Genomic DNA, 144,179 nt, shown 5'->3' on the forward strand with positions numbered 1-144,179 from the left:
ATCTAGTTATGTAAATGGCAATTTATGTTTATGATTCATGAGGAATAAAATACCAAACAAATTTGATTTGTTTCCTTGTAAAGTCATTGAAAGATATTGCACAATATTTTGAGAGCAAACAGGAGAAAGAAATATATTATGTTTGTATCCACAACGTCACTAGTGAAGAGACAACAAAAAACAGAAGGCTTGCAACTGATCGAATCTCGAAACCAAAACTTCTTGAATTTCACAGATCGAATCTCGAAACAGAAACTTCTTGCAAACCCCCTAATCGAATCTCAAAATCAAGATTGAATCTCAGCCAATAGAAACTTTTCCTAAGTTTTGATAGTTTTGATATTTCAGGTTCGGTTTTGACACATCACTAATTAATAAGTATGTGGCTGTGACTTATGTATAAATATCTACATTGTACGGTATTGTAGATGTTATTAATTAGTTAACATGTTTTTCACTTAAATTTATTAGAAAAATAATTCCTTATTGCTGGGACTGAGCTTGTTGACATTAACTTTCTATTCTAGTTCTAATTCAAAAGGAAAAAAATACATGTTAATATGGATGGGCTGAATTTTCTAGAAACTAATTTGAATTGAGTTCGCAGTTTGATAACACAGTATAAAGGACATATGTTTGATGTAAAAGCCGATTGTTGATACGTTTAACCATCGAAAAATTGGAATCAAATTCTTAAGTGCCTAAGTATGAAAAAATTTAATTACTTTATACATTCCTGTATAAAACTGAACTACAAACTTCTTCCAACAGCTAGAAGGCTAGCAGCTAGAATATTTTAAATCTTTTTATTAGCATGATACATACAAATTCTATGTTGCTTTATATTTGGCAACTGTATCAAGGGTTGTTCACTACTTCACAAAACACGGAACTCCTTTTCAGTAGCGGAAAAAATTTCATTAATCGATAAGATTTTTGGCTTGGATTAAATTTAAAGGCACAGGACTAACATTACGCTAACGGTTTTACTAAGGCAGGCATGGTTAGATACTAGACGGAAACGTGTAAGTTGATGCGGTAATTACTTTTTTAACATGGTAGGCAGTTTATAAAGAGACTTATGTATCACAAATTCACAATGGTAATGGAAGTAGACTAGGCTCTAAATATATTGGTTTGCATGGCGTAAAAACACAGACGTAAAGAATTCACAGCGCTTAAAGTAAAAAACAAATTTCTTTTCATTAGTTACGCTAGGAATAGAACCAACAACCTTCTGAATTATACAACCTAAAAAATAAATATCAGTAGAACAGTAAAAAAACACACAGTAAAAAAGTTATCACGAGTACAAAATGTGAAAACCTTAATTTATTATAACACTGAAAGACATATTACCAGAAACTATTTGGAATTAGTGTAACAACTTTGGAAATGGCAGTTTTAAAAAATTGTTATGTTATTTTTATAAAAATGTAGCAAACAAAGTTTTACACACGGCAGTGCAAGGACATTCAAACACAAATGTCGGAATGTAATTTAGTTGGAAGATCAGCTACAATTAAACTGTAAGCTTTGAAATTAGCCTCGTAAAAGAGGAATAAACCCTCAAACACATTTTCCTGCAGATTAGCTAAATGTAAAAGTTAAAATAGGAAATATTTTAAGAAAAATTATCGATTATGTTCTTGGAGACAACCAAACCGATTAAATGTTATTTCATTATTTACACTACGCCTGTTTTTGACTATAAATGTAAAATATTTTGAAAAAAATAATGATAAATATGAGCCTTATATAAGAAGATTTTACTTAAAACATTAATTGATATAAAAAAACTTGTGCGATCATTTTTTCATTGTAGTTTGACCCTTCCTAAATATGGAGTGTTAAAAGGTATTTTAAGAAGTAATGGTAAAAAAAACTAAACTTACTTATCACTTGCCATCAACGAACTGAAAATCTTTAGTCTTATATCACAAATAGGAATTGTGCGCTAATTTATCCTTACAAACGATATATTAAATAACAAACAAAAACTTATAAAGGATACTTGATGGTAAATATAGGTAACAATAAATTAAGAAATACAACTAAATCACTACAGTATAGAATAAATATGCAAAATAAAATAGGTATAATGGTGAAAAAAATAAATAATTGTGCTATAAAAATACAAATCTCATAAATAATAAAATTACAAAACATTTCTTTGACTTAGTGTTAATTACTAGTAATACTCAGTGTCAAGACAAAAAATCCAGGAAATCTTGAAATTCGATCTAAACGCAAAACTTATCACTGATGCAAGAGTAGTAGAAATCTTTTTTTAATATATTGCATAGTTTGTGAATGTTATCTTTCAATTAAAAAGGTTAACGGTGTCGTCTATTGAGGTGGATGACTAGGGTGTATAAGAGTATAAACTTCTGGTAACAATATAATACTGATCTGACTAGTAGTTTAAGATCAGAAATAACGCTTGGGAACAAAAATTAAAAAATTAACAAAATCAAAAATATTTCTCAAATTTTGGCTTTTGCAACTTAATCAAGGTTTAAAATACTTAGAAGAATAGAATATCATCATCCTGAACATATCTAGAATGTGTTTACAATGTTCTTTTTAATGAACCGGTTATTTGTAATAGTCACTATTCACTATCTGTAGTTAACCCTAAAAAACAATTTGAACACTTTCTTGTCACCGAAACACTAATCAAATTGATGTAAAATGTGATGTTTGTTTCTTGTACTATTCGTAATCTTTAGGCTCTGTTTATTTGCAATGTCAATTTTACAGTAGAGGAAAAAGCATAGGGTTTTAAAATGATTGATTTTTTTGGGGGAAATGTCTACATATTATGTTTATGGGATCAAAAGCTTGAAATTTTATATTGTATTAATTTCATTCCCTACATCAAATATTAAAAACTTTACGATTATGTATATTTAGGTTGATAGAGGAGAATTTGTTTGATCAAATTCAGATTGATTTGAGTATCGTTTTCTAAAATCTGCCCATTAACGACAGTGTTCACTTTAAAATTTGTTTCTTCGTTACAAAACGATTGTGGAAAAACACATTAAAAAAGGTAATAGACAGTATTTTTTTTTATATATGGCTCTAAAAAATTAGGATCGTTAACTAAATTAAGTATTCCAAGTTTTTACCTTTTAAAAGGAGGGGCACAAAAACCTTTTTAGCTGCCTCAATTTAAAATTGTTGTACAGTTTCAATTATATAAAACACTTTAATTGCAACATTACATGGTGACTCTTAAATACAAATCAAATCCTACAATAAATAAAGCAAAATAGATAAAATAACATTCTTTACAAAAACGTAACAACACAACCAACATAAGTACACTTCTCGGTCTTAAAACGTAAATAATAGTCTAAAATTGAAAATGTTTAAATAAATAAATAGTAAAAAAGTAAGGCATCAAATAACTTGCAACAATTCCAAGCCACATAAAGAGATTACTTAGGCTTTAAAATCAAGCTGTAAAAATAATAAAAATTCATAACACAACATTAAAAAAATAAGTAATTATATAGTGACAATTCTAACCATCAATCTACAGTTTTGGATTGTCAAAAACTATTTGATATAGTAATCTCATTATCTTTGGCTCGCTTTAGGAACTACCAAGCTAAAATGCAAGCTGAAGAAGATAGCGGTGGCTATAGAGCTCTGGAAACTTTGGGATGTGATCGCACGTTCTCTTTGTTTCCACTCAGCAACTGAGGGAAACTCTTCTTGTTACAATCACAGTCGAGGAAAGTGGCCTAAAACAAACATCACAATCAGCTGTGCGTTGAGGTACAAAAATATGCAATCCCTACAGTTCTGAACGTACGAGGACCAGACTCTGTTTAGATAAGCGGGTGTTCGGAATGAACAGATTTCTGAAACAATTGATCATTGCGATTGCATATGCTGTTTATGATTTTGCCGTAATCGCGGAAGACAATAATGATGTCTTTGCAATTGCGAAAGCTGTTTACAATATCCCTCGGCCTGCGACTGTAAAAGAATGTTTTTGATTTTACAGTGGCAGCAAAAGACTGTTCACAATCTATTTTCTCAATTTCTCAGCAACCTCGGATGATTCTTACAATTTCACATTGACCGAGCCAAGTTGTTTCTGTCATTGTCTGCGAAGTCGAGCCATTGCAGGTGATCGTAGGTTTTTTCGTAATTGCGGGAAACGATGACGATTTTCTGCAACCACAGAAGTTGTACTCCTTACCACCATGACTGCAGAACATGTTCTCGATTTCAATTTATTTGTTAATAAACCAATCTTTCTACCTGTATAAAAAATTCAACTTGGCACATTGACATTACCTTCTCGTGAGGGTTGAGTGGTTTGCTGATGCTGTGCAGAAGACTCTGAGTTTGCAGTTTGGTTACTGACGGACTGCCACATTGGCCTAGCAGTACCTGGGCACACTTGTGTAGTTGTGTGTTCAACACTAGGATCTGCTCTAGGTCACTCTCTCTGTAACAACACACCAGAAGACAATTACTTAAAGATACAAAACTACATAAAATAAAAACTAAACCATCACTAATTGTATTAGAGAACAGATAACTCGGAAACTAGTAGCAATATGCATTAACAGTTGGAATAAGAGTCAAATAGTATGTATGGGTAAAAATTATCTTTAGTTCCCTTAATCTGTCATCCAACCAATTAAGGGTCAATAGATTGACCATCTTAAACACTCAGAGGACCAAACACGCACAAAATCTTGTTGGTTTTATTTTCTTATTTCTTAAGAAGCTGGCATCCTCTTTTACCTTGCATTTGCCCGTCCACATGGGCCATGAAGGTCTGTGTGTGGAACAAAGCAAGTACTACACTGTGAAGGTTAACTGTACACTGTACTGCTTATTAAAAAGTAGTGGCAGGAACCAGGATCCGAAGCCACATCACTGTCCGCGGCGATACCGACTCACCAATTCAAATATATGTACAAATGTACTCACTTGGCCACTTGCAGGAAGAGGGTGAAGAGTCTGTTTGGTACAAAGTTGTTGGTGTCTGTAGGCAAAGACATGGACTCTGTCTCTCTGTTGTATATGTACAGAAAGTCACTGAGGTTCTTGGCTACAATAGCAACACGGTCCTTGCCTACCAGGCTCCTGTTGGGGGGCTGAAACATTGGAGGCTGATGTTAGTAACAGAATAGTCTCATAAGGTAAATAATGTATCAGCAATAGAGTTGACAGTTTAGTTCTGCCTTGTCAATTGTTTTTACATTAGAGTATTATTTGTTATCTAACCTAAACTTAAAGAAAAAGTCTATCTATAAGTTTGTACAATACCTAAGGCTGAAAAAGACAAAATCTTACAACAGCTCCAGTGATAATGAACTAAATCAATGCAAAAACTATAAACTCAGTTGGAAAACAAACAATTTCACACAACATTGTTCATTATTATAAAACCAGGTTGATCGAATTGTGATTGAGTAATACATATAATATATTCAAGTCACAGTTTCTGACTTTGTTTGCTTACAATTTGGTACGAACGCAACTAGACTTAATAGTTGTGTGCCTGTGGTCTGTAAACTATTGTATTATTTACTCTAAGACAACTCACACAAAAATTAAAAATCATACAAATATTTGTTTATTTCAACATGACCAAACCACCAACCTTGACATGATAAGCTGTGCGCAGGTTGTGACTCGCTCTCTGCAAGAAGCGAAGGATGAGTTCACTGTCTCCGTCGTCAAACCTCAACTTGGCCTTGGTCCTTTGTCCACTCATGCGGCCCAGAACACACTGCAGGTACTGTCCGAACGCCTGCCGAGCCTGGATCTTACTGCACATTGTATGACACACGAGTTAGTTGGTCTTCAATACCATTCTTTAATAGTATAGAAAGTTTTGAGAAATAGAGAAATGGAATCAGCTAATCCCGTTTTTAAGGTTGATTCACAAAATTCACGCAAAATTCAACTCATTCAAAGTTTTAAGGTTTACATGTTAAAGTAGATACCCTAAAAATACTGTGTGTAAACCGATTCAAAAGTTTTAAGATCCAAAGCCTCTCTTTATACAGTCTTGACCAGATTTAACAGTAGTAATTACTTTTACATTATTACCTCAGCTTGAACCCATCGTTCAGGCACTTGACGAGTTCCTGTTTGAGCACTCTAGTATCCAACTGAGTGTCCTGTTGAGTGTCGTTGGTCACTGTTCCATGCTGCGCTTCATCTAAGCTGCTGCGGTGTCCCCGACTGAGCGCTCGCTCGTAGCGACACAGACGCTCGGCACTGATCACCGATGGCAACAGCGACGTGATGGAATCGGGGAACAGCTGTTGGTGAAGTGTCAAGTTGATGTTGTGGTTGGGAGGAACACACCACTGCGTGCCTGGAGGTACTGATGGGATGCCTGTCACTGGGTCTGCAAAAGAAGGTAGGTGAAGAACGGCCTTATTAGATCGGTAGCTCGGTTTAAGTGCTCACCAAGTATTCTGAGAAAAGTTTGTAGCTTTTAATAGTTCAAACCTGCACCAAGCAGGTCATAGTCACTTTTAAAGCTACACAAATCATCTCACTCAATTCTGCACTAATCCTTCACTTATATTTTTATTTGGGTTAAAACACAGTGGGTTTTAAGTAACGAGTGTATTTACGTATAAATCCATAGTTCACTTGTACTCCACGAGGCTCCTCTCCACTTAATGGAATCATTTGTGAGCAAAATGAAACCATTTGCAGCTCTGTAGCTAACATGTTTGCTTCGCTGTGTGTTTTTAAAATTGTTTAAACTATTGAATCTCTTGTCGCGTACGAGATAAGGTCAGTGACACGTTTTTACCACAAGAAATACATACGATGCTGACATTCATCGCCAGATGACTATAAAGTTTATGAGCCTGATGCAAATAGGGGGTTGAGGGTAGAAATAGGCTAGGGAGTTCAAAAATGGCCGTGAATATGTTTATTTCACAAGGAATTGTGTTTTTGTTAAATCCTTAGACTTTTGACAGAAGACCACAAGGGAAAAAGGATTTCACAGCCAGTTTACACTCCATAACCCATTTACACACTTGACCCTCACTCATTGCATTAGGGCCATAGCCTTCAGTCATCCTGGCGATGGATTTTGGCATTGGACATGTTTCTTGTAAACAAAATACAAATCAATATCCTTATCTCGCTCGCGGCAAAACATTTGATGGTTTAAACATTTTTTTATGGTTTAAACACACAGCGAAGAGTACATGTCACCTATAGAGCTGTAAATATGATGTCAATCTGTTCACGAACGATCAGTCAGTGTTGAGAAGCCTAGTTGCCATGTACAAGCGAGCCATGGACGCAAAACAACCCTTACTTAAAAAACCGCCTTCGTACATTTGTTATCAGATTAGGAAAGAATTTGAATATACTTTAGAAGAATGAAAATAGGTATACCAAACTAAAATTACACTGACTGCTAGTTAAGTCGATTGTACATAATTATGTTTATGAATCCAACCACATTAAAACAGAATAACAGTGTGATACCAAGGTTATATTTTACCAAGCCAATTGATAGTAAGGAATTTGACTTAAAATAAAAGACAGCTAGCTTACTTGATAAAATTTAGAGTCCAGGGACTAATTAGGCACAAAAACTCAGACATTTCAAACAACCTACTTTCTGAACAAGTCCAGGTCCTAAATCTGAACGAAATATCTGTGTCATATTTACTGTTCTTTTATTTGTATCTATTAGCCCCAGGACATTCAATTTTCTCAGCTAAGCTAGCTGAACTCAATTCATTTTCAAACAATTCAGTATATTACCGAGATATGCTGAGTAGCGTTTCCAACTCTCGGCGGAGGGAAAGATGCGTATGAAGCCTCCGCGTCGCTCGTACTGCGCCTTGGCGTACCTCACTACGCGGGCCTCTTCAGCTGTGAGACTGTGGGAATGTGACGGAGCGCTGTGTACACGATGCTTCACGTTGGGCAGGGAGTCCGCAGACTGTACACGGCGAGACTACAACATACAGGAAGTATTTGATGATTTTAAGTTCAACTTTGAGTGGATATAGTGCCACTTGGTAATCATATGGTTGCTAGTTCGATCCTGAGAAAAGTCTGAATCTTTTTAACAGTTCGAAACTGGACCCAATTGTCCTTGATCATTGGGGCTTTTAAAAGATAAATATGGCTAAAGCACCAGCGGATGCTTAGTCAGTAACAAAGCTGTCATATAATTTATTCAGCTCTCTTCTAAACCACCTGAATTCAAAAAAGGGCTGTGCAAAATAATTGTTAAACCCTTGATAAAATAACTGCAGACCATTTGTTATTGATCATGATATTTTAACTTTGTATTATTTCTGTATATAATTTTTAATGCCTTGTCTACATAAATACAATTAACACAAACTTAGTTTTAGGAATTCTATACATGTCTATGAAATTAGAAGAAGAAAGTAGAGAGCCCCAGTAGATTGTATAAAAGTGACAGTAGTAAAATTGTAGCTTGCCGATTTTAAAACAAACCTGTAAATATCCGAGAACTGCTCACTAGAATTATTTAAGAAACAAATTTTGTTTATTTAACCAGCAGAGCCTTATTTCGATTCAGAGTATTTGAAAGGAACATGGATAGCTAAATAATTTAAGTAAACTCCACCTCATCTTAACGTAAGTACTACCTTATTTGATGTGCCCGTGTATTTGTACAAAATAGCTTCGGTTAAATAATATCTTATGTTATTGTTAAATAAACAATTATAGCGCTATAAAACCTATTATCCCTAATATTTCTTCAAGAATAGGATACTATTACTAAACCAACCGTGGTGAGGTGAGGCGCAGTGGTCGGACGGTGAGCTCGTGTGGGCGGTCGCACGACCGGATCCACCGCTGGCAATCCCACCAGCGTAAGCAGGTCTACCAACAACGCAGACTTGACCCTGGTGTCTAGTGGAGTGTCGCAGCCCAGCGACGGAGACAGGTTCACCTCAAGAAGCCACGGCTTCAGCTCCGAGTCTATCAGAATGTCAAACCCGTAAAGTTCTGTAAACATGATAAACTGTCAACACGGAGACAAACAAAGCAGACTTTAGTGAGGCTTCTCATCCAGGATTGATGAGACTTGCTTGAGGCCCTATCCCTCTGCTCGTTAGGTGTACCACAGGACTCCATTCTGGGGCCAGTTATTTTTTCTCATTTATATCAAAAACCTCATCCACTGCACTACGTCCTTCAAATTCAGTATTCACTGACAATACCTCCCTTTCCATACTTTTTTACTACAACATTGAACAAATATCTTTTTCTAGCAAATAGTTTAATTTCAGTGGCTTGACGACTTAATGAAAACCAACAAAAAAGTTCTAAGCTTCTGTAAACATGATAAACTGTCAACACGTAGATAAACAACGGAGACTTTGATTGACGAGACTGGTTGCTTGAGGCCCTATCCCTCTGCTCGTTAGGTGTACCACAGGGCTCTATTCTGGGGCAAGTTATTTATCTCCTTTTAATCACCAACCTCCCCTCCTGCACTACATCCTTGGATTCAGTATTAACTGACGATACCTCCCTTTCCATATCTCTGATTTTCACTTGAATAAACATCTTTTTCTAGCATATAATTTAAATCAATGGTAAATCTTACCGAAAATTAACAAAGACCACCAACATATACATAATCCTTTAGAAACCACAGGTAAAACTCTGATGACTAGAATAGAAACTACTATAGGATTAGACTTACCGAAACAGTTAACATATGAAGGGACAAACAGTTTGCAAGCGACGATGATGGACGGTGCAGTGGCCAAGAGAGACTTTATGATGACCTCTTCTATCCGCTGCATCAGCAAGGCCGTGTCGTAGTTGAGAGACCTGAGGTGTCGCAACAAGGCACTCAGAGTCCATTTGTGTCCGACATCTTCAGCCTCCGGGTCCTCAGACTGCCCAACACAACAGCGACAGTTAGAAATGCAAAGGCGGAGTTAGGACTAGCGAATCTACTCTATCACTCAAAACAAATCTGATGTAACCTGATGAGTATTGTAAAATCTTGCTAATTCGGTATTCAAGCTGGTACTAGAAATAACTGACATTGATGGTAACGTCGTTATCAACCATCGATGTACAGATAACCTTTTTACGAAAACATCAATGTTTTTAGACCAAAAACATTGATAATCGATATTTATTCGTTTAGAATTGTTTTTCTGCCTTCAGGCACGCCTATTCTAATCAACCTAGCTACCAGCTAGACATTCTAGGTGTTCAGTTTCTCTTTCACAACTAAATGAATCTAAATGCTGGAACAGGAGTTCTGCCGCTGAAATTTATTACAGATGAATTGATTTTTGTCAGTAGGCTACTTAGAACTAGCACCTCTACTATGTAGTTAGTTATCTCACTCTACTCTAGTCTAAGTCAAGTCTAGTCTAGTCCAGTTCAAGACATTTTTTTATTAGATTTTTTATCATCCTCTCAATGGAATAAATACCAAGATTCAATTGCTTGTCCCGAATAAAATTCATTGTGAGCCAAAAATATCGATGTTGGATAAGAACATCGATGTCGCAAACACATCAATCGGTAACCCACCATGTAAAAAACATTGAACACCGATAGAAAAACATTGATGTTTCAAAACAATCACTTATGAACGCTCATCTCTAACTGTCACATTAATAATCCAGTATAGTGTGAATTATTTAATATTCAATCATCAGATAATGTCCTAAATAGTTCCTCAAACAACACACTTACCTTTATGTAGTCAGAGTGGTGTTTGTTGATGCTGTAGTTACACAGATGCATACAGGGGTTCCACAGATGTTTACGGTTGTTGTCGTACTTCACAGTGGCCAGTCGCACCAGCCCCTCCTCGTACAGGTACACCATGAGAGGGTCGTAAGAGGTCACAGCCACGTACAGCCGCAAGTCACACTTGTGACCGGACACCAGTAGCGGGTTCTCTATGTACTTGGCCACCACCAGCGACTCTTCCAAAGGCACTTCGTCAGGCTGTAAACGTAGATATTGTTTACAATATATATAAACCCTATGAATACTATAGATTACCGCAAACAGAAGTAAGGTAGGCTACAGTGACAACTTGCTTATGAGCACAACCATGCGCTTTCAGCTTAAATATGTTCCGAAATTATACTTGTGACAAGCAAGGAAGAGCACCGGTTCTTCCTCCACCGTGAGCGTTGTAGTACATGAGGGTGAGGGTGATGTTTGACTTTGCCCTAGGCACCAGCGACTAGTGTTATGCACCTAGTGTGCCTCTGAATGTTTCTTCTGTTCCTTACTTCTCTGAGATTAAAGCGATTCGAACTAAACCTTTTTTATCAAGGTGTTCCCTCATTTCATGAACACATAAGTCAGATTTTAAAAGTTTTTGTGGAAAGATTACCTGTTTGATTTAAGGTGCAAACCAGGTAATATACAGTCAACTTCTCTCCAGGTAATACACTGTTTATTTTAGACTTCTCACCCAATAAACTGTCACAAGTAAACTCATCATGAGTTTCACTGTAGACATGTCCAAGACAGGATTCTAACCATCTTCACAACTGACTCCTAGTCGGAAACAAATCAAAGCCTTGGACATAGACCCCTCGAACTTTGATCAAATTTTCCTCAATAATATAACACACTGGTCAAAAAAAGTTTAAACTAGTTCTAAACTCAATTCCCAGGCTGCAGCACATGTCAAATTAGCCGTTTTCTTTCCTACTATTATTTTGTCTTCTCTTTGTCCCTATTAATAGTATTTCATCCCAAAGTAAAAATTTAAAATCTCATATATGGGTTGTGCAGTTTACGATTTCGAAAATCAATCAAAAACTACCTAATAAACTTGAGAGCGGAGTTAGGCACGGTAAAGGGTGAAGGGTGGATATGAGTGGTTGTAGTTAGTGGGGTGGTTTGCGTGAGCCGCCCTACTTACCATGCATTAGACATGTCAATAACAACCAGCAAAGATTCCACATCACTTCATCATGTGACTGAAGGTGATGCTCACTTGGACTCATTAGTTACCCTTGGTTATCGAGTTTATAACCTTTTAATTTGTTCTGCTATGTCAATTGTCACCGTCACTGACTTTGTGTGAGTTAATTAGGTCATATAACTTAGTCACTAACAAGACTACAAGATCGGGCCACTCATCCTACACTCATCTCCATTCATACTTGGCGTAAAATACCTACTTTGTATGGTCACCATTTCAAAGAAAAATATTAAAGTAAAATATATTTGAGAAACCTGTCACAACTTTCTTGGTTTCATGAAAACTGAAACCAAGTAATTTTACTAGCGTAGGTTTAGTCAGGTTAATTTATTATGTTCCCTAAAAAACACAAAAAATAGGCTTGCCTTCGTCAATCAGTTCAGAAGATTTAACTGTTGTTACCGCCGTTTAAACGACAGCTAATGCTTTTGAGCTGATTGACGAAGGTAAAGCCTACCTAATAACGTTACAGCTCAGGGGCTAGAAACACGGATTTTACATTGTAATAAGAAAACTCACCAGTTGTTAAAAGAATTCACTTTTAGGCTATTGTTCATTCAGAACATGTAGAACTGTGCCCACTTTGCGTTTTGTCCCAACAGGTTTAGTACAGCAAAGTTAAATTTCCTAATTAATTTGCTTGGCTTGACCCGAATGAAATATATCAATATTCAGCATCAAGTATTATTATTTGCAAATGTTCAATTCATTATTTAAATTCATAACTTGGCACTATTTTTTAAGGCGAGGATGAGCACCCTGTGAGGGTTTCACTAATAAATTCACGTTGCTATTGTTTTTATTAATCAGCCAATAAAATTGAGTCTGTACTAGATCGGTGTAGGTTAGTTTTGATGCTTTGGTAACACAAGAATAATCTTCTGTGACAAAATACCAATGTCATTCAACTTGTTTTCCTTCTTCCCATGATTATGTCACTAGCTGTCACCAAAAACTTTACACCGAACTGGTCACCTAAAGAGTATTTAATCTAAGTGATGCTGCAACCTCTAGGTCAAGCCTGAAGTAATGTGAAAAACAATTCCGTGGCAGAGGCTAGTGCCCTAAGACAAAAAAAACTTATAGAAATGTAAAAATTCCTTTGTTAACCCAATATATTGTGTACAGTTGAACTTCATTTGTACGAACCTCGAAAAAACAAATTCCTCGATAAGACGATTTTTTTTTAATCCCCTTGACACTGTCATAAAGGTGAATGCTAAAAACACCTCTATACAACGTAGTAATTAAGTTAAAAACCTCCATAAGACGAATTTGTTTGTGACATGGGCTAGGACTGATTAACCTCTATAAGACAAATTTATCATAATCTAACCTCCATAGTACGTAGTTTTCAAAACAAACAGAAGCTTGTCTCAACATGAAACCCCCACCCATCCCTCCTCCTTCCTCAGTCATTGTTTGGAGAAACCTTGGAGCGAGGAGAAACCTCTATAAGAAGAATAACAGCAGCATTAAACCTCGATAAAACAACCCTCTTTATTAAGAATACCTCTATAGTATGAATTTTTCCCGTACCCCTTGAAATTCGTCTTATAGAGGTTCAACTGTAGTACGATGCTAACAAATGATTATTACTTGGACAAAAACAACGGATAAACAAACAACGTTACTCACAGAATTAACAATATAAATCCCTCGGCCCCGTGAGGACGCCACAGGTTTGACTATCCAAGGTCCCCTGGTTCGGTAGTGACAAGTCGTAAGTTCCCGGAAGTCCCCGGGCATTACGAACGTCTGAGGTATGAAATCAAAGTGTTTCACTCCCTTGGCGTGCTGCATCTTTTCTATGTTCTTGTAAAGCCGATCTTTTCTTGTCAGTTCATAGGATCTGTGAATGGAACATAAAGAAATTAAACAGCAGTATAAACAGTTTGGTAAAAAATACTTGAGGAAAGTATGCTTATTATTATATTTTGTCTACTGTCAACTCTTTTTTATTTTTTAGTTACAAAAACAGATTTCTGTAGCTGGGGGACATATTAAATGCTGGGAACCTAAATAATTTAACTATCACTTTTTTGTATCCTTATATATAATACGTGAAGGCGATTTCTACGAAACACTACTCCTCCGTTAATAATGGACGGATTTTTACAAACGATGCGTCAAAATTTAGTATTTATTGTGTAGACGCTCCCTTTCACCAATTCCTGTATTAAAAGTCCTCGGGCTTTGCCCCACAGGCCATCAAAATCCCAATGTATTTCTTATGAAGAAAAGATTTTGTTCATTTAAACAGTCAAATTATTTGTGTTAATTACAGCTGTTCATAGTAAACACATGATACACACAAGTAGAGCGTTCGTATTCAAAGTGAGCACGTTTTCAGTTTCGAAACTGGAGTGGGGTGATTGATTACATAATCTTTGAGTTGACTCTTTTAAGTCATCGGAAATTGCGACTGTTATTAGCTTTGAACGTCTATAATATTTTGCAGTTGCTCGAATTCGAGCAACATGTGCACTAGTATTTTTTAATGACTGTTCCCAATAGGAATAGATTGAATAGGATGCGTTTTAAATTTGACGTTCTAAAACACATGTTTATTCAAAGTTATTATTTCACAAAAGGCATTTATGCGTAACGTTTACTTATCGAGACAGTATTATTTTTTTTTTTAGATATTTTACTATGACCGTAGACTATATTAGCAAGACAAGGGTCAACAGCTTAGCCAATGCCAAAAGTGTGAACAGAAACACTGGGCTGAGTTTAAAAACAGTACATTGACATTGTTCCTTGAATGTGGTTGACATAAACTTTCAACTTATCGACAGTAGAATATCAATAACAAGACTCTCAATGAGATTATTAATGACTTGTTATCAAGGGTGACTTATTTCAAGGGTTGCAACAACTTGAGGAAATAAATTCAACAGGTGTTGAAAATTACACTAGTTATGAAGGGTGACTTGTCATTGAGGTTCTACTGTATTGGTAATTTCAATCAAAACATAGTATACAAATTCCGCTGAGTATTTTAGTTTACCTGTCATATCAATTCCACTGTCTTAACTACTAACCCGACAAAGAAATCGTCAAAAAATAGTGTATGGTCTAAACCTTAAACGTAAATTTAAGATGGATTCCAATTAATTTACTCATCTGAGTGTGTCTGTATCTAAAGCTGTAACCCCTTTCAAAACCAATAAAAAATTATAATGTCAGTATTAAGCCGGGTTTTCCTAGGCGCGGAGTCGGCCAGCGGAGAGCGGACTCCACTTGTCTTAGGCAATTTAATGTTACTGTTTTCCTAGAAGCGGAGCGGAATGCCATGTTAATTTCAATTCCGCTCTCCGCGTTCCTCTCTCCGCTGGCCGACTCCGCGCCTAGGAAAACCCGGCTTTAGGCCTACTTTAAAAGGAAAATTGTAACTTTTTGATACATTAAAGACAACTGGGCAGTAGAGTACCTGGGGAAATGGTTGACCCGTTGATGACTGCTGAGAGACCGGAGTACTTGAGGTTTGGGATGAACTCCGGTCCACAACAGATTGAAGTCTGTAAAGTCTTGCGGAACCTGTAACAAGAATAAATAACTATAGTAGTTAAGTGAACATCAACACATACACAATAGCAGTCTACGTAATCAAAAATCTTATTGAATTTAAGTCAAAGAGCTTGCACTAATGGTTCTGCAATGTTAAGATGGAGAACTGCAATGTCTCTGAAACGTTTGATGTCAACATAATGTGATAAAGCCTAATCAATAAAGATTTTGTATCGGAAGTAATTCTGGGAAAGCTGGATTTTTAATGTTGTTAGACCACGTTTAGATGTGTATTTTCCGAAAAGTCCCCAATCTTCCCTCATAATTTTGCACTCACCCTCCTATTTAAAGCCGAATTTACAGAATTTTGAAAATATGATACAAATCAAAAATGTGTGAGGATAGTACAACAATCTTTTATAATCCTTTTTGCGATAATATTTTCCACTAATAACCTAATATTTTTATATAAAATTAAAAATGTTCATAGTATTTTCAGAAAAGTTTCATGAACAAATTTTATGGAATTTTTCCTCATAGATTTTTTATATTAGGACATCGAGAAAATTTTTGGGTTATAACTTGTACGTAAGCTTTATAATTATATATAGTAATATTTAGTTTGCGCTTAGTGGTTGACCTCTGGATACATTAAATATATTTTACACAACTCTCTGCAATATAAACAATATAAACTCAAAATAGGAAGTTACGTCTAAAACTTTTCCATATGTTTAACACCATTGAAAGATCTGTGAACCAGCGAGTGTATCGTAAGAGACGGTGTAAAGTCGAACGACATGACAGATTATTACAGCGTCCATCAACAATGCCATTACAATATCGCTCCAGATGTCTCCAGTTTGACAGTTAAGGTGGGAAGACACGCAGGCAGGCATGTGCCGTTGCCATACACATAAACTCCGTTCCACTCTTGCCCTTTTAGTGTTTTGGAAATTTATCTGCTTCCGTTTAAGTGAGTTCTTGAGGTAAAAAAGCTTCACCAAAACTTGCAGAGTTTTCTTTTTCAGTTTGGAGAGGTTATTGCGGACCTATTCTGATTTTTTGTATCGACTATACAGTTTCCTGTATGGTTTTAATTGTGATTTTCCAGTATTAGCTGGATTTTTGAATTAATTTTACTAATATTATAAATGTGAAAGTTTGTGTGTTTGGGAAGACGGGATTAAATTCCAGATTCCATAACTTTGAGAAAACTTTGTATTTTCACCAATTGTAATGGATAATGTATGTAATTATCTCTTATACACCACTGATTCCAAACCACCAATAATAGCCTACTTCAAACAAAGAAAATGTTGGGGTAAAAATTGTAGAGTGATTAAAGACACATTTTTTGCTGAATAAAGCTATGTTTCCTTCCATCTAAGCACAAACCACTGCAATGGACTTTTGAGTATGAATCCGGCCGCCATGGAGTGTAAATATTGTAAATATTACTTTATTTCATTTTAAAAGTAAATTTTATGTGACAAGATCGATCCAGACATCTGGTCAATGATCGCCAGTTGGTAATGGTAATGGTAATGGTATGGTATGAACACTCATATGAATACTTAACTTTTGGATGCATGGCTATTTAAAAGAAACAGTTGGAAATATTTTTTTTACTACATTTTTTAACTCCTTCAATCAAAGTTGTTAAGGAAGTAAATTTTTAATATGTTTTACCATTGAATTTTAGGTCTTAAAACCGACATCACATCTATATTGGCCATTTTAGTCAATTAATTATTAAAAATGTATAAATTTGAATGAACCCAGCCACTTGCAGAATGTGCTACAGTCTACAAAATTTTATTTTTAGTTTGTGTTGCTGCGATATTTTTGTTATGTTTCTAAAGTGTCGAATAGTTTGTCCATTCTGTTTGAATTGGATAAAATGTTGCTGAATTGAATCCGACAAAAATCTGTAACTTACATCATCACCTGGAATATATCTAAATTACCAGAAGTCAGAGTTTCTACCAAAGTAATCTTACTGGTACAACAATTCATTGAATAACTTCTTGATCAAAATAAACAATTAATTTTGTCTTCTCTCAATCTGAGTACAGACATATACAAAACACATAAACATGAGAACATCTGTGAGCAGATGGCATTGTGGCCTTGAGCACTTTACCATTCACACCATAAAAGGAGTTGGACTTTCAATGGTCTGATTGTATAGCTACAGTAATGGAAGTTGGATTGGTAATGGAAACAGCTGTGTGTTAGAAACGGTGACCATATTGATGTACAACTTAAAGATTGTCTTTCTGGTTATTGTAGAATGAAGCACAGATTTATATCAAACTATGTCAAAACGTTCATAAATCATTTGATTTAAAGTTATTGGAAAGCATTGCACTTTCTTCATTTCCATCACTTACAAATACTGTAGATTGATTTACCGCATTAAGACTGAATTTTCACTACTTTTTCCCAAAATTGGTGTTCTTGCACCAGGGATTAAGTATATATTTTGAATTATTTTTCTTCAACGTTTTATTGCATAGTAATTTTAAGATTAACATAGTCAGTAATTATTAAAACAAAAATAAAAATTAATAAATAATTTGGCTGAGTAGCCAAGTGGCTATACAGAAAACTAGTGCTAGCCTTCACATCTGAAAATCACTGGTTCGATTCAAAGCAAAGTAAGATTCACCCCATTTATCATTTGCCATTTGGCTATCTGCTAGTTGTATTAGATCAGATGTTGTAGGTATAGATCAGCGTGTTGGCAATTTGGGGTATATAATTGCCCAAGTAAGTAAGCCTAAAGAAGTTATTTTTGTATTTTGGTTAAAAGAAAATGCCCAATTCTCACAAGAGAGTCATATAAAGGACAGTTTCAGAGTGCATTCTCAAAAACTGTCTAATGTTTGTAGAAAATAAAGACGATCAAAAAACGAACGAACAACTACTTCTTGCAATGTTTTAAGATAACTTTAATGTAGAACATTTTCTTTAAAACAATGTTTTTCATAGGTTAAATGTACAAAATTTAAGAAAACGGACCTTATAAGGTAGGGACTAGGGAGTGAAAACTATTCGTAAAATCCTTTCAAAGCCGGCCGGTCTTTAAAAAATTACATCTGCTTATCATATTGATAGAGGACATGGATTGGTCGCGTTCAAACAGAACAGTTGGTTCTCTAGATGACATTACCAAGCAAACATATAAAAAATACCGTTACAAAGGATATGTTTGTAGGCTAATGTCCATATCTTCACTTATGAAACTTGTTACAGCTGTTGATAGTTCTGAGACAAACTGATAAGAAATTGATGAAATGTTTTTATTATTTTACTTTTTTTCTCTATTGAAACCATATGAAACGTGATCGGTCTGCTCAACTGGCTTTTACTGCTATGGATGCAATCCTATATAAATTACAGTATAAAGTATATAAGCAATCCTAGCATAGTATGAGTTGAACCTCAAATTGATACAAAATTTTAACATATCGATCACTTTAATCAAATACTTGTAAGTTCCTGTTGTAGAGTGGATTCAATTCGAATCCGCCAACAAATACAGCTGTTTCTAACAATGGTAAGCAGTTCCACAAAGTGGCGACATTTCCAGACCAGGTCGATACGGCAACACCTATATCACCGCTGAACTATATACAAAGGTCTCTGAAGGTCACAAAGTTGAAAGGTCGCTTATCTCTCGATCAATACACATTTTGCGTGCTCGTGTTGTAGCTATTTACATATTTACCGCTACATATCGATTTTGTGCCACTAATCGGTCATTACAGCTGTGACCTACATCGCGTCAATAGAACTTGTAGAAATGACTTGGGAGACTAGGTCACTAGTGACCACACGTTTAGTATTACAAAGTATCGGAAGTGGAAATAAAATAACGTAGTAGTATATTAAATTACGTCACAAGGCTGAAAAGTAGGTGTTTACGGTACTATAGTCTGTATGATGTAACATGTCTCCTGAATCTCCAGCAAGTTAGGGGCTGGTCATGCTTTAAGCCCGGGTCAAATGTAGACTGAGGGTCAGGAGACAGGTTCCATTATACAGACTATAGCAATAGCATGATTTCCGATGCTAGGCTTGTCGAACGCGTGATTTCACGCTACCGTTAACACCTTCCCGAGAGAACCGACTCTCTACCAGTAACAAATAGACAGCGTTATTAAAACACAATCGCAATCGCAAAACTGTTTAATATGCACTATTCCAACACAACACGTTAACAGAATGTTCTACTTCTATAAAAGGGTAACGTTTTTAAACCTCTATGATATTGTGTATCGTCGAGAGCCTACTGATGAAACTCATGTTACGCCCTTTTGAAAAAAAGATCTCCGTAAGAATGATCGGTAAATTTAACATTAACGGGACTAAAGCTGATTTTACCGATCCTTTCATGTAAAGAACGACTTTCTGGTCTGCAAATAGACCATAAAACCACTGTGTGTAGTGTAGCAAACCAAATTAAAAACCCCAACAACTATAGTATGTATGATGGAACCTGTCTTCTGACCCTTCGTCTACCTGGGATACAGACTATAAATTGTTATCCATTGAATAACATTTCAACAATGTATTCACACGAAAATCAACACCGCTGTAGGAAATTATCCAAGCTTATCCTTGTAATCCGTTTTGTCAGTGAGAAAGATAACATAAAACAAGCCACGGCACGACAAATTGGATTCTATGAATATTCAGGAACCAAAACGGTGTGGTTAACATAATTGGATCCTAGAAAAGGTTTCACGGTTTATAAACAAAAACAAACTGCGCGGCTGCATGACACGTTAGCGCCCGTGTAAACTACAAGCTACATGGCATACATTTACGTAGTGCGGGCGGCGTTCAGCGCCTGCCATAGATAATACCGTGCCTACATAAAGTTTAGATAAATAGTAATGTTCAACTTCTTATGCATATGAAAAGTCTATCATAATGATCTTACATAACCGGATTTTAGCTATTATAACACGATCTTACCTAATTTATATTTACAAAATCATTGCACATATGAATCAGATTTTCCGCCTAAAAAGCTACAAAACGTTCATAAATTGAGGATAAAATGCGTCCAAGCCAACTCCAAAACCCCTTATATAGTTGGCGTTGAAAAATTTGCAAAACCATTTTATCAGAAAGAGCAGAAAAGCCAATTTTAAAAAGTTTTGCAATATTAACAACCAAGCCATACTTTATCGCTAAAATGTTATGTTTTTCGGCTAGGAATGAGGCTTTACCCAATTAAACTACTGGTGAATAATACTTTTTAATGGGTTTGGACCGCTTTGCATTTGAATCTATTGATGAATTTACTTCATTAGGCCTGCAATTTCAAAATGTCACAGGCATAAATGCGAGCAAAAAAACCCTTACGAATACTTGATCGAAAATTTAAATTTTGTTTATTAAATCAATACAAAACTACCAAATAAAAATTAAACATGTCCCCGTGCTTTTTCGAGATCTTGCAATTTCAACACGTTTTCAAAAATTCATCATAGAGCTGTTCCTAATATCATCAAATGCATTAAAGTTCTTCACAATTGAAGTTCAGCGTAAGAAGGTAATTTGAAAAGGGCGTCATTCTACTGTAATAATTATAAAATGCTTTCTTCGTTGTTGGTTGTCAAAACTGCGTTCTTAACTTCGATTTGTTGTGTTAAAAATTATCTGATAACAACCTAGCTAAGTGTTCAATGGAGTAACTCTAGTTGGTGTAAACATAAAGATAAAATAAAGCATTATTTTTTTGCCTTATAAATTCGACATTATGAAGAAAGAAAAAACATATTGCGAGCAATTGTATCAGATTTTAATAGATTCCTTCAAATCCTCTACTATTGGGTTGCATTGAATTGGTAAAGAGTGTAGACCTCAGCCTTAAAAAAGTTTACGTTTTATTTTATTTAAATTTACACGAAAATTCCAAAAGTTTATTTTAACTGCCCCACTGATTTCTTACATATAACAGTTCACAAAAAGAGGTGTTTGCAACTTTATGTTGTGTTGTTAATTCCGAATCACGTTGACAAATATTGTAAACAATGTTAAAATACCTGTTTCTGTCCAGTGGCTTTGCTGCTACTATGAGCTCCTTCCTATATTGTCCCTTTTGAATGTTTTGGGTGCTTTTCGTAAACGTTGACGCGACCAACTCGATGGTTTAAATTGCTTCAAGTTGTGACCTGATGATGATGTAAACGCGTAGTCCAATACATGAGCAGAAAGCCCCTGTCCCTTTACTAGAATTCTGACGATAAAAGTACAAATGATTGATTTTAGCCAGTAAATTAATTAAATGCATTGTTTAACTCCTAACGTAACTAAAAAACTGTTTTGACCAAGGTAAATCTAGTTTCTTAGTTAATCATACCTCTCATAAACCATTTATTTCCTCAACCAAACTAAAAGTCCCGTGATGATATTTGGTAGTAAAAATTATACCCTGTACGATGGAACCTGTCTCCTGCTCCTCCGTGGTGGGGACTGACCAATGGTTAAAGGCACGAGGTACACGCAGGATTGGGAGACAGGTTCCACCACACAGGGTATAATTCTTGCCATAATCCGACCCAGTGTCCCCATACCGCGTGACCCGACCCCTTTGCCAACGCGGAACTCCCGCGGCGGCCCCCACGTTACGAAACCCGCGAACTCCAGGCCTACAACAGGTTACATTCAACCGGTTCTGCTTATTTGACAATCAGCGCATGTCTCGTGCGGTCTCGTCATTTACAAATTATCTGCCAATTGTGAAACAGGTGAAGAAACGGCAAGACTCAGACAGATATGAAAGTTCGCAGGTGCATTTGGAATCTTTTTTAGAAGAGTTCTCTTTTACGGTTGCGGCGGTGGTTAGGTTAGTTTAGTTTATGATAAATACATAAAAAATGACGTAATTTGTTAAGGAGAAATAACAAAGACATCAATCCAGATTCGTGTCCTCTTTTCTCGAACGCCATGGCCTCCAAGGCAACGGTGAGAGAAATTTGGCAACGCCGCAGCCCCGGCCTATCGAAACAGCTGTCGCACTAAAAACGGATCGTCTGTGCAATGTTTATGCTTTTAGACCTACACGTTTGTTATTATTACTGTTACAGTATTACCATGGCGATTGGTCACTGAGCTAGAGATACAACTGAAGCCGCACTTTTGTACTAAGGGGTAAAGTACATTGAACTTAGAACAATGGTACTAGTGGAAACAGAGGAATACGGGATTGTAATAGTCATGAGCCAATGAGCTGGTTGATTCCCCTAGTTTGTACCAAAATAACAACATTTTACAGCGTCTCGATATTCTAGCAGAGTTGCCGTGCTAATGCTACCACCCACTTCTAGCTCAGTGCTATAGGCCGGCCGTGCGATGTTGCCAAACACCACCACGGCCTTGTTAGATGAGGCTATGATAAAGCAACTTGCGATCAATAGGTTCCGTTTAGCAAACTTTATAAATTTTCAGGTCTTTCATTAACCTAACCTAACCTTAACATCTCAGCAGCATATTGAGTGACAGCCCCCTTCTTGAAAGTCCTTTTAGTTTTGTCAAACGAACATGAATGACAAAACTGTCTACGTGTGCAATCCCGACTGCCAAGGGTGTTTCTGCCGAGTGGAGGGTGGAAGATTGCGTGTACAATACACAGCAATTATAACTCTGAACGACGCAACACTCGCGATGGAAATTGAAACCGACGTTCCAATTCCAACAAGTACAAAACACAACTTTAGACTAAACGTCGCATGATTAAAGTGGTCGGGTCTTTCTAAGAAGAGGGCCACTTTAAAACTTGATCCATACAAATTAACAGACGTTTCTCTTGTTGGTGATGAGATTAGGTTAGGTTAGGTCAGGTTAGTTTCGCTTATGTTAGGTTTGGTTAGAATATGTCAGGATGGTTAGGATATGAGAAAGAAGGCTTAAGGATAGGTTTTGATTAGGTTGGATTTTCAAAACCTACCCTTCTTTCTCATATCCTAACATATTCTAACCAAACCTAACATAAGCGAAACTAACCTTACCTAACCTAACCTAATCACAACACCACATACAAGAGAAACGTCTGTTAATTTGCATAAGTTTGTTTGTGAAGTTAGTATAAGTCAGGTTAGGTTAAGTTAGGTTAGGAGCCTATATTATTGAGCCTATATTAGGAGCCTATTATAATAAAGATTAAGATTCTCTTCCACCGACTACCACCACATATTAATCATCAAACCTCATATTGAAATGACCCAAATCACTACCTATTAATGAAATAAATCATCGAAATACACCATTGCAAATCCCAATACTCAAGATTAGAACTAAAATCTCTTCAAATTAAGATGTTAACAAACTACAAGATAATTGAAAATCCATACAAAAACAACATGTTCTTGGCCTTCGAGCGATAAGTATGGCACGTTGTACTAATAAAGCACAATGTGCTGTGTTTACACTATTTTATCATTCGGTTGGTTAATGAAAAAGTTAAATCATTATCTTTAAGGAAATCTCGTTAGTGAAAAACAAAATCTCTTTGAAGGGCTAAGTGTAAACATTTTAATTGTTTACATTGTTTAAACAAGGAAACTCTATATTACGCAGTACGTTGGTATAAAAAAACACACATGGATAATTTGTAGTTCTAATATCTATAATATTAAAACGAAACAGTGTTTTTTTATTTCACGATTCTGATTCAACCACTCGACGGATTTTCATGATTTTTGTGTTGAAAGAAAGATAATTTTGAGAACTAGGGAATGTCGAAGCCATAATTTTAGTTTAGGGTCCCAGTTTTTTAGAAATTAAGTTTTAATTTTTAAAAAGTCTAGCAGCCGACGCTAAGGTTCTAAACTAGCTTTTGGCATAAAATAATTTGCTTAACATAACAGCTGTAAACATTCAGCTTTTGTGTCACAAATTCAGCATTTGGATAAAAATGTAAAGAGATACTTAGGGTTGACTTTTTTATACTATGTGTAATGCAATTCATTGATACGTTCAATTCTTCTGTAAGAGGATGACAGATTAATGTAATTATACATAGTAAAATACTAGGATGTTCAAATTTTTTTTTAAAGCAATCTTTGTAATCTTCGATTTGCTTTAGAGCAATATAATTTGTTTTAACTAACAGCTGGTTAAATATAAACTATGGAACTATGAGGTTATTTTATTTACTCTTATTTTGTCATTGATTATAGGAAATAAGTAAGATTAGTAGAGATAATTAGACCACAGTTTAAAATAGTTTAGACCAAAATTAATTAAACCACAGTACAAATCGAGGCTCTGTACACGAGTCTTAATAAAAAAGGATAAATGCAAATTATTTTACTATTCCACTTTTCGAGGAAAGAATAGAAAAATTACAATGTTTACATGTTTTAATTCTTCATGGTAGCTTTTTGTTTACAATTAATGTTTGTCCGCTTTAACTTTGTTTGGATTAGGCCCGGAAATATTGATGTCATAAAAAGAAGATCAAGAATAATCAGGAATCACGATTTTAAATTACCACCACAACCTCAGCCGAGTTTTATACAAAGATTGAACACAACGTCAACATTGACCTAGGATACTGCAATTAGACAAACCATCCTTTTATGAAATCGTGTTCAGTGTGGTTACGTTTGGGGGTGCCTATCAGCGCCCCCAAACGTGAAAATATCACTTTTATTTTAACTATGAATATATTGTAGTTTAAATTAACTAATATGGGAAATTACGATGTACACTTATTCAATGAGGGTGGGTAATTATTAAGGATAGAACTGATAACGGTATGGATAATAAACATTGACAATTACGTCATTAGCTTTACTAGCGTGTTTACTTTTTATATTCCTGCTACATGTGACCAGTTCTTTTATTAATCGTGAGTTCTTTTTTTCAAATGAATCTTATTTGAACCAAACAGCTGTTTCAAAACAAACTGTTATCGTTTTTACTTTTCTTTTTTTACACTTATTTATTTAGCAATTAATGCAGTGAAATTGATATAAAGGATAGGTGTGACGATTTATGTGTACTGTGAATCTTATTGGATATTATCGTTTTATTTTAGGTCGTTTCTATTCAGACCTACTGGAAATCGTGTATAGTAGTTTTATTGTGGTGATAATAATCATGGAAGAGGCAGGTATGCTATGGAAGGTGGTATCGTTGACTAGGTCTATACACTTCTCAATTGACTATTACTCTCTCTACTGTAGGCTACTTATAATCAGTGTGCGTCTGTGCAAATCGGCTGCAAATCTCACTTCAACGCTTTTCACATCGTAAAAATTACAGAATTGTTGTTTTATTGTAAAATTATCGGATTTAAAATGCATATCGTATAGGCCTATGATGGAATAAAAACATATTTGGTCACACAATATTTGTTTACAAGATGATTTTTCACATTAAAACTGCAAGATACTTTGTCTTTATATGTGTAAACTAGCTGATCTGAATTGTACACGGTTTTAACTGACTACTGAATTCCCGTACGTAGGACGGGCTTGCACCTCGTATATTTTAGAGAGTATTAAAAAAAAAAATAATTCTTAATAGAATAGAGAAATACGCTGCAAACATAGTGGGAGAACACCAGGCAGGATTTATGGCAGGCAGATCAACAACTGACCAGATTTTCATATTGAAAGAAATAGCATCTAAATACTGGGAATACAACAAAGACTTGTATATTCTTTTTGTTGACTTTGCAAAAGCTTATGATAGCATATCAAGACAAAAAATGTGGAAGTTGATGGAAAAACACAGGATTCCAAAGAAACTTGTCAATCTTACGAAAATGTGCACATTTAAGACCATATCAAAAGTCAAAGTAGAAAATGAATACTCAGACACCTTTAGAATTAACACAGGACTAAGACAAGGCGATGCACTATCCCCATTATTATTTAATCTAGTCATTGAAGAAGCGCTGAGAGAGGTGAGTAGTCTTCAGGGAGGTGCAAAGATTAGCGGGAAGACAAACGTTCTAGCATTTGCAGACGATGTGGCACTAATAGCAGAAAATAAAATAGATATTAAGGAGCTAGCAGAAAAGCTAATCACTGAAACACAAAAAGTGGGATTAAAAATAAATGAAGAGAAAACTAAGATAATGAAGATAAGTAGACTACCTGATAACCAACCATACTTGGAAGTCTTAAATTTTAAATTCACAAAAACTGACAATTTTAAATATCTGGGAGTGACAATAACAAGTGAAAGCAGACAAGACGACGAAATCCAATGTAGATTAGCAGCAGCTCAACGGTGCTATTGGAGTCTAACAAAACTATTTAGAAGTAGACTCCTGACCAGAAGAACTAAAATAAAGATGTATAAAGTAATAATACAACCAGTTCTACTATATGGAGCAGAAGTCTGGACACTTACAAAGCAAAATGAAAAGAAATTGATAGTTTTTGAAAATAAAATCTTACGTAGAGTGTTTGGTCCTATTAATGACAATGGTGAATGGCGGATAAGGAAGAACCAAGAATTAAGAGAACTTTATAATGACCCAGATATCATAGCAATGGTAAAGAGCAGAAGATTACGATGGCTGGGACATGTATATAGAAGAGATGATAACAGTATGATTAAGAAGGTATGGATGGGGCAACCAGAAGGACGACGGCCGCTGGGACGGCCCAGATTAAGATGGAATGACCAAGTGAGGCAGGACCTCAGGAGGTTAGGAGCAAGTTTGGAGGCAGCAGAAGATAGGCAGCAGTGGAGGAGCATTGTTGGCGAGGCCAAAAATCACTTGGGATTTGTGTGGCCACAGGAGTAAGAGTAAGAGTAAGAGTAAGAGTAAGTAAGTAATATATATTTTATTGTTTTGACGAGTGATGTTTGTGTTAAGGTCAAGGTCAATTATCAATTATTTAAGATGGGGACGCCACTATGTGCGTATTTAACCCAAATATGAGTGAAGGATGAGTGGTGCGATCTTGTAGTCTTGTTAGTGACTAAGGCAAACAGCTAATGACAACTAAGGGACCTACAGTTTATAGTGGAATTCGAACCACATTTTTGCCTTGGTATTAACGAATTAATTATCAGGATAGTCGTAGTACTCTGTAGTGCGAACGTTAATCCACACCAGGGAGTATCGCATCCACAGTGCATTCCTGTAAATATCCACAATTCGTGACCTCCTAGTAGCTGGATTACAGGACGACGCCACCGTCCCAGTCACTGGGTATTTGACATTGCAATGTTTATACAACAGTTGATTCAACTTATGAGAGCGTCGTTCATTACTATCATCATTCATTAAGTGTAAATTATCATTTATGAATTAGTTTAAATTAGGAAATCATCAACGTATATCCCACAACATAAGGCATAAACTTCGCTGAAGTATAAGGTGCACGTATTGAGGTATACTATTGGTGAATACTATCATTGACTATAGATTGCTGGGCGCGTGTCGCGTGGCGTGCCGCTCATGGGAAACCATTCACACAAGTTTGATCAATCACAACATGCACGCACGACCACGCAATACTGGGACCAATGACAATCGATCACAAAATGTCAACTGAAGTCCAAAGTATTCACGTTTCGGAGCAACAGCCGTACACACCCAACGTATATGAATTGAGTAAGATGCTGACGTAGACAACCAACTTATTTGGACCAGCCGCTCAGCTAGAGATACAACTAGAGGTAGTACTGAATGAGAGAATTAGCAAGACGTTACCCACCATTTGTACTAGGGATAAAGTGTACTGTACATTTGAACAAGGGAATTGTGGGATTGTACAAACTTAAGCCAATGAGCTGATTTCCCTAGTTGGTACAACATGGTACAACCTTCTAGCAGAGTTGCTGTATCAGTTCTACCTACACAGCTCAGTGGAACTAGCTTTCGCTAATTTCTTTAATCGAATATAACATATTTATTAGTTAAGTAATAAATTGACTGCAGTCGGTCCAAATAGTCACGATGTCTACTTTAGAACCCAAAATCTAATGGTATAACCATAGATTGACCATATATTTTTTTACGGTACGACGAAAAGAAAACTACAGCAGTGCAACAATGTAAACAGCTGGTCCACAATAAACACTGTCGACAGATGAATCTTAACTGACATCAGTAGGGTGAGAGCACCAGTGGACCAGATTCCTATAAAAACATCGTGTTACGCTTTCTATTTTGCCAAGTCCATCACAAACTTATAAGTAACTTTGGAGCCTGAATGGAATCTCGTCACTGGTCCAAAAAAGGAAGTGTCAATCATCCTTTTGTATTGCAAACAATATGTTGCAGTGCTAAGTCACTAGCTGTCCACAGCCATTAATTTATTTGTTTGTATACTTGTAACCCCCAAGATTCTGCATTAACTGTTTGTCGGTCCAGATACAAGTTAAAGCATTTTATCAATTACTGGTGCAACAACAGCAATAGATAATCCGATCATATTTAAATTCAAATACCAACACATCACAATTTTAGACCTAAAACATGTTAATAGAGCGAATCGAATCGTCTATAAATCACAGTAAATAGCAACAAATACGAAAAAATCCATTAATACCTAACACATGATGAACTGTAACACGAATTATAACTGACAAATATAACCGAGTTTAGAAGCAACAAACGCAAGACAACGAAATGATAAACGCAGTGTTTGACACAATATGGAGGGTTTTATATTTCGTGGCAAACACGATTTGGTGAACTGTCAGAATAAAACTGTGCGTATCAAGCAAAAGAGAGTTAGAGTGGTCGTCACAGGGACAATCAGAGGGTTCGTGTCTGTCACCCCATCCCTCCGACATCTTACCCCTCCGTCATACCATCCCTCCGACACGCCAAACCCTCCCGGTAATCCGGGATAAGTTCGTCCCCAACAAATACGATGTTTATTCCATGGTAGGTTATGCATTGCCGGTCATACCTCATAGGCTATCCAATAGATGTTAGGTATTTTCCCGATCATCCGGCATATGTTCTCCAACAAATACAGTGTTTATTCCATGATAGGTTATGCATTCCCGATCGCACCGCATAGGCTATCCAATACATACGTTAGGTATTCTCCCGATTCTTTGCATACGCTCTCCAACAAAAACGACACTCCTTTAATAATACGTTATATATTTTTTTTTATCATCCGACATACTCTCTAACAAATACACTACTCCTTCCATGATACACGTCCATCCATGTATTTCCCGATCTGACATTTCTACAACAAATGTGCCACTCCTTCCATGATACGTACCTATAAGATTATCCACATACAAAAACAACTTTCATACAACATGATACTTTCATAAGTATAAAGTACGTAGGCTATATTTTACCGATCAACCACATTCTTTCTCCCCAAATAATACGACACCCCTTTCATTATACGTTATATTTTCCAATCATCCAACGACCTACGCTTTCAACCACTCTCTATCAAACGCACCCCCCCCCCCCTAAAGAATACGGGTTTTTCAAAACACTCACAGATTGGTTTCGTAGCATGTTACTTTGATGAATCTTGTTTTAGTTTGTAGTTTCAGACAGCGCCCTTACGACTGTTAATTACTGTGCTTTCTACAGACTCTGTACATCTTAACATCTGTTGCAATTCTGGGGTTTATGTGCCAATTAACAATTGCACTACACTGTTGCTTGCACAACAACTAAGACGAAACTGATAACAATTACTAGCGACCTCACACTTTCTACTGGAATTGTATTCTGTAAAAGGTTTTGGGTTCCCCAGACTTTTACAACATAATATGAAGCTTACTGTTGACATGGTAAACGAAAAATACACCAGTATTCATTCTTAATTTTGTAATTATGTGATCGCCACAAGTTAAATATACATTCAACAGAAAATCGTCATTAAATAATTTTTACTTTTGATTGATGAGCATTATATTCGCTAATTAAACACACTCCTCTCTAAACTTGATCTCATGCTTGCTGTAATATGTTTATTTATTTTTCGTCAATTATTACAGGTTCGATTGTCATTAATTGGAAGCATAGTATAAGGAAAAGCACATTCTTCCTTCCTAAATCATGGACACTATAAAACGCACCCTCCAGTAAATAAATCTCAAACCCCTCCCAAAACACTCCATTTCTCGACATGAACAATAAATAATGTTCACCCCAATGATTTAATCTATCACAACACTGGTGAAAAGTTGTGATTGCACGGACGAATATCGGTATTCTCAGTCGAGTAATCGATAATCGATCCACATCGGTCGAATCGTAATCGGTCGTCGAGCTACGGAGACAACAATTAATTCGCAAACAAAGCGATCAATTATGGGGTATAGCGATATTGTTCGATATTTTCAGATGAGTAATCGATAATCGATTCACTTCGGTCGAATCGTAATCTACGGTCGTCGAGCTACGGAGAGAACAATTAATTCGCAAGCAGAACGAGCAATTATGGAGTTAAGCGATATGTTTGATGATATTGTTGTTTTTGTTTTTTATTTTGGGTTTTTAAGAGGTTGGCGGCCTCTTTTAACCTTGCATTTGCCCGTCCACATAGACTAACTGCCCGTGTGTGGATCATATACAGCAAAGCAATGGGTGAGCCGGTACAGTACGAAGATGAACTGTACTGATAAAATGTTTACGGCAGTGACCAGGATCCGAACCCACCACATCACTGCCTTGAACACGAAGTCCGTGACGCTACCGACTGAAAAACCGACTCAACTAACAGTCATATTGTTGATATTGTTATGAATATTGTTTTATTGTTGTTGATATTGTTGTTGTATTTTGTTGACCACTACAACAAATGCAAGTTTATACGTGTGTTGCACGACGCAAAACGTCTACATCATGGAAGAAACCAAGGAACACGTTCGCATATTCTAAAACCTGTTTCGCTTTATCATTCATTTGTCAAAGCCTACCTGGAAACTTTTCAGAGTCCCACTTTTCAAATTAACTGGTAGAGAAGTTTATATGATTGTATTCTGATCAAAAGGTCGCCGGTTCGATACTGAACAGACAGAATAAAGTTGTCGAAACAGGAGACTGTTTACCCATTTATTTTTATAAGCAAACTTTTAGCTGTCTTAATAACGTCCACCCTGTGCAGTGTGCAATGGTGTCAAGTAACACAATCATACAGAGATCAACTGTAGCATAGTGCATGTTTACTGCTCCACGTCACGCGATTTAATAGAATAATCTGACTCATTGCAGACGCCGATCAATACATTCACTTAACTTTTCACATGTATCGTTATAAACTATGGCTCTAATAGCAGTGAATTGAAGTGAACTAGAAGCATTAGCACTGAAAGTAGGATTACGGTTTAATGAAGATAATACTATAAAATATTGGGTACAATACTTACGTATTTTACCGATCAAACCGATAAATCAACTTCCAAATAAGATTTGAATTAGTTTAAATAACAAAATCAATCTAACCTTACCTAACCTAACCTTACATAACCTTAACTTACCTAACTTAATCTAACATTACCTAACCTAACTTTTCCTAACCTTACCCAACCTTACCTAACCTTGCCTAACCTTACCTAACCTAGCCTAACCTTACCTTACCTAACTTAACCTAACATTACCTTACCTAACCTTACCTAACCTTGCCTAACCTTACCTAACCTTGCCTAACCTAACCAAACCAATCCTAACCTTACCTTACCCAACCTAATCTAACATTACCAAACCTAACCTTACCTTACCTTACCTAACCTAACCTTACCTTACCTAACCTAACCCTACCTCACCTAACCCTACCTAACCTAACCACCCTTTAAGTTAATTTAGGTTTGTCGTCGTCGGGATGTTCTAGTCCAGTGGGCTGAAACCCTACTGGACTGAGGCTGTTTTAGGACTTTGTCCTCTTCAGCCAGGTAATAGTATTAGGTGTGGTCTGTATAATATGTAAGTACTGAATAGTGGAAGAGTGGCATAACCTAAAAAATCTACGTTGCACATTATGGGATACATTTACAAAATATTTTAGTATTTTAACATAGAAATAAAATAAAGAGGGGTACAAATGAAGTTAAATGATTCTAATATTGATACTTTTTTGTCCTAGGACGCTAGGCACGCTTTTCACATTATTTCAGGCTAGACCTACGGGTTGCGGCATTATCACTTGGATAAAATCCATTAGTGCTTTGGCGGGATTTGAACCCGGGACATCTCAAATCCCACCAAATCACCAATGATGCTGGAGTCTATCAAAAATACTAAAGAGTAAGCTCCTGTCAAGAAATACGAAAAATAAAATGCATAGAGTATGTTCTTTTGTATAGTTCAGAGATACAGTATGGACACTGACAAAACATATCCTGAAAAAGTTGATAACGTTTGAAAATAAAACATTGAGAAGAATATATGTACCAATATCCGAAGACGGGGTTTGAAGAATACTGAAAAATGATACTTCAAATGAATGTCAGGGGGAGACAAAATTAAATACGACGGACCCGAGTTAATTAGCGCAGAAAAACCTGTACCTTTTTCATTCAACCCGCTGAAAGGCTGAGTTGAAACTGCTTAAAAAATTTGAAACCAACGCACATAAACGGAGAAATAAATTCGTAAAATTATGATGTAACTTGTATTTTTCTACGTCTACTTGTTACGTTGCAATAAAAGCTCAAACTCGAGTATCTATACTTTGTGACCCGACAGTAAGTCTGACTGTTAGTCATATCAATAATTCAAATTTCCATGGACGATTTAAAATTCTAAATAAATTTAAAAGAACCCACTCTCTAATAGTCTATCCTAAAACATTGTGGTACAGTGTACAGTTGTATCCACATTTCTAACGTTACTCATGTTATTAGATCACCATTAAGGACCTGTTTACTGAAAGATGACGAAATTTGAAACACGAATATTCAGAAACTGTGTACAGTTGTATCCACATTTCTAACGTTACTCATGTTATTAAATCATCAATAAGGACCTGTTACTGAAATATGACCAAATTCGACATACGAATATTCAGAAACTGGATTGACGAGTTGTGTATTGGATAGGTCAACTGGTGAGTGCTTCTAGTGACAGGAAGTTAGTTACTAGACTAGTGAGAGAAGTGAATTCAACTCAATCATCTCCGGTAATAACCATCTGTCCACTTCATCTGAACTCGGCTGTCAAACGATTCATCTGTATAAATGACTGAGATGTGAAAATTTCATCTAAATACCCCCGCCGCAGCAAACCTGCCGACTAAGCGAATTTCCATTTGTCTGAATTGATTTTCAGTTAAATATAATATTTTAATAACATTAGGTTTAACGAGTACCTAGGTTTGCTGCTACAAGGACTAACTAAACTAATAAAGTGTGTTTTTGAGTAAAATATTGATAGCTTAGTTCAAAATAAATAAATTTGCCAAGTTTGATTAAGATATATCCATCAACAAGCAAACTACAACATTTGACAATATTCTCCATAAGAATAACATGGGAATTTTAAATTTAAAATTTTTTAATTTTCTCCGTTACTAACAATCGAACAAAAATACTTTTATATACTAAATGATTTGTTTTTTTAAGCTCTTTAAAAAAGTCTAAAGAGAAATCGGGAAATTTTGTGTTTTGAGGGTCAAAAGTGAGAAAAACCTATTTTTACCCTATAAAACCCCCCATAAAGCTCCGTTCCCATGGTCCGATCGTGCTGGTTCGCGAACTCATTCAAGTTTATCCCGCTTTACACCTTTAAACCAAATTTCATCAAAATCGGACAAAAATTACTCAAGTTATCGCGTTCACGGACGTATATATATATATATATGCATATATAAAAATTTGAACGAATGGTGTTTTTGGCCTCTGGGGACATCAAAATGAAAAAGTAAATCGGTCCCGGGTCTAGGTCTTACCGTGCCACCTACGGTAATAGTTACTTCCCTATAGGGAAATTCGCTAAAAGAAACTTGTTTGTCATAGGACACTAGGCTTTGGTCCGAAAGTGTTTTTCGCACTACTTCAGGCTGGTTAGGGTCGCGGCATTATCACTTAGATAAAATCCATTGGTGATTAGAAGGATTTGAACCCGGGACATGAGGGACGCTCTACTAGACCAGCTCGTTTCCCCTAACAATTACCATTAAATACGCTAAGGAAGTTAATACCCCCGCCGCAGCAAACCTGCCGCCTAAGCAAGTTTCCATTTGTCTGAATTGATTTACAATAAAATCTAATTAAATAACATAAGTTTAACGAGTACCTAGGTTTGCTGCTACAAGGAAACTAATAAAGTGTGTTTTTAGTAAAATATTAATAGCTTAGTATAAAATAAATAAATTTGCCAAGTTTGATCAAAATAAGTTATATCCATAAACAAACAAACTACTGTACAGTATTTTACAATTTTACAATATTCTCCATAAGAATAACATGGGAATTTTGAATTAACAATTTTTTTTTTAATTTTCTCCTTTACCATTAACCGTACAAAACACTTTGATATACTAAATTATTTGTTTTTTTAAGCTCTCCAAAAAGGTCTAGAGAGAAACTGGGAAATGTTGTGTTATTAGAGTAAAAAATGATAAAAACTATTTTTTACCCCATAAAACCCCCCTAAAACCCCGTTCCTATGGTCCAATCATGCTGGTTCGCTCGCGAACTCATTCAAGTTTATCCTGCCTTACACCTTCAAATCAAATTTCATCAAAATCGGTCAAAAATTATCCAAGTTATCGCGTCCATGGACGTATATTTATATACATTTACAAAAATTTGAACTAATAGTGTTTTTGGCCTCTGGGGACATCAAAATGAAAAAGTAAATCGGACCCGCGCTCAAGTCATGTTGAGCACAAGACAAATGTTGTCTCTATTTAAATAATTGTATGTTTAACTAAGTATATAGGCTTGCTGCTACATGGTCCCCTAGTCCGATCATGCTGGTTCGCAAACTTAATAAATTATCATAAGTGAACGAATCGAAATCAGATCATTTTTACTCGAGGTGTCGAGTTTGGGGAAATGTTAACAAATAGGTGATTTAGCCCTCGGGAACGCTAAAACGAAAAAGTAAATCTGTCTCGAATCTGGATCTTACCATGCTACCGCTAAACAGCTCCTTCTACGCAGAGGAAATCCGCTACACGGTTAATTAAATTGCGTGCTGTTATAATCTTTATTAAAATATTTTATATAAACTAACCAACCACCAACTAAATGAGTTCAAAGACCATTTGACCCTATAAATTCTACAAATTGCATGTTTAATTTATGTTGCATTGAGTTGTTCTTTACCACGGGTCTGGTATGTAAACTATGACCTTAATCGTACATGATCGTGAGGCTAGAACCTCCACTGCAGAGTTATGGCAGGCACTCGTTTCCCCACCCCCTAAATTGATGGAAATAAGTAAACAAGAGCTGTAAGTGGGTAACTAAGGGCGACTGAGTCAGGCGATCTACTCGTTGACAAAACCTTCCCCTAGAGAACGGTGTGTTGTGGGGTGTGTTCGGAAACTAAGGTTTTAGTTTGAAACTCAATACCTAAAACACGAATTGATTGAAGCCGAAATTAAATATCATAAGGCAATGTCACTGTAAGTAGAACAAGGACAATCTTTGTCTAGAACGCTAGGTCATTTTCACATTACTTCAAGCTAGACCTAATGGTTGCAACATTATCACTTGGATACAATTAAAAGATATTTGGCAGGATTTGAACCCAGGACCTGAGAGACCGAAGTCCCGCGCTCTACCACTACACAAGCTCTCTCCCCACAGGAAGGGCAATATGTGAGATTGTTCAATTAAAGAGACTTTCATCGAAAAACCCTCACAAATCACAAATTGAGCATAATATACTACCAATATTATGGGGCGCAATAAGTTTTATTTTAACCCAAATGTAAATTAACGATGAATTTGGATTGTTTAAGAGGATTTTTGTAGCTTCGTTGCAATCTAAGTCAGTTGTTTCTTTAGACAGGAACATTTCGAAGACTACTTTGTTGGTTTGAAACTAATAACAAAAGATTGAACACAAATTGATGCACATTAATATGTATAAGTCCTCACCGCGGATACAGTTTATAAGGCAACACTGTTCATCTAGGAAGACTAACAAGAAATAATTGAGAATGTACCGTCATTAACTATTTGCCGTTATGAGATCAACTACTGAGGTTTTTTCAACCCTATTATGAATTAAATGAGTGAAAAATCGAAAGAGGTGGCATGTGAAGTTTTGTTACTGACTAAGACCAGCTGTTTCTTGGAAAGGGCTATTTATTAGAAACTCATTGCTTAAGAACAGCTAGGTCAAGTTTCTAACCATCAAAGGTTTGCTGAATTTTCTCAGGGTCGTACCAATGGTCTTCTGATTATTAGGGGGGGGGCTTTATCATCACTACACCAGCCAGGTATACAACCTATAAAATTAAAAAATATCACTAGTACAGCAAAAGAAGTAAATATAAACAAAGGACACAATTATTCACTTAACATGATACTAGTTTTTTAGAATTGCCGTTTGAAAAAAAAGCCAGTGAGTAGGTCCTGTATCACAAAATTATTCTCTTATTTGACCTGATAATAAATGCCGTGTTTAATTAAAATCACCCTCCTGTTACGATTGTGTAAGTCCCTTTCATTTCAGACGCGCGTTCAATATAAGGGTAAAACGAGTTATGGACGTTTTGAAATGAAATTCTAAATATAAAAAGAGGCCTAGATAACCTGTGAACTGTTAATGTAAAAGAAATCGTTTAAACTAGTTACAAACAAAATTACGCCAATTTACGTACTTTCCTTATTCTTAGTTCAAAACTTAATGCAAAACGCAATCTCCCAAACACTAACCGCTTAAATTCTTTCACGAAACAGGTCAATGATCTTTTCTCGATATCGTATTGAAAAAGCTGTAAGTAGTTTGGAAACAAGGGGTGTTAACATTGAACAAGAAGTGAAAACAAAAGCGGGCCAAGTAGACTGCCGTGCGACACGCCAAGATGGAAGTTTACGGCAAGTTTGTCCTGGCGACGTGTGGTGGCTCGGGTGTCATGATATAGTTCACACTTCGCACAGAACATAGCCAGGAGGAATTTAAAAGATAATATGGCTGGAACGCCTGGCCTCAAAGATGCTACAGTAATTGATTCAATTACGTTCTTTCTCACTCCAAAACTGGCGACAACATTAACGGGAAACGGAGAACCGGCCCCCTCTGGCCCTAATCCGCATATAGAAGTTTGGTTAGGTTAGGTTAGTTTACATAGATATGGCCACTGAATTTACGACCGGTAGCCGGGACCCCTACACTCGACATTGACATAGTGATAGAATGCCAATTTTTATCCATAGTCAAAGCTTCTATGCTGTGTCGTCAACAAAAACATATCATGGCAAGTAGGCCGATATCTAGTCCAGTCAGTAAAGTAAGTCACTGTTTCCTACTGTTGTTAAATCATTTTCTTAGATGCAACAACTTTTCAGCATACAATTTTCGTATAATGTTTTATCACCATTTGTAAGTAATCCTTTAAAAGTGGTTGCATGTAAAAGTGATTGTGAAAAACAAAGTGATCGTTATTAACTGTAGATTCAAAAATGGATTTTACATGGAGTACCTTTTTGCCATAAATAACTGAAATTAAAACGTAGGAGACACATTTAAAATGTATTTGTGGTTTGGATGGATTTTAGTTAGGGCAAATTTTAGCTATTGGCAGCTTGAAACGTGTGTAATTCGTTCGGATCCATTCAATGGCAAATCTAAAATAAAACGCACCCTCTGACAAAACAAATAACTTTTTTAGTTTTAGGGATTGGGCGTCCTCTATACATCAAAATCCTACTCACACCCGTCACTTTGAATAGCGGTTTTACTACCGCTATATTTTCAGTGTCGTGATCTCTAGCTCTGAGGAAAAAGTCGAATCAATAAATATTGAATGTTTGAACTGCGGTCGACAAACTCATGATGTACAGCTCTTTCAGAGGAAACTGGAACTGCGCTACTCAACATACAGATTCACCGGCTAAAAGGTCCGAGTTCGGTTCCTGAGGTACAATGTTCAAATCTTGCCAATGACCAATGGATTTATCTAAGCAATAATGCCACAACCCCTAGTAGAGCTAAGCCTGAAGTAATGTGAAAAACAATCTCGGGCTAGAGACTAGAGTCCTAGGACAAAAAAAATCTTTGAAGGGTCCAGCCAAATATACAACAACGCTATTCAGTTTAGCTTACAATGTAAATCAACTCAACACAAAGCTCGCATTAAACGTTTTTTTTTTTCAATAAAAGCAGAAAACTATAAAAACTTAACTCTATGTATGGATCATAAATCACTCCTTAATTTACATCTTTGAGGGCTATGAGTTAGGATAGTTACCCTACAACTTTAAATTATTTTAACAATCTATAAGAAATAATAAGACAACGTTTACTATCAAGTGTAATAGTACAACTGGGTCCTTATATTTTTTCAACGTCGGTAGCTCAAATGGAATCTTATCCATATATAAATCCCAAAGTACCCATGAACTTTTGAGAAAACTACAAGTGACACCCCCATAAACCATATACTTAAAATGTTCGTCATGACGAGAAACCTTGCGCAAAACTATCCATTATTTCATAAATTGCCCTCTAAGGTCGTAATTCCTTTCTAAAGGGAACTTTCCATAAACCTAATGTTAAAAAACCTCAGCTATACTTATTTGTTTGTTATTCTTTCAATTTATTACCTTATTAAAATCAGGTTTGATTATTTGTTTGTATTACCATTACTGTAATGTATTCTGTTTTGTTTATTTCAGCATAACTTAACCAATCAATAGTTGTATTAATACTCATGAAATCAAACGGGTTCAAGCCCACGGGTAGCAGCTAGTTTTCATAATCCTCGTTGTCAATTTTTTAATCACTGTCAGAATTTTCCCCAAAGAACGAATGTCTCAAATATTAAAACCGTCCAAAACTAATCGATTCACTGCAGAGGTAGGAAGCAGTTGCTGGAGGCCGTGTAGGGCCTCATGATATTATTCAGAGCAGCATTCAGCCATTGTGTGTGTCAACCTTCAACATTCAACATTCTGAACGCCTCCAGTCCCTCCGGAGACTGAGGAAGTCCACTATAACACGTACATATGCAGTAGAACCTTGATAACAAGACTCTCATAGGGATTGTAAAATAAGACTTGTTATTAAGGTTGACTTCTTATCGAGGTTTGTAATAGCATGTGATTAGGGGTAAAATAATGTTAAGGGTATTTGAAAATGACACTCGTTATCAAGGGCGACTTGTTATCGAGGGTCTTCTTATCAAGGTTCCACTGTACGTCATTCATGTTGTTTCGTCCCGTAATGGGTGGAACACCAGGCTCTACTATTAGTCCGGTATTGTTTTTCACATACGGCTAGACCTACGGTTTGCGGCATCATTACGTAGATAAATTCCATTTGTAATTTGGCGGGATTTGAACCCGGGACCTCAGGGACCGTAGTCCCACACTCTCCCGCTAGACCATCTCGCTACTCGCACGTCAATCATGTTTAACAAACAACGTTGTATACTTACTGTATATCCTTTTAGTCATTATTGAAGAATACCTGTGAAAGAAAACAAGAGATTAATATGGTTTCTGGAATGTAGCTCGCTACGTTCAGTTTGGTATAATCTGGTAGTTAATTCAAATTTGATTGTTTACAAATGTTACAAGAGATGAAAATGAGAACGATGTATAGGAAGAGAGCTAGCTGACGCAAAATTATTTGATAAAATATTTAAACTATTATATTCCATGAAATCTAAAAATACACTACTTACACACTCAAAAGACCTGACATGAAAACAATGGAGTAACAATCGGTAAGGATAGTGTTAAATACAAAAGCTTTGGTTGATTGGGCTTGTTCGCGAACTCAATTGAATATTAGTTGGTTGCCATGCTGGTTTCATAAAGATCTGAGAATATTTTCAAGAGTTGCCTTGTACCAACGTGGGGTTAAATGTACAGCAATAATGGTTAAAAGTTCAAACCTTGAATCTGAACCTGAAGATTTTACCACGAAGGCTTTAATATCACAAAGAGACGGATACAAACAACGATATACAGGGTACCACAAAAATAACTAACTTGCTATCCAGAATATTATCCTACATTACCAAAATATGTACAAATTATACAGTAGTATTTTTATTTTGCATTGGTTTAGTCACAATCAACAATTTCGTTTTTCATAATTAATTATAGCTAATTTAATACTTTTCATTGAAGTGGCGACCATACAAAGTAGGTATTTTAAGCCAAGTATGAATGGAGATGAGTGTAGGATGAGTGGTGCGATCTTGTAGTCTTGTTAGTGACTAAGGCCGACATATTCCTTAGACACACCTGTTTATTAATAGCCCATACAGCTAATTGCAACTGAGGGACCTACAGTTTATTATTAAATCCGAACGACATTTTTGCCTTGGTATTAACGAATTGGTCTAATTATCAGGATAGTACTGCGGATAGTCATAGTACTTACTAGTGCAGAACACATACTGATAGTAGACGTTAATCCACACCAGGGAGTATCGCATCCACAGTGCATGCCTATAAATATCCACAATTCAGTTGTATCTGGTTTTACTGTGAATGATTACTAGTACTGTTATTTAACAATATTCACTATAGGATGCCCAAAGTTACAACGTTCATGACGTGTCAAGTGTCGGAAAGATTGAACGTTCAAGGCCGATCCCAACTGTAGAAGGCACGCAAATGTCAAACGCAATTCCGTAGCGAGTTCCATATTCTGTAGGTCAGAATGTTGACTGTCGCTATTTATACTTTGGCGAGGACAGGAATCCAATAAAATCCCTAGCGTAGTAAATGTGGAGGAAATCTCGGTTAAAAATCTAGACAGGTGGTTAAAAAGTTCAATCTCTTACTCCTTAAATATGTCAGCTATTTATTCCTTATTTTTACATGACGGGTTAAACGAGTACTAACCTTTGCTGCTACAAGGAGTAAAAATGTGTGTTAGCGAATTTCCCTATAGGGAAGTAGCTATTACCGTAGGTGGGACGGTAAGACCCAGGCCCGGGACCAATTTATTTTTTCATTTTGATGCCCCCAGAGGAAGTCCGATTTTGATGAAATTTGGTTCAAAGGTGTAAGGCGGGATGAACAAGAATGAGTTCGCGAACCAGCATGATCAGACCATGGGAACGGGGTTTTACGGGGGGTTTTATGGGGTAAAAAATGGGTTTTCTAATTTTTGACCCCCAAAACACAACATTTCCCAATTTCTCTGTAGACCTTTTTAAAGAGACAAATAATTCAAAACAAATAATTTAGTATATGAAAGTGTTTTTGTACGGTTATTGGTAACGGAGAAAATTCCTTAAAATTCCCATTCTATTCTTATGGAGAATATTGTAAAATGCTGTTTGCTTGTTTATGGGTATATTTTAATCAAACTTGGAATTTTTTTTACTAAGCTATTAATATTTTAATAAAAAATACACTTTATTAGTTTCCTTGTAGCAGCAAACCTAGGCACTCATTAAACCTAATGTCATTTAAATAGGTTTAGTTTAAAATCAATTCAGACAAATGGAAATTTGCTTAGTCGGCAGGTTTGCTGCGGTGGGTGTATTTATATAACATTGGGTTAAACGAGTACTTAACAACTTTTGCTGCTTTAAGAAGGAGTAAAATGGTGTTTTTAGGGAGTTAATCTAACAGTTTTACGGGAATAATTTGTGAAAATTCAACCAAGTAAATTGTCTGATGGTTTGCTGTAGGAAGGGTACTGTTACTTTGTAAAACGGTCTACCGTAGTTAATCAAGTTGCCAAGCCAAAACATAACCATAACAAAATAAACTTATAATGTTCTTTCCATTGTTGGCACTAACAGCTGTTTTAATCAAGACAAACAGAAAATCAACCTGTTTATTTGTTCACCGATATGTTGAAACACTCGATATATGATTAAGGATATAGAGAAGATAGCAGTGGATATATGATTAAGGATATAGAGCAGATAGCAGTGGATATATGATTAAGGATATAGAGCAGATAGCAGTGGATATATGATTAAGGATATAGAGAAGATAGCAGTGGATATATGATTAAGGATATAGAGAAGATAGCAGTGGATATATGATTAAGGATATAGAGAAGATAGCAGTGGATATATGATTAAGGATATAGAGGAGATAGCAGTGGATATATGATTAAGGATATAGAGAAGATAGCAGTGGATATATGATTAAGGATATAGAGAAGATAGCAGTGGATATATGATTAAGGATATAGAGAAGATAGCAGTGGATATATGATTAAGGATATAGAGAAGATAGCAGTGGATATATGATTAAGGATATAGAGGAGATAGCAGTGGATATATGATTAAGGATATAGAGAAGATAGCAGTGGATATATGATTAAGGATATAGAGAAGATAGCAGTGGATATATGATTAAGGATATAGAGCAGATAGCAGTGGATATATGATTAAGGATATAGAGAAGATAGCAGTGGATATATGATTAAGGATATAGAGAAGATAGCAGTGGATATATGATTAAGGATATAGAGAAGATAGCAGTGGATATATGATTAAGGATATAGAGCAGATAGCAGTGGATATATGATTAAGGATATAGAGCAGATAGCAGTGGATATATGATTAAGGATATAGAGAAGATAGCAGTGGATATATGATTAAGGATATAGAGAAGATAGCAGTGGATATATGATTAAGGATATAGAGAAGATAGCAGTGGATATATGATTAAGGATATAGAGAAGATAGCAGTGGATATATGATTAAGGATATAGAGAAGATAGCAGTGGATATATGATTAAGGATATAGAGAAGATAGCAGTGGATATATGATTAAGGATATAGAGAAGATAGCAGTGGATATATGATTAAGGATATAGAGAAGATAGCAGTGGATATATGATTAAGGATATAGAGAAGATAGCAGTGGATATATGATTAAGGATATAGAGCAGATAGCAGTGGATATATGATTAAGGATATAGAGCAGATAGCAGTGGATATATGATTAAGGATATAGAGAAGATAGCAGTGGATATATGATTAAGGATATAGAGAAGATAGCAGTGGATATATGATTAAGGATATAGAGAAGATAGCAGTGGATATATGATTAAGGATATAGAGCAGATAGCAGTGGATATATGATTAAGGATATAGAGAAGATAGCAGTGGATATATGATTAAGGATATAGAGGAGATAGCAGTGGATATATGATTAAGGATATAGAGAAGATAGCAGTGGATATATGATTAAGGATATAGAGAAGATAGCAGTGGATATATGATTAAGGATATAGAGAAGATAGCAGTGGATATATGATTAAGGATATAGAGAAGATAGCAGTGGATATATGATTAAGGATATAGAGAAGATAGCAGTGGATATATGATTAAGGATATAGAGGAGATAGCAGTGGATATATGATTAAGGATATAGAGGAGATAGCAGTGGATATATGATTAAGGATATAGAGAAGATAGCAGTGGATATATGATTAAGGATATAGAGAAGATAGCAGTGGATATATGATTAAGGATATAGAGAAGATAGCAGTGGATATATGATTAAGGATATAGAGAAGATAGCAGTGGATATATGATTAAGGATATAGAGGAGATAGCAGTGGATATATGATTAAGGATATAGAGAAGATAGCAGTGGATATATGATTAAGGATATAGAGAAGATAGCAGTGGATATATGATTAAGGATATAGAGAAGATAGCAGTGGATATATGATTAAGGATATAGAGAAGATAGCAGTGGATATATGATTAAGGATATAGAGGAGATAGCAGTGGATATATGATTAAGGATATAGAGAAGATAGCAGTGGATATATGATTAAGGATATAGAGAAGATAGCAGTGGATATATGATTAAGGATATAGAGGAGATAGCAGTGGATATATGATTAAGGATATAGAGCAGATAGCAGTGGATATATGATTAAGGATATAGAGAAGATAGCAGTGGATATATGATTAAGGATATAGAGGAGATAGCAGTGGATATATGATTAAGGATATAGAGAAGATAGCAGTGGATATATGATTAAGGATATAGAGAAGATAGCAGTGGATATATGATTAAGGATATAGAGGAGATAGCAGTGGATATATGATTAAGGATATAGAGAAGATAGCAGTGGATATATGATTAAGGATATAGAGAAGATAGCAGTGGATATATGATTAAGGATATAGAGAAGATAGCAGTGGATATATGATTAAGGATATAGAGAAGATAGCAGTGGATATATGATTAAGGATATAGAGAAGATAGCAGTGGATATATGATTAAGGATATAGAGAAGATAGCAGTGGATATATGATTAAGGATATAGAGAAGATAGCAGTGGATATATGATTAAGGATATAGAGAAGATAGCAGTGGATATATGATTAAGGATATAGAGAAGATAGCAGTGGATATATGATTAAGGATATAGAGAAGATAGCAGTGGATATATGATTAAGGATATAGAGAAGATAGCAGTGGATATATGATTAAGGATATAGAGAAGATAGCAGTGGATATATGATTAAGGATATAGAGAAGATAGCAGTGGATATATGATTAAGGATATAGAGAAGATAGCAGTGGATATATGATTAAGGATATAGAGAAGATAGCAGTGGATATATGATTAAGGATATAGAGAAGATAGCAGTGGATATATGATTAAGGATATAGAGAAGATAGCAGTGGATATATGATTAAGGATATAGAGAAGATAGCAGTGGATATATGATTAAGGATATAGAGAAGATAGCAGTTTCGCGACAGTATCTCAGGTCTGCATCGATCACGTATCGATGATTAACCTAATTGGAGATTTAGGTGATCATTAGAGTGTTTGGGTTCAGAGATGTTTGTATCGATTGGCGTTCACAAATTTGATTTCCTGTTAGCTCGAATCAAATGTATAAAATCGTTATGGGGACCAATTAATCCAAAAATGTATGGGGTTTAGATGAAGATGACAAAAGTGAGCTGCATTTATTAACTTTCCAATTTTTGTCTGAAGGTTCAAGGAACAACACATCTCGGTAAATATTACGAGATAACACAGTATAACACAAATAACTTTAAAATAAGTGGCTTGCAAAATAATATGGGGTTCAATGTGCATCAATCTTGAACATCGGTTGCGTTTTAGAAAAAAAGCTTTGATTTTTATTCAAAATAAATTCCTACCAGACCAAACCGTTTAGGCAAAAATGCATATCAGCTGGTAATCGGAAGCATGGCAGCCAACCAACCAATTCCAATGGAATTGAATCAACCCACTGTACATATACATCGAATCTTGTAAACATTTTAGGGAATTTCCATATAGGGAAGTAGCTATTGCCATAAATTGCACGGTAAGACATAGGTCCGATTTACTTCATTTTGATGTCCCCAGATGCCAAAAACGCAAACCGTTCAAAATTTGTGTCCGTAAACGTGATAACGTAATTTCTTTCTGAGTTTGATCAAATTTGGTTTGAAGGTGTAAGGCGGGGTAAATTTGAACTCGTTCGCGAACCAGCATGATCGGACCATAGGAACGGGGTTTTATGGGAGGGGGGGTTTGTGGGTAAAAATTAGAATTTCTCATTTTTGACCCTAAAAAAAAAATAAATACAACAACTGTTCATTTAACATTTATATGTAATTCTTATGGAGAATATTGTAAAATGTTGTAGTTTGCTTGTTTATGAATATATTTTGATCAAACTTGTCAAATTTATTTATTTTATTCTAAGCTATTAATATTTTTCACTAAAACACACTTTATTAGCCTCCCTGCAGCAGACCTAGGTACTCGTTAAACATAATGTTTTTTACATAGATTTAATTTAAAGTTGATTCAGGCAAATGGAAATAAGCTCAGTCTGTAGGTTTGCTGCGGTGGTTGTATATTGAGTGCGTATATAAGCTAGAAGTTAATTCCAAGTTATAGAGATTTGTGTTTGTCAATGCTACATGTTACACTGATGTGGTATAAGTAACAAGTATAAACAGTTAATTTAAATAAGGACCGCAATGATAATGGCTCTTGGAGGTTATGTTCTTCAACTCTAATAGATAAGTGATAAATGGTCGTTAGTCTTTGGTTTTGACGAACATTGTCAAGGCAAGATGGTGACTTTCAACTATGACTCTGCTTCGCCTTCATGGTGTGGCATCTGATATAATATGAGTTAAATTGATACAATCTGAATTGTGAAAATACAAATACAAACATACTTGTATAATTGGATCTTTGGAGTTCTATGAAAGAAATGCGGAATCGTGTTCTGTTCGAGTCATAACATATTTTCAGTAGGTAGTTATTTCGGAGCATTGCCTGAATCTACCTTAAGCCAGGTGAGACCCAGAGACTGTTTCGAAAGGCCTAACTTGGAATGAAACTGCACCAAAACAAATTTTCGGAGCAGCGCACTGTCATGCGTATTATTTTGGAGCAGTTCCTGAGAAGCGTTATTTTCGGAGTAGTGCTTTTCGGATTTATTCCTGTCAGAGTTATTAATTTTTCGAGTTATGTCTTGTGGAGTTATGCTTTTCGGAAAAGATTTGACCGGTAAAATTCTTTCGCAACAGTACTTTGGATCCGCACTTTTCTGAGCAGGTAGTATGCATTTTGGATTTACGCACCAGATTTGCACAGTTAAATATATATGAAATGGTTTATGCTGTTGGATAGAAAAATTTGTTATAGTACGAGGAATTTATTTAAGTATGACAAGAGTTTTTTGACTCATTAGAGTAGTTTAGTAACTACAGGTTGTTTTGTGTGTTGTAAGTGTAACAGTTTTAAGAGCGGTCAAAAGGACTGTTATTCCTACAATTTAAAATCAGTAACCCATTGACAATAATGTGATTCTACTACACGCAACACCTTAAAATTGTTGTATCTTACACGAGATAGGCTGTTATTATCTTCAAACCACTCTCCTAAGAAACTATTGTTACAATACAATCCTTCAGCTATATGCATAATTTTACTATACTTGACTAGTAAAAAGCCAGGTTATGCTTGTAATTCAATAAGACATAGAGAATTCGAGCTGGGCACAGCCTAATAACTTCCGTAGGGAAATGAGAAGCAAATTAAAATTACGTAATGACAGGACGAATTCTGGAGACCGAGAGCCAAAATAGGTTTTCGAAGAAGAGTGATTTTGTGCCTAACGAGAAGTTGAACCCACCCGAAGCAATAACTTGACGTTTCAGTTTATAAGCACCTCGTTTGTCCTACAAATTAATATTGGTGACAAAACATCACATTTTGTGTTCAGGGTCAAATGAGCCAGGAAGATGAATAGCAACTAAGCTTGTGTAAAGTTACTATTTACCTTCCACATTATTACTGTTAGCAAGTTTGGGCTTCCTGGTACAAAATCGTTTCAGACATGATTTTCCTGTTTAGCGATGTAATAAGTATACAGTATGTAAATATTATTTCTTCTGAGTCGTGAATATAGGATGTTTACGTTGCAAAAAATACTGAAATATAAAACAGAAGAATTTGCATCGAAGTTTCTGGGAGTTTTGCAAGTTTTTCAAGATTAAGGATTTACAGTTTTGCCGGTCGAAGGAAGGCACTTATCGACTTGACATGAAGCATCAACTGCCTCGAGTCACGACCGGGACACACCCAAGTGACGTGAGAGTGAGATTCTATATCTGGGGGTGAAATTTGACATTAAGAATTATAGTATATGTGCTGGAACTTGTCCGTCCACACGGGCTAATACAGGCAGGTGGTCAGTCATAGGAGACAGATTGCATCATACAGAGTATATGAATGTTTAGAATATAAAATGACAAACTTAATCCTCATATCCGTTTAGTGTATCAGCGATAGCAAACCACTTTAATACTGTGTTTACTTATTTTTCCGCTACCTTAAAATCCTAGGACGTTTATTTCTTGCTTTGTAGCAGTTTTCGCATACGTCCAGGCTAGGTACATAGAATCGCGGCAATAATAGCTAAAAGTGGTTGCTGATTTGCGGGATTAGAACCCGGGGACCTCGGGGACCAAAGACATGTGTTCTGCTACTTGACTAGCCCGCTCTTCATTGTGTTTATTACTTGAGTAGACCACACGAAAAAGGTTCAATAAAAGGGATAAGAATATATGTTTAAACATCTGTTACAGTTTTTATCGAACCATTCAATGTGTGAAGTGTGGTATACGATGGTAAAAATATCCTTCATAGACTCCTCTGGATAGTGGACAAATTTAGAAAATTGTATTATTTATTTGTAAGCTATCAACATAAACAATAATTGAGTACTGTACTTATATTTTTTACCGCGAAGGTAATAATAAAGTTTGCATAACTGATTGGTAATAAATCAAAGGAAGCAGGGATGCCAACCTATGAGCTTATTTAATCCTTCAGTGACTCAAGATACTTATGATTTGGGTTGCGTTTAATTTAAAACACACCCTGATATCCAACGCATTTTAATCGTTAAAGCAAAATCCCTACTACTGTATTGCTAAATTTTATTTTATCAACCTACTAAAATATATTTTGTTTTAATTTACCTAATTGCATTGGTAGGTACACCAGTAACGAATATCTACGTACTCCTGGTGGACGTTCGATAATTTTTCCAAAAAATCATAAGCATACAATCAGTTAATGAGTAAAACTCTATACATTAACATAGTGGAACACTATTTCAAAACTAAATTCCGCAAAACCAAACTCTTCAATAAACATAAAGGTATATTCCTCCGCCTACAGAGAGTGCAATTTACTGTACGGCGTTGTTGAACGATCTGGTTGTTGTTAACGTGTGCGGAATGTTCACTACCGCAGGTCACCAAAGGATTTAAACTCATAAACATAACTTACCGGAATCTTCGAAACTACGAAAGATGAAAACAGCCCAAACCCTACAGGTTGTACAAGTGCGTCAGAGAGACTAATGTGAATGTGAATAGCAAACCTTGATGAGGATCCGGAGTTTTACAACGCTAAGGGTGACAACGTACATAAACAGTGTCACAATTGCTTAGGAGTGGAATATTTCTAAATGACTTTTGGATGCTGAATTAGAGATATCTATTACCAGAGGGCACGGAATAAACCAAATGTACCCATATGTTTAGTTAAAAAGAACATATTAAAATGGTCCACCCACAGAGTGCACTATTTCTTTATCTTTTTTGGTCCTTCGAGCCGGATTATTACTGGTCATGATCCGGCTCGAAGGACCAAAAATGGAAAAGTAAGGATATAAAATAAATTAAATATAAATGCAACCTTTATTTATAATAACCAGTGAACTTATAATTTTTACAAATTAGTTTGAACACAAGGCATTTAAATTGACTACTCACAAAATATGTCATTTTTTATTTTTTTTTCGTTAAATCTGGTTTGGAAATGTGTGATGTCTACTTCAGTAAAGTTCAATGGTAGAATATTGGATAGTAAGGGGGGGGGGTATGAAAGAGATAGAGTTGCCGAGTGAGAGAGGGGGAGAAGAGAGTAGACGGAAGTTTGTTGAAGGTAACGTAACCTCCTGCAGTTCTATTCTGTTCAGTCAGTTGTTAGTTAGTGGTACGTGATGGTTCGAAGCTGGTGTCACTGGGAATACTTATAGAGGTAACACGATACCATTGACTATATAACACTACTGTAGTGTTATATAGTCAATGACGATACACACAACACTTAGTGTAGATAGTTTATCAACGTACTACTTCTCTGAATTCAAACAAAATATCTGAGCCAGAGTTCTATTTGAGGTGTCCAACGCAAGGTTTTTAGGTTATGTTTACATCTGCAGTTCAAGATCGGATATAAATACACCGCAAGGAGGGGTTCCACTTCCATCCAATAGACAATTTTAGTAGTTCTAATGGGAGATACAGTATTTGGAAAAAGCTAGCGAAAGATGTATTATTTCTCAAATCAAATTAAGACTTCGGAAGGGTGCAGATTATATTGACAATTTTAAAATTAGTTTAACATCGATATGTTTAGTTTCCGAAATTAATTTTACCTAGCAGATTCCGGAGGGGTGCATTCTATTTACAAAATAATTTATCATACGCCTACTGCTATTTTTCTGAATGGCTGTACATTTTGCCACCAACGTAGTTACATGTTTTATGTGCCCTGACCTTATTAGGCTATATATAATCAATTCTCAGGTTCAATCCTGTTTTTAAAACCTGACCTAAATTTAAATTTACTTTTAGTCAAAACCCTAAGTTATCACGTCGGTATATGTTTGTGTTTATATTAAATCAAGTTGTAGTCTATTTGAAAACCCTTACATCGAATCATGTTCTGATAAATTCTGTATATTTAAAAGGTTTGTACTCGTACACGTAACAAAACAGAGACAACAGACTGGCTTAAAACCTATTTTTTCAACGTCAACTTCTCAATCATTTTAGAATATTGTATAAGTACTAAGTATAACCAATTTCAACCAAGCGTCTGGAAATGACTCAAGAAACCCTGAAGAAGCTTTAACAGTTTTCCCTATTCCTTATTGTTAAACCCCATGGTTTCTCAAGTACGACTTTTATTATTCCAGTGCATCTTATCATAAAGGTGTTGTAAGGTCGAGTAGATAATCTCGCTACAAGTTCAGAAACGAGATCGAGACGCCCTTGAATTTTAATGTTTAAATTGTGATAGACAAGATAAATACGATAAATAGCATCAGCTGAGGCAAGCGCCGCCGTCATCATCTGTATTAACACTAGAAAAACTAAACTATGATAGATAAACATTGGTGAAGACTACAAAAACTTAATAGTCATGCGTATTCTATCTACATTTACTTGTCACACACGTTCATAATGTATACAAACACAGCGTTGTGCCCGTTGACAAGAAAATTCTAGCCTGAGTTTGCGCTACGAAAACCAAAAACATGGATTACCCAAAAATTAGGTAATCAATAAGCAACACTACCAGGCACCTTTCAGGGAAAAGAGCACTAACGACTTTTTCTGCATTGTCAAAATGACGCACACATTTGCAAGAATACCGCAGCAAATCTGCTGAAGGGAATTTCCATTTGTCTAATTTAAATTTTTTATCCAACAACAACTTTTCATAAAAAAGTAAAATTTTTCTCTGTTTTAATAACGTTAGATTTCGCGATTACTTTAAACCTGTGTTAACTATGATCGACGTTTGGGTGTATAGATGGCACTCATAACATTGTTTCTGGATTATATTACGATTTAGGTCATAGTTTTCTGTGTACTACTTATGTTCCTTAACACACACCGTAACCGTAAAAATCTTTATGAAATACCGTAGGACTGTGTGAGAAACGAGTGCTACCCTCCTATAAAATAACGGCGCAGAGAGAGAGAAGTGGCAACACCGCAGACCCGGCTGAAACAGCTGTTGCTCACGCATACTAGAGCGTCTGTGCAATGTCTATGTTTACACATTACCATTGCAACAGGCCGGTGCGACGTTGCCACACACTAACCCCACGGCCTTTTATTAGAGGGCTGTGTTGCTACTCCTAGAAAGTCAAATACCGTACGTGGATCTCTAGCAGATATGTCTAGTGTATATCTAGTGACATTGTATGTGGTACTATATCATTTCAGTATATTTCACCGAATTTCCTTAAAGACGTCGATATGCTTGACATGCGACATGCACGGTTCCAAACTTCAGAGGAAATTGTTTGATGTGGACGAAAAATATATTTATTCCAGATATTCAGGTAAATAATGTATAGCGTTAGCAAACATGGCTGTCCCACAACATGTTCAAAAACCATCCTGCGCATTTATTTATAAAACCTCTTTGACCTCCGAGAGTATAATAGTTCGTGTAATGTGTTCGTAAACAGATTAGGTTTATTCGATTCAAAATATTGATTGTTTACGTTGAGAATGTTCACTCGTTCACTACAACAACAAATTACTCAAAATAAACTCACAACAGCCTCTTGCATATTTCATCACTTTACAGACAGAATCTTGACATTATTGCAAGCTTTCAACAACGATTTCACAAGTTTAACTATGTTGGAAGTTTTTAAAACAATTGAAACACAAGCATTTTGAAAATTTATTTAAATATCCGCTAAAGTACTGGGGAGACCACTAGAGTCAAGTTTAAGATTTAGTTTCTTCGATTTACACGTTAAAAAATATATATTCGAAACAGTGTTGCCATGTTTACAGTGTTGCCACTATCAAGCCATGTTGACGATGTGGATATACTGAAGGATAATTGTGGTATCGTACGAAAGGTTAATCTGTACATTACAGTAATGGACGCCACAGACTGCCATGTACACAACCGGGAAACACAGGATAGACGAATCGATATTATTATCGATATCGGTTACTACACGATAGTAAATCTTCTTTAAACCTGTCCATCCTAAGGCCGTCATACTCATATGAATGTATAACAAAATAACCCAAACTATGACAACTACCGTCACAGACAATTGGGTATTATTAATCTATTGTATGTGATATTACATCGGGCCTTATCAGTCCGGTGATGCTGGTATCGTCCTTGAACTTGGCCGTACTGATTGTGACCGACCTTCAAACAATTGAAAGAACCATGATTTTGACAATGTAATTAGTTAATCACAGAAATGTACATTAAAAGCAACAGTGTAAAATACCTTTGTACTTAAAATTTCAACATATTGTAGCTATAAAATAAATAAAATTGCTATTCAACATCTCTATAAAATGGTTTTAGCAAACTACGATTATTCAACTTACAGAACAAGGAATCTTTTAACGACTTCTTAGAAAATTTAACATAGTAAACAATGTACCAAAGAAACCTTCAACGGAGAACTAAAAGTATCCGAAGAAAGTGGCGTCATGCAACGAGTTGGGTCAATGTGGAAACTTTGTTGCTGTTTACTTTCCAAAATAGAAACTTCAGAGACACAATACTGTACTCCCTCCTCTTCCGAGAAGGGTAAACATTTGTAAACTTGAGTGCGATTTGAAACTACTTCAAATCAAATTCATGAATAAACAGTTTTCAGCGAACGCAGAAGACGAAGATGATGTATCCGTGATCGTGTGAAGTGTTCTCTATTTCGTTGCGACCACGGAAGATATAATTTTTATAAGATACAATAGAATATCTTATTCCGTGATCACAGGAGAAATTTACGATTTCGTTGCAAGCGCAGGATGAGACGTTTACGATTTCGTCTTAACCACGAAAGATGACCACGCCACAACCTCGGGAGACATAAACATCCATACAATTATTGAGTGAAATTTGAAGCCAATTCAAAACAAAATAACACATGAATTTAAATTTTAGGACTTAACTAAGGAGGAGCGGATCTTTTAACGAGTTACAATTATTGAAACCAAAACTTATTAGGAGCAGTTCAAATAAAACGTTTAACTAAAAATACACGTTCACGATTGTCAACAATTCACAACGATCCCTATACTAGAATATCCGGGAACAAAAACCACGCGACGAGGTGATAATTAAATCTAGCTTATAATTGTTATATCCTGGTTGTGAACGCACATCAACTACGACCATGGGAACAGCATTAACTCACTTCCTCCAAGCCTCGTCGCTTATGTCCGTTCACTTCACTCGTAGTGACCGAGTCGGTGCAGTCGCTATAAGTATAGTACAATGCCTAGGAGTGTGTTTACAAAGCGATTCGTTGCATATTGATAACACGGCAGGAACTTATGAGCAATTTGTGTGATAACGCCGCTGCACACGCCCCTCGCTGGGACTGCGTACGAAAATATGCAATTAATCGGCGATTAGACTGTCAACTCACGATAAGAGTGGCACTGCGATCTGACAAGCCAATCAGCTGGAACTAACACATATGTTAGATGCGTTCGAAAAGTTAACCTCGCCAAAGCATTTGCTAAAATACACACTGCTTCCATGAGTTCGAATTGTAGCTCATGTGTTGTATGAAGTAGTCAAAGGTTGTTGAATGAATTACCGTCAACTGGCAAAGTGACACGGAAATGTATTCCTCAGGAAATCCTCCTCTGCTCCTACACCTGGAGGATTATGGCTCTAATTCACCAAAAGGATTTTTGTAGCCCTACGATGCTAGGCACGAACCCTGGATGGTTTTTCACAACTACCTACTTCAAGCTATGTCTAGGGGTATGGGCATTATCATGTAGATAACATTCATTTGTGTTTGGCAAGATTTGAACACGAGACCTCAGAAACCAAAGATAACTCTGCCACTAGACCTTACTCAGCAGTTTTATTAATTCATATTATGGACAACCAAAGGATTTCACGATCCCATTACTGCCGCTTCAATGTGTTGCTCAAAATCAATGCAGTCACACAGTTTATGCACTATGCAGTAATAAAACGACTACGGTGCGGTCTACCTTTCAATACAGTATATAGTGTACACAGTATTCTCACGGCCAACCGAAGGCCGTTTCCGTGACGCCTTCATATCAATGTTGAGCTTGTACAACGCTCAGCGTTGTACTCTGTCAATATCCAGAGGATAATCTTGGTCTCACGCAAAAGATTTGTATCATAGAGATTGACTGTACCCTAGATTTGCAAGACCTATAGTCTGTTTCATGGAACCTGTCTCCTAAGGACTGGCCAAAGCTTTACAGGCCGTGTAGACCTGGAGGGCCAGGATACAGGTTAAATCGTACAGACTATACTTCAACTAGGGCTAGACGGTAAGCGATTTGCGCATGCTTAGCTGTCGTCAACGTAGCGATGGACGTTGAAATACAGTGTTTTGCTTATCGCTTAACGTTTTTATAGGATAAATAAATCAGTTAACGATCACTTGTTCTCACTCACTGCATATTTAGGGGATGACCTAATGCTACTGAAAATATTTTAATCACATTTAGCAAATATATTCTTACAATGTTAAAGGAATATTTTAGTAACATATTAGGTTTCCCGCAGCGAAGATATTTTATTATTTGGATTATTTGTGGAACAGCAGCGGTCACAAAGGGGAATCAGACGCAGACGCCCTTGTTCGTCGAAGGACCTTGCAAAGTATGTGAGAAACTGGGTTTGTTGGTCACTGCGGTGCATCGAACCGTGATCACGTGCGCCAAGTGCAACGTGAAATGTGCAAGACGTCCTTCGTCCTATCTGTGAACTCAATCGAGTGTCTAAGTTTTCGTAAACAAGCTATAATCACCGATTGTAGAGTAACGTTGTCGACATAGTGTTTACTGTGAAACAGCTGATCCCATTGTTGTACTTTTCATTCCGTCTTATCATTGACTTTTCGTTGATAAAGTAGACATCTCATATCATATTGACCAGATGTTTTTGACTATAAATAGAACTAGATATTCCATTTCCATGCTAAAGTTGGAAGCAGATTACAATGAAAATGAACTTAGTTTGGTCGAACCAATGAGAGATTTCGTTGTGAATTATTTATTTCTGTCGAATTCTCTATTTAAGCAAGCCTTGAATAAATACTTCCAGTTACCTTTAGCCTTTTATGTCTCATAAATTATCAAAGCATCGATAAATAGAGAAAATATAAGTTCTACAACGCATTGTGACTGGCAGACTCAACAATGATTTAGAAAAATTGTTTAACAGCTGATCCATAAAATGAAATTTCCACTTCAGTATCCAAAGTCAACGCATAATCCTTCCCAGCTCTTTTGATTGGCGAGTTTGCCTAATGAGAAGCAAGATACCTCATTTGAAAATACCAATTCACCACATACAACGACACAATTTACATTTTACACGTTAATTTTCAAACGACTCTTAAGAAAATCTTAATGAATATTGTATTTCCTACAAAGTGGCGTTTGCCAACATTGAAACCTTAGCATAAATATTAATTACTCATACATTTCTGCTGTGACATTGAATGCATAAATTCGCCTCAGACAAAGCGATAAAGCGTACGTGCTAAATGTGCAAATCGTGTGTTTACAAGAAGATACAAATTTTAATAGTTCTTAGAATACGGTCAGAAACAACAACACGTTAGAAACACACCGTTATTCGGAGAGGTTTAATATTTGGATATATTAACAACAGTGAGTCTTTTGAAGTATTTCATAACAGATTAAACAATGTAGCTTCAATAATTAAATTTACACTTGCTAAATTGCATTCAAGCGAATTTCCCATCGAGGGAATAAGCTATTACCGCAGCTCTCGTGGTAAGACCTAGACCCGGAACCATTTTACTTTGTCGTTTTGATGTTCCCAGATTCCAAAAAAAAAAAAAAACACGGAATGATGGGATCAGATGTTGAGAAAGGAGTTAAGTTTCATGGGGGATTTTATAGGATAAACATTAATTTTTCCCAATTTGACCCTAAAATATACGATTTGTTGCAGTTTCTTTCCAAACCATTTACTAGAGCTAAAAAACCTTGGTGTATTGAAGAGGTTAAGGAGAATCTCAAGTTAATCTTATGGAGAATTGTAAACTGTTGTAGTTTACTTGTTTGTGGATATATTTTTTTGAGTTGGCAAATTTATCAATTTTTTACTAAGCTATTGACATTTAAAAAAAACACACCTTATAACCTTCCTTCTAGTCACTAACCTAATCACTTACTAAACCTAAAATTTATTAGAATGGAGAATAAATCCAACACTTATAAAGAAACATTCAACTAAAAATCCAACTACTGTAATGGAAATCCGCTTAGCAGGTTGGCTGCAGCGGGGGTATTTGCTATTAAAGAATCAATTTGTTTACGATCTGTTTGCTGACGCAAACATCACTGTTTATCAAACAGCTACGCAAACGCGTAAACATTTAATGATAGTTTTGGTTGCACAACGCAGCAACAAACAGTAAAATTACCACGAGGTGTACAATATTGGCAACAGAGAGGATTACATCAATACTGCTATGCCAAGTAAGTTGCATACTTCACGTCTTCGTTAAAACCTTGAGATTCTACTTTGGCGAATTTCCCTATAGGGATAAGCTATTACTGTATGCGGCACGAAAAGACCCATGACAGTTTACTTTTTTTATTTTGATGTCCCCATTCGTTCAAATTTGTATACATGTATAAATTGTTTTCGTGTAAGTCCGTGAACACGATAACTCAAGTAATTTTGATCAGATTTTGATGAAATTTGGCTCGAGCTGGATAAACTTGAATAAGATCGGGACATGAGCTGAGGTTTCATGGGATTCATTCTAATAATATTTTGTAGTTTATCAAAAATGTTTTATTTTTATTTACCCTTAAAACTTTGAAATGCTCGATTTTCATTACAGCCAATGTTGTATCTTTAAGCATAAACGGTAAATTTAAAAGTTACAGAGAGAATTCCAAAAAAAACTGTACGTATAAAAATCCCATGTTACTCTTGTAGAGAACTATTGTAGCTTGCTTATTTCGATCACATTTTAATTTATTATATTTCATCCTATACTGTTAACGTTTTATCAATAACACTTTTCCTTCCCCGTTGCAGCAAACCTAATTTCTCGTTAAATCTAATGACATTTTAATGGGGAATATGACTTATTTGATTTAAATCCAATCAGACAAATTTAAATTCGCTAAATCTGCAGGTTAGCTGTGGCAGGAGTATTGTCACAAGCACCACATCACCCGCATCAGCTGATGAGCGTCCACAGCTGACCACATATTACGTCATCGCCCGACCTTGGCCAGCGAAAGTGAATGTGAAAGTGGACACTTTCTTCCGAGAACGTGTCAAGTGCGATTTTCATGGTCATTCGTAACTGCAATACAACTCCTGCAGTAGATTCTACGAAAACATCTACTCACTGTTGAAAATAACGCTATGTGTCAAAATCCAGCATAAGCTTTTGACTATTCCTACTAGACCTACCATTCATATGTTAAAATAGTCAGTTTGTTAATCAAAATTGGCATTGAATCAAGCCACCGAAGTTTGCTGAAGTAAGTTACAGATTTATGTCGAAAACACCATTGTTAAATATCATAAGTTAAATATAAGTCAAACTGATACGACAACTTTTGAAAGCTTCTGCTTCTTTTCTTTCACATCAACTAACAAAGTTAAGGGAGGCAAAAATAATTTAGGTTAGGTTAGGTTAGTTATGGTTTGGTTAGGTTAGGTTAGGTTAGGTTAGGTTAGGTAGATTTTGTTATATAAACTAATTATAATAAACGCATAAATATTTCTTCGTCAGTAAGGTCAGCGATAGGCTAAGAACCACAAAGGCGAACCAGCATTTCATTTTCCTACGTGCAAACCATCTTCAAACCTTCCAAGTCCACAAACACCTATAACATTATGAAAGCTACCACTTCCCAACAATATGATACACCGTAACCTAACGACTGGTCCTCGTTCGCCCTTTACCAGCAATCTGCAGGTTTCCCCACCAGTTGCGACAGTAGCCGCCTGTTCGGTATTTCACTACGATACATTATCGTCTTGCCCCATCAGAGTCCCATTTTGGTGTATGGAACTATCTCCGAAACGAGCGTGCAAAGCCGATTGGGGAGTGGAGAGAATGGGTGTTTTATCGCGGGTTCAACGTTCGATGCTGACGTTCTTCTAAAAATAGATTAGATTAGGTATAGGGGACCTACACCGCAGGGTGTGTATTAGGCGAAGATAAGTGAACGAGTGTTGTATGGTTGTGATAGTTTCGAAAATCGACTGGTTCTTAGCCAGGAGCATTTATTAAAAGCCAATGATCAAATTTCGACTTTACTCAGGATCGAACCGGCAACCTGCTGCCTCTCAGGCGAGCACTATGTCCACTCGTCAGATATAACAGTCTCGACACCTATCGTGTTCCATTAAGTCCCAGTGTGTTTGTATGACTCAGCAGAGCCTCGAGAGATTTTAGATAAAGGCAAAAACATGTTTACATCCTTAATTACACATAATCCGTGATTAAGAAATTAATAGCTTTATAAATAAACCTGTCTGTCGAAGCCGGAAACACTGACGAAACACCGGAAATATATTTTGGCAACCCGTTGTTTGTACAAATCAAATCTTTTAAATCTACGTTTGTTATCGTCGGTAGTCTTGAATGGAACCGCGGCGAGAAAATTGGCAACGCTGCATACCCGGCCTACCGAAACAGCAGCACTGATTTATAGAGCGTCTGTACAATGTTTGCATAGCCGGCCGGTGCGACGTTGCCACATCTACGTCAGTATTCGAGGAGGCTAGGCTTTAGTGAGTAATTTAAGGTGAATATGAAAGGGTGAGTGCATAATAGAGTGATATGATCCGTGTAATTTCATTACTGACTAACTAGTTGTTTCTAAGACCATTGAAGGCTACTGAACAAGAACAGCAGAGTAAAGTTTCACAACATCAAAAAGCTACTATCCCGCATGATCGAACCGACAACATGCTGGTAACCATGCAATCACTATAAACAATTAAAACAAAAAAAATCGATATATCGTTTGGTTAGTTAGGTTAACCTAACCTAACCAACCAAACGATATATCGAATGAAATAATCGATATATCGAATAATCCTTACATTGATCGATATTTTCATTCGGTTGTTTTTGACAACAGATACGGATCTCTACCCAAAATTTTAATTTTATTTCTACGAACACGATTACTATTGTTGTGTACATTACGGTGGCAAACTTCTTCTCCACAATCCTTAACTCAAAAGCACCACCACTGCGTCGAAACTATACAATCATATCATCATCGCTTCAATTCCAATTAACAATAACAAAAAATCCCCCGACGAACAAATAACAGACAATGTGTGCTATGACGTAATCATAGTAAACGACCTAGGCGTGGATCGTTATGTAACTAACACGCAATCAGGAACTGTGCTGGACTTGAACTTGACAGCATTGCTAACTGTAGTCTGTAGTAACAGGTTGAAGCAGGTTACCACTTGTGTGAAAACTACCGAGAAACACGTGAACGTTCGAAGGTTAACGGTTAGGTTAAAGGACATTGGTTTAATAATCGTCAAATGACTTCCTCCACTCCGAGAACTCACCTTGCTATTCGTGAGCATCGAAGTCCTATTTTGGCAGCATACAGATCACATGTTTCAAGCGACCATATTATCTACCTGCCAGACCCCCGGGTCAGTTTGAATCACAGAAAACAGTACGTTTTCTGTGGTTTGAATGATCCAAAACTACCCTCTGACCGCGGATCAATTCGAGCACACGCCCTATTTTCTGTTTTAAAAGGTTTTTCTGCGTTTCATCAAAATAAAAAAACATCGCCGTTTATTGGCGTAGGCTAACCTATAAAATTTCTTAATCTCTTAACCCCATTTTGTAAATAAAAAACAATTAATTTAGTACATATTGGAACTTTGGTGTATGGTATTTGTGTAACTAGAGTGCGAAATGGCACTTTGAACTAACGTGACACATTATATTTTTGCTACAGTTACCTAAAGCATATAATTTGTCCTTCAAACACTAAACTATACGTTTTTAGGTTAGGTTAAATCCAAACAATGAACGAAATGGGAAACACTGCACCAGCTGATCGTAGTCGTAGTATCTTTAAGTGTTGCCAACGTATTTTCAAGCGTACACGTATTACGTACCTAATAAAAACACACAGTTTTGTGTTCTTTGGTTGGTATTGAGTGCGGCAAAAAAAATAGAGCGGCAAAAATAAAATGAGTAAAAAGTAAAATAAAGTAAGTAAATGCAGCAATTAGATACTTTGCTCGCTATAATCAGTGCAAGGAAGCCAACTTTGTCAGGTAGAGAAAATTTTAAATCAGGCGAACACAGATTTTATACACGGATTTAGACCACAAACTACCACACATTAACATAATATACTGAACCATTCAACTAAATATTTATTCAAGTTATAAATAATCTTCTTATCTAATAAAAACATGAGTTTACTGATACACTCGACATACTACACGTCTATGTTGACACAGTGGTGTCAATGCCTTGATAACTCGCACGGGACTCTGATAATAGATCACGTGTTTAATTCCAACGTGATAGACAGACCTAGAAACACAGTTCACATTCACATTTGGGGTTAGCTTTAAGATAGTTTTTTACACTAATGCGCAAATGATGAAACTTGTATTGACGTCGTAGCAATGGACGGATTAGGATGAGTTTAGTTGTAGCTTCTTGTAATTCGATCAGCTGGTATCTTCATTGACATAAAATGAGGTTACTAATGTCGTCAATCAATCCTAAATTTGTCGTGACTCTAGTTTTGGGAGTTAAAACCCTAAAAATCTGTCTCTCCAGTCGTCAAATTGTCAAACATATCTTCCTCCGCTTACAGTTGTCAATAATGCATTACACATAAACATACACGAACATTTAGATGTACAAAATGTATGTACAAGCGCGCGAGACCGCCCAAGGACAAAACCAGACTGACAAATCTTCGTGTACAAAAAAGTCTGTAAACTTTTAGTTTGTAAAGGATATACAAAAATATACTATAGATTTTACACAATGTAATCTAGCACTCTAATGCTATTAATTTTCTCTACGGAAAATAGCAGTGAACAGAGTTTTATCTGTGTGATTGTGATTGGATTTTTACTAAAACATTTCGTCATTATTATGTCAGATTTTTTCCCTAATGAAGGTAGTAGAGTGCGTTTGTTTAGTATAACGTAATGGCTTAGTATGGAATTAATACATTTGGCAAATTTGTAAAAAATATATCTATAAACAAGCAAACTACAACAGTTTAATTTTCCTCCATGAGAAAAGCATGGGAATTTTAAATGTAGGCCTATTTCCTAAAGGTTTGTTTTTATTTCCACCGTAACCTCCCATAACTATGCTTCACATACCAAATTATTTTGTTTTCAAGCTTTACACAATAATTATAATAAAAATTTTAACCATATTTTACGGGTACAAAAACCAATGTTTGAAAAACTTCAAAACTACATGACTCTCCATTTTATGGCCCGATTTTGTCGGTTAGCAAACTCATTGAAGTTTTAGCGCTACACTCATACCAAATTTAATCGAATTGGTCAAAATTGATCGAATTATTCAGGGGCACGCAAAATAATCAAATACTAAACCTTTTTGCCTCTAGGGACATACAAAAAAGGATTAATCGGTTCCGGGTCTAGGTCAATGCCACTTACGGTATAGTTTACCCCTATGGGGAATTCCCTTGAACTAAAACACACACATTTTCACGCTCATTATTACTACCACTACGGCGCGGTTGTGTGTTACAAATTTAGGTTTTTCGTAAGTAAAGCTGTAGTATACGTCACGGCACACGACAACCGTAGAATCTCCTGTATTCCTACTTTCGACGTATCGAGGCGACTCTTACTTCGTCGAATCGAGGCAACTTTCCAGTTTAACCTAGAGTATCCTGACTTGCGTTAGCGTGTAGTCTGGAAGGATTTATGGCGTTCAACAGGTACAAGCAAAGGCAAGCTCGTACATTGTCCGTGGCCGACTTCTGTCTCTTGCCCTGTTGTAGACAGTTAGTCAACTAAACGTATCCGGCAAGTAGTTTTTACTGTACTAAACATCGTATTGGTACTAGGGTAGTTCGTTTAGATTTGAATTTTCCAACAAATAACCCCTTTATAATTGGTCTTCATGCATCATTGATGAACAACATTCAACTTTTACATTAGGCTAAAATATTTATTGCATAAAAGTATATATGTTACACTCAATCTCCGAATTCGGACAATGTCCGAAATTTCTACCCACTCCGCGATGTGGATAGTGTGAAATACCCACGTCGCGGAGTGAGCATTTTATTCGGACATTGGCCGAAGTGAAATGCCCAGACCACGTTGTGGGTAAATTGATTTACTCAAATGCCGAAGTCATAACGTTCTTCGGCGAGTGAGTAAATCCAAAATACCCACAACGCGATGTGAGCAAGATGTATTGCCCACGTCGCGTTGTGGGTATTTCTAGTTTAGGCAAACGCCGAATTCACGTTCAGACATTTCACCCCCACCATTTGCACTATTTGCGATTAGGATGGATGGACCTGCACTAGCATTGTGTTTTCTTTACTGTTGCTGCCCTGTAGTGATACGCTAGTGATGGACAGTCCTTATCATCGAAAGATTATCTCCGAATCAACCGCTTCGATGTCATAAACATTGATGACAAAGAAATTTTAATTGTAAAAACAACTGGTGAAATGACAGATATAAAATATTTTTGTCGCATTGATCAAATGTATGAGACAATTCATTCAGCTCAATTGCGAGTTGGTCTTAAGAAAGAGAAAGCTATGGAAGTAGAGCTTAAAAAGAAATTTTGCAAGATTACCAGAGAGGTGATTAAAATATACTTGGATATGTTCGAACCTTGCTCACTGAAGAAAAAATCTCAAAGTAAAGGACTGGCCGTTAAACCCATCATTATTGAATTCACGATGTCAGGTAAGATTAGTTTTATTTTTTTATCCTTTCGCTAAATTAGAGTGACTTTAGAATAATGTGTCAATAAGTAAAAGAAAGATGTAACAAGAACTGTGTGATAATCGGTGTTTTAAAGTTACTCCTATTTTTGTAAAGCGGAAAAACGTATTCTCAATGTATGTGTAATGGACCTTTTTATATTTGTTCCTATTCGGTGATTTGCTTTTTATTTTCTAAAATGCTATTTTATACATTAAATAATTATAATCAAAACATAAATTTTATTTATTTTACCTAGTGATTGTGGATTTCATGTAGATTTTTGGGTATACGGTAGTTTATACAGGCTATTCGGCGTTTGCGCAAACTAGAAATATCCACTACCCGACGTGGCCAATCACTTTTGCTCACATCGCGTTGTGGGTATTTTGAATTTGCTCAATCGCCGAAGAAGGTTTTGACTTCGGTGTTTGAGTAAATCAGTTTACCCACAACGCGGTCTGGGCATTTCGTTTCGGCCAATGTCCGAAATAAAATGCCCACTCCGCGTCGTGGGTATTTCACACTATCCACATCGCGGAGTGGGTAGAAATTTCGGACATTGTCCGAATTCGGAGATTGAGTGTAACATATATAATCCGAAAACATGATCCACGTCATGACAAATTCTGAAACATAAGGTATCCATAATCAATGAGGTTTTCGTAAGAAACTCTTCTAATCTCATTCTTATTATACATCAACCCAGCTGATTTAGATAATATATAGGTTGTTTAAAGAAAAATAAAACCCACGGATTTAAGATATTTGGGAATGATACCTAAATTTAAGTATTATTGTAAAAAATTTTCTAATTTTAGGAAAGATAGGTCCTGAAAGCTACGCTGATTCCAAGGTAAAATCAAAAGTTTTTTGTATATGTAGTAGTGTGTTAACATAAAAAATTACTTTTATAAGAGTTATTAAAAATTAAGATATACTTAGCTTTAGAAATGAAACATTCACAACAGTAAATTCCTGTTTGCGTACGGGAAAGGCAAAGGCTAACAAACGAAAATAACTCTACTCGACGCAATGTCAATCTTAATTGGACGAGTAACAATTCTGTGTCAATTTTTGCATACTCCTCGTAGCTGTCTCCAAATAATATTTTCCTAGGAAGCTTGGCACGAGCCTGGGATTGTTTTTCACATTACTTCAGGCTAGACCTAAAGGTTGCGGCATTAACACTTAGATAAAATCCATTGGTGATTTGGCGGGATTTTAACCCGGGACCTCTTGGACCGAAGTCCCACGCTCTAGCCACCAGACCAGCTCGCTCCCCACCCCCTCCAAGTACATTAAACTAATAATAACGTAATATAAACCACGGTACATATCTTCATATAATCTTTCATATAACGGAACAACCTTTGCTAGTTCGCTAATTATTAATTTCGTACTTTGTTTTGTCTCAGTCATTCACACGCAAATTGCGAGTTTTTAATCCACTTGAAACCTCATTACAAATTATGAGGCAATGATTTGGAGGCAAAGTCATTCAATGAAATAGACTGATATGAAGATTTGATTGAAGACAGTAAAAGATCAAACACTACAGATTATTATCTATAAACTATCTAAAATCTGTTAAAACCTAAAACTACTTTGTTGTGGGTTTTGTTATTTCAATTATTACGCAATTATTAATGCTAATTTGGTCCTTCACCATCACGAATACTAGAAAAATGCCGGTATGTGTCACAAACATAAACAAATGACATTGCTGGCCCGAAAATAAACATTATTTAACATTGCTTGAATGGAATTTTCGAAATCATATGTTAATGCTATTAGTCACGAATACCAGAAAAATGCCGGTATGAATCATAAACATAAACAAATTACGTTTTTGGCCCGGTAAACAAAACCCTTAAACTAATAGTATAAATTATGGTTTTGTTTACTTTCGGGCCAAAAACGTCATTTGTTTATGTTTATGATTCATACCGGCTCTTTTCTAGTATTCGTGCTATTAGTAGTCAATAGGTTCGGGCCAGGAACATCGTTTTATGTTTATGATCCATACCGGTTCTGTTCAAGAATTCGTGGTCCTGTCATAACAATGTGTAAACTTCCACGATTGACGAGACCTTGAATAGTAAAATCTAATTTCCTTATGAATCCGCCCTTCAACTTAGAAGTTAAAATGTTGTTGAGAACATTCCACAATCTATTATTCAACGTATTTAACGCAGTATTCACAGCTGATTTTACAAAGAACGGAAACATAAATCAATAAACCGGTTTCAAGAAGAGAAAACCCACTCCGCAATAAATTATCTGTTTCGCAAAACAACCATTAAACAATCGCATTGGTGACGTGTACACAATAAACAGTTGACATGTTGCGTGGCAGACGACTGCGACTCAGTCAACAGCTGTTAATCAGCTGATCTGGTCAATGTCAGCCCAGCTGTTAGTAGCAGTGGCAGTGTGATCGCGGTGGCAGTGGCGAGCTAGTGTTATTGTGTATCGTTGTAACATACTGTACTGTGTAAAATATTTTCATGTTACTTGTATTTATGTACGTCGTTTATAATGTTCAACATAGTTTAAATATGACAATTTTGTGAAGTGTAACCTCTGTTAACTTGTGGAACTTATTCAGGCTCTAATGGAGATTATGGTGAGTTTAAGAGTCGATGTTAGAGTTACGCTGGCACATTTTCATAATCGATCAAAACAAATTGTTGTATATTCTCAACTATAATGGAATTATGTTTCAAAATTTGCAAAACTTACAAAAGATGTAGGGACATTTTTAATTGTTGTATTTCTTTATTTAGTTTTTTTTTTTAGTTTACATGTTTTTAATAGAAGTTTTAAACCACCAAAATTTTGCCCACAAAAAATAAATATAATTACAGTTCAATCAAAATGTTCTTAAAACACATTAACATAAAAAAACATTTCATTTGTGGACATGTTGCGTGCATCACACACTTATTTTTTGTATTGCTGTCTTCCATATTCTATTATACTTCTTATACTTATTGTGTGTGATGGATAAATGTTTGTGTGTTTAATCGGATAAGACAAATCCTGGGTGACAAAAAAGACAAAAATAATGGAGGATGAAACCCAAAAAAATATCACAAATGACTTGCCTTAAGGCAAAACATTAAAAAAAATTGTTTGAAAAGGATAAAACTGCATAAGCATAATAGTAGAACAGCACTAATTTCAAATTTTGCAAAAAATTCGACAGCAGCTGTTATAAATCATTTAATTGTTGTTTTAAAATGTGTTCATTATAATTATAATGCTTCCTGGATTGAAAATACATTTCATCAATATGTTATGTCACCTCTTGCTATCGGAAAACTTTGGACTTGGAACTGCAAAAAGTAACATAAGCTATTTATTTTGTATATTATGTATATTTTTTTTCTAGGACGCTAGGCACGAGCCCGGAATTGTTTTACACATTACTTCAGGCTAGACCTAGGCGGTTACGGCATGATCACTTAGATAAAATCCAATGGTGATTTGGCGGGATTTGAACCCAGGACCCCAGGAACCGGAGTCCCGCGCTCTAACCACTAGACCAGCTCGCTCCCCCATTTATTTAGTATATTAGTTCACCAATTTATAAGAAATATTTATCATTTTAAGACAGACCAGACTACAACCTCTGTTTGTTGTAGGTGGCTCGTAATGGAGTGATGCCTCACACGAAGCAGCCCAGCTCACTGGTGTGTCTGACACAGACCGCATTGGCACATCAGCTGGTGTCTTTGTGTCGCACACTACAGAATATTGCGCAGGACACACACCAGCACAGACCAGACTACAACCTTTGTTTGTTGTAGGTGGCTCGTAATGGAGTGATGCCTCACACGAAGCAGCCCAGCTCACTGGTGTGTCTGACACAGACCGCATTGGCACATCAGCTGGTGTCTTTGTGTCGCACACTACAGAATATTGCGCAGGACACCACACCAGCACAGACCAGACTACAACCTCTGTTTGTTGTAGGTGGCTCGTAATGGAGTGATGCCTCACACGAAGCAGCCCAGCTCACTGGTGTGTCTGACACAGACCGCATTGGCACATCAGCTGGTGTCTTTGTGTCGCACACTACAGAATATTGCGCAGGACACCACACCAGCACAGACCAGACTACAACCTCTGTTTGTTGTAGGTGGCTCGTAATGGAGTGATGCCTCACACGAAGCAGCCCAGCTCACTGGTGTGTCTGACACAGACCGCATTGGCACATCAGCTGGTGTCTTTGTGTCGCACACTACAGAATATTGCGCAGGACACCACACCAGCACAGACCAGACTACAACCTCTGTTTGTTGTAGGTGGCTCGTAATGGAGTGATGCCTCACACGAAGCAGCCCAGCTCACTGGTGTGTCTGACACAGACCGCATTGGCACATCAGCTGGTGTCTTTGTGTCGCACATTACAGAATATTGCGCAGGACACCACACCAGCACATGCGCTCAGTTTAGCACAGACTAGACTCCGGCCACTATGGATATCATCTTTGCCTGGATGTGTGCGCACGGCTCTACTGGAGGAAGGTATGTAACAAGTTCATCATACTGCATTTCTGTGTGATTACATCATTAATTTTTTTATGGAACTGTTTATTTTATACTGTTTTAAAAGCATATTACTTTTTACATGATGCACACGTATATTACCTATCAATCAAAAGTTTGTCCTGAGACACCAGTAAGATTTTAAAGGTTCAATACTTGACTTTTACCCTTTCATTCAATCAATCATTGGGTTGGGTTACAATAAATGGACTTTGTTAAAGAAACATCTGGTCTTGATCAACAACAAAGCTATTAAGGGCATCTCTTTGTTTGTGTGAATCTCGACTAAGTTTTCCTCGACCAAAGAGCTTTCAATAAATTATCCTAGCTAAACACCTGATCTTGGCCAATAACAAAGCTGCACAAGGTAGGCTATCTCAATCCATTCTACATATCTTTGGCTCATATGGGTTTTATACACCAAGTGGCGTCCCTATCTCAATTAATGTAGTCAACATTTTTATAGCTGGGGCCTACAGGAGGCCAAAAAACTCATAATTTTAGTGAGTAACGTTTGATGAAAGAACGCCTAGATGGATAACAGGAAGCCTCCAGCCAACAATAATCAATCAATTAGCAAACTGATAATTTCCCACAACACCTGTCAATATATGTATCTTACATTCCAAGACATTAAGTGTATTTTGTATCACAGGTGCCACCATACTGGCCACTCCGGTGCCAGACACAGGTGCCATGGGTGCCGGGCCGGTGCCGATGTACCTACTGTCCCTCCTACTGGCACCTGACATACACAGACTGAAAGTGGAGCTCTGCTGCTACTATGGCTGCAGTCATCAAGCCGCTCTTCTGAGACTATTAGCAGCTCAAGGCAGCGGACTGGAGTCACTACAGCTGGCTAGATCTGCTTTACTCAGGCTTGGTAAGCATTGCGTTTGCGTAGCGTAGCAACTATTGATAAGACATTTCTTCATTCAGGTTTTGAATCAAAATATTGTTGAATTGATCCACTGACGGTGTGTGCATAAGTTACTGATTTTTATCAAATACACTAACTTTACAACAGTCAACCTCATCGCACCAGTTATTTAAGTTATTTTTAAGTCACGCCAATTACCTCAGTAAAACCCAGGCGGAAAATAGAATAGACTAAAAATGTTCAGTGGTTCATATGGATATCTCTTCGAGTAAAGTTGGTTGTGTTTTTCAAACTATCTAAAAACGCTTCATTCAGTAGTCCAGAACTCTGTATTTAGCAAATTATCCACCAATTAATTAAAATAGAATGCATTTCTGCATATGCATTTTAAGCACTTCCCACAAAGAATTTCTACTTTAACCAATTCTAACAATTCCAGACCACAACCTACTACAGACTGCGCTACTATCGGCCACCTCCCTCAAGGTGTTGGTCCTACAGAACATCGCCAGCGACTCGATCCTAAGCGTGGTCGGCAACTCCTGCAAGAACCTGACAGTATTGGATGTCGCTCACTCACGACAGGTGACGGACGCGGGCATCAGACAGCTGTTCCTACAAGTAGAGATACGAGACAAGACTGTACAGCCTAAGAATGTACCTACAATTACCAGCAGACTGAGGCTACGAGGCTGGGCTAGGCTGCGCAAAATGTTGTGGTAAGAAATAAGATGTAACTGTCAAGTCGACCGTTTTTAGATTGTGCGACCACGGTTTCGAGCCTTTGTAAAACTTATGCTACTTAATTGCTAGGTTGGGAAGAGCCGTCAAAAACACATATTGTTGAGGTAGACAAATATCTTTACCTAGATGACACTACAAGATGACTACTAGATGAGGTACTAGATGTCAATTGATGGATAAAAAGGTTTGCTGTGGTCAACTGCACCTTGGTGATAGAAATTTATATAGATAATTGTGCGATAATGTAGATAAATAAGGCGATAATGAAATTACAAAACATTTGACACACTCGTCTAACCCAATCTGTACTTTACAGGCCCCTGACCAGGCTAGGCCAATCAGAAACCAAGATGTCGGATGTGTCGTTCCTACTGCAGTACTGCGAGAGTTGCCACTCCTTGTGTGACACTATGAAGGTTCTCAACATTGCCAACACGGGCGTGACCAGTGCTGGCGTGCTACTAGCCTTGCGCTCCGCCCCAGGCATACAGAGTCTGGGCGAGTACTGCCACATGGGCCGCGCACTCGAGGTCTACCAGAAGGTACAGTGTATAAAGTGTCACAAGAAGTTTAAAAAGTTTGATTTAAGAACATTTTGAAACTCAACACAATTTATTAGGGTTTTAAATGTTCAGTGAAAATTTCGACTGCTAAACATTTGTAAGAACAGAATGGAATATTGAAGATTACAGTAATATTGAAGTAATATTAATATTGAAGTATACCAATTTATGGTTGGATTGGTTGGAAGTTATTTTTTAGATTGGCCATGTCGATCCTCAGATTAAACTGTGTGATAAAAAATAAATATATGGTTTTGAAGTTAGTATCTTTTAAACCCCTTTGACTTCCACCAGAGCAATTTTGTCAAGAAATAGTTGCAAGTGGAAGTTTGACTGTCAATCAACCTTAGGAGCTCAAAAAATTTAAGGATAAAAGGATTTGGTATTTTTTATTTATAAAATGTTGTACAGAATTAACTTAATGTTAAGTAGTTGTAGGATAAGTATTTTGATACACAAAATCCCTATTATTTGGATACAATCTTCCAAACAATGATTTTTAGGACCATACCCAATGATTGTACTCAATTGATTCATCATGGTTTAACAGTTTGGCCAGTATGATCCCTATCTTATCTCCATGTATTTGCAGGTGTGTGGTGCCACAGCCGTACCTAGGTTCCACCTGCGCTCGGCCAGGAGTTCCCGCACCAACCTCCAACGTCTGGAGCTGCTAGCCTCCGCGTGTCCCGAGCTACAAAAGCTGTCGCTCTCGGAACCTCATCACTCCCCCGAGAGTCTCTCCGTTCTACCAACCACCATCACCTCCCTCAGCCTTCACAGCCTACCCAACTCCCCCCTCTGGATCAGCAAACTGTTGAAATTCTTCGAGGGACCTCACGGAAGAGTCCTAGAGGAACTCGTCATCCGATTCTTCCTCCCCGAGTTCTTGACTCAGCTAGACCTCGGAAGTGTTCTAAAAAGCTGTCCAAACCTGAGGAACCTCATAGTAGACGGATCCAACGTCGATTGGCTAACGGAAAGCGATATCGAACTTACTAAATTGGAGAACGTCCAATTGGGCAAAAGTGTGACGGCCGAAGCGGTAATTAATTTAATGAAATCTGCGCCTAATTTACAGCGAGTGCACTTATACAGCTGTTTGGATCTTTTAGACCGACATTTGCTGAACATTCGGCATCCGCACTTAAAGTGTTTTTACATGTACGAAGCGTCATGTATATCGGCTGAGACTGTTAACACTCTGTTAAGCAACTGCAGTAATATTGAGAGCACCGGCAACCTAAGCAACTGGGGTTTGACATGCGACTCGCTACGCAACATTGTCAACTTGATACAAGACAACAATCTGGAGCTACAACTCAACGGAGGTTCTCATTGGTTCTGTTCACAATGCTTCCCCACCATCAACTAACACTTTCTTGTTACCATGATGTGTATTGCTTTAGTCAGTCGATATAAGAAATGTTTATGTAATTGATTGCTTGTTTCTCGATTTTGCTAGTCCCTGTATAAAGTTTTGTCCTAACTATAAAATACTCTTTTTATACAAATAGCGTTTCATTTATAAACCACTTTCACCTTTGCTAAATGGCTTGTAGTAGTACCTAATTTGGTTGAAAGTTCTTTGTCAAAACTGTCTCTGATACTTTTCACGTAAAATCCACAAAACAATGGATTCATTAAAAAACACATCTAATCTCAGATATACACCCAGTATTTTATCAAGACTTATGGCCATAAGATTAAGAGGATTAAATAATTCCTGGGCACTATGACATTTTAAGTATATTGAATAGTTTAACATGGCTCACAAAACAACTTGTTCTTATAGAGAATTTTTCTTACACTACTTGTTTTGTTATTTAAAACTAACTACAAACCCCAACTCGGCTTTAATGTCTTTTAATGTTGAACTTTGTGTAAAGTTTACGCTTGAATTTTGACAATATTATTGTTCTAGACATATTCATTTCTAGACAAGCATATTGTCTAGGTCTATGAAAATAAATCTTATTGTTATCTTTGCTCTGATGGTAATCAGAAACAAATATCCCAAGTTAATTAATTTTGACTTAACGTCTGGTAAGTCCCTGCAATTCTAAGGTTTACCAGTTAACCTACCAATGTTACTGTAAGAGGAAGAATATTAGTGGATAGTTCATAATAAAAAACAGGCTTTAAGGGGAAAAAATCTACAGTGTAAATCAATGGTTGAGGTTGACCAGGGTTAACATAAGTTTTTTATGACAGAACAAGAATATTCCAGCTAAATAGAAGTTTTTAAAAGTTAAATAGTAAGTCTTTGTTAAATTCAAATTGATTAACTATGAGATTGATTAATAATGAGTCATTCTTTAGTCTATACTTTCAAAAATACTATAAATTAATATACCATTAATACAACTAATAAATGTTTTTCAGTTTTAAGCGAATTTCCCAAAGGCCCTATAGGGAATAAGCTATTACCGTAGGTCTCATGGTAAGACCTGGACCCAGGACCGATTTACTTTTTCGTTTTGAGGTCAGTAGGCTGAAGAAAAAGGTTTTCAAGAAACATGCTTGCCTATATAGATTATAGTTGAACAAGCCACTCAAAGTAGCACACTACATTCTGAAATTCTATTTTCCTAGTTTAATTACTTTTTTGCAGTTTTATCAATAGTCAAAGCTCTTTCTGTAATTGTGCACCTGTTGCCCGAATTCAAGCAATTTCTAAGTATTACCTAGGCGTTATTTCAAAACTAATAACACAGTCATAATTTCCGATGACTTAAAAGTAGAGATGGGCCGATTCCTGAATTGGTCGATTCCGATACCGATTCTACAACTTTGGTTTCGATTCTCGATTCCGCACTCGATACCGATACCTGTTAAAAATTCATTTAATAACACATATAACTTATGAACTTATGATAAAGCCTAACTTTATTTAATCTTTAAATACAATAAGATAACTGCATTGAATTTATTAAGGTTACATAGATTAGGTTAGCCAAAAAGGAAAAATAAGATAGGGCTATTTCAAGAAGACATGAATTTTTACATATTTTATTAAATTAATAATTAATTGACAATAATAATTAATTGAGCACAATCACCAATTTAGGTACCGGTAGGCCTAAAATGTTCACAGAGTTTTTTTTTTCATAAGAATTCACAATTCGTACATCTAGGCCTAGGCCTACAATGAATGTTCCATATTGCTTGAGTTATAAACTCAAAGTCATATTCAATATTGTCATCATCAATATCACTTAAATTACTTAAAGAATCATATAAAAAAGTCATGGAGTTTGTCACATCACTAGAACGGAGTCGGAGATCATATCCATTTTGAACAACTCAAACTCACTATGCACGCACAGAAAACAAAACAAACAACAAAAAACCAGAACATAGGTTAACCCTAGAACGGCCAAACGACTTTTTTAGTCGTTGGGTTACGGTAAGATGGTGGCCAAACAACTTTTTTAGTCGTTTGCTACAGACTTTTTTTCTAGCATATATTTGGAACTGATAATATGCAGTAATCACAACACGGATTATACCATTGGAAAGACAATCAAATGAGCTACAATTTCCATACATTATATACACATTTACGTCAACTAATAACGCAGGAAAAGTAAATAAACATAACACATATTTGAGTTTCGCGCCTCGCGGGCTTTATCGATCGGGCAGCAAGGGCATAATCAGCCATTTTCTAAAATACGTAGCAAAGCTATTCTACGTCGTAGATCATTTTGATTAGTACCACTGAATCCAGGGATTATTTCTCTACATTCTGTCCGTTGATAAATTTGTTCTAGCATTTTTAGTTTACAAGCTGTGATTTTTTTACAAAGCCTCTATAAACAAATTGCGTAAGAGTTTTCTATATGGCCAAACGACGTTTTTAGTCTTTTGGAAAACTATTTATTACTCTGCATGTATTTTGACGAGGAAAAAAAGAAACATATGAAAATAAAGGGGAAGAAATCCTCTTTCGAACTTACTATAATTGAAAGTTTCCTTCAGTGATATTTTTGTTTTTCTTTTTGGTCAAACTGATGCAATGTCTAAACACCTGTCGCGCCGCGGTCCGATGTTTTCATTATTTGGGTGCGTGCAGCTGTTGGTTTATAAACTAAAACATTTATTTTTGATTCTATGGTTACCTAGTAGGCTATACAAGTTTTATTATTTTGCTAAATAGATCTTTTTTGTTATGGTAAACAGCAACAATCATCCATTATAATCAAGAAAGGAAGAGTAATTTGTAGACAATTTAGAGCAAAACTTAGTGCTGGATCCAAAAATGTGTTTTTTTTATATTTTGTTGCTTCAAAAAATAAAAATATTTTTTATACCCAATAAACTATATATTTTCTAAATAAGCATAACATTTCAAACGTTTTGCATATCTTGAAATTTGTATAATCTAAATATTTATTTTTTTACTTACATTTGAAGTTCAACGTTTTTTTGTGATTTTCCGTAAGTAAAAACAAATTTCTTTTTTCCAAGTGAAATACTATATTTATTTTTTAGCTATTGCATGTAAAATTATATATTTTTTGGTTCCTTGTTTACTTCCCTAACAGAAAATATGTGTTGTTTTCATGTTTTTGATATATTTCTAAAAGTAGGCCTAAAAAGTATATAAGTATTGTAAAATTCAGAAAAAGTGCAGAGTTTTACACTTTTGAACATAACTCAAAATGTTTTATAGTAGTTTCAAATGTTTTGATATATTTATGTAGGGAAATCAAAGTAAAACAATTTGTATATCTTGAATTTATGAAAAGAAAAGAAATTTGATTTTTTGTGCGTCCATACTTTTGAAATTTCGTTTTTGTAAATTTAGGATTTTTATTTTTTGTTACAAAAATTTATTTTTATGAACTAGATTTTTATATTTGATTGATATATTTATATTCTATAGAATGTCCCGAATCTGATGGTATAAAATATTATATGTTTTGGTAAATAAATAAGGGTTTTACAACTGTCAGAGTAAAACGCTGCACGGAAGGCAAAAACTGCCTGGCCCTACAGAAACACTTTATGTGGCCGTCCTAGTTAAACAATTCATTTGCCATTTGCAAACTCGTGACAGCTGTTTCAGTTCAGTCATAGAGAAACAACATAAAAAAACCGATAAAAATACATCGCTAAATGGCTTTCTACAATAGTCACCATGAAGCCCTGAATTAGCTGAACAGTTCGTGGGGTCTCATATCTTATAATGTCATAGCTTATAATCGTGAATTTGTTCCATAGCTTATAATCAGTTATAAGCTATGCCACACTTTCACAAAAAATTATAAGCTATGCCACAATTTGAAGTTAGAAAATGCGAGTTAAACCATTGACTATATACACCTTATGTGTATTATATGTATATATTAAATGCTTGTACCATCTGGCAACATTGCCTTTGATCTGACAACATGGTGGCAACTAGAGTTCTGATAGGCCTAGTTGTCTTGTCTTGTCACTGTTGTCAAATGAACACAGCTGGTCGTACCCATTGCTACTCGTTCTGAAATGCAATGGCAATCTATTTTGGATTATAAAACTATTACGAATGTGAGATAATGAACTTGGAGTTATTTATATTAGCTGACATCAGAGTATTTCAAATAAACTATGATGTGCCACTTTTTACAACCTTCAATGTCAGTTGAGTTTAGCATTATTAATTAACCTCACTTTTCAGAATCGGTATCGAGTACAATGAAGCAAAGTATCGAGTATCGGCGATTCTTCGATACCACTGGTATCGAAGGTATCGAGGTATCGAGAATCGGAATCGGCCCATCCCTACTTAAAAGAGTCAACTCAAAGATGATGTACACAATCACTCCACTCTAGTTATCAAAACTGAAAACGAACTCAATCTGAAAACAAATGCTCTTGTGTGTATGATGTGTTTACTATTAACAGCTATTAATAAAAACTATTTGTCTGTTTAGATAAACAAAATCTTTTCTTCATAAGAAATACATCGGGATTTTGATGGCCTGTGGGGCGAAGCCCGAGGACTTTTTTTTACCCGAATTGGTAAAAGGTCTACACAAAAAAAAAATTAATTTTGACACGTTGTTTGTAAAGATCCGTCCATTAGTAATGGAGGAGTGGTGTTTCGTAGAAATCACCTTCTTGTAATGATTTGTTGTGAAGTCTTGCTAGGAAACTCTTTATTTGTGAACCAGACTTAGTTAACAGATGTTAAAATAAAAATACAAATTCCAGCTTTGCTCTGGAAGTAATAAGTCCTGCAATCTATGGTTAAAATGAAAAACTAACGATTTAAAATTACGTCCATATGTTTAGTTGTATACAAAGGGAATTGAGTTTGATCGAATGTCAACAGATGGCGCCGCCGTTCCCATTCTTAACCGTACTCAAGTGATGCTCTCTCTTAATATTCTAAGACGTATTTGCACATCTACGTGAAATTACCTTTAATTTGACACCTCAAACGTTACAATCCGTCAAGTAGTTAACGAGTTATAACTGTGAAAAAAACCTGCTTTCGTATTAATATATAGATGTATATTGTTTGATCTTTGGAAGAAAAACTTCTTTCCAACATTTAACTTTAAATCAAGAAAGGAGAGGGAATGTGCAATGGTTCAGATAACAACTGATTGAACTACAAAGTACTACGGTGTGCATAAAGTTTCATCTACTCACCTCTCTAAGTCCATGAGTGCTTAGAACGGCGGCAAGTAGTTTCGTCTCGGCTTGGTACGTCTTGTAAGTCATATGGAGAACATCCGCAGGCGGAGCAACAGGAGCTTTGCTCAACGCTCCACACCGGAAATGCAAAACACAAGATCGACTACCGATGGGACCACCTATTACCCACGGGTTTCCTCCAACCGGATCCTTTTTAACAACAGATTCTTCTTCCATCTGAAAAATGAAGGGCACATATTAGTTCTTTAAGAGTAAATTGAGTAACAATAATTTGTTAAACATTCATACCTAATTTAACTTATTTAGCCGCTTAAAACAGTGCAATAAACTAATTGTATAACAAAGAATTTACTTTAGTCCGTTCACAAAATTTAGGCGGTTAAGAGTAAGTTCCTACAAAACTTGTTTTCTTAATATAACTTAGGTATAATACGTTTTGGCAAACCTAAGCTGTTGATCTAACTTATATTGTTTTTAAGGTAGGATCAAGTGGAGGAGATATATTTCTTTCCTAAAACCACCTAAATTTTATGAACGGAGTAGGACTAAAGTATCACCTACTATAGTAGGTATGTTGGAGAACATTTTTAATAAGCCTTCTTAAAATTGTTGTCTTTAGACCTATGGATGAAAAAACAATTTGACTTATGTTATTGTAACTTTTCTCCTTTAATTTGTTTTAAAATATAGATCTTCAAGTGCTGCTAAACTTAATAAATTAGCCTAGAATTGAGGATAAAAGTGTTGGTTAGTATGTACCATAAGTTACTTTCCGATAGAGATTAAGTTCTTGAAAATGCTTAAGTACTTAGGTACGGTACTTACCCAAAAAGAATCTCACTTGGTTAAACAAAGTTAAATATGAAATTAAATTAAGCAATCAGTACCATATTTTCCCTCGTAACAAACTTTTAAAAAGCTTCAAAATAACAACTTACATTCAAATCATTCACAAATAAACAATACAAATGCCGGTAACTTAGACATAAATTTATGTTTATTTCTTTTAGGAAATAATCGTTTCAGTGGAAAGGTATAAAACTATTAAATATGGTGTGTTTAAGAGTTAAAACTCTATAACAATGTACCGTTTAAACTTAGGTATGGTTTAACTTAGGTTGTACAGTAACTTAAGTTATTAGGTAAGTTAGATTGTATTATTGCTAATAAATTAAAAACTATTTCTCAGGACAGGTAGACATATTGAACTAGACTATGAAAAGAGTTGTCAATGTAGTGTGAAGGAAGGGCCTATCAAAACCTAAAAATCCCAAGTTAGCGATATGGCCGAGAGGCATTCACTTACAAACTCCCTAGGCAATTTTTTCTTGCACCTAGGTTTAATAGGCTTAATAAGGCTAGGTTTGATAAGGCCTAGAGGCAATTAAATAATTGCCAATTATTTAATTGTGTAAGTGAACCTATTATTATTATTATTTGGGTCAATAAAATTTAAGTTTTCACTCAAGTAAAGATTAGGAATTAGTTTTCCCCCTATTCTCTATGATTTTATTGATAATAATCTAGTAACTTAAGTATATCACCCCAATAATTGCTAACCTCCAGAGGTTAAAACAAGGAATATACCTAAACTACGATAAATAGACTTTACAGTCTGCTTTCCAAATGATTTTTAATCATAGCATAAACTGGCAATTAACTTACCGTGTTGGGATTTGTGTTAACCAACAATTGGATTTATTTAATAGACCGCTATAAGTAATTTTGCATTTAGATTTACAACACCACAGCCACAAATAGCACTAACAAACGCCACGAGGGGTACTTGTCATAACAAGCAATAACGAATAGGGTATGATAACAGGAATGATGAGGTTGTTTTCAGTTGATGTTTAGTTGAAAGTTAAACAAATTAAATGCAAGCTCCGCGTCCGAGCCACCCTTTACTTGACATGTCATGCCATCTGGTGCTTGTCTCTCTCTCACTGTCTCTGATGTTTCTGAAGCTGGCTGATTGGCTGAAGCTGAACTGAAGCTCTGACATTGAACTAGAAAAAATCATGACGAAGTATTACATTACAGCTGATAACCTCTACATCTGTTAACAACTTGCAGGTATTCAGGAATCGTGTCTTACTCAAATTCTAAGCAAGAAAACTCACTGGTTTTAAACACTATATAGTGGAGTGTCCCGTATCTACTAATTCCATAGCGTCTATTAACATTTTAGTCTCATAATGTATAAACATTGACTGTCCAATAGCACCTAGAATGATTAACTAGTTCGATGAATCTCAAAAATATGCCATAGCTTCTAAATCCTGTAGAGCCTACATTCATGATCATGTGCATAAAGAACACAACCAGACTCAAACAACTAATTATTTATATAAAAAAACACGGATTGGAATGTAATCCTTCAACATTGCTTTGCACAACATGAAATATACGATGTTAATCTATTAAAGTTTGTCGTTTCTTAATGGAGGAAAACTTATATCTGAACAAACTAAAATATTCATGTTTCTCTTCCAATAATAAACAATAATTTACAAGTTGTATCGAGCAAAGATCAAACCATATTACTTTATATTAATAATCCTAATACCTTTGACTATACAACTTCAGTATTCCATAATCAATGCTAATACATACAAACACAATACGTTCTTTAACAGAGAGAGATACTTATAATAAATTCTTGGTTCGAGAACAATAAGTAAGCCAATGATGTAACTATTGAAGTTGTTGAAGAAGTCATAATAAAGCCACGGCCGCCTTTAACTACAGGCCGCGGCCTGGAGTTAAAGGCGGCCGTGATAAAGCACACAAGCTTGGTAGCTGCACAGCAGCTGCATGTTTATTTTGTTTGCTAGTTTTGAAAGCTAAAAAGGGAGAAATGTCAAACCGTAAAACTCAACCTGTCAACTGAAGAAACAAAAATATAAATAATTAATAAACTGTGAACTGAACTGGATCACGACAAGCATTGCAAAAACACCCAGTGTAATGTAGTTGAAAATACAATATTGCTAACATTTTCTTATCTATAACAATTATTTTCATCGCCTGAAGATATATTTTTGAAGTGTTGTTGTTGGTGCTGAATTAAAGGCAGAAAACTGTTATCTTGATTGTATAATTAATTGCTTTTTACTAAGTTTATAGGTTAGTTTACCTCAACAACTGCAATGGGTCTTTTAACTGTAATTAAAAAGATGAAGCAGAAGGAGAAAGAAATGAGAATTTTAATGTTGTATCCTTTTAAATTTGGTTTCATAGGTTCACAGGTAAACATTGAATAATCAGCAACAAGTAACTTAATAACATTATCATGCCTAGACTAGCATAATCAAGGCCCTTTTACATTTTAAACCCACTAGTGTATTTAACTTTACTAAATGAACACATTTGGGTAACTTAGACTTCCGTATCTGTTGTCAAAAACATTTTTGTATTTGTATTTGTATCAAAAACCCACTAGTGTATTTAACTTTACTAAATGAACACATTTGGGTAACTTAGACTTCCGTATCTGTTGTCAAAAACAAATTAGGCCTAATGAAAATATCGATTATTCGATTGGCTGCACTTTACTTTATGTCAAAAAATGTACGTTTCATTTGATATATCGTTTGGTTAGTTAGGACTTATACAGAAGTCTAGCCTCACGGAAACTTTGATATCTGACTCCAGTTTTATAAATCTAACCTGGTTAAAATTTATGAAAACCAACTCACTCGTTTGGTTAAATGTGATTTCTGTACAAATTAGTACCGCTCATTAGTTCCTTAATTTAGTAGGCCTAAGTCATGTGATGTATTTACGTTCGGAAAGTAAGTTACGTTTTAAAAGCACCTCCGCACTACACTTGTGAAAAAATCGTATTAAAATAGTGTTGACACTTAAGTTAAACAGTCTTGTTGTTACCTTGACTGTATATATGGGTTGTGACTTACCCTCTATATATATTTTTTGCTGATAACGTGTCAAAACTAATTCAACCCAACTCACCAGGGAAGGTGTTAACAGTACCGTACTAGCATAAAATCCTGCGAGCTGCAAGCCTCTTGTTGCAACCTTCATGATCATACCGAAAAAAAAAACTAGGCCTACTTCCTGGTCTGGCAGCGTAATATACTAATTAGTATTGTTTTATTGTGAATTTTTGTACTCTACCAGCCCACCTCTTGCTTTGCGTGATATATTTTACCCACAGGCTTAAGGCCTATTTAGACGAACAAATTCAAGATTAAAAGATGACGACGTCTTTAAAAAAACTCTTGGAGGGGAGAAAACTAGGAGAAGAGAATGTGAAGTAGCAGTTCGGTAGTTGTATGTTTAATTTAAAATAAAACTATTTTTCAATCTTAAACTAACCAAATGGGAAGTGGATTTGTGCGAAAAAGTCTTTTATTCATGGTTTTAAAGCATGGTTGGTTCTAAAATATTATCCTTCTCAGTAGAAATAAGATATGACTTTAATATATTTGTTGTCTCCTTAACTCTTAATTTCAGAGGATTAGACAATGCTGGTAAGACTACAATTTTGAAACGAATCAATGGAGAAGAAATTGATACAATTTCACCAACATTAGGATTCAATATAAAAACATTGGAACACAAAGGGTTAGTAGGCCTATTTAGCCATTTTCGAAATGAAGGTTGTCTTAATATAGGCTACAATTTTTATTAACGTTTTCAAAATGTATATCCGTGGATTGTGACGGACTATGGATTTAATGGTGTTTACTGTTCATATCACAAGCTGTTAAGCCCTACATTAACCAACACCTTTACTAACTGAAGAATTAGGCCTAGTTATAAGTTGGTTAGTTTTCTTTTGGTGGGAGTGGATGTTTTCTGATTTTTTTTACATATTACGTTTGTAGCGTAATCAAAAGGTTATTGTAGAAATAATAAAGTGGACTGTATATGGGTTATTAATTTAATTTTGACAACAGAAAATATTATGGACTTTTGGTTGAATTTTTAACACTGAACTATAGTTATGTTACCACTTTGACGTTATTAAGGTCTTGAAAGAAGATCTGGTCGAATGTTGCTCTAGTTGAGAAGATATGTTTCATGAATGTCCAAATGTTCTCACAGTACACAGAATTTAGAGTCAAATTAAAAAAGGTTTATTTAATGAACACAAAAGGAAAAGGTAAATGAAATAAGTCAAAATAAAAGGAGAGAGAAATGAATTATGTTACACAAAGAAACGATATTACAAGAGAGAAAAATTGCACTTTTTGAACCAGAATGTTTACCTTGGAATGTTTACATTTTCAAATTTTTATTATTGTATTGTTGTTGACATGTGGGGATTATGCTCATATGGTCAGCTGGCCTTTTACTGAACAACGTTATTTTTCAACCAGTCTTCTGGAGGATCAGCCGAAATATCCGCTTCCGGACCACATGTACCTACAGCCATTATGTAGATATATCTATCAAACGTCGGAGTATTAAAATAACTCTTTAGATCGCCTTACACTGAAAGAAGTATTTTTTAGTTGTTAAATATTTTTGTAATTTCTTATACTTGAATGGTTTAATGTAGGTACCAACTGAATATCTGGGATGTTGGGGGACAAAAATCGCTTCGTTCTTATTGGCGTAACTACTTTGAGAGCACGGATGGACTCATTTGGGTCGTGGACAGCGCAGACAAAAGAAGACTCGAGGACTGTAAAAGAGAACTCTACACGTTGCTTCAAGAAGAGGTATGTTTGTTTATCCAGGAAGCAGCCAGGCCTTTAGCGCAACGCTTTGGTTGACTGTAAACCATGTATTATACAGTTGCAAAGACATAAAACAGTATAATCACTCCAGATATTTTGTAGTACAAATTAAACTATGTATTCCAGTTGAAGGTTGTTTGTATAAAGGTTAGACATCCCAAGAATAAAACTACCTGCGCAGAAACAAAAAGATCATGTGGTTCGCGCCGGTGGGTTTGGGGTACCCTCCAAATCTGCGCGGCGCAAAAAGGCTCAGGGTCGTTTTGTTTCTGGGATGTCTATAGTATAGCAGCAAAATTACTTAGGCCTACTATTTTAGTTTTCCGTACTAACACACTCATGACCCCGTTTATTCTATTGTATCCGGTTAGTAAGGTAGGCCTAATGTTAATACAATTAAATATCAATATACAGGGTGCGGCAAAAGTCAGTATACCGAAAAAGCAGTTAAACTGTAGCTAGCATTAAACATAACTATAAAAGTATAATTTTAATATACCTGTTAGAGAAGCTGCTCAAAGTGACCACCATCATTGTCTATACACTTGTAGCACCTTTTCAACACTGACTTACAGATTTTGTTGCATAGTTGTGGTGTGAAAAAAACATCAAAATGTTTTGTTATTAATTCTTTTAAATGTTCTAAACATTGAGGTTTCTCCGAAAACACATGTTCTTTTAACCCTTTCAGTGCTATGAAACGATATATCGTTGTTTTAAAAAATCTCTAAGGGATATAGAGAGGAAGGTTATTTTAACAAAAAATAGCAAAACGGCCATTGGTGACCTGCATGTTCATAGGATACACTATCAACCACTTAGCTAAAAGATTCGCCCAATCCGATGATTTCGAGGTGTATGTCTAAACCAAGGATTATGAACACCTCACTATGCCCCAGTGGTTGTAGTATATCGCTACAAACGCACAGGTCACCAATTATTTGCCACACAGGACGGGATTCGAACCCGAGCAGACGAATGCCACTGGCCAAGTGACACACGCCCTAGCCTTCTCGGCTATCTGTGCTTGAAGACTGGGGAGTCAAAACCCGGTATTTAAGCTGTCGCCACCGATTGCGAACAGATGGCGCTACAGATGGTTGTTCAATGCGTTACCAGGTAGCAGCACCAGTTAGTCACGGACTATTTAGATGCAATCTTTTAGTTTAAACACAACAGTGATCATAAATGTGTTCCTGAGACTTTGCTGCAAAACATTAGTTTCCCTAAAATGGCTATATTACGATAACCTCGTCCAACTAAATCAAGGTTAAATTCAATATTACATTGTAAACTATATGTCTTTTGATTTTATGAGATTTTGGTTTCAAATAATGCTATCAGAACATAAAAATTTATAGGAAAACCAGGAAAATTACAACAAAAACTAAGTTTTGTTTAATGTTTACTACAAATAGCGGGATTTATCTTTCTTATATATTTTCTTATTGTGTTATTATTCAAAATTAGCCTAATTAATAAAATAGTGACAACATGACAGTTAAAATTCAACAACAGGTAATGGAATTAAAAGGCAAACAAAAAAGTCTTACAAAATATGAATTATTGGCCTAGCACTGAAAGGGTTAACAAACCCCACATACTGAAATCGCACGGAGTTAGGTCTGGGGACCTAGCAGGCCACTCAATAGTTCCTCTACGTCCTATTCATTCATCGCAGTTATCATTTAAAACTGCTCGAACATTTATTCCATAGTGTGGAGGTGCTCCGTCTTGCTGGCAAATAATCGAACGACGACGCAACTGTTCAAAAGTGGGACTGTTTTCCAACTCTAAGAACACATCTAACATCCGTATAATCACGATCGAATTTCCACCAATTTTTAAAAGAAAAAGTCGTTGCTATAAGTTAGTTTACGATTCATGATTAAAAACACCAATAATAGAAGTTAATAATACAAGCACTACACTCACCAACTTAACTTCACTGTCACTAGTGGCATACTAACAAAACAAACATTCATCGATAAAGAATAAACAAAGACAAAATCAACCACGACTAGACGTCAGATTAGATAAGGAATAACACTGAGATAATAATAGCGCGAGAGATAAACAATGACGCTCACCGGCCTGCAGCGGTATACTGACTTTTGCCGCACCCGGTATACAGTTGTGGTAAAACGCACCACAGATACTTTAAAACTGCTGTACCTGTATTTTTACATGATTTCAAACTATGCCGGTACCTAATACAACCTGTTTTATATATCATTTTGTTTGGAAAATTATGGGCTTCAATGTAACATATAAAACATTACAAAAAAATTTTCAACAACTTTTGTGGGGTTAACATTTCTCAAAAATTATAAAATAAATAAAAAAAATTATGTTTGAGCTCAATAAATTGTTATAATTTATAGGTCTACAAATATATTAAAATAGTCACTTTGTTCAACATTTTGAGGATTCCAAAAATATAATAATATAAGGAAGTAGGTTTGCAAATAAATAAGTTATGGGCAAAAAACAGATTTTGTACATAGCATTTAGCTAAGAATGCATAGCCTAACCATAGCTAAGAATCTGGCTGATAATCTATACTTATTTAATACGCAAGCAGGTTTTTTGTGACAATTACTCCTCCGAAACTACTGAACCGATTGACATGTTTTTGGTGTCATTGGAAAGAGCGTAACGTGAAGTTGTGCAGGAAACCTTCTTTTTAAGGAAATAATTAGAGAGTGAGGCCCTGGGGCCCTTTAAAGTTTCGTATTTCTCCATAAGGATAACAAGGGATATAATTTTTATTTACAAAAACATATGTTTGTTATTTGAAAATAGTCAAAGTCTACTACATAATAATTGCTGTGTATTATGACTGTTAATGTATACTACATTTCAATCTAGGATTGTGTGCCTTAAACTTTACTCATAATGGATCTCACTACTTTATTTTCATGCTGGGAATAGTAAAATTTAGTTGAGAATAAGTTACCATATTTAGAAAATTTTTACTATATAATAATTGATGTATTTAAAATCACAAATCTTTGACATTATTAATTCATTAGAAACGAAACAGCTGATCGAGAAATCAAACAAATCATCTACTTCATGTGAATAATGTTTTTACACAAACATAGTTTTTTTTTTTTTTTTTTAACCAATAACTTGATTCTTTTTTACTTGTGGGTGATGTATTTTGAGTTTTCAGTTATGAAAACACCAAGCCAAGTAACTTTTATCTAATTTTCTTTATAAACTAACAGTATTAATGAATTACTACATGAACTTGACAAATTAGGTAATTAATTGTCAGTATGCCAAGGGGAAGAAGAGTGGGTCCTCGAAAACAGACGAAGGCGGTGACACCCATCTAGAAGATCCAACTGAGTTTTTAAATATAGAGGTCAGTGGATTGCCAAGACACAGATACTAATAAAAGGGGGCAGTGGTTTTATCTACATAATTAATACGCTACATGAAACTTTGCCGGTTGAACTCCTCCGCCATTTCATAACCGATTTTATCCATTGACATCTCATTGGAAAGAGCGTGTCGCGTAGATTTGCAAACTGGCCTTACATTTTTGAAAAAGTCCCTTGGGCTCTGCCCCAGTGGCTGTTAAAGTTCCCATTTTATCCTTATGAAGAACATAATTGTTTACATTTTGATCAGCTGTATAATTTAATTGCTGTTATTTATTTTTCAATTCAATGAAACGCATTGAGTGCATTTTATACTATTTGAGTTTGTGTAAACATAACCATAGACTAACCAACACGAGTATGTTTTATCTATGACATAACCCTCAAGACGGATCGTGTTAGTATGGTTGTATCTTAAATTTGTGTATTTATCGTTGTTTTGTGTCGTTATGATGGATCGTGTTAGCATGATTGTAACTTAAACTTGTGCATTTATTGTTGTTTTGTGTAGCTATAATTTGTTTATTTGTTGTTTTTTTCTTCTTTTAAATGCCTCCGACGTGACGAAAACGAGACATAGACAGGAGGCGTAATCGTGATGACAACCGCAGCTACAGACAGTGGCGCGTAGGCTTAACTCATCACAATCAGCACCTGACCCTGTACAATCACAACTATGAGGCTACAAAATGCGCCCTAATACTACCCCAAAACGACTTTTCGTTCTCGATTGGCCCTCTATCAATGACCTGTGTTGCCTGTACAGCGAGGAATTTTACGAAGGAGAAAACCGGCCGGAATGCTTTAGGTTTATCAATAACGAAGATAAACATGATCTGAGTTACACACCAGTTATCTTTGAGGTGACTCTTTTAAACTCATTGTAAATAGTCTATGACTGTTATTCGTTTTGAAATAACTCCTGTAATACTTTGCAATTGCTCGAATTCGAGCAACATGTACACTAGTTTAATCAATATCACTACCTACTTCTTCAGGATCATCAACCAGCCCTTCAAAATCACTTAAATCTTCTTATAAATGCACCACGTATATCACTACTTTTGATTTTTAACACTAAAACAATGATAAACGTAATAAAACACATCAGTCATCGGTGCGAGGTTAACCAAGCTGTTTACAAATACGCACGTCAGCTGTCTGCTACAATATTTTTGGAACTAAAATGAAAAGCGTCTAGAAACAGACATTTAGGAGAAAGCTCAGAATCTGCCGAAAACAACGATACCAATCTCGATCCAGTTCAATCTGATTCAGTCAGTCCCAGAGCCTTCGCCGTAAACAATGTTTGTGTGTCGCAAAAGCGACGCATAACACCACGGCGGGTGTGTTGTTTGTCGATTAAGTGACGCTTAACATTCGGAGGGTTAAACAGAATTAGTAGGGCCAAAATACAGAAAATAACCAAGTTTTCTTAATTTTCCCATCTTTTAACTGTTGGTAATTTATTTGATAAAGATTTAAGTGATCTCTATTAATTAGTTTATTATTTTTTAGCTAGATTAATGAATCCAATCAAGCTAGTTAAAGCCTATTCTGTTGATTTAATGTTCTGTAAAAATATGTGTGGTTAGTTTTTTATGGAGTAAAGTAAAAAGAACACTTGATTCAATTTTAAACTTTCTAAATCAGAGGTTCTAGGCAAAAATTTTATTGATTGTGGTATAGAAAAATATTTCAACCATAGTTCTCCAATGTTTGTACTACTAAATTCAGTACAATTGTAATTGTTGTGTTTTTTTACCACTAATATGTGGTATGTGGTTTGCTTCAGCGTTTGCTCGGCGCAACTTTGCTGGTGTTCGCAAACAAACAGGATCTGCCTGGCTCCTTGACGTCTGAAGAGATTAAAACGGTAAACAAGTTGTTCTTTAAATTACTACATAGATTGATTGGTTGATCATATTCCGTCTATGATATTTATTTGAAAACATTTAATCTTCTGAGCTTCTTGGTTAAAATTTTATTTTAGGATGAGACAAAATCTATTCTTAAAATACTAACATCGCAACAATGTTAAACATATCAACTTTATGTTTTCTAGTCATAAATAATTACCAAAGCTAAAAAAATATAGTACTGTAATATTAAACGGATAGGGTTTGTCTATTCATCATTCTGCTAACCTCAGTGCTTGTTTACTTCCTAAATTGCCTGCTTCATTTCGGTCTTTTCCACATATCAAAGCAACATAACAAACAAACTGCTGGGAAAGTGATGAATGTGTGGGATTTAAATAGGGACACATCTGACATGTTTCAGGAAATATTGTAGTGGAAATCCAATCTCCACTCATAAATTGTCAAAGACCAACAAAAGTAGCTCACCACTTGATGGCGTCGGAAAAGCCACATGTGTGGGCCAACCTAAACTTTTAATGTAGACTATTCTCACTAAGTAGATTAGTTTGTTAACGTCCTACCAAGAATTTCATTACTGTTACAGGTCGTAGAGTTGGATTCCATTAAGAGTCACCACTGGAGAATACTTCCGTGCAGCGCTGTCACGGGAGACAACCTTGTCGTCGGCATCGACTGGCTGGTTTCTGACATTGCTGCCAGAATCTTCACACTCGATTAACACGTTCCTGATTATTTAACCTACCAACAAGGTTTATCATGTAAACTATTTATTAACCCTTTTTATTTTATATACAATTTTTAATAAAGTTTTTTTTTTGTTTATAAACTTTGTCTATAATTCTATTTACAAGGCTGTGTAAGTAAGACTGGGACGGTGGCAACGTCCTGTAATCCAGCTACTAGGAGGTCACGAATTGTGGATATTTATAGGCATGTACTGTGGATACGATACTCCCTGGTGTGGATTAACGTCCGCACTAGTGAGTACTACGACTATCTGCAGTACTATCCTGATAATTAGACCAATTTGTTAATACCAAGGCAAAAATGTGGTTCGGATTCCACTATAAACTGTAGGTCCCTTAGTTGCCATTAGCTGTTTGGGCTATTTATTAACAGCTGTGTCTAAGGAATATGTCGGCCTTAGTCACTAACAAGAAGACTACAAGATCGCGCCACTCATCACTATTCATACTTGGCTTAAAATACCTACTTTGTATGGTCACCATTTCATTGAAAAGTGTAAAGTATAAAAGTACAATTATTGAGAAACTTTTGTGAGGTTTGTGGTACAGAGGACAACGGTGTCCCATGGTAGTCTTTATTATGATAGCTGATTTGCTTGGTATGCCATGCAGCAATCAAAGTCTACTCAAATTTGATCACTATCTAGAAGGAAATTGTGAACACACACTGTCTGCCTCGTAATAATTTGTACAACGTGGCAACTCCATTAGTCACTCATTGACATTTTTCTTATCTAAATACTTTTCTGTATAAACATCAGTCAACCCGTAATGGATTTCAATAGGTTTAGCCAACCTTCCCACTGAAATATAATCACAAAACAAAAACAGGTTTAAAATTTGGCGGAGAGCCTTGATTTTTCATCCCACTATTTTGAATGTGGCAGAATAGCATTGGATAAATTAAATATTACAATATTTGCATCAGATTTTAAGGTATATCCTTAATTGCGACAGAAACTTACTGTAGAACTTAATTTGCCGATAGCCTTTGTATGTTTGTAAAGAAATTGAATTTAGAAATATGAAAAAAATGTACACGTATTCCTATGTGAGATGCTTACACAGTTTAACATTAACATTAGTTTTGGTTTTAAGTTTTACCGACAGAGCTACTGAATTCGACAAAAAAATAATGTTGAGGTAATTTTAATAAAATCTGTCTTTAATTTTACTGTAATAGTGACTTGTGGTTGCTGAGGGAGAACATCGTCGTCCGAGGTCATACAATCTGCATACGCCTCACCTGAATAAAAGATATACGTGAAAATAGTACCAAAAACAAGAATCTTATACCAACTTAAAAGTATTGCACTGTTAAAAAAAAATCAATTATGTTTACAAATATTTTATGTACGGAATACTGAATATACGGTAGTTTAAATTAGTGTTCCAAAATTACGTTTTGGTAATCTACAAATTTTTTAAAATGGTTCTTTAAGGTACGTTTTGCTTGGAGCGACAGGTGTGACAGCCGCGCGGCGAATGTCGCCGAGCGGCTGTCGCGGGACACTGATCTTAAGGGTTTGCCTAGTCCTGTTTTGCTTGGAGCTACTGTCGCTAGAGCCGCGAGCTGCAGTCGCTGGGTACTGCTCCAAGACCAGTCAGGAGCGACAGTTGCTTAGCAAAGTTACATTTCTGATTGTTTTTATAGTGTAGAACATTTTGACAAGTTCGACGACCTTTTATTTTCGCTATATGGCGTCGTCGGCTACCCGGACAACGCCTGGGATTAAGTTAAATTTTAGTGGTGAGGAAATAAAACGACAGTTTATTAGAAGTAGTGGCAAAATACCCTGCGCTTTATGATTTAAAACATATCTCCTACAAAGAATAAAGGTAACGTCTGGTTGGCAGTAGCTGGTTAAGTCGGAAGATCAGGTTAGTTTAATTGTATGTTATTGTATTACAAGTTATTTTAATATAGGTATTTTTTCATCTACAATACAATCAACAAAATATAATTTTCACTCTGTGAGGAGGTTGTTTATAACACTGATATTCAATTCAAGTTATGCTTGTGTACTGCAATTTATGGAGAAATTGAGTAATTGTATTACATTTTGGCTTGTAACATGACAGTGTAGGAATGTTTCTCATAACAAATAACTAGGCCTATAAAGAATATTTAATTGTTAAGTTTTACCTGTTTTACTAAGTGAATTTATCGAATTTATTTAGTGTCTTTATACTTAGTGCTTTGAGGTTAGGTGCACTGACGGTACCACGTCTCGTGAAGCCAGGAAAAAGAAGTTGTCGCTCCAAGCAAAACAGTCTACCACCCCGCGACTGCCACTCCTGTCGCTCCAAGCAAAACGTACGTTTAAACAGCACTCACCTCTTCATTGATAGCCTCTTCGACTCGTTCTATTCCCTTTGTGATTTTACCGTGGAGATGTTTCAGCTGAAACATTGTTATAAGACAATGACGGAATAAAATATTTTTATTAGATTGTATTAATTCATTTACTGATAAAATTAGTCAACAAAATTATTTGTATCATTTAATTGCTTGGAAAGAATTCTGGAATGTGTGACAAAAACAACAAATTATGCTCAAAAAGTAGGTATTTTCCATTAGCCTATTGCTAGTGTCCATTTAACACGTTGACTGCGCGCGCCGACTTTAGTCGGCGTCGCCAATATATTGAGTCAGTGTGAGCTTAGCCTCAGACGGAGACGTTATAATCGTTGCCAGCCTGCCAGCTTAGAATGCGAGCTTTACTTTGGTGTAGGTTGGTACTAAAATTTCCCGTAAAATCCTGTCTGGCAATGCTTTTGTCCCGGTTTCGGGGATTTTTTCTCTTCAACCCACATTACAAAGACACTGGATACGGATCCGTGCAGTGCTGCTACCTTTGGGTGTTTCAGTGAACTACATCCACTCTCGGGGTAACGCAGCACAGTCACCACTGCTCTTATGTGATTCGTCAGACTGAAATATTTGAATGCCAATTGCATTCGCTGATTCGGTTGCGCGCCGGGGCTTCGCCCGCCACTGGGGAGCGCCTGTATAGTCGGCACGCGCAGTCAACGTGTTAATGATTTTGATGTTCATTATGCACAGTAAATTTATTTAAGAACATTTATATTTATTTGTATCCTTAATAGGGCTTATTCTACAACAGTACACATTTTCAGTGAAATACAATTGCATTACAATTACATCATAGGAAAGCCATGTATTTTTCATGTCGAACAACAAAAATATCATTTTAAGTTGAAGCTTACATAAAAAACAGTTCTCAACATTTAGAAAATTCCAGCCACCAGAGCTTGGTTTATAACTGTATTCACCGTATAAGTAGAGCCAACTTACCTTTGCAGCAAATTCATCTGTGGAGCCATCCGAAATCGTAGAATATTGATCCTCCTAAAAAAATACACAATAAAAAAATATTTGCAATCTTATATTTTCAAGGAATACACAATAATGTGATAATATTAAGAGATACTAATTGCTTTTACTAAGAGATAATATTAATACTAAGACAAGATGTTACTATGCATTCTACTATCTACAAATGGTTTTGTATGCAGTTTTAACAAATAGTTTCTGTTTAATTAAACAAATCGTTTTATTCATAATGTTCTTTTCTACACTATAACGCCGAAAGCTTGTGGAATAAAGCCAGCAGAGTTGATTTGTACCATGTAAAGTAGAGCCTCGCTAATTTGAATTTCAGAGGAAAGCAAATATATTTCAAATTTTAGGAAGCTTTAAATATAGAGAGTTTGAATTATAGAGGTCAGAATAAATCAAATTTGAATTATGGAGGACCAGTTTTAAGTGTAGAGAGTTTAAGACAACGGAGACTAATGAACACATCGTGGGAACATCAATAAGAGTGTCAGTTCATGTTTCAACAGGAGTATTTTTTGTTCTAAATTCTAATTACAGAGGCTTATGGTAATGCAGTTTGAAATGTAGTATTGTAGAGGTTGACTTCGAATTGTAGAGAGAAAAATCACTTTGAATTATCAGTATATTATTTTTTTGAATTTTAGAGGTTTTCTGAAGGGAACAGACAAACTTTACTAATTATAGAGGTTTTCGAACTATCAAGGTTTGAATTAGTGAGGTTCAACTGTATTAACATAAATAACAACTATATAAGTATTGTTTATATAATTACCGCAGCAACGTCCGCAGCTGCTATTTCGTTAAGCCTTGCCTCTATATTGTCTAGCCTCTCTTTTATTTCCCTCTGCAAGCAAAAAAAAATACAACTAATATAACTGCTAATCTAATGAAAATGAAAACTAATATTTTTAGATTACAACAGAGTTACCACCCATACGAATATATTGAAATCGAACGCCATCCGCAAAGCTAAATATCCAGAGAGGATGTCTCAAAAATCATAGAATCAAGAAGAATTTTTAGAAACAAGAATTGACACTAGGCAGAAAACTCAGTGAACGCCATCTTTAAAACACCACAATTGACTCGCCGATGATGGATAAAATTGACACACATTGAAATATGTAACGTTAATGGGACATAAATCTAGAGCTTCATTTTAATTATTTGACCATGCTGTACGGGGTTATTCAAGCTGTTTAACAAACTCACAGGACTCAACTGCTGCATAGTCTTTGGACGAGCGGGAGTGACAGATTGTGCCGTCGTGTCTGAACTGCCTGGGTAGCCACTGTCACTGACCGGGCTCTGAAAAATGAAAAATTTAGTGACTTGGTAAGTTTAATATAAATGAACTCAAATATTGTCCAACTCAATAAATAAAAGCAAGCCATGTAGGCACTGGTCCCTTGAAGCATTTTTGATTGGATAGCAGACTTACGTAGGGGAAAAGTCCACTGTGGCATAAAAAACTACTTAAAACAGAATATTTTACATTCACCGACAGCATTGTCAAGAAAACTTCCCGACCAAACCCTTCCTTGGTAAAAAAAAAAATCACACAGTGACATATTCTAATTTGTGTGTCTTGTGTAGATTGCACCCTTTTCAATTCTGGTAAGCCTGCTATCCAAACCAAAATCCCTTAAACCTTGGTCCTTATGTGTATGTTTTCTAGTGGAATCCGTCTAATAATCAAGTATGCCTCAATACTTTTGATACAATAATATTTTTAATTAATAAGTTTGTTGTATAATTGTTCTGAATTAACAAACGGTACCTATCAGTAAACTGACACATACAGTATTTTCTACCAAAATAATGGGTAAGTAACTTGTTTGGTAGATGTAGTAACTTGGGGAAAATTTTGCCAACAATTTTTTTCTCAAAAACAATACTTTTCCTACAAACTATGTATGTATGGGGGGGGGGAGGTTAAAAGTAACAATGCCAAATACTAGAACTATTTTAAGTCATAGAGGAACCTTCTGGCCTGCAGATGTTGGGCGTTTTTGCGAGGCAGACTTTTCTCTTTGAGGAGTCATTATTTGGCGTTTGCTTGGCTGAGCACCCTGAAAAAAAAACATTGTGATTCTAGAGAGTTGGTAACCAAGAGATTAAACAAATACTGATAAAAATAATCCCTACAAGTTGTTTATGGGACTTTGGTGCAAGATTAGAAGTTCTATCCCTGACATATACACAAAAATCTAAAGGGGCTTGGGACACTTTCCCTAATATTGAACAATGACGTGCTTGTGATTCTTTTGTACAAACTGCCACTTGCATGAACAAACACTAAACAACACAAAAAGGTTCGCAATAACATGATGTCTTAGACAATAGATTTAAAAAAATGGAATTGATACAATCAATACAATACTCAATTGGTGGTTTGCTAGCCCTATGAATTAATTAGTATGAATGAATACCGGTTTATCATCCACTGGAGAAATTGCGTCCAGCATTGCCTCTATCATGTCCAACCGTTCCCTCACTTCCTCCTGTAATAAAAAAAATCTAGAGAAGAATAATACATGTTCATGATTTAATCTCGCTTCTTGTAGAAATGGAATGAAAACAACAAACTTTTAACATAAAACGTATAAGAAATTTGTGATTTAAATATTAACAATCATACTAGGGTTATCTCACCGGACTTATCAGGTCAGGTGATGATGTACTCTGTGTCCAGGGAGAAGAAGAGTCAGGACTAGTCCAAGGGTATGGGTCAGCTACACCCTAAAAGTTACAAAATATCAATATCCCACTTAAAATGTACAAACTATTTATGATATCAATAAAAACTTATACTATTTAACTGCTTATTGTGGATATTTCCCAGAAAATATTATAAAAAAACAATTGGGGAACAATCTTTAATGTTCTTTAAAGCCTTATAGTTTGTTCAAATAACGACAGCAGTCAAGGATGAGACATTTACGGCCAATGAATTCAAACCTTATCCATTGGCTGCAGATAGGCCTTATCCCCAGCCGCTTTCGTTATTTGAGCAAAACTATAATTCTTTATTTTATACATAATTTGCCTCCAGGATTGATTTAATGACTTAAAATGAGGTTACTAACCTGTCGTCAATCAGTCCTATATTGTCGTTGATGACTAGTTTCGGGGCTAAAAACCCAATTTTCAAATCTTCTCGTTCAGTCGTCATATGTCAAACATATCTTCTTGCACAAGCCGTCGTCAAAGTTATTTCACACATAAACATAACACATACGAAAACGTTTAAATACCAGACTGCACAGTCTGGTTTTGTCCTTGGCCGGCCACACGCGAATGTACATGTCTTTGTATTGTATTATAAACGTTTTCGTATGTATTATGTTTATGTGTGAAATAACTTTGACGACGGCTTGTGCAAGAAGATATGTTTGACATATGATGACTGAACGAGAAGATTTGAAAATGGGGTTTTAGCCCCGAAACTAGTCATCATCAACGACAATATAGGACTGATTGACGACAGGTTAGTAACCTCATTTTAAGTTATAATTTTTTTTTTTACATTAAAGTAAATTTAATTCAGAACTACATAACACATTGTTTTTTGTTTTTTTATAGAGATTTTCAGTGACAAGAAGAGACCAAAATTATTGCATCAACAGATCAAAAACATACTTACATGAGGAGATTTAGCAGGATGGAATGTTGGAGAAGTTACTGATGATGGACGTTGAGTTTGTTGATTATTTGGACTCTTTTGATTGTTTGAAAGTCCTTGATTGTAGGGACTCCCTTGGTTATAAGAAGAACTTTGATTGTAAGGAGAACCTTGACTATACCCTTGATTTTCCGCCCTTTGATTGTACGGATTCAATGGGTTATCCTGAGCCTTTTGATTGTAAGGAGTCCCTTGATTGTTCGGAGATCTTTGATTCTCTGGACCCCCTTGATTGTAAGGAGTCCCTTGATTGTTCGGAGATCGTTGATTCTCTGGACCCCCTTGATTGTAAGGAGTCCCTTGACTGTTCGGAGATCTTTGATTCTCTGGACCCCCTTGATTATAAGGAGTCCCTTGATTATATGGAGATATTTGATTCTCTGGACCCCCTTGATTGTAAGGAGTCCCTTGATTATATGGAGATATTTGATTCTCTGGACCCCCTTGATTGTAAGGAGTCCCTTGATTGTTTGGAGATCTTTGATTCTCTGGACCCCTTTGATTGTAAGGTTGCCCTTGATTTTCTGGAGGAAGTTTATTGTGTGGATTCAATTGGTTATCCTGAGCCCCTTGATTATAAGGAGTCTCTTGATTGTATGGAATCCTTTCATTTTCTGGAGGCCTTTGATTGTTCAAAGTTCCTTTTGTGTAAGGTGTATCTTTGTTTTGAGGCTCTTTCTGCAAGTTAGTTCCCATCTGATTAGGAGTTTCTTGTTGTTTGCTTGGCACTCCTCTAGGCCCTGTCTCTTGCCCTTTTCTTTGGCCATAAGGTTCATTTTGATGCAGTCTTTCTTGTGTTTTATGCTCTTCATAACCTTCAGGCTGCTGACTGTATTCCTGAAAAAAACCCGTTCAGTGTTACAACAATTAGTTCACCTATTTAGTGTTTATAAAATTCATTAATGAGATTCCACCTTACTCGTCTACTCCCCATGTAATCGATCTTCTGTATAACGAAACACTGGTGAAAACTGGGTATGAAATAGAAATATCTAGTTAAAATATCAATAGTTGAAGGTTTGACTCACGGGATGATGTTGCGGAGTCACAGTTCCGGGTGATGCAGGTCTCGGTCTCGAAGTCGTTGGAGTTTCTTCAAACTGAACATTTGGACCCTCTCTCGTAGGGGATTTTGGTTTAGCAGGTGTCTCTCTCTGCAAACATTGAGAAGCGACTTTTATACCGTTATAAACATGAGTGCGTGGAGATGGTTATTTTTATTCTCTCTGGTACTGTGGAGAAAGAAAAGACATAAAGGAATTTCTCTGACAGTAGACGTGGACTAAGTAGGTGATATCTTTTATAGGAGTAAAGAATCTTGACTGGATTTCAGCCGGATGTGCCGAAGAATAAGGAGTAAGTATGAAAGTGAATGTTAATGAAAAGCTTGAATAGAGAAAAATTTAGAAGATGAAGATAATGTAGAAGAGTTTAGAAATTCAAATTATTTGATCATACCAATTCCTTTTAGGTGAGGAGAAGGGTGTTAAAGGTAACATGAAGAGTGCCCAAATAGATGAAGATGAAGGACGACAATTCAAGAAAAAACGGAAGACTTTCAGGAAAGCGGAATGGTGAGCAAGACCCCAACTAAAATCAAGGGTGGCAGAGAGGCTGTGATTTTGCGAAATTACTCTCTTGTTGAGTAAAAAAAAAAATGTTTTACAAGCAAAAGAACACAGATTCTAAAACTCTGAAGTTGTGTTCAAACCTAACACCTTTAACTCTGACCGATTTTTACATTATTTTTCCAAACAAAAATATAATGTGTATGAGGTATTTTATTTTCAATAACAAGTGATTATGCATGTAGAGATATTTATTGATTCCTTATCCAACTAACTTACAACTACAACCAATATGGCAGTAAAAGTGTTGTTTAAAAGTATATTTTCTGTATATATAAGTAGGCTCAAGTCATTAGCCAAGTAATTTTTATTCATTGCAAGTCATTATTTCTAGACTTTTCAAGGCTCTAACTTACCTGGGCTTTTGTAGGCTTGGGTGATACACCTCTCTCCTCCGGTGAAGGACTCTTACTTTTTGACAGTAGCTCACCAGTCTTCTGAGGGCCAATAACATAATTCCATGAAAAACTATTACTTTTCCAAACTTTAGCTATAAGTCATACCATTTCATTGATCTAACTGGTCTAAGAAGTTCTTATTATGTTTCTCGATAAATTCTTGGATCTGCAATAATACCTCTGGACAGTGGCTATTTGACATGTGTAAGTATGGACTGATCGAAGTGCGTATAAATCTATTTCACTCAATTTTGCAAAAAACATAAACCTCTTCAATAAATCTTGGAGTAGTAGTAGAGTGTACAGATAAAAGTCATAAATGGTACTTTAATTTAGTAGAGTAAAACCATTTAAACTGTATCACTACAACACAAAGTATTGTTTATTATAAATCCAACTCACAACAAAGGCTTCAGGTAGGGGTCCAAATATGCGATCCATCTCCTCTTGAATCTGGTCCCTTTCGTGGTCAAGTCTGTGAATCAAATCTTCCACCGCCTAAACACATTCAAAAGGAATTAATTTATACTTTTCTTTCTCTCCCTATCCATATCTATTATAATTATTATAATATTATCTATTATTTTTGAGATTATATATATAATTTATTATAATAATGGAGAAGGTGCGGTACTGTTTTTGTCCAAATTTTTGAGTTTGTAAATGAGTACACAGCTGTAGTATCTCCAAGCATTTTTTAATGGTTTTGAAATCATTTAATTTATGGTGATTTTTCCATAAAAACTTTTAAAATAGCGAGAAAGTTGTATTTTTACAAAATCTACCAGAAAACTTTGATTCAAACAGCAGTATCAAAAAGCAAAAAAGGTCGTTAAAACCTCGTAATTTGGTTAAAAAAACATCCACCCACAAAATCGCTTTTTCCAGGTTACTTATAAAAAATCTACAATAAAGTCTTAAAGTTTGTCAGCAAATTAAGAAAATTTTAATAATAATTGTTGACAGTTCAGTCATAACTATAATTTTTTACCTTCTGTTGTTTTGGATCCATTCCTGGTTGGACTTCAATTTTCTGAAAATAAATTAAAAAATTATTATAGTTTAATCGGTTACAAAACTTTTTAATTGGTCCAGCAATTAATTGCCATGGGTATAATTCAATATCAAAACTAAGGTTTATTAATGGTTAGGTAATTTATGGGGTTGTTATAAAGTTATTTATATATTGTAAAAAATTGTTTATCTTAAATCTAATAATTTATATTAATTAATTAATAATTAAAGGTTTAGTTGAAATCTTACCTCTGGTGGTTGTCCATCACGTTTTATTTCAATAACCTGCAACAAAATGTGTAACCTATGATGCAAGTATGATATTCTTCAAATTATATTCTGTATGATGGAACCTGTCTTCTTATTCTCCTTCTTCCTGGGGACTGGCATTTTTTCTAAGTCCCATCCCATGCCCAGGTAGACAGGTTCCATCATACAGACTATATAAAAACTATGTCAACATGTTCCATCAACTTACAGGGATCAAAGTTAAATTAAAATATAAAAATAGCCATAAACCATACAATCAAAGTTTCTTTAGCAGATTTAAAAGTGCTTTGGGTTCAAGCCCTTGATTAATTTGGGTTTGAGTCCTTGATTAATTTGGATTTAGGCTAAAAAATTATCGTTTTCATCAAGTTTGACTTATGAAAATTTTAAAGTCTGCCATTTTTTATTTACAGTAAGTATAAGGTTCTATAATAAATATTTTAAAACTTTTTATGACAAACACTTTTAGGTACTAAGTTTCATAAAAATATCACAGCTTTTTGAGTTATTAATCATTGTAAACTTATTATTGGTATAAAATCTGGTTCTTCGTTTTTATGACATCCTGTCTGGTAGCCTATTGTGAGCTAATAACTAGACAGCACTGTCTTCTTAAAAAAAATGGCAAAAATGCATTCTAAATTGTTTACCATCTCGTGTTGTCTAGTAATACTTCATAATTTAAAACAAAAATTTCTTTGGAACTACGGTGTAAACAAAATCTTTCTGAATATATGCAGAAAAAATGAAAGTACCGGTACTATTAATATAAATTACAAATAATACTTTCTCCGTTTACTATGTGTAGGGGGAGAAAGTAAAAAATGATTAAATATATCAAACAACTTTTAAAAACTTTTCCGATGTGATTATTTATATCTTATTCTCTCTAAAATTTGATTCCCCTCCCTAGAGGCACTGTAAATTTGTATGCTTACCATTACTTCTCTGTGGCTTACCTCCCTGACGATACGTGATCTGTTTCTACCTCCCTCCGCCATGCCTGGATGTTTATCTACAACATCAACAATTTTAAAAGTAAAAGTCTATTTTTTAATTGCCTAAAACCTTAGTTTTAAACTTAAGCTGGCATATCACAATCACTTAGGAAGAATGATATTATGTAGGTTGGATGCAAAGTAATTCCGTACTATGTCATCAAGTGTAAAAATAAAAGTAATAAAAATATTAGGAGATTTTGTTAAATAATAGTTTTTAACGAGAAAAACATTAAGCAAACGAGTTTGCTTGTTTCTGTGTCCAAGAGTGTTTTACGAAGAGAGGAAAATATAAAATATATTATAGTTGAAGGAAAATAGAAAATCTATTATAGTTGAAGGTCCTAGAAATGGTACCAGGAGATTATTGATTGAATTAGTGCTCGTAAAAGGGCCTCTCGTTTTGTAACAAGGTGATTAATTTAACCACTAAGTAAAACCATTTATCACCATTCAATTATTTATAACATTTTGCCAAAATCAAGTTTCCTTTTGTGCACGTGAAATCGGAGCAATATCACACCATAATTTTATAAGCAAGGGACTAGAAAATAAATATTTAAACACATACAGTAGGCCTACTATTAATAGCTTGCAAAATACGAATATTTACAAAATGCATACCGGTACCCAGAACACGAAAATAAAATTCACATTGACGTAGTACTTGCCATAAAACACGATAGGTCTGTACCAAAATAATTAAAAATACGGTCAGAAGTAAGTAACCCTTTACCTTGGAATTTTGCCTTGAACTTGAGATAATTTAGACGAACATGATCTAGGTGTTTGTAAACAAAAAATGATAACTCGATATTCATCATATGACAGGAAGCTATTCATTTGTTTTTTTATCATATGTTGAGTTGAAACAGTGCAAAATATTGAGGCAAACTCGGTTATTTGGCTAGAAACGCAAAAATTAGAACAGCGACTGTATGGATCATAAACATAAACAAATAACGTCACTGGCACGAAAGTAAACATATTTAAATTTATGTAATTGGAACTGTCAAAAACAGCTGTTATGGCAATTACTAATTACAGACATTCGGGTCGGTGACGTCATTTGGTTATGTTTATGATCCATATGGTTCATGTTAACTTATTATTTGCTAGATACAATTAAAATTACCTACGTGTAAAGTGCCGCACGTTCCGCATGGGAGATGGGGCATTAAAGTGATTACAATATTGTAATATTTGTAATTGCTGTTTTCAAGTATGCTAACTTTATAAAATTATAATATAACCTAAGAACCCTGATTTTTATTTTCTTCCATGGTAGTCTATGTTAAAGTAGTACCTAGCTACTGTATGTACAACAGTGCTTGGTAAATAATCAGGTCTCCAAATCGATTGAAAAAGTTTTAAAAATTCAATTACTTCAAAATCTGACGTGTATGGTCTTGCCTAAAGAAACAGCTGATTTATCCAACGAATCAGCTGTTCAATAGCGTACTATTGTTTAATAAGGATAGGCTACTTTTATAATTACCTACGTTCCAAATACAAGAATTAGTTTAAAGGAAGAGACGGAATTATACATGTAACCTATACATAGCAATTGTCATACAGTTAGGAGCACTGAGCTAAAATTATAACTGGAGGTAGCACTGCCATGGCAGAAGTCTGTCAAAAGCGAGTCGCTGATTTTGTTAGGTTGGTATAGCAGTAAGTTTTCTTACCATAGCAATAACATGGCTTCTTATAACTAGGTTGGTATAGCAGTGAGTATTTTTGTCATACTTGAATACTTTTAATACTTTAATAATTTTCTTTGAAATGGCGACCATACAAAGTAGGTATTTTAAGCCAAGTATAATAATAGTTATAGCAATAATATGGCTTCTTATGACACCAGACTCACGCAAACATGGCGGCTGGCGACACGCATCTTTGACATTCAGTGCTACCTCCAGTTAGAATTATAGCTCAGTGGTTAGGAGTCAGAGGTTCTGTTCTGGCAGCCTTTGCACTCGGCGACTCTGAGGTCTTTGGAGTCAGTGGTTCTATTCTGGCAGCCTTTGCACTCGGCGACTCTGAGGTCTTTGGAGTCAGAGGTTCTGTTCTGGCAGCCTTTGCAGCCGGTGACTCTGAGGTCTTTGGAGTCAGTGGTTCTATTCTGGCAGCCTTTGCACTCGGTGACTCTGAGGTCTTTGGAGTCAGAGGTTCTATTCTGGCAGCCTTTGCACTCGGCGACTCTGAGGTCTTTGGAGTCAGAGGTTCTGTTCTGGCAGCCTTTGCAGTCGGTAACTCTGAGGTCTTTGGAGTCAGTGGTTCTATTCTGGCAGCCTTTGCACTCGGCGACTCTGAGGTCTTTGGAGTCAGAGGTTCTGTTCTGGCAGCCTTTGCACTCGGTGACTCTGAGCCCTTTGGAGTCAGAGGTTCTGTTCTGGCAGCCTTTGCACTCGGTGACTCTGAGGTCTTTGGAGTCAGAGGTTCTGTTCTGGCAGCCTTTGCACTCGGTGGCTCTGAGGTCTTTGGAGTCAGAGGTTCTGTTCTGGCAGCCTTTGTACTCGGTGACTCTGAGGTCTTTGGAGTCAGAGGTTCTGTTCTGGCAGCCTTTTCACTAGGTGACTCTGAGGTCTTTGGAGTCAGTGGTTCTGTTCTAGCAGCCTTTGCACTCGGAGACTCTGAGGTCTTTGGAGTCAGAGGTTCTGTTCTGGCAGCCTTTGCACTCGGTGGCTCTGAGGTCTTTGGAGTCAGAGGTTCTTTTCTGGCAGCCTTTTCACTCAGTGACTCTGAGGTCTTTGGAGTCAGAGGTTCTGTTCTGGCAGCCTTTGCACTCGGTGACTCTGAGGTCTTTGGAGTCCGTTGTTCTGTTATGGCAGCCTTTGCACTCGGTGACTCTGAGGTCTTTGGAGTCAGAGGTTCTGTTCTGGCAGCCTTTTCATTTGGTGACTCTGAGGTCTTTGGAGTCAGTGGTTCTGTTCTGGCAGCCTTTGCACTCGGTGACTCTGAGGTCCTTGGAGTCCGTGGTTCTGTTATGGCAGCCTTTGCACTCGGTGACTCTGAGGTCTTTGGAGTCAGAGGTTCTGTTCTGGCAGCCTTTGCACTCGGTGACTCTGAGGTCTTTGGAGTCCATGGTTCTGTTATGGCAGCCTTTGCACTCGGTGACTCTGAGGTCTTTGGAGTCAGAGGTTCTGTTCTGGCAGCCTTTGCACTCGGTGGCTCTGAGGTCTTTGGAGTCAGAGGTTCTTTTCTGGCAGCCTTTGCACTCGGTGACTCAGAGGTCTTTGGAGTCAGAGGTTCTGTTCTGGCAGCCTTTGCACTCGGTGACTCTGAGGTCTTTGGAGACAGAGGTGCTGTTCTGGCAGCTTTTGCACTCGGTGACTCTGAGGTCTTTGGAGTCAGAGGTTCTGTTCTGGCAGGCTTTGCATTCGGTGACTCTGAGGTCTTTGGGGTCAAAGGTTCTTTTCTGGCAGCGTTTGCACTCGGTAACTCTGATGTTTTTGGAGTCAAATAATCAGATGGATCAGTCTTGAAAGGTGTCACCTTTAGTTGAAGATTGTGTACAGATGTCGAAGGCTGCTTTCCTACTCTAGTTGAAGATTCGTCCAACAAAAAATGCGATCCTGGTTTTAGAGAAGGCTCGATGTAATTAAATGGTGACGCTCCTATCAAATCATTTTGCGACTTTGACGAGGCGGGCGAAACCTATAAGAAAAACTCGAAATTATTTTTATTAATTTTATGAACTGTAAATAGGCTTATTTGTAAACTAGATTCAAGATTCAAGAAACAGGTCATTCTCATGAAATAATGTGTTTTTTGTAAAAATATTCTAGGCTAATTCATAATGTTAGGTCACCCTAAAAATAGACTTCGCTTTGAAAAGTGTGCACAAATACACTGTCTAGTTGTGTTTTAAGTCCCTCCGTCCATTCATATTTTTTACTCTAAAATTTTTTCATCTACGAAGTTTTTGTATTGTTTTACTAATTTAAAGGATCCTCGTCTCTAAAGAAACAAAAGATTTTCCTATGGGGAGACTAAACCTTCTCTAAATGTGATTTATAAAATGTATGGAAGTATTTGATGTAAATAACTAGTTTTCTATTTGATCTAAAAATATTCGGTATTAATTTTATTCTATTTAAACCTCTCTAATCTCACGAAAAATATACATAGGCAATTTTCGATCGTGAAAGGAGCTAAAAGGATTAACACTCTTGAGAATCCCAAATTAAATTTTACATTTCAAAACAAATATGTAATCTCGAAGATTTAAAAAATCTCACCTGAATTTTTTGTTTCGGCAAAGGAACCGTGCTAGTATGATATGATCTAACTCGTTTTACTTCCTTCTTCAGCTCCTCTACAGCTTTCAATAGTTTCGACAGAGTATTTGTAGCCTCTTGCTCCAAGATAGGTCTAGATTCTGGCTGTTTTGTACAAGCTATACATAATTTCCACGTATACCATGCCACAGCGTAGGGAACTAAACCTTCTAAAACATTAATTATGTCGAGCAGACGATCTTCTTTCTCTTTCAAAATTGCCAAGTCAAACTGATGCTTCTCTATTGACCTGATCAATTGACTTTTGGTTTGATCAATTTCTTGAACTTTCACAGGCATTTTCACACTAAACTTATTCACTTTTACACAGTTGTCACTTTTAGGCTAAGCAATTGTTGATGTAAGCTCGATTGAATACATTTCTTTTGTAATACATCTTAGTAGTTTGATAGTATTCTGCTTGGTCACAGTGTATGGATTCTAATTTGCATATGGAAATAAGTAGTGACTTGTAAAACAATAAATTTTGAATTGTAAACCAAATTTATGTAAATTGATAAGGTTAGCCAAATTGTACTGTGTGTACCGGTACTTGTTTTGAATTTGGAATTCTGTTAACTGTCAACATAAATCAGCTGTTTGAGTTATTGATTGAAAACCAACATTTTTAAATCATTCACCAGCTGGTTAATAAGAAAAATTCAAAGATCACGACCACAATTTTGCATTTCACTATGTAATTGGCATATTTTCATAATAAATACTGTATAAATAACACTGGCGCATAATTAAAATATTTATATTTTCAAAATATTTTCTTGTATTTTATTTATGTGTTTAGAAATATTTTTGGAAATAAAACACTCTTGCATTTTTTAAACTTATTCAATTCTGTTTCATGAAAGTATCAGCTCCTCGATTTCTCAGATAGTTACATTGTTTATTTTTCCTTTTTAGAACATGAATCTGGAAATTGACTTATTTTATTCAAATACTGTAAAATTTAAAGAAACGTAGTGTTTTTCGCGCCGTACATGTAACTGGAACTCCCAGTCAAACAGCTGTGAAGAGATGCTGCATTGCCAATTTTGCAGGGACTAGAAGAGTGCTATTCGGCAAATTGGACGTGCGTGCGTCTGCGGTATGTTCTGTATGGTGTTCGGTCGCTAGTTTTATATCGGAATAACGGAAGTGTTACAGTATAACAATTAAACTCAAACATACACATTACAACTTAATACACGAAAGCTACGTGCTGTAAACTAATACCGGTACCAATTGTTGTGAAACATTTCCCTTTCCACACTCAAATCAAATCAAATCATTTTATTGGGCCAAATTAACAATGATACAGTTTGCATTAGCCAGGTCAATACAAATATACTATACTATACATCAATTAATAATTCTAATATTTACAATAATAATTACAAATTAGAGCTTTCAAAACATTTCAGGAATTCTTGGACGCTATACCAGGTTATTTTTATTATACACTCATTTTTCATTTCATATTTGGGTTGAAATAAGCTTTAGTTGCGAATAAATCTGAAAGTGTATTGTATAATACAGTTTGTGACATATACTATAAAATGAAAAAAAAATAAGATCATTTTCTAATTGACATGCGTAATTCAATTCATAGTTATTTGTGCAACGGTTGAACGTGTGAGCAAGTCACCACCCTTCGATTAATCATTATAGCAAGGAAAAAAACAAATATTGAAATCTCCCCAAATTTACCTTTGCATCTAACAATACACATGTAGAACACTTCGGAAACATTTTTACAATTTTACAATAAAAATTATTGTTTCTTCTATGCAGCCTTAAAAAGACAGGTTAACGACAAGTTCTTGATTTTTTGCTGACAGAGTGGTAGAAGTCAATAAATAGCTTAGCGGCTTAGGCTAGTTAAATATGTAGAACCTCGATAACAAGACTCTCATGGGGATAATTAATAAGACTTGTTATCGAGGTTTGCAATAACATGTGACTATGGTAAAACAAATTCAAGGATATTAGAAAATGAGACTCGTTAGCAAGGGTGACTTGTTATCAAGGGTGACTTTGTTATCAACGGTGACTTGTTAACAAGGGTGACGTGTTATCGAGGTTCTACCTTATTAACCATCATCTAATCCCCCTGGCAGGCTTGCAGTTGATATTTGCCATTTGCATTGCTATGTGTTTGTTGTACCGTTGCAAAGTTGAACCTTGTACTTCCCGTCCCAACATTGCTGACTGTGATCGCTGACCTTCTAGGATCATTGAACCTCCAGGACCGCTGGGAGTGGGGCCGCCTTCAGGTGTCACCGGTCAAGTGGAGGGGAGGATGGGGAAAGACAAGTGTTTGTCGGTCAAGGTCAAGGTCGTCTCTCTCTCTCTCTCCCCCCCCCCTGTTGCGCAACACCCCGTTAACCGATGTTATGTTGTCGAGGTGATGACTTCACGCAGGTTCAACGACTTAGACCAAAGTGTCTTCTCAAGAAGGGTTCCGCCACTATTGAACTTTCCGTTGAATATGTAAACAAATAATGATGATGTAAAAAAACCACAAAAAATACATAGGCCACTCCACAGTCTACCCCCTTTACAAGAGTGCGGCAAATAACTAATTTCAGGTTTTAAAACTGCTCAGACTACTGACTTTGCATGCTCAAATCAACTGTTATACAGTGGAACCTCGATAACAAGTCATCCTTGATAACAAGTGTCATTTTAAAATCCTATAGACTTTATTTTACCCCTAAATACATGTTATTGGAATCCTCGATTGAAGTCAAACTTGAAAACAAGTCTTATTTATGCCACGTTGTCTTGTTATCAAGGTTCTACTGTAGTTCGTAGGTACATTCACAGTCCTCCTTGAACCTATCTCAGCGTCAGACCTCGTATCGACTCCCGACCGTATATATACGTGTATAACCATACCACTGTATAACCATACTGTATATGACTACCACAATTAGTAGTAGCATCTCCTCAGTCTATGGTAGTACAGTAGAACCTTGATAACAAGACTCTCAAGGGGATTGTAAAATAAGACTTGTTATCAAGGTTGACTTCTTATCGAGGTTTGTAATAACATGTGATTAGGGGTAAAATAATTTTAAGGTGATTTGAAAAAAACACTTGTTATCAAGGGCAACTTGTTATCGAGGGTCTTCTTATCAAGGTTCCACTGTAGTTATATATATCGATGCTACCGAGTACCAACGAACATGGAGGTTCTCGTTTTCGCTTAATTTTTTCAGTTAACTTCTTAGTAACATAGGCCTACTTGCTACTTAATAAGTATGACGCAGATTAAACAAAAAGAGGAGTATAAAATCCATAAGCCTCAACAAAAGCTCGGTTACCATGCAAGCTATTTATTTACAGAATAGTGTTCAAACAAAACGTGACTTGTAGAACAAATTCATGACTCAACATACTTTAACTGGACTCAGTGAGTCTATTTCAGCAAGGATCAGCAAATGGGATTACCCAGCATGCACTTGGGCAAATAAATTCAGTTGAATCCAAATATTTGCTAAATATCACAGAAGAATAAAGAGTCTACGTCTTGTGAATGTGATAACATAGAACAAACTGAAAACACCGTACCATACTGTGTCACAAATTAGACTTCAAGAAATTGTAACTATTGACTGTGTGTTTGTATTTTCAAACTAAACGAGTTATTCGAGAACTTGGATTTTAATACAATATTAGAACAAATACAATCGATATATTCCATAGCATTGAACATTTTTGACGCTACGAGCAAACCTTCGACAGCTCCAAAAGAAGCTACAAGAACAGATGTTTATTTCACTCATTGTTGTGTTTTTTCTTCCGTCACGTGGCCTCCAACGGCCTTGAACGGTAAAGTTCCAGATCTACGTTAACAGGTCTGGACTTGTTAATTTAGGAAGGGCAGCGCTAAACAAAACCCGACAGGTTATCGTGCCACTGTCGACTAGTTCCTGTTTGTTTACATTCGTTTTTAAAGATTCAATCAAAATAAAGATTGAGAAAGTAGTATAATGTAATTAATTTTACATCATACTACAGAAACAGGTACTTTTCCATCAGTATTGATTGGCTGGAAAGTTGCTATTTACCGTGCCTAAACACGGAAAAGTAACGTTATGTACTTTTACCGTGCACTGCACGGTAATAGTAGGCTATATTACGTTTTAGTCCTGAAAATAGGTGTTTACCGGACGAGTGTGGTCGTTCCCGTACGAGACGATGACGAGTGCGGTAAACACATTTTGGACGAGTTACGTGCGCCATACTACTAAATCCGTACAAATCCTTACTATATTTCCACCAACTAAACGACTAAAAATCACTATAGTCATAACCTTATGTTTTTGTTTATAATCACCCATTGCCATATAAATTTTATAAATACAGTCTAATCAGCTGATTGGTGTCCGGTAAAACTCATTGCAGTACAGTAGTAAGCAATGAACCCCCATTTAGTCACAAGTATTAAGTCCAGAAAACAGCTGTTTGCCGCCAGCTTATTCAAATGGGGTTTCATTGCGTACTACTGTACTGTAATGAGTTTTGCCATACACCAATCAGCTGATTATACTGTATTTAGGTGACAAATGAATGAATATTATAAACATAAACATAACCTCTCTTAGAGGTCATGACTAGTGATTTTTAGTCCTTTAGTTGGTGGAAATATATAAGGATTTGTACAGATTTAGTAGTACGGCGTAAACTATCGTACGTAACTCGTCCAAAATGTGTGTACCGGACTCGTATGGTAATCCCGTACTCGACTTCGTCTCGCACGGGAACGACCACACTGGTCCGGTAAACACTTATTTTCAGGACTAGTAACGTAATATACTATTACCGTGCACTTAGTCAGCTGATGAAATAAACAGCTGTTATGTACTTAATAAATTGTGTTATGCGTTTAGTGAACTAGTTATTCTGTGTATTATGGTGTAAAATATCGTACGTCACTCGCCCGGTAAGCTTTAACGTGCTCACACGATAAAATCCCATTTACCGGGCTAGTAACGTAATATTCTATTCCAATATAGAATATTCGGTATGGTGAATAATTTAACATTCAATAAATACGGATAAAGAATTCAATAGTCGGTAATTCTGATTATATAACTTTACTGTCACCTTGGGTACTTTTTTATGTGTTTTATGTTCATGCAAGGGTGCGGTGAAACCCCTAGTATTGTTTTCTATTTAACTTCTATCTTTTGTTAGCACCATTAGCTGAAGATACCAATTAACACGTTTTATCATACAGCTACCCATGTTACAATTTTCTATCTCGTATTTTAAATATTTAACACTAATGGTTGTTAATTCAGCATCGTAGGTTTACACGTTTGTACAAAAAATCATAGAAATTGGATGATTCTTACTGGAGTGTCATAAATATAAATACATACAACGAATGTACATTAATTTGTACTCATCAAAAAGAAAAAGTATTCGGTGCAGTATCCAGGAAACGGTAATAGCTATTTCGGATCATTTCCTATTTGAGAAATTCATTATAAGATCATAATTTATTACATTGTAGGCCTATATAACCTACTGCCTCAGCGGATATATTTTTCACTATTGGACTTGACACTTTTCATTCCCCTGTGTTAGCTGTCTACCCAATTACGATGACTCGAGCAATTCAAATACACATAACTGTCACATGAAACTTCCAAGCATTCTAGGCAAAAACGAATCTGTATTGCATTCAGCCAGCGTATATGTGTGTATTGTATTTGGTATTTAGTAGACTTTATAAATATAAACTACTAGCTGTTGTACCCGTGCTTTGCAACGGGAAGAGGACAGAAAATGCAAAAAAGTTAATAGTACTGCACCCTGTTGGTAAACCTTATAACTTTTTAATGCTGTTTATTATCATAGAACCAACTTGTGTAGTTGAAACAGCTGACAAAATTCTTTTATTCCTTTTAAATATGATTACTCACAAGGTTAACATGGGAAATCTCAGAGCCACTGGGGCGGAGCCCGAAAGGACTTTTGAGATAAGAATGCGTCTATATGTTAATCGGGAATGTGAACTATCATCACACCAAATTTCAGCCCGATCCGACCAGTATTTTTCGCGTTTACTTGTCACAAACATACATCCATACATCCAAACTTTCTCATTTATAATATTAGTAGGATAGTGCGTTCAAACAGCCGTGGCACCTGATGGATTAGGAGACTCCAAGGGTTTCCATGGGGTCTCCTAATCCGTCAGGTGCCACGGCTGTTTGAACGCACTATAGTGGCTTGTAGGGGCCATAGCCCCTAATTTAGACACAATTTTCCATATGAATGCAACTCTCCATTTCACAGTAGTAAGTCAGAAATATATCAATGAATTTGTCCTTAAATTTTAAAACAGGAAGGCACATTTCCCGGAATCTCTTTTTGTTTAGCGCAAAGCGACGCAAAAGCCATTGATTGCACTGTTGTATTGCCCTATGTTTTTTATGAAGTTAGAATCATGGTCTTTTAGTTCGGAATGTTAATGAGTCCATTGTGGTAACATGCGTTTTGCAGGTCTTCCCCTTACCTGTCTAGTTAATTCACTCATTAAAAAACGGAAAACAAAAAAATTAAACGAATACATTTAATTTTGAAACATTGTTTAACAACATTGATTTCGTAATAAATGTAAACATTGCAAATAAATAAGTAACAGCTGATTAGAATGCAGACGTTTTCCACTTGCCATGCTTTCCTTATGGTGAATCTTTTACGTTATTTACAGTCAATGGTTCAGCATAAAAAAAGTAGCTCAAAATGATGGCTCACAACACCATCTTCATATTTAAATAATTGACCACATTTCAAAATGGCGGATCCAAGATGGCGGCCGAAAACAACACCCGTCATAACCAAGTGAAAATAGGTCGACAATGAATGGTGGTGTATACTTATCTTTTTATAGCACTATTTTGAGATTATGGTCTTAGTTTGTAAATGCACAATGTTAAAATGGGCAAAAAATAAAGTTATAAAAAGTCCTCATAACTTTAGAACGGATCAAGTTTTTTAAAAACTAATTGCGGCATTGTAATCAGCGTAAAATTCTAGTTTGAAATAAAGGATAACAATCCTACCTTTACGTTAGAAAAAGAATTATTGATGGAAATATCTAAGTAAAAATGTAATCAGACAAGTTGAAATTCGCTTAGTCTGCAGGTTTGCTGCGGCGGGGGTTAATAGGTACTAATGTATATTTCGATACTCAATGTCACAGTCATTAATCCATCTATGTATATAAGCTAATGAGGATAATGAACTTTTGAGAAAACTCTATCCTTGAACAAAAGCTCTTGATGCTTTGAGTTTTATTATTACTACTACAGTTCTATGAACCCGCTAAAGCTGTGACTTCACACGTATCATTCAAAATATTACCGCTAAATTCATATTGCGTTTGTACATGGCCATCTTACAGGTAAATAACAAAAAATACATGTATCAAACAGTGTTTATTGATCAAACCTGCCAGGAGAATACTCATCATTGCTCTCTCAGGCATTCCTTTTTTTCATCACTTGCGCTCAATCTTGCTGTCATGTCCGTCTCGTAATGCTCGGTATACTCATGCTCATGCATGGGAAAAAATCGACGTCGGATCTTTTTCAAATCGAATTTCTTGTTGATTGTTACTGCATCATCGGAGAATGTCACGGTTGACACCATAGAAGTTGTCCTCCTGGAATCTGTTTGGCCTTTTCTTGATATGGTCAATTTAGTTCCTATTACAGAGTGGTAGACAGTAACTGGGGTCCCATTTCTTTCCACTTCCTGATTTTCACCAAATACTATCTTCGTATCCAACGGTACAAGTTTAAGTGGATAACAAGGCCGGTGCATAAAATGAAGATTGCCATCTTTAAAAGCCAACCAAACAACCCAGCGCTTCTGTTTTTGAATTTCCTTTAACAGTTCCTGAAAAAATCCGACTTTTTTATAAAATTTGATGTGTTTCTTTTCATGGTTTATGATGTAGTACTTTCCCAGAAAGGGTTCGAGAGGTTTCGCCGGTGATTCTTCAGGCACTTCTTCAGTGACTGCTGGTGCCGCTGCCAACACCATGAGCAACACTAAGACCCTCAACATCCCTGAAACACATTATTAGCTATTAAGTTTATATATATATAATATTATAAAAAGGAGGTGGTGTACCTACGAGGTAAACGCAGAATCTAATGAACCGACTGGGCTTAAATATCTTAAAATTACAGCTACGTACCAAGGATTCTTATAGAACTATTAACTTTGAAATTGGCCTAAGCTCTGCCCCGTGGCTTTCAAAATTCAAGGTTAGTGCTTTCCTTGAGGAGATTTACTTAAATATATAAATTCTCTCTCCAGACATATTAAATTATGAAAGGAAATATGAAATTCACAAATCAACTTTCTATATCACAAATCATCTATTTTTTATGTATATTCTACAATTTGAAAGATTCTTGAAAGATGCTTAATAATGTCTGAAAGTTTCATAACAATCTGTCGAGCGGTTTTGGATATATATACAATTTTATATAAACAATTTTACATTTTATTGGTACTTAATAAATAAATTACTAGATTGGTTTGTGAATGAACTAATAAAAATAGTCTGCTAAAACCTTCCACACCAATTACCTGCAGCAATCCTTATAGCAGCACAAACTACAGAATACTACAGTGTGTTAGAAGTCCGCGATGTAACATATGTTTATAATGATCATTTACATCATTCCGTGCGTCAACCTGAAGCCTTAATTACGCCAACACACTTGTTACATCGAAAACAAGGAAAAGTTTGCACTAAACATCGTCAACATTCGAATCAAGAACGATATTTAATGCTTATAGATTAGAGTGAAAATCAAATCGGGCAAATGGAAATTCGCTTTTCAGGTTTGCTGCGACAGGGATATTATTCAGTTCCATAGTACACTGCCTTTAAATTTTTACACTTACCGTTGACTAAGTAAACATATCAAAATTTTTCTAAAATTGATTTTAGTAACGTAAGAACACTGTGTACAGCTTAATTTTATCATATTGTGCTTGTTTTAATTTAACCAGCGGCGTAGAAACAAACATAATTTTTATATGGGAAATTCGCTAAAACAGACCATCTCTTGTTTTAAAATTCCTCTCAAGGAAAGAGGGGTCCCGGCACATATAAATTAAATAAAATCATAGAGTATACACTATACATTATACAGTTTATGTATCTGACTTTTGGTTTAACTTTCGCTCCGCTCGCCAACCCTTAATAGCAATCCGAATGTGGAATGTTCATGGTACAGAAGAAGATAATTTTAAGTTTGGTTTCTGATCAAAATGTTGAGGACGTTTTGCTGTTTACTTCCAGATTTCTTGTTGCTCTACCAACATAAAACAACTTCAACACGATAAAACTAATATTTATACCAAATATTGCTTGTCCTCTACTTTAATTTATTCAACCAAAGATTGATTCAAAACATTTATAGTTTACCTTGTGAGGGGAGAAAAACGTTTAGTGTAAGTATTCGGTCCAGTATCCAGGAATAGCTATTTTCCTATTTTCCAGTAGCGGTAATAGCTATTTCGGATCATTTCCTATTTGAGAAATTCAATAAATCATCATTTATTACATTTGTAGGCCTATATAACCTACTGCCTCAGCTAATATTATTCACTCTTCCATTGGACTTGACACTTTTCATTTCCCTGTATAAGCTGTCTACCCAATTACGATGACTCGAGCAATTCAAATACATTAACTGTCACATGAAACTTCCAATCATTCCAGGCAAAAACCAAATCTGTATTGCATTCCGCCAGCGTATATAGTCCAGCATCTATAGGAGGTTGAGTATGCACTGAAAGTGTAACTCTTTTTGACTTTTGATTGTTGTTAGGGGCATGTTGGAGATGAAAAAAACCGATGTTGTCGCCCTCCCAGCAGGTGCACAACTTGGGGGGGAGTGGGGGAAGGTGCTCTGAGACGCGTTCTAGAAAATCGCTTATATCTCGTGAACTAGACACGATAGAAACAAGCTCTAAACGGCATTATATTACCAACTTCATCTGCTTTAAAAAAGTAACCGGGAAAATTCCCGTATCTATGATATTAGTTGAGTTATTTAACAATTAATTTAAAAATTTGAATACAAACCCCTAAATAACGTTAAACTATCCATTAAAACCCCTTTAAAACAACAAACAGTACATTTTTTTATCGTGCATAATATGTGTAACACGCTAAAGTGACTTTATATGGTAATTATATCGAAATATCACAAGGTTATGCGAGGTTACCGATGAAGCGGCACGGTGACGCGGGTGACGCCGCTGCGCGGCAGAAATCAACGTGTAGTACAGACTTGTAAAAATTGGGTATGTACCGAAAGTGTAACGTATTTTGACTTTTGATTGTTCTTGGGGGCACCTTGGAGATGACAAAAACCGATGTTGTCACCATTCCAGCAGGTGCACAACTTGGGGGGGGGGGGAGGGGGGGAAGTAGCGCTGAGGCGCGTTTTGGAACATCGCTCATATCTCGTGAACTAGACACGATAGAAACATGTTTTAAACGGCATTGTATTACAAACCGCATCTGCTTTAAATATTTTACAATGAAAAATCCCATATCAATGATAATAATTGAGTTATTTTACATTTTATTCTAAATTTCAAATTTAAAGTCAAAATTCCGTTTATCTACCTATACAGGGTGAGTTTTAAATGAGTTCCCCCCCTACTTTTTTCTACATTTCTTAAGATATCAACTCCGAACCACGTCAGATCATTGTAGAGTAGTAAGTACTTCATTTTGACTGGGTTTAAATTTTTGGCCGCCATATTGGATCCGCCATATTGGATACAAAGTTATTTTTTCAAATGTAAAGGTAGGGTTGTGACCCACCTTTTCAAACTAGATTTTTAAGTTAAATACGATGCTGCAATCCGTTTTTAAAAATATCGATCCATTCTAAAGTTATGAGAACTTTTTTAACTTTATTTTAGCCCATTATAACATTGTGCATTTACAAACTAAGGCCATAATCTCAAATAGTGCTAGATAAAGATAAGTGGACACCACCATTCATTGTTGATCTATTTTCACTTGGTTATGACGGATGTATTTTTTCAGCCACCATCTTGGATCCGCCATTTTGAAATGTGATAAATTATTTTGAATATGAAGGTGGTGTTGTGACCCATCATTTTGAACTACTTTTTTATGCTAAATTCGATGCCGTAATCCGTTTTTCATTGTCATATTTGTTTTTTGAAATATTGACATTTTAAATAAAATAATTGTAATATTTTATCAACAAAGCTTGATAAAAAAATGGATTGCGGCATTAAGTTCAGCATAAAAAGTAGTACAAAATGATGGGTCACAACACCACCTTCATATTCAAAATAATTTATCACATTTCAAAATGGTGGATCCAAGATGGCGGCTGAAAAAAATACATCCGTCATAACCAAGTGAAAATAGGTCAACAATGAATGGTGGTGTCCACTTATCTTTATCTAGCACTATTTTGAGATTATGGCCTTAGTTTGTAAATGCACAATGTTATAATGGGCTAAAATAAAGTTAAAAAAGTTCTCATAACTTTAGAATGGATCGATATTTTTAAAAACGGATTGCAGCATCGTATTTAACTTAAAAATCTAGTTTGAAAAGGTGGGTCACAACCCTACCTTTACATTTGAAAAAATAACTTTGTATCCAATATGGCGGATCCAATATGGCGGCCAAAAATTTAAACCCAGTCAAAATGAAGTACTTACTACTCTACAATGATCTGACGTGGTTCGGAGTTGATATCTTAAGAAATGTAGAAAAAAGTAGGGGGGGAACTCATTTAAAACTCACCCTGTATAGGTAGATAAACGGAATTTTGACTTTAAATTTGAAATTTAGAATAAAATGTAAAATAACTCAATTATTATCATTGATATGGGATTTTTCATTGTAAAATATTTAAAGCAGATGCGGTTTGTAATACAATGCCGTTTAAAACATGTTTCTATCGTGTCTAGTTCACGAGATATGAGCGATGTTCCAAAACGCGCCTCAGCGCTACTTCCCCCCCCTCCCCCCCCAAGTTGTGCACCTGCTGGAATGGTGACAACATCGGTTTTTGTCATCTCCAAGGTGCCCCCAAGAACAATCAAAAGTCAAAATACGTTACACTTTCGGTACATACCCAATTTTTACAAGTCTGTACTACACGTTGATTTCTGCCGCGCAGCGGCGTCACCCGCGTCACCGTGCCGCTTCATCGGTAACCTCGCATAACCTTGTGATATTTCGATATAATTACCATATAAAGTCACTTTAGCGTGTTACACATATTATGCACGATAAAAAAATGTACTGTTTGTTGTTTTAAAGGGGTTTTAATGGATAGTTTAACGTTATTTAGGGGTTTGTATTCAAATTTTTAAATTAATTGTTAAATAACTCAACTAATATCATAGATACGGGAATTTTCCCGGTTACTTTTTTAAAGCAGATGAAGTTGGTAATATAATGCCGTTTAGAGCTTGTTTCTATCGTGTCTAGTTCACGAGATATAAGCGATTTTCTAGAACGCGTCTCAGAGCACCTTCCCCCCCTCCCCCCCAAGTTGTGCACCTGCTAAGAAAGAGGGCGACAACATCGGTTTTTGTCATCTCCAACATGCCCCTAACAACAATCAAAAGTCAAAAAGAGTTACACTTTCAACATTGACTTTCGGAATAAATGTAAACATTGCAAATAAATAAGTAACAGCTGATTAGAATGCAGACGTTTTCCACTTGCCATGCTTTCCTTATGGTGAATCTTTTACGTTATTTACAGTCAACGGTTCAGCATAAAAAAGTAGCTCAAAATGATGGCTCACAACACCATCTTCATATTTAAATAATTGATCACATTTCAAAATGGCGGATCCAAGATGGCGGCCGAAAACAACACCCGTCATAACCAAGTGAAAATATGTCGACAATGAATGGTGGTGTATACTTATCTTTTTATAGCACTATTTTGAGATTATGGTCTTAGTTTGTAAATGCACAATGTTAAAATGGGCAAAAAATAAAGTTATAAAAAGTCCTCATAACTTTAGAACGGATCAAGATTTTTAAAAACTTATTGCGGCATTGTAATCAGCGTAAAATTCTAGTTTGAAATAAAAGATAACAATCCTACCTTTACGTTAGAAAAAGAATTATTGATGGAAATATCTAAGTAAAAATGTAATCAGACAAGTTGAAATTCGCTTAGTCTGCAGGTTTGCTGCGGCAAAGGTATTAATATTTTTATTTAGGTACTAATGTATATTTCGATACTCATTGTCACAGTCATTAATCCATCTATGTATATAAGCTAATGAGGATAATGAACTTTTGAGAAAACTATCAACCACATACTTGAACAAGTTCTTGATGCTTTGTGTGTTATTACTACTACAGTTCTATGAACCCGCTAAAGCTGTGACTTCACACGTATCATTCAAAATATTACCGCTAAATTCATATTGCGTTTGTACATGGCCATCTTACAGGTAAATAACAAAAAATACATGTATCAAACAGTGTTTATTGATCAAACCTGCCAGGAGAATACTCATCATTGCTCTCTCAGGCATTCCTTTTTTTCATCACTTGCGCTCAATCTTGCTGTCATGTCCGTCTCGTAATGCTCGGTATACTCATGCTCATGCATGGGAAAAAATCGACGTCGGATCTTTTTCAAATCGAATTTCTTGTTGATTGTTACTGCATCATCGGAGAATGTCACGGATGACACCATAGAAGTTGTCCTCCTGGAATCTGTTTGGCCTTTTCTTGATATGGTCAATTTAGTTCCTATTACAGAGTGGTAGACAGTAACTGGGGTCCCATTTCTTTCCACTTCCTGATTTTCACCAAATACTATCTTCGTATCCAACGGTACAAGTTTAAGTGGATAACAAGGCCGGTGCATAAAATGAAGATTGCCATCTTTAAAAACCAGCCAAACAACCCAGCGTTTCTGTTTTTTAATTTCCTTTAACAGTTCCTGAAAAAATCCGACTTTTTTATAAAATTTGATGTGTTTCTTCTCATAGTTTATGATGTAGTACTTTCCCAGAAAGGGTTCGAGAGGTTTCGCCGGTGATTCTTCAGGCACTTTTCCAGTGACTGCTAGTGCCGCTGCCAACACCATGAACAACACTAAGACCCTCAACATCCCTGTAACACATTAATGGCTATTAAGTTTATATATATATAATATTATAAAAAGGAGGTGGTGTACCTACGAGGTAAACGCAAAATCTAATGAACCGACTGGGCTTAAATATCTTAATTACAGCTACGTACCGAGGATTCTTATAGAACTATTAACTTTGAAATTGGCCAAAACTCTGCCCCCAAGGTTAGTGCTTTCCTTGAGGAGATTTACTTAAATATATAAATTCTCTCTCCAGACATATTAAATTATGAAAGGAAATTTGAAATGCACAAATCAACTTTCTATATCATAAATAATCTATATATATATTCTACAATTTGAAAGATTCTTAAAAGATCCTTAATAATGCCTGAAAGCATCTGAAAGTTTCATTACAATCTGTCGAGCGGTTTCGGAGATATACATAATATACTGTAATATCAGTTACCCGGCACGCGTTGCTGCGCTTAACAACTATTATTTTAAATGGCAATTTGTTCTTTACGATGAATAATAAAAGTGTATTACCAAAAATAAAAACAGCAATTTTTTTGTTATTTCATTAGGTGTATAAATATATAAGTTTTCAGGCGTTGTTTGTTATTCTTTCAATTTATTACCTAAAGTGTGATATTTTGTTTGCACTGTATTCTGTTCTGTATACTTCAGCTTAACTTAACCAATCAATAGGTAGTTTTATTAATACTTACTTAATAAGTCAAACGGGGTGAAGCCCGTGTGTAACTGCTAGTTATTCAAAAATTGTATTAAGTTACATAAACAATTTTACATTTTATTGGTACTTAATAAATAAATTACTTGATTGGTTTGTGAATGAACTAATAAAAATAGTCTGCTAAAACCTTCCACACCAATTACCTGCAGCAATCCTTATAGCAGCACAAACTACAGAATACTACAGTGTGTTAGAAGTCCGCGATGTAACATATGTTTATAATGATCATTTACATCATTCCGTGCGTCAACCTGAAGCCTTAATTACGCCAACACACTTGTTACATCGAAAACAAGGAAAAGTTTGAACTAAACATCGTCAACATTCGAATCAAGAACGATATTTGATGCTTATAGATTAGAGTGAAAATCAAATCAGGCAAATGGAAATTCGCTTTTCAGGTTTGCTGCGACAGGGATATTATTCAGTTCCATAGTACACTGCCTTTAAATTTTTACACTTACCATTGACTAAGTAAACATATCAAAATTTTACTAAAATTGATTTTAGTAACGTAAGAACACTGTGTACAGCTTAATTTTATCATATTGTGCTTGTTTTAATTCAATCAGCGGCGTAGAAACAAACATAATTTTTATATGGGGAATTCGCTAAAACAGACCATCTCTTGTTTTAAAATTCCTCTCAAGGAAAGAGGGGTCCCGGCACATATAAATTAAATAAAATCATAGAGTATACACTATACATTATACAGTTTATGTATCTGACTTTTGGTTTAACTTTCGCTCCGCTCGCCAACCCTTAATAGCAATCCGAATGTGGAATGTTCATGGTACAGAAGAAGATAATTTTAAGTTTGGTTTCTGATCAAAATGTTGAGGACGTTTTGCTGTTTACTTCCAGATTTCTTGCTCCACCAACATAAAACAACTTAAACACGATAAAACTAATATTTATACCAAATATTGCTTGTCTTCTACTTTAATTTATTCAACCAAAGATTGATTCAAAACATTTATAGTTTACCTTGTGAGGGGAGAAAAACGTTTAGTGTAAGTATTCGGTCCAGTATCCAGGAATAGCTATTTTCCTATTTTCCAGTAGCGGTAATAGCTATTTCGGATCATTTCCTATTTGAGAAATTCAATAAATCATCATTTATTACATTGTAGGCCTATATAACCTGCTGCCTCAGCGGATATATTATTCACTCTTCCATTGGACTTGACACTTTTCATACCCCTGTATAAGCTGTCTACCCAATTACGATGACTCGAGCAATTCAAATACATTAACTGTCACATGAAACTTCCAATCATTCCAGGCAAAAACCAAATCTGTATTGCATTCCGCCAGCGTATATGAGTGTATTGTATTTGATATTTAGTAGCTTTATAAATATAAACTAGTGGCTTGTAGGGGCCATAGCCCCTAATTTAGACACAATTTTCCAACTCTCCATTTCGCAGTAGTAAGTCAGAAATATATCAATGAGTTTGTCCTTAAATTTTAAAACAGGAAGGCCCATTTCCCGGATCTCTTTTTGTGTAGCGGAAAGCGACGCAAAAGCCATTGCACTGTTGTATTGCCTTATGTTTTTTATGAAGTTAGAATCATGGTCTTTTAGTTCGGAATGTTAATGAGTCCATTGTGGTAACATGCGTTTTGCAGGTCTTCCCCTTACCTGTCTAGTTAATTCACTCATTAAAAAACGGAAAAAATTAAACGAATACATTTCATTTTGAAACATTGCTTAACAACATTGACTTTCGGAATAAATGTAAACATTGCAAATAAATAAGTAACAGCTGATTAGAATGCAGACGTTTTCCAGTTCCCATGCTTTCCTTATGGTGAATCTTTTATGTTATTTAGTCAACGGTTCAGCATAAAAAAGTAGCTCAAAATGATGGCTCACAACACCATCTTCATATTTAAATTAATTGATAACATTTCAAAATGGCGGATCCAAGATGGCGGCCGAAAACAACACCCGTCATAACCAAGTGAAAATAGGTCGACAATGAATGGTGGTGTATACTTATCTTTTTATAGCACTATTTTGAGATTATGGTCTTAGTTTGTAAATGCACAATGTTAAAATGCACAACGACTTCCCCACTACCAACAAAAGGAGGAGGTTCTCAATTTGTTTGTGGCGATGTTTTTTTTTTTCTATGTATGTTCACCAATTTCTCTGTGATTCTTTTACCGATCAGTGTGGTTCCACCACCAAAATAACCAGGAGAGTTTCTATTTGGTACCTTATATATTATGTTTAAGTATAATATTTGTTTCGGTGAAAAATTCTGAAAACCTTAAATATTCAACATTTATTTTGTTTACATTTTTGCAGATTGTTGACATTTGTGCAGAGAAGGCATTAAATAATAATAGCATTCCTTCAGCTGTTAGTTAAAACCATTTAAATGAAGCTACAGACAATTCTTAATGAAACAGTTGCTTCATATTGATCAATAAACTATTTCTGCCATGGAGCCTAAATTAATTACATTGAGAAAATGCATTTTGTTTTGGTTACTATAAAAAATGTAATTTAACGTTTGATCTGATTTGTGTATACAGTAATTCTGTTTTTAGTATTGAATATTCTGACTTACAAAAACATATATGTTTCAGTGAATAGCTGTATGATATTGACAAATAAAGGTGTATTGTGAACCAATTTTCATATAATATTTTCTAAAGGTATTATACGTGTTAACGACCAATTTTCCACTTTTGAGAGATTTTTAGTGCTGGTATTTGAGGAATAACTTTCATATCATTCCAAAAGGCTTTGAGACGTTACTGTATTTCTTTTTATAATGTAGAAGTACACCGATGGCAGGAAACGATGATGTCTGACACTTCAATGTATCTAGAAAATACAATTAGTTTTTCATTAGGCCTAATGTAATGGACAACTCTTTCCTTCTTAAGGAATATATAAAAATGTTTATTTTCATACCCATTGATTATGTAACCTGAACAGGTGACTCAAGCAGTTTAAAAATAATGATTGTTCTGTGGAACTTTTGACTGTTTCAAACAGTTTTGCTTATCAAAAATCTTCAAGTAATTAATATATAAAAAATTATACAGTCACTAAAAATCATGAAATAATTTATTTTCGTAAAAAAATACAACCGACTTCAAACGCTCGGTTGTATTTTTTTACGAAAATAAATTATGAAACATTGTTTAACAACATTGACTTTCGGAATAAATGTAAACATTGCAAATAAATAAGTAACAGCTGATTAGAATGCAGACGTTTTCCACTTGCCATGCTTTCCTTATGGTGAATCTTTTACGTTATTTACAGTCAACGGTTCAGCATAAAAAAGTAGTTCAAAATGATGAATACTTATACTTACTTACTTACTTACTTGAATACTTGTCTTCTACATCGTTGACCGACATGTCGGATAGATTGCGTCATGTTACTATTTACATATAAACACTATAAAACCATTAAAAAATGTCTAAATATACTTTTACTACTACTTTTGTGGCGGACGTGTCACGTTAAAAAAAGTGGTTCACTCTCCAACTCATGCAAGGCGTACAATGGCCTATTCAGCAGTCCCTCACGTATCTCCCTCTTAAAGTCTGGCAGGTCCATGTCACGCACTCGTTTAGGCAAGGTGTTGAATACCCTAATTGCCGAACGCGGGTAACTCCTCATTGTCTGTGCAAGTCGGCACCGAGGCATGTCAAGGTCTGGGGCTCTGCGGGTATTGTGGGTGTGGACCTCCTCCCTCCTGCCAAAGAGTCCCACCTTGTCCTTGAGTAGTACAAGGATGTCGAGGATATACTGGCTGAATACAGTAAGCACCCTATGCCGGATGAATATAGGGCGGCAGTGCTGCTTGTAGCCAGCAGATGACACTATCCTCATGGCTTTCTTCTGGAGCAGTAGGATGTCATGGGCTGCCGTAGAATGGCCCCATAGGACAAGGCCGTACGACACATGGCTGTGGAAGAGGGCGTGATAGACCATCAGCAGAGAGGGTTGACTTAAAGTAGAACGAAGTCTTCTTAGTAGGTAGGTAACTCTAGATAGCCTAACACATACCTTGTCTATGTGATGCTTCCAATTTAACCTGGGGTCAAGCCAGAAGCCCAGGAGTTTTACAGCCTCATCTTCCACAACAGGTTTGAGGGTACACAGGATGGTCTGTGTCTTGTCCTCATTCACCTTGAGCCTATTGACGGCAAACCAGCTCTTCGCTTCTTCCAGTAGGACAGTAGCTTCTCCACGGAGATCCTCTAGGTCTTTCCCTCTAGAGAACAGAGTAGTGTCATCAGCAAACAGTAGAGTACGGTTGTTAAGTGAGAGGTCATTAATCATGATAGTGAAGAGCACTGGCCCCAGCACCGAGCCCTGCGGCACGCCGTGAGGTATGCTGCCAACGCTGGAAGAGGCACCTCTCAGAGTAACATACTGCTTGCGGTCACTCAGGTATTCAGTCAGTGAGCCAAGGACTGCGCCACCCACCCCATACCTACTCAGTTTAGCAAGAAGGATTTTGTGGTTTACGACATCAAATGCCTTGCTCAAATCGCACAAACTTAGCAGGACAGACTCACCCTCCTCAAAAGCACTGGAAATAACGTCAACAAGGCTTAAAAGTGCAGAAGTGGTCGAGTGTTTACCTCTGAATCCGTGTTGGGCTTCCGTCAGAATGGCATTACCTTCCAAGTAGGCTATGAGTTGTTTCTTCATAACGGTCTCTATCACCTTGGAGAAAGATGGGAGGATAGATATCGGTCTGAAGTTGGACAGGAGTGAAGGGTCCCCTTTCTTGTAGATGGGTATCGTCCGGGCTATTTTTAAATTGTCAGGAAACATACCCTTAGCTAGGCAAAGATTGATCAGATCTGTGAGGGGTGGTGCAATTAAGTCTATTACAGATTTTAAGATATTAGTTGACACTCCATTTACATCTTGACTTGCCGAGGCTTTGAATTTCTTAACGGTAGAGATAATTTCATTGACACTCACCTTCGTCCAGCAGTTAAAGTTGTGTGTTTGGGTGAGATCCTTAACCGAATCCAGGGGGTCTGTCTGCAACACGGGTATATTTGTGATGAGTTCATCTGCTACATTTAGAAAATATGTGTTGAAATCATCAGGGGTGGCCAGAACTTCAGGGCCAGGACAAGGAGACCTGCAATCATTCACAATGTCCCATGCAGCCTTGCAAGGGTTGGGAGCGTTGAGGATTTTATCTGCATTAAACTTCCTCTTTGCATCCCTGACCTTAACACCATAGTCACACTTAATTCTACAGTAAAGTAAGTAATATCTCTGCCTGATATTGTCATCTGTTGCGCCCTTAAAATGATCATGAACAAGTAGCATGAGCTGTCGTAGCCTACCCAGGTCAGGGGTGTACCAATCCTTTGAACCTTTGGTGCCTTTGTGGTTTTTACCGGGAGAACTAGACATTGGCTTGGGCCGACTAATTTTAGGTGGATATACAACGTTAAATTTATCACAAAAAGTCTCAGTAAAAGCTGCAAAAGCAAGTTTGGGGTCAGAAATTGCTTTCAGGAAGTTCCAGTTTATAGCAGATAATTCACTCCTAAGCAAGGGAAGCAGATCCATGTTTATTGTTCGCTTAACAACAGAGTATTTGTCTATCCATGAGGAGGAAGGGCTTACCTTAGTAGTCTTGACTGTGAGTACCACCGCACCGTCGTGGTCAGCAATATGAGGCCTTACCACCTCCGCCTCAATGTCCCAAGAGTTGTAATTGGTTGCTACAGCATCCAGACAAGCCTCCCCTCGTGTTGGAAGCCTCGTGGGAATGTAAAGTCCAAAGCTGCGAAGAAGGTTCACAAAGGCAAACTCCTCGGGTGAGGGTTTCTCTAAGTGCACATTAAAGTCGCCACAGATAACTATGCTGTTTTTGTCAGATTTAGATATGTGATCGAGACACAGTTCAAGTTGGGAAAGGAAAACTTTAAAGTCACTGGCAGGAGATCTGTAGACTGACAACAATATTGTCTTAGTACTTAATATTTCTATAGCCGTGGCTTCAAAAACAAGTTCTTCACAAAAATCACTTAAGTCTATTGGTTTACAGTTAGGCCTGAAAATGTTAGATGCATAGATAGCAGTGCCACCATTTTTATGAGTTTTACGGCAGTAGATATTTACAAGTGTTAGGTTATTCATAGTCCTATAAAAATCATGTTCACTGTCCTCTAACCAATGTTCAGCAATACACAGAAAATCGCAACTTACCTCATCAATAAAGACAGATATGAGGTCACATTTATTTCTAAGACATTGAACGTTGAGTGATACAATTTTCACTTCCGTTAGGCTTGTAACTGTTTCTTCAGGCACACTAAGTTTACTACCAAGCCTAAAATCACCAACGATAATCACCAAGCCTGGCTCACAACACCATCTTCATATTTAAATAATTGATCACATTTCAAAATGGCGGATCCAAGATGGCGGCCGAAAACAACACCCGTCATACCAAGTGAAAATAGGTCGACAATGAATGGTGGTGTATACTTATCTTTTTATAGCACTATTTTGAGATTATGGTCTTAGTTTGTAAATGCACAATGTTAAAATGGGCAAAAAATAAAGTTATAAAAAGTCCTCATAACTTTAGAACGGATACAGTTTTTTAAAAACTTATTGCGGCATTGTAATCAGCGTAAAATTCTAGTTTGAAATAAAGGATAACAATCCTACCTTTACGTTAGAAAAAGAATTATTGATGAAAATATCTAAGTAAAAATGTAATCAGACAAGTTGAAATTCGCTTAGTCTGCAGGTTTGCTGCGGCAAAGGTATTAATATTTTTATTTAGGTACTAATGTATATTTCGATACTCATTGTCACAGTCATCAATCCATCTATGTATGTATAAGCTAATAAGGATAATGAACTTTTGAGAAAAACCTATCAACCACATACTTGAACAAAGGTTCTTGATGCTTTGTGTTTTATTACTACTACAGTTCTATGAACCCGCTAAAGCTGTGACTTCACACGTACCATTCAAAATATTACCGCTAAATTCATATTGCGTTTGTACATGGCCATCTTACAGGTAAATAACAAAAAATACATGTATCAAACAGTGTTTATTGATCAAACCTGCTGGAGGCTACTCATCATTGCTCTCTCAGGCATTCCTTTTTTTCATCACTTGTGCTCAATCTTGCTGTCATGTCCGTCTCGTAATGCTCGGTATACTCATGCTCATGCATGGGAAAAAATCTACGTCGGATCCCTTTCAAATCGAATTTCTTGTTGATTGTTACTGCATCATCGGAGAATGTCACGAATGTCACCATAGAAGTTGTCCTCCTGGAATCTGTTTGGCCTTTTCTTGATATGGTCAATTTAGTTCCTATTACAGAGTGGTAGACAGTAACTGGGGTCCCATTTCTTTCCACTTCCTGATTTTCACCAAATACTATCATCGTATCCAACGGTACAAGTTTACGTGGATAACAAGGCCATTGCATAACATGAAGATTGCCATGTTTAAAAACCAGCCAAAGAACCCAGCGTTTCTGTTTTTTAATTTCCTTTAACAGTTCCTGAAAAAATCCGACTTTTTTATAAAATTTGATGTGTTTCTTCTCATGGTTTATGATGTAGTACTTTCCCAGAAAGGGTTCGAGAGGTTTCGCCGGTGATTCTTCAGGCACTTTTTCAGTGACTGCTAGTGCCGCTGCCAACACCATGAACAACACTAAGACCCTCAACATCCCTGTAACACATTAATGGCTATTAAGTTTATATATATATATAATATTATAAAAAGGAGGTGGTGTACCTACGAGGTAAACGCAAAATCTAATGAACCGACTGGGCTTAAATATCTTAATTACAGCTACGTACCGAGGATTCTTATAGAACTATTAACTTTGAAATTGGCCTAAACTCTGCCCCCAAGGTTAGTGCTTTCCTTGAGGAGATTTACTTAAATATATAAATTCTCTCTCCAGACATATTAAATTATGAAAGGAAATTTGAAATGCACAAATCAACTTTCTATATCATAAATAATCTATATATATATTCTACAATTTGAAAGATTCTTGAAAGATCCTTAATAATGCCTGAAAGCACCTGAAAGTTTCATTACAATCTGTCGAGCGGTTTCGGAGATATACATAATATACTGTAATATCAGTTACCCGGCACGCGTTGCTGCGCTTAACAACTATTATTTTAAATGGCAATTTGTTCTTTACGATGAATAATAAAAGTGTATTACCAAAAATAAAAACAGCATTTTTTTTGTTTTTTCATTAGGTGTATAAATATATAAGTTTTCAGGCGTTGTTTGTTATTCTTTCAATTTATTACCTAAAGTGTGATATTTTGTTTGCACTGTATTCTGTTCTGTATACTTCAGCTTAACTTAACCAATCAATAGGTAGTTTTATTAATACTTACTTAATAAGTCAAACGGGGTGAAGCCCGTGTGTAACTGCTAGTTATTCAAAAATGTTATTAAGTTACATAAACAATTTTACATTTTATTGGTACTTAATAAATAAATTACTTGATTGGTTTGTGAATGAACTAATAAAAATAGTCTGCTAAAACCTTCCACACCAATACCTGCAGCAATCCTTATAGCAGCACAAACTACAGAATACTACAGTGTGTTAGAAGTCCGCGATGTAACATATGTTTATAATGATCATTTACATCATTCCGTGCGTCAACCTGAAGCCTTAATTACGCCAACACACTTGTTACATCGAAAACAAGGAAAAGTTTGCACTAAACATCGTCAACATTCGAATCAAGAACGATATTTAATGCTTATAGATTAGAGTGAAAATCAAATCGGGCAAATGGAAATTCGCTTTTCAGGTTTGCTGCGACAGGGATATTATTCAGTTCCATAGTACACTGCCTTTAAATTGTTACACTTACCATTGACTAAGTAAACATATCAACTTTTTTTTAATTGATTTTAGTAACATAAGAACACTGTGTACAGCTTAATGTTATCATATTGTCCTTGTTTTAATTTAACCAGCGGCATAGAAACAAACATAATTTTTATATGGGAAATTCGCTAAAACAGACCATCTCTTGTTTTAAAATTCCTCTCAAGGAAAGAGGGGTCCCGGCACATATAAATTAAATAAAATCATAGAGTATACACTATACATTATACAGTTTATGTATCTGACTTTTGGTTTAACTTTCGCTCCGCTCGCCAACCCTTAATAGCAATCCGAATGTGGAATGTTCATGGTACAGAAGAAGATAATTTTAAGTTTGGTTTCTGATCAAAATGTTGAGGACGTTTTGTTGTTTACTTCCAGATTTCTTGCTCCACCAACATAAAACAACTTCAACACGATAAAACTAATATTTATACCAAATATTGCTTGCCCTCTACTTTAATTTATTCAACCAAAGATTGATTCAAAACATTTATAGTTTACCTTGTGAGGGGAGAAAAACGTTTAGTGTAAGTATTCGGTCCAGTATCCAGGAATAGCTATTTTCCTATTTTCCAGTAGCGGTAATAGCTATTTCGGATCATTTCCTATTTGAGAAATTCAATAAATCATCATTTATTACATTTGTAGGCCTATATAACCTACTGCCTCAGCGGATATATTATTCCCTCTTCCATTGGACTTGACACTTTTCATTTCCCTGTATAAGCTGTCTACCCAATTACGATGACTCGAGCAATTCAAATACATTAACTGTCAAATGAAACTTCCAATCATTCCAGGCAAAAACCAAATCTGTATTGCATTCCGCCAGCGTATATGAGTGTATTGTATTTGGTATTTAGTAGCTTTATAAATATAAACTAGCGGCTTGTAGGGGCCATAGCCCCTAATTTAGACACAATTTTCCAACTCTCCATTTCGCAGTAGTAAGTCAGAAATATATCAATGAGTTTGTCCTTAAATTTTAAAACAGGAAGGCCCATTTCCCGGATCTCTTTTTGTGTAGCGGAAAGCGACGCAAAAGCCATTGCACTGTTGTATTGCCTTATCTTTTTTATTTAGTTAGAATCATGGTCTTTTAGTTCGACATTTAATTGTGGTTGTGGAATGTTATGAGTCCATTGTGGCAACATGCGTTTTGCAGGTCTTCCCCTACCCTGTCTAGTTAATTCAATCATTAAAAACGGAAAACAAAAAAATTAAACGATTACATTTCATTTTGAAACATTGCGTAACAACATTGACTTTCGGAATAAATGTAAACATTGCAAATAAATAAGTAACAGCTGATTAGAATGCAGACGTTTTCCAGTTCCCATGCTATGCTTATGGTGAATCTTTACGTTATTTACAGTCAACGGTTCAGCATAAAAAAGTAGCTCAAAATGATGGCTCACAACACCATCTTCATATTTAAATTAATTGATCACATTTCAAAATGGCGGATCCAAGATGGCGGCCGAAAACAACATCCGTCATAACCAAGTGAAAATAGGTCGACAATGAATGGTGGTGTATACTTATCTTTTTATAGCACTATTTTGAGATTATGGTCTTAGTTTGTAAATGCACAATGTTAAAATGGGCAAAAAATAAAGTTATAAAAAGTCCTCATAACTTTAGAACGGATCAAGATTTTTAAAAACTAATTGCGGCATTGTAATCAACGTAAAATTCTAGTTTGAAATAAAGGATAACAATCCTACCTTTACGTTAGAAAAAGAATTATTGATGGAAATATCTAAGTAAAAATGTAATCAGACAAGTTGAAATTCGCTTAGTCTGCAGGTTTGCTGCGGCAAAGGTATTAATATTTTTATTTAGGTACTAATGTATATTTCGATACTCATTGTCACAGTCATCAATTCATCTATGTATATATAAGCTAATAAGGATAATGAACTTTTGAGAAAAACCTATCAACCACATACTTGAACAAGTTCTTGATGCTTTGTGTTTTATTACTACTACAGTTCTATGAACCCGCTAAAGCTGTGACTTCACACGTATCATTCAAAATATTACCGCTAAATTCATATTGCGTTTGTACATGGCCATCTTACAGGTAAATAACAAAAAATACATGTATCAAACAGTGTTTATTGATCAAACCTGCCAGGAGAATACTCATCATTGCTCTCTCAGGCATTCCTTTTTTTCATCACTTGCGCTCAATCTTGCTGTCATGTCCGTCTCGTAATGCTCGGTATACTCATGCTCATGCATGGGAAAAAATCGACGTCGGATCTTTTTCAAATCGAATTTCTTGTTGATTGTTACTGCATCATCGGAGAATGTCACGGTTGACACCATAGAAGTTGTCCTCCTGGAATCTGTTTGGCCTTTTCTTGATATGGTCAATTTAGTTCCTATTACAGAGTGGTAGACAGTAATTGGGGTCCCATTTCTTTCCACTTCCTGATTTTCACCAAATACTATCTTCGTATCCAACGGTACAAGTTTAAGTGGATAACAAGGCCGGTGCATAAAATGAAGATTGCCATCTTTAAAAACCAGCCAAACAACCCAGCGTTTCTGTTTTTTAATTTCCTTTAACAGTTCCTGAAAAAATCCGACTTTTTTATAAAATTTGATGTGTTTCTTTTCATAGTTTATGATGTAGTACTTTCCCAGAAAGGGTTCGAGAGGTTTCGCCGGTGATTCTTCAGGCACTTTTCCAGTGACTGCTAGTGCCGCTGCCAACACCATGAACAACACTAAGACCCTCAACATCCCTGTAACACATTAATGGCTATTAAGTTTATATATATATAATATTATAAAAAGGAGGTGGTGTACCTACGAGGTAAACGCAAAATCTAATGAACCGACTGGGCTTAAATATCTTAATTACAGCTACGTACCGAGGATTCTTATAGAACTATTAACTTTGAAATTGGCCTAAACTCTGCCCCGTGGCTTTCAAAATTCAAGGTTAGTGCTTTCCTTGAGGAGATTTACTTAAATATATAAATTCTCTCTCCAGACATATTAAATTATGAAAGGAAATATGAAATTCACAAATCAACTTTCTATATCACAAATCATCTATTTTTATATGTATATTCTACAATTTGAAAGATTCTTGAAAGATGCTTAATAATGTCTGAAAGTTTCATTACAATCTGTCGAGCGGTTTTGGATATATATACAGGGTGACAATTAAGTCTTAGGACGACTTTATAACTTTTAAACGACAAACGATATCACAACCACATTTGGTATACCGTTACTGGAAATTGTAAGCTACTTTTCTGTGTACATGGTGGTCGGATATCACCTTTGGGGGACGGCCCGTCGGGGTCAGAAGAAAATCTTTAATGACAGCCTATGTTTAGTTGTACATCATTTTAAAGGTCTACTTCAACTGAAAACAATGCCGCAAACCGCACTTCAAAAGGTTGATCCTGCGCAAAATGGCAGATATTCAAAGATTTTCAAAATTAGCCAATTTCTTTAAATTAAAACACTTTTTTAAATCTTTAAACAACTGTCATTTTTTAACGGATGGTCCTTTTGAAGTACGGTTTGCGGCATTGTATTCTACTAATAAATACCTTTAATTTGATGCGCATATCGACCTATGCTTCCATTCAAGATTTACTTCCGACTCCTTGTGGGCCGTCGCCCTGAAGAGTTATTTGGATCACTGAATGTGAAGTTATGGGGATCATTTTAAAGGGAATTTTAAGCAAAGAAAAATGCCGCAAACCGTACTTCAAAAGGACCATCCGTTAAAAAATGACAGTTGTTTAAAGATTTAAAAAAGTGTCTTAATTTAAAGAAATTGGCTAATTTTGAAAATCTTTGAACATCTGCCATTTTGCGCAGGATCAACCTTTGGAAGTGCGGTTTGCGGCATTGTTTTCAGTTGAAGTAGACCTTTAAAATGATGTACAACTAAACATAGGCTGTCATTAAAGATTTTCTTCTGACCCCCGACGGGCCGTCCCCCAAAGGTGATATCCGACCACCATGTACACAGAAAAGTAGCTTACAATTTCCAGTAACGGTATACCAAATGTGGTTGTGATATCGTTTGTCGTTTAAAAGTTATAAAGTCGTCCTAAGACTTAATTGTCACCCTGTATATACTGTAATATCAGTTACCCGGCACGCGTTGCTGCGCTTAACAACTATTATTTTAAATGGCAAGTTGTTCTTTACGATGAATAATAAAAGTGTATACCAAAAATAAAAACAGCAATTTTTAGTTCTTTCATTAGGTGTATAAATGTATAAGTTTTCAGGCGTTGTTTGTTATTCTTTCAATTTATTGCCTAAAGTGTGATATTTTGTTTGCACTGTATTCTGTTCTGTATACCTCAGCTTAACTTAACCAATCAATAGGTAGTTTTATTAATACTTACTTAATAAGTCAAACGGGGTGAAGCCCGTGTGTAACTGCTAGTTATTCAAAAATGTTATTAAGTTACATAAACAATTTTACATTTTATTGGTACTTAATAAATAAATTACTTGATTGGTTTGTGAATGAACTAATAAAAATAGTCTGCTAAAACCTTCCACACCAATACCTGCAGCAATCCTTATAGCAGCACAAACTACAGAATACTACAGTGTGTTAGAAGTCCGCGATGTAACATATGTTTATAATGATCATTTACATCATTCCATGCGTCAACCTGAAGCCTTAATTACGCCAACACACTTGTTACATCGAAAACAAGGAAAAGTTTGCACTAAACATCGTCAACATTCGAATCAAGAACGATACTTAATGCTTATAGATTAGAGTGAAAATCAAATCGGGCGATTGGAAATTCGCTTTTCAGGTTTGCTGCGACAGGGATATTATTCAGTTCCATAGTACACTGCCTTTAAATTTTTACACTTACCATTGACTAAGTAAACATATCAAAATTTTTCTAAAATTGATTTTAGTAACGTAAGAACACTGTGTACAGCTTAATTTTATCATACCTATTGTCCTTGTTTTAATTTAATCAGCGGCGTAGAAACAAACATAATTTTTACATGGGGAATTCGCTAAAACTCTAAATCTCTTGTTTTAAAATTCCTCTCAAGAAAAGAGGGGTCCCGGCACATAGAAATAAAATAAAATCATAGAGTATACACTATACATTGTACAGTTTATGTATCTGACTTTTGGTTTAACTTTCGCTTCACTCGCCAACCTTTAAGAAAGTGTTCATGGTACAGATGGAGATAATTTTAAGTTTGGATTCTGGTAAAAATGTTGAGGACGTTTTGCTGTTTACTTCCCGATTTCTTGCTCCACCAACATAAAACAACTTTAACCTGACAAAACGAATATTTATACCAACTATTGCTTGTCCCTCTACTTTAATTTATTCAACCAAAGATTGATTCAAAACATTTATAGTTTACCTTGTGAGGGGAGAAAAACGTTTAGTGTAAGTATTCGGTCCAGTATCCAGGAATAGCTATTTTCCTATTTTCCAGTAGCTGTAATAGCTATTTCGGATCATTTCCTATTTGAGAAATTCAATAAATCATCATTTATTACATTGTAGGCCTATATAACCTACTGCCTCAGCGGATATATTATTCCCTCTTCCATTGGACTTGACACTTTTCATTTCCCTGTATAAGCTGTCTACCCAATTACGATGACTCGAGCAATTCAAATACATATAACTGTCACATGAAACTTCCAAGCATTCCAGGCTAAACCCAAATCTGTATTGCATTCAGCCAGCGTATATGTGTGTATTGTATTTGGTATTTAGTAGGCTTTATACTTATAAACTAGTGGCTTGTAGGGGCCATAGCCCCTAATTTAGACACAATTTTCCAACTCTCCATTTCGCAGTAGTAAATCAGAAATATATCAATGAGTTTGTCCTTAAATTTTAAAACAGGAAGGCCCATTTCCCGGATCTCTTTTTGTGTAGCGGAAAGCGACGCAAAAGCCATTGCACTGTTGTATTGCCTTATCTTTTTTATTTAGTTAGAATCATGGTCTTTTAGTTCAACATTTAATTGTGGTTGTGGAATGTTATGAGTCCATTGTGGCAACATGCGTTTTGCAGGTCTTCCCCTACCCTGTCTCATTAAAAACGGAAAACAAAAAAATTAAACGAATACATTTAATTTTGAAACATTGTTTAACAACATTGTCTTTCGGAATAAATGTAAACATTGCAAATAAATAAGTAACAGCTGATTAGAATGCAGACGTTTTCCAGTTCCCATGCTATGCTTATGGTGTATCTTTACGTTATTTACAGTCAACGGTTCAGCATAAAAAAGTAGTTCAAAATGATGGCTCACAACACCATCTTCATATTTAAATTAATTGATCACTTCAAAATGGCGGATCCAAGATGGCGGCCGAAAACAACACCCGTCATAACCAAGTGAAAATAGGTCGACAATGAATGGTGGTGTATACTTATCTTTTTATAGCACTATTTTGAGATTATGGTCTTAGTTTGTAAATGCACAATGTTAAAATGGGCAAAAAATAAAGTTATAAAAAGTCCTCATAACTTTAGAACGGATCCAGATTTTTAAAAACTAATTGCGGCATTGTAATCAGCGTAAAATTCTAGTTTGAAATAAAGGATAACAATCCTACCTTTACGTTAGAAAAAGAATTATTTATGGAAACATCTTAGTAAAAATGTAATCAGACAAGTTGAAATTCGCTTAGTCTGCAGGTTTGCTGCGGCGGGGGTACTAATATTTTTATTTAGGTACTAATGTATATTTCGATACTCATTGTCACAGTCATTAATCCATCTATGTATATAAGCTAATCAGGATAATGAACTTTTGAGAAAACTCTATCCTTGAACAAAAGTTCTTGATGCTTTGAGTTTTATTACTACTACTGCAGTTCTATGAACCCGCTAAATCTGTGACTTCACACGTATCATTCAAAATATTACCGCTAAATTCATATTGCGTTTGTACATGGCCATCTTACAGGTAAATAACAAAAAATACATTGTATCAAACAGTGTTTATTGATCAAACCTGCCAGGAGAATACTCATCATTGCTCTCTCAGGCATTCCTTTTTTTCATCACTTGTGCTCAATCTTGCTGTCATGTCCGTCGCGTAATGCTTGTTATTTACATGCATGTGATTGATGTGAAAAAAACTAGGTCGCGTCTCTTTAAAATCGAATTTCATGGTGATTGTTACTGCAACATCGGAGAATGTCATGGATCTCACCATAGAACCTGTATTCATGGAATCTTTTTGGCCTTTTCTTGATATGGTCAATTTAGTTCCTATTACAGAGTCGTCGACAGTAACTGGGGTCCCATTTACAACTTCCTGATTTTTACCAAATACTATCTTCGTATCCAACGGTTCAAGTTTACTTGGATAACAAGGCCGGCGCATAACATGAAGATTGCCATCTTTAAAAACCAACCAAACAACCCAGCGCTTCTGTTTTTTAATTTCCTTTAACAGTTCCTGAAAAAATCCGACTTTTTTATAAAATTTGATGTGTTTCTTCTCATGGTTTATGATGTAGTACTTTCCCAGAAAGGGTTCGAGAGGTTTCGCCGGTGATTCTTCAGGCACTTCTTCAGTGACTGCTGGTGCCGCTGCCAACACCATGAACAACACTAAGACCCTCAACATCCCTGTAACACATTATTAGCTATTAAGTTTATATATATATCTAATATATAAAATTCTCGTGTCACAGTGTTTGTCTGCAAACTCCTCCGGAACGACTTCACCGATCGTTATGAAATTTGGTGTGTAAATTCTGTAGGTATGCGAATCGGACGTAAACTATTTCCCGTTTCGAAATTCTTAAAAGGGCTCCGCCCCAGTGGCTCTGGAGTTTCCCATGTTAACCTTATGAGAAATGGAATTAATGAATCTTAACAGCTGTTTCAATTAAACAAGTTGGTTCTGTTCTATGATGTTCAATAGCATTAAAGTTACAAGGATTACCAACAGGGTGCAGCACTATTATTTCTTTTACATTTATGACAACAGCTAATTTGCAACCAAAAGGTGAGTGAGCGTAGCGAACGAACTTCAACCTGGAGGCGAGTTAGCGTAGCGAACGAGCTAACCTGAAGGCAAGTGAGCGCAGCGAACGAGCTCCAACCTGAACGAACTTCAACCTGGAGGCGAGTGAGCGTAGCGAACGAGCTAACCCGAAGGCAAGTGAGCGCAGCGAACGAGCTCCAACCTAAAGGTGAGTGAGCGTAGCGAACGAGCTCCAACCCAAAGGTGAGTGAGCGTAGCGAACGAACTTCAACCAGGACGTGATTGAGCGATGCGAACAAGATCATCTTGAAAATTAAACGTAACGGTACTTTCTTTCCATCGGTCTGTCTTAGGGGAAACCTATAACTTAGGCGATACGAAGTTCGCCGGGTCAGCTAGTCTAATATATAAAATTCTCGTGTCACAGTGTTTGTCTGCAAACTCCTCCGGAACGACTTCACCGATCGTTATGAAATTTGGTGTGTAAATTCTGTAGGTATGCGAATCGGACGTAAACTATTTCCCGTTTCGAAATTCTTAAAAGGGCTCCAGCCCAGTGGCTCTGGAGTTTCCCATGTTAACCTTATGAGAAATGGAATTAATGAATCTTAACAGCTGTTTCAATTAAACAAGTTGGTTCTGTTCTATGATGTTCATTAGCATTAAAGTTACAAGGATTACCAACAGGGTGCAGCACTATTATTTCTTTTACATTTATGACAACAGCTAATTTGCAACCAAAAGGTGAGTGAGCGTAGCGAACGAACTTCAACCTGGAGGCGAGTTAGCGTAGCGAACGAGCTAACCTGAAGGCAAGTGAGCGCAGCGAACGAGCTCCAACCTAAAGGTGAGTGAGCGTAGCGAACGAGCTCCAACCCAAAGGTGAGTGAGCGTAGCGAACGAACTTCAACCAGGACGTGATTGAGCGATGCGAACGAGATCATCTTGAAAATTAAACGTAATGGTACTTTCTTTCCATCGGTCTGTCTTAGTGGAAACCTATAACTTAGGCGATACGAAGTTCGCCGGGTCAGCTAGTAATATTATAAAAAGGAGGTGGTGTACCTATAGTCCGGTGGCTTAGTGTAATTACCGTTACCTGGCGGATAAAAGCATCAAATTTGGTATGAAGGTACCTTAGGGTATACTAAAAAATTTTAGCCTAGGAGCCCTTTTGAAATTTTAAATATTTCCACACACGGCACCAAAATTCAAAATGGCCGACAAATACGACAAAAATTACCTTTAAAACAGTCCATTCTCCTGTTAACTCTAAAATATAACTTAAATCCAACCAAGACTCTACAATACAAACCGGAGACATACTAAATTATATGAAAGAAATCTTATGTGTGTCTGTGTGTGAGTGGGTGGGGGTATGTGTGTGAGTATTTATGTAACGAAACTTGTACTGGACATTGCGCAAAAAGGGTCAAACCAATTTACTGCTAATTTGGTGTGGACTTTGTTAGTATCATATGTCAACATTTAGATCTGTTTCCTTTTATTTATCTATTTTTATAATTTAATTTTGTTTATTTTTACAATTTTCATCTATTTTTTTTTTTTTTTTTAGAGATACAGGGTTAGGCAAAAGTATGGAACCCCCCAGTTAACTTTTTAACGCGTTGCAGTAGTAAAACCAAACTCAGCATATATTTACAAAATAAAAAATTGCACTTTTTCATCAAAGTTACAACTTTGCCCCAGCACCCAGAATGGGGTATTTTGGGGGCAGCCCAAATTTTCAAATGTAAACACCTATCATGTGACCACTCATTTTAAAGGGTTTATCAAGAGAAGTTGAATAGTGCAAAACATCCCACTCCAAATCGAAGTGGCAGCCATTTTAATTATTTAAGAAGAACAAGCAAAAGATAAAGTCTTGACAATCCTAGTTAACTTTAAAAATTTAATATTTTAATACTGGCCAAAAGGTGAATTATCTTTTTTATAAAGGTATGTAGAGTTTAGTTTTCCAGCTATAACCTGTTACAAAGTTAATAAGATATATTTAAAAATGACTGTCATTTTGATTAGGGGGGAATATCTTGGTGTCATACTGGACCGCACACTGACATTTAAGGCGCATTGTATTGCGACAAGAGGTAAAGTCTCAGCGAGGAATAATATCATCAGGAAGCTCACCAGCAGATGCTGGGGTGCTAACCCTAATGTCCTCAGAACCTCAGCTTTAGCGCTCAGTGTGTCGGCTGCGGAGTACGCTGCACCAGTATGGAATGCATCGTCACATGCAAAAAAGGTTGATATTGCAGTCAATGACATGGCTCGGATTGTAACTGGGTCTTTGAAACCAACCCCAGTACACAAACTCTATCCTATCATAGGTATCACCCCTCCATCAATCCGACGAGATGTCGCTGCCGACGCAGAAAGGCCTAAGCAAGAGACAGACCCTCGTCACCCATTACAATCAATCAGTCAATCAATCAATCTTTATTTGCCTTAAGGATACATTTACATATCATTGACAAAGTCTATTTGCAGTTTTCAAACCAAGTCTTAAAATAAACATACTATTGAATATTACAATTAACATTCAACTCCATTCACATTCTTAACTGAAATTAAAACCAAACTAAAGGACAATTTCTCCCAGTTTAAAATAATCATCCAGACTATAAAAAGGGTTCTGAAGTAGATAATTATAAAACATAGCCTTAAATTTGTTAATTGAATGAAAATTTAGATTATTTTTTACTGAATTATATACTTTAATTGATAAAATTATGTGGCAATTACTAGTTTTACTAAGACGATGGGATTCTAACAGCGCAGTATTTTTAAAACGAGTGTTGTGACTGTGATTATTAAATTGAAGATATTCAGGGTTTTTTAATATATAAACAATCAGATCATAAATGAACAAATTAACTGCAGTTTGAATTTGCAGATCTATAAAAAGAGGTTTGCAATGATCAGGGTGCGTCCCTGTCATAGCTCTTAAAGCCCTTTTTTGGAGAATCAAAATTTCTTTTATTCTACCACTACCACCCCAAAGCACCAATCCGTATCTCATGATTGACTGGAAGTACGCAAAATAGGCCGTCCTTACATATTTCTTAGGAACCTGATTTACAAGACGATCTAAAAGATGCACCACACGAGACAATCTTGAAGATAAATAATCTATGTGAGCATTCCATGTGAGTTGATTATCAATTTGAAGGCCCAAAAATTTTACAGCTGTGCTATTATTTAGATCACTCATAGTGGGGATTTGTTTTAGTGTAAAAATCATGTTTTGGGTTTTTTCTTCATTAAGCAAAAATCCATTCGCATTAAACCAATTTGATGCTTTTAGCTTTGTTTCATGGACAAGATTTTTTAGTTCTGTTAGGTTGGGGTTTACATGAAAAAATGTTGTATCGTCAGCATAAAGAATAGTTTGACTCTTTACTGCCAATGGAAGGTCATTAAAATAAATTAAAAATAAAAGTGGACCAAGGACTGAGCCTTGGGGAACGCCCCATTTTACATTCTTTTCTTGTGACGTATTGCCATTAATACTTACTATTTGTTTACGATTGTTTAGGTAAGATGAAAAGAATTGTAGAGATGGCCCTCGAAACCCATAATTTTGTAATTTGTTTATAAGAATTTTAAAATCAACGCAATCAAACGCCTTGCTCAGGTCACAAAAAGTGCCCTGAGCAAATAACCTATTTTCAAATGCCCCATGAATCTGACGAATTAGATTATCAAGAGGTTCAATAGTGGACATTCCCTTTCTAAATCCAAATTGGGATACATTAAACAAGTTGTTCTCCTCAAAATACTCATTAACCTGTTCAAAGACCAAGATTTCAATTAATTTACCAATTACCGGAATTACTGAGATAGGACGATAACTTTGGGGTTTATCTCTTGGACCCTTCTTATAGACTGGACAAACACGTGAGACCTTCAACAAGTCTGGGAATACTCCAGCTTCTAACAATGAGTTTATACAATTAGCAAGAGGTACATGTAAACTATAAATAATATTTTTAAGTAAATTATTTGACATTCCATAAACATCATCACTTTTTGAGTTTTTCATTTTTAGAACTGCATTAATAACATTTAAAGGCGTTAAGACAATATATAAGACTGCGTATAAGACTGCATTAATAACATTACACGGCCACCAACCTGCAGAGTGGCGGCTTCGGTCCAGAAAGAGCTTTTTATCACAGACACGAGTCCTGGATGGATCACTCTCAATCAATCGGGGGGCAAGGTGGGAGGCCACGTTGACTAACCCTTCCTTACCAGCCAGGGAGGAACTGGCTCCTGGTGGAGGCCTTCATTACACGGTGTGGAAGACCCTAAATCGAATTAGGGTCGAGGTACAGGTACCAAAATGCAAGACAAACATGCAGAAATGGGGTCTCTTACCAGACGAAGAAAACATCTTGTGTGCGTGTGGTGCTGTCCAGGATCCTGGCCATCTGCTGATCTGCCCTCGCCTAGACCAGTCTTGTACGTTAGATGATCTTTTACATGCGAATGACAAAGCCATATCGGTAGCTAACTTAATTTTTGGAAATGCGAAGTCTGATTTCCGGGCACGGAAATTAAGTAAGTAGTATTAGGGGAGCGATATTGACTTCTAGTTTGCGCCATTTAATTTGTCTTGAGAAACCCTTTTGAAATGAGGGGTCACATGATAGGTGTTTACATTTGAAAATTTGGGACTGCCCCCACATACCCCATTTTGGGAGCCGGGTACAAGTTCTAACTGTAATGAAAAAGTGAATTTTTTTTATTTTGTAAACATGTGCCGAGTTTGGTTTCCCCCCTACCACAAGTAATCAAGTTAACTGGAGGTGTCCAGACTTTATCTTTTGCTTGCTCATCTTAAATTAAAATGGCTGCCATATTGATTAGGTGTGCGATATTGACCTCTGGTTTTCACCATTCAATTTATCTTGATAAACCCTTTAAAATGAGTGGTCACATGATACGTTTTTAAGTTTGAAAATTTGGGGCTGCCTCCAAAATACCCCATTTTGGGGGCTGAGGCAAAGTTGTAACTTTGATGAAAAAGTGCAATTTTTATTTTGTAAATATATGCCGAGTTTGGTTTTCCTACTGCAATGCGTTAAAAAGTTAACTGGGGGGTTCCATACTTTTGCCTAACCCTGTAGATCTAAAAAAAAAAAAAATAGATGAAAATTGTAAAAATAAACAAAATTAAATTATAAAAATAGATAAATAAAAGGAAACAGATCTAAATGTTGACATATGATACTAACAAAGTCCACACCAAATTAGCAGTAAATTGGTTTGACCATTTTTGCGCAATGTCCAGTACAGGTTTCGTTACATAAATACTCACACACATACCCCCACCCACTCACACAGACACACTTAAGATTTTTTTTCATATAATTAAGTAAGTCTCCGGTTTGTATTGTAGAGTCTTGGTTGGATTTAAGTTATATTTTAGAGTTAACAGGAGAATGGATTGTTTTAAAGGTAGTTTTTGTTGTTTTTGTCGGCCATTTTGGATTTTGGTGCCGTGTGTGGAAATAATTAAAATTTCAAAAGGGCTCCTAGGCTAAAATTTATTAGTATACCCTAAGGTACCTTCATGCCAAATTTGGTGCTTTTATCCACCAGGTAACGGTATTCGTAAACTAAAGCCCTAAGCCACCGGACTACTACGAGGTAAACGCAGAATCTAATGAACCGACTGGGCTTAAATATCTTAAAATTACAGCTACGTACCGAGGATTCTTGTAAAACTATTAACTTTGAAATTGGTCTAAGCTCTGCCCCGTGGCTTTCAAAATTCAAGGTTAGTGCTTTCCTTGAGGAGATTTACTTAAATATATAAATTCTCTCTCCAGACATATTAAATTATGAAAGGAAATATGAAATTCACAAATCAACTTTCTATATCACAAATCATCTATTTTTATATGTATATTCTACAATTTGAAAGATTCTTGAAAGATGCTTGATAATGTCTGAAAGTTTCATTACAATCTGTCGAGCGGTTTTGGATATATATACAGGGTGACAATTAAGTCTTAGGACGACTTTATAACTTTTAAATGACAAACGATATCACAACCACATTTGGTATACCGTTACTGGAAATTGTAAACTACTTTTCTGTGTACATAGTGGTCGGATATCACCTTTGGGGGACGGCCCGTCGGGGGTCAGAAGAAAATCTTTAATGACAGCCTATGTTGAGTTGTACATCATTTTAAAGGTCTACTTCAACTGAAAACAATGCCGCAAACCGCACTTCAAAAGGTTGATCCTGCGCAAAATGGCAGATGTTCAAAGATTTTCAAAATTAGCCAATTTCTTTAAATTAAAACACTTTTTTAAATCTTTAAACAACTGTCATTTTTTAACGGATGGTCCTTTTGAAGTACGGTTTGCGGCATTGTATTCTACTAATAAATACCTTTAATTTGATGTGCATATCGACCTATGCTTCCATTCAAGATTTACTTCCGACTCCTTGTGGGCCGTCGCCCTGAAGAGTTATTTGGATCACTGAATGTGAAGTTATGGGGATCATTTTAAAGGGAATTAAGCAAAGAAAAATGCCGCAAACCGTACTTCAAAAGGACCATCCGTTAAAAAATGACAGTTGTTTAAAGATTTAAAAAAGTGTCTTAATTTAAAGAAATTGGCTAATTTTGAAAATCTTTGAACATCTGCTATTTTGCGCAGGATCAACCTTTGGAAGTGCGGTTTGCGGCATTGTTTTCAGTTGAAGTAGACCTTTAAAATGATGTACAACTCAACATAGGCTGTCATTAAAGATTTTCTTCTGACCCCCGACGGGCCGTCCCCCAAAGGTGATATCCCACCACCATGTACACAGAAAAGTAGTTTACAATTTCCAGTAACGGTATACCAAATGTGGTTGTGATATCGTTTGTCGTTTAAAAGTTATAAATTCGTCCTAAGACTTAATTGTCACCCTGTATATACTGTAATATCAGTTACCCGGCACGCGTTGCTGCGCTTAACAACTATTATTTTAAATGGCAAGTTGTTCTTTACGATGAATAATAAAAGTGTATACCAAAAATAAAAACAGCAATTTTTAGTTCTTTCATTAGGTGTATAAATGTATAAGTTTTCAGGCGTTGTTTGTTATTCTTTCAATTTATTGCCTAAAGTGTGATATTTTGTTTGCACTGTATTCTGTTCTGTATACTTCAGGTTAACTTAACCAATCAATAGGTAGTTTTATTAATACTTACTTAATAAGTCAAACGGGGTGAAGCCCGTGTGTAACTGCTAGTTATTCAAAAATGTTATTAAGTTACATAAACAATTTTACATTTTATTGGTACTTAATAAATAAATTACTTGATTGGTTTGTGAATGAACTAATAAAAATAGTCTGCTAAAACCTTCCACACCAATACCTGCAGCAATCCTTATAGCAGCACAAACTACAGAATACTACAGTGTGTTAGAAGTCCGCGATGTAACATATGTTTATAATGATCATTTACATCATTCCATGCGTCAACCTGAAGCCTTAATTACGCCAACACACTTGTTACATCGAAAACAAGGAAAAGTTTGCACTAAACATCGTCAACATTCGAATCAAGAACGATATTTAATGCTTATAGATTAGAGTGAAAATCAAATCGGGCAATTGGAAATTCGCTTTTCAGGTTTGCTGCGACAGGGATAT

General features: G+C 35.9%; 5 protein-coding genes across 8 annotated transcripts; 2 read left to right on the forward strand and 3 right to left on the reverse strand.

Annotated features, from left to right (window-relative positions):
• Positions 1 to 3,142: 3,142 nt before the first annotated feature.
• LOC128992924 (tubulin polyglutamylase TTLL5-like) lies at positions 3,143 to 79,210 on the reverse strand. The gene is made up of 13 exons (XM_054416671.1): positions 78,966 to 79,210; positions 77,295 to 77,516; positions 15,423 to 15,529; positions 13,625 to 13,838; positions 10,732 to 10,989; positions 9,716 to 9,914; positions 8,792 to 9,012; positions 7,786 to 7,981; positions 6,091 to 6,394; positions 5,639 to 5,807; positions 4,963 to 5,129; positions 4,318 to 4,471; positions 3,143 to 3,755 (listed from the first exon to the last, which is right to left on the reverse strand). Exons 2-13 carry the CDS (start codon positions 77,514 to 77,516, stop codon positions 3,651 to 3,653), a joined length of 2,316 nt encoding a protein of 771 aa, XP_054272646.1. The 5' UTR covers positions 78,966 to 79,210; the 3' UTR covers positions 3,143 to 3,650.
• LOC128992933 (uncharacterized) lies at positions 68,057 to 72,160 on the forward strand. The gene is made up of 5 exons (XM_054416680.1): positions 68,057 to 68,438; positions 69,115 to 69,342; positions 69,779 to 70,058; positions 70,400 to 70,625; positions 71,239 to 72,160. The coding sequence occupies exons 1-5, from the start codon at positions 68,234 to 68,236 to the stop codon at positions 72,019 to 72,021; spliced, it is 1,722 nt and encodes a 573-aa protein (XP_054272655.1). The 5' UTR covers positions 68,057 to 68,233; the 3' UTR covers positions 72,022 to 72,160.
• A 1,025-nt stretch (positions 79,211 to 80,235) lies between the features above and the next one.
• On the forward strand, positions 80,236 to 89,112 carry LOC128983430 (ADP-ribosylation factor-like protein 2). Of its 3 annotated transcripts, none has more exons than XM_054402719.1 (6): positions 80,236 to 80,517; positions 81,780 to 81,890; positions 82,831 to 82,993; positions 86,295 to 86,384; positions 88,199 to 88,279; positions 88,870 to 89,112. In XM_054402719.1, exons 1-6 carry the CDS (start codon positions 80,453 to 80,455, stop codon positions 89,002 to 89,004), a joined length of 645 nt encoding a protein of 214 aa, XP_054258694.1. In that variant the 5' UTR covers positions 80,236 to 80,452; the 3' UTR covers positions 89,005 to 89,112. The 3 variants fall into 3 exon arrangements, with proteins under 3 accessions (XP_054258694.1, XP_054258695.1, XP_054258697.1); XM_054402720.1 differs by having other exon boundaries at positions 86,304 to 86,384; XM_054402722.1 differs by lacking the exon at positions 86,295 to 86,384.
• A 1,064-nt stretch (positions 89,113 to 90,176) lies between these two features.
• Positions 90,177 to 101,225, reverse strand: LOC128983431 (translation initiation factor IF-2-like). Of its 2 annotated transcripts, none has more exons than XM_054402724.1 (16): positions 101,126 to 101,225; positions 100,351 to 100,406; positions 99,371 to 99,406; positions 99,099 to 99,140; positions 98,510 to 98,605; positions 98,066 to 98,143; positions 97,110 to 97,235; positions 96,043 to 96,918; positions 95,052 to 95,138; positions 94,829 to 94,900; positions 94,382 to 94,468; positions 93,609 to 93,704; positions 93,169 to 93,240; positions 92,352 to 92,405; positions 91,371 to 91,436; positions 90,177 to 90,278 (listed from the first exon to the last, which is right to left on the reverse strand). In XM_054402724.1, the coding sequence occupies exons 1-16, from the start codon at positions 101,211 to 101,213 to the stop codon at positions 90,255 to 90,257; spliced, it is 1,956 nt and encodes a 651-aa protein (XP_054258699.1). In that variant the 5' UTR covers positions 101,214 to 101,225; the 3' UTR covers positions 90,177 to 90,254. The 2 variants fall into 2 exon arrangements, with proteins under 2 accessions (XP_054258699.1, XP_054258698.1); XM_054402723.1 differs by having other exon boundaries at positions 98,066 to 98,146.
• Positions 101,226 to 102,324: 1,099 nt separating this feature from the next.
• On the reverse strand, positions 102,325 to 105,182 carry LOC129003616 (proteoglycan 4-like). The gene is made up of 2 exons (XM_054431917.1): positions 104,634 to 105,182; positions 102,325 to 104,049 (listed from the first exon to the last, which is right to left on the reverse strand). The coding sequence occupies exons 1-2, from the start codon at positions 104,970 to 104,972 to the stop codon at positions 102,325 to 102,327; spliced, it is 2,064 nt and encodes a 687-aa protein (XP_054287892.1). The 5' UTR covers positions 104,973 to 105,182.
• Between the last annotated feature and the right edge of the window lie 38,997 nt (positions 105,183 to 144,179).

The sequence above is a fragment of the Macrosteles quadrilineatus genome, unplaced genomic scaffold, assembly GCF_028750875.1.
Source record: "Macrosteles quadrilineatus isolate MER2022 unplaced genomic scaffold, UCM_ALF_1.0 Scaffold_1__1_contigs__length_201487025, whole genome shotgun sequence".
Taxonomy (NCBI): domain Eukaryota; kingdom Metazoa; phylum Arthropoda; class Insecta; order Hemiptera; family Cicadellidae; genus Macrosteles; species Macrosteles quadrilineatus.

Excerpts from the sequence above, each read along its gene's own strand:
- LOC128992933 (XM_054416680.1), top strand. The coding sequence starts at position 68,234 with ATGCCTCACACGAAGCAGCCCAGCTCACTGGTGTGTCTGACACAGACC. Across the intron at positions 69,343-69,778 it reads ATCTGCTTTACTCAGGCTTG|ACCACAACCTACTACAGACT; the intron begins GTAAGCATTGCG and ends TAACAATTCCAG. Across the intron at positions 70,059-70,399 it reads AGGCTGCGCAAAATGTTGTG|GCCCCTGACCAGGCTAGGCC; the intron begins GTAAGAAATAAG and ends TGTACTTTACAG.
- LOC128992924 (XM_054416671.1), bottom strand. The coding sequence starts at position 77,516 with ATGGAAGAAGAATCTGTTGTTAAAAAGGATCCGGTTGGAGGAAACCCG. Across the intron at positions 7,982-8,791 it reads CTGCGCCTCACCTCACCACG|TCTCGCCGTGTACAGTCTGC; the intron begins GTTGGTTTAGTA and ends TGTATGTTGTAG. Across the intron at positions 5,130-5,638 it reads GCACAGCTTATCATGTCAAG|CCCCCCAACAGGAGCCTGGT; the intron begins GTTGGTGGTTTG and ends CCAATGTTTCAG.
- LOC128983430 (XM_054402719.1), top strand. The coding sequence starts at position 80,453 with ATGGGTCTTTTAACTGTAATTAAAAAGATGAAGCAGAAGGAGAAAGAA. Across the intron at positions 80,518-81,779 it reads GAAATGAGAATTTTAATGTT|AGGATTAGACAATGCTGGTA; the intron begins GTATCCTTTTAA and ends TCTTAATTTCAG. Across the intron at positions 88,280-88,869 it reads CGTCTGAAGAGATTAAAACG|GTCGTAGAGTTGGATTCCAT; the intron begins GTAAACAAGTTG and ends TTACTGTTACAG.
- LOC128983431 (XM_054402723.1), bottom strand. The coding sequence starts at position 101,213 with ATGATGAATATCGAGTTATCATTTTTTGTTTACAAACACCTAGATCAT. Across the intron at positions 97,236-98,065 it reads CCAAGCCTACAAAAGCCCAG|AGAGAGACACCTGCTAAACC; the intron begins GTAAGTTAGAGC and ends CAATGTTTGCAG. Across the intron at positions 90,279-91,370 it reads AAGAGGCTATCAATGAAGAG|GTGAGGCGTATGCAGATTGT; the intron begins GTGAGTGCTGTT and ends TCTTTTATTCAG.
- LOC129003616 (XM_054431917.1), bottom strand. The coding sequence starts at position 104,972 with ATGCCTGTGAAAGTTCAAGAAATTGATCAAACCAAAAGTCAATTGATC. Across the intron at positions 104,050-104,633 it reads TGCCGAAACAAAAAATTCAG|GTTTCGCCCGCCTCGTCAAA; the intron begins GTGAGATTTTTT and ends TTTTTCTTATAG.